Source organism: Sturnus vulgaris, chromosome 14 (assembly GCF_052056855.1).
Source record: "Sturnus vulgaris isolate bStuVul1 chromosome 14, bStuVul1.hap1, whole genome shotgun sequence".
Taxonomy (NCBI): Eukaryota; Metazoa; Chordata; class Aves; order Passeriformes; family Sturnidae; genus Sturnus; species Sturnus vulgaris.
The window spans coordinates 12,504,850-12,645,854 of NC_142256.1; the positions used below are offsets into that span (position 1 = coordinate 12,504,850).

The 141,005-nt window shown below is 46.3% G+C and overlaps 4 protein-coding genes and 2 long non-coding RNA genes across 25 annotated transcripts in view; 4 read left to right on the plus strand and 2 right to left on the minus strand.

The window, feature by feature from the left end:
* The first annotated feature begins 202 nt into the window (after positions 1-202).
* On the plus strand, positions 203-91,945 carry MBNL3 (muscleblind like splicing regulator 3). 19 transcript variants are annotated; one of them, XM_088173152.1, is made up of 10 exons: positions 203-332; positions 32,234-33,233; positions 59,010-59,174; positions 67,069-67,269; positions 68,706-68,942; positions 76,447-76,597; positions 78,861-78,896; positions 80,983-81,077; positions 82,487-82,560; positions 84,467-91,945. In XM_088173152.1, the coding sequence occupies exons 2-9, from the start codon at positions 33,060-33,062 to the stop codon at positions 82,541-82,543; spliced, it is 1,116 nt and encodes a 371-aa protein (XP_088029278.1). In that variant the 5' UTR covers positions 203-332; positions 32,234-33,059; the 3' UTR covers positions 82,544-82,560; positions 84,467-91,945. The 19 variants fall into 19 exon arrangements, 12 of the variants coding, with proteins under 12 accessions (XP_088029278.1, XP_088029282.1, XP_088029288.1 ...); XM_088173150.1 differs by lacking the exon at positions 203-332 and adding an exon at positions 437-573; XM_088173151.1 differs by lacking the exon at positions 203-332 and adding an exon at positions 1,495-1,737.
* A 3,173-nt stretch (positions 91,946-95,118) lies between these two features.
* LOC148222151 (uncharacterized) lies at positions 95,119-103,159 on the plus strand. Its single transcript, XR_015806755.1, has 2 exons — positions 95,119-97,618; positions 98,542-103,159. It is a non-coding gene; the product is annotated as an uncharacterized LOC148222151 (long non-coding RNA).
* Positions 103,160-104,794: 1,635 nt separating this feature from the next.
* Positions 104,795-114,654, plus strand: RAP2C (RAP2C, member of RAS oncogene family). Its single transcript, XM_014887280.2, has 3 exons — positions 104,795-105,291; positions 107,031-107,350; positions 112,170-114,654. The coding sequence occupies exons 1-2, from the start codon at positions 105,019-105,021 to the stop codon at positions 107,307-107,309; spliced, it is 552 nt and encodes a 183-aa protein (XP_014742766.1). The 5' UTR covers positions 104,795-105,018; the 3' UTR covers positions 107,310-107,350; positions 112,170-114,654.
* Positions 114,655-121,105: 6,451 nt separating this feature from the next.
* On the plus strand, positions 121,106-136,007 carry FRMD7 (FERM domain containing 7). Of its 2 annotated transcripts, none has more exons than XM_088173163.1 (12): positions 121,106-124,414; positions 128,344-128,448; positions 128,773-128,815; positions 130,042-130,120; positions 130,783-130,880; positions 131,003-131,117; positions 131,296-131,443; positions 132,564-132,659; positions 132,934-133,097; positions 133,319-133,387; positions 133,482-133,557; positions 133,725-136,007. In XM_088173163.1, the coding sequence occupies exons 1-12, from the start codon at positions 124,358-124,360 to the stop codon at positions 134,757-134,759; spliced, it is 2,085 nt and encodes a 694-aa protein (XP_088029289.1). In that variant the 5' UTR covers positions 121,106-124,357; the 3' UTR covers positions 134,760-136,007. The 2 variants fall into 2 exon arrangements, with proteins under 2 accessions (XP_088029289.1, XP_014741433.2); XM_014885947.2 differs by having other exon boundaries at positions 121,107-124,414; positions 130,087-130,120.
* Positions 124,091-125,801, minus strand: LOC148222152 (uncharacterized). The gene is made up of 3 exons (XR_015806756.1): positions 125,188-125,801; positions 124,667-124,775; positions 124,091-124,513 (listed from the first exon to the last, which is right to left on the minus strand). It is a non-coding gene; the product is annotated as an uncharacterized LOC148222152 (long non-coding RNA).
* A 2,570-nt stretch (positions 136,008-138,577) lies between the features above and the next one.
* Positions 138,578-141,005, minus strand: part of STK26 (serine/threonine kinase 26) — a 30,728-nt gene continuing 28,300 nt past the window's right edge. Inside the window, exons 11-12 of the mRNA XM_014887266.2 lie at positions 140,915-141,005; positions 138,578-140,509 (exon numbers count right to left, since the gene is read on the minus strand). The exon at positions 140,915-141,005 is cut by the window's right edge and continues 46 nt beyond it. Coding sequence (XP_014742752.1) covers positions 140,485-140,509; positions 140,915-141,005 — 116 coding nt within the window. The 3' untranslated portion in view covers positions 138,578-140,484. The remainder of the gene's footprint in view (positions 140,510-140,914) is intronic.

Here is a 141,005-nt window from a genome sequence, read left to right on the forward strand (position 1 = left end):
GCGGGCTGGGTGCGGGAGCGCGGGGGCTCTGTGTGCCGCGGCCGGGCAGAGGTGCGGGTGCCGGGAGGTGTCCGGGAGCGGCGGGAGCGGCGGCCCCGGGGCGCGTCCCGCGGGTCGCGGCGGGGCGGGGGTCGCGGGGCGGTTGCCATGGCAGCAGCCGGGCGGCGCGCGCGGCCGGCGGGGCGCGGCGCGGCGCGGCCCCGGAGCGTACCATGTGCGCCCGGCGGCGGGAGGCGGCGGCGGAGGGGCCACGACGGCGGCGGCTGCTGCTGCTGCCCTGCTGCTATAGCTCCGCCACGGCGGGCCCGGCGACCAGGAGCCGCTGCGTCAATGTAACGGCGGGGATGGGGGTAGAGGGGATGGGGAGGACGAGGGGGGACGCTGAGTGGCATTTCCACGCCGCGCGTGGCCGGGGGGAGAGGGGGGTGAGGGGGGCGGAGGGCGGGCGGGAGGCGTTAAAATGGCGGCGCGCAGGCGGCCCCCGCGCTAAACCGGCCCCCGTGGCTCGCCCCGCGCCGCCGCGCGTGGCACGGAGCGGCCGCCGCTGCCTGCGAGCGCCGCCGCCGCTGCGAGGTAAGGCCGGGGCGGCCGAGGGGCGCTCGGTGCCCCCCCGAGCCGCGGTGGACGAGGGGAGCGTTCCGGGGAGGGGGCGCGGCGGCTGGTCCCGGTCCCGCGGGCGGCTGTCCCGGGAGCGCGGGCGGGCTGGCCGCGGGTGCTGGCGCGGCTCCGCATCGCTCCTTTGTCTGGCGGCGGCGGCGGGCCCGGGCTCCGCTCCGCTCCGGCGGGCGGCTGCGGAGGGCGGCTGGCGCGGTTGGAGCGTAGCGGGGGCGGCGTTCCGTTCTTTAATAGGAAAAAAAAAAAAAATCACAAAACCCACACCAGAACTAATTTTTGCAGCCGAAAGTGTTGCAGGCGCTGCCGTACCCCCGGACGCCTGGTAGAGTGGCAATCCCCCGCTCGGAGCAGCGGGAAGCGGAGTTTTACTTCTGGAAAAAGCAGCCTAAACTCTCCGGAGGGCTCCGGCCGCCGCAGCGGCGAGAGAGGGGCCGGAGGGGAGGGGGGGATTTTTTCTTTTTTCCTTTTTTTTTTTTTTTTTTTTTTTTTTTTGACTCTTATGAAGACATGCGCATTTGTTCATTCTTGCCACCGCACTGGAGTCTGCCTAGAAACAAAGAACACAGCCTGGCGAAGTTGATGCTGGCTCCCAAAGTGTCTGGCTTTTTTTTTTTTTTTTCCCCCCCTTCTTTTCCTTCATTTACTTGTGCTATCGGCAAAAGCCTCGAGATATTTCCCTCAATGATTCCCATGTGCCTGCTGATGGAAACACACCCCCCTCTCCCTTTCTCCCCCCTAGCCCCTACCAGGCCAGGTTACGCATTTTGGAAAGTGCAGCCATGATAGACAGAGCAAGTTCTGTCTCCCATTTTGCCCCGGCCCCGCGGTGTGACAGCTCGCAGGAGGTGTGCCTTCTCACCGGGAGCCACCCCCTTGCTGAATCATCGCCGAGCCATGGCCGGACAGCTCGTCCGCTCGGGCAGCGGAGCATTCCCCGGCCGAGCATGAGGCGGGGGCGAAGCTGACGCGAGGCAGAGACCTGTTAACATTCGGCTCAGGCGCGGGCGAGCGGCTGCGGGGAGAAAACCTTCCCGTTTCATGGCAGCGGGAGCCGCGGATGCAGTTTTGAGCTCAAAGGCAAGACGTGCGCTGCTGCTGTAAGGAACATCCCCTGCCTTTGAGGTAGTGAAAGTCCGACTGCCTGGTCTTGCAGTTTTTGCCTCTGAAAACTCTCCTCTTGCTCAGATAGGCTCCGTGTGTGATCGGCACCAGGCTCAGGGAGCAACGTGCGAATTCGTGGTGCTGTGGCTCTTAGCAATCATCCTGTATTGCGTTTGCATAGGGAAGCGTATGAACAGTAGTGTCATGTCTGCGGTATTTGCCTAAAACTAGTTTATTCTGCACTGATGGAAGTCATTGCCTTTGTTACCGCGAGGAATTAATGACTTAATCTTTATGGGGCTTGGGGTGCGAGTGTGTCAGATGCTGAGGTGTTGCTAGGTATCCCTGCCTCCATTCAAAGGCTGCCAAAAAGTAAGCGAGTGAGAGGTGGGATGAGCAATTTTCAGCTGGGATGTATCAGGCAAGACTAAATTGCAGCAGTTGTTGGACATGTAACATGATCCTGTAATTAGAGTGAGGTTATAGTCTATACCAGGTTGAAACTATCGAGTGTCTGAGTTGGAGCAGTCTGAATTAAACTAGTTATTCTGGGATTATACAGAAGCAGAAGTAATGCAATTAAAGTTTCCATAGAGCAGCTTCCATGGGGTTGCAGAGATGTTTTTCCCCTATGGGTCCTCCTTTGCTGTTAAGGTAGTATGTGGAGGCTGCAATGGTGCTGCTCTCCAGGTTGAAGCAACGCCTTACATGGCACAGTCCTGCTCCTTGGAGCTTAATTTACTAATGAACATCCAAATCATGCATCTCGGTCCTGGACTTAAAGGACTCTAATTTGATCCTTGAAATTTCCCTTGCCCCTATTGCTCTCTATACCCCAAGAAAGATGAGTGTTAGCAAGTCTGGTGGAGAGCCTGCAGGCTGTCGTCTTTTCAGTGCTCTTGCCAGTGGAGTAGGATCTTCCTGGGGCGGTTTCAAGTGGTTCTGGCTTGCTGTAGGGTTGTGGTGCTGCACAGGCAGACCTGGGAGGCTGTGCAGAGGTACCGTGTGTGGGCACCAGCTCTGCTCACGGGTGCTAATTTCCCCTGGTGTGTGTGCCTATATATAGACATGGTACATATTTAAATGAAAGATGAGATGGCCCAGAAAAGTTTTGAGAACTATTTCAGTGTTTTGAGTGTTTCTCTTTCAAAGACAATGAACTGAAGCTTCTAGGTATTATGGGATGTGCTGATAGCAGGAGAAGGAGCAGTCTACTTCAGGCTCTGTTGGCCTTCCTAGAGCAGCTGAGTTTTATTTGTGCACCTGATTCAGCCTATTTACAGCTGTGTGGCCACTGCAGATCTGGTCCTGCCTTATAGGCCTTTTGGGATGTGTTGGAAAGGGCCCAAAGCAGACCTGGTGGTCAGCAAGGAAATTAGCCCCACGGTGCTGTAAGCTGTCCTGCTCAGCCTCCTGCAGCATCTGACCAGGTCAGCAGAATTCAGGATGCCACATCCTTTCCACTGCTGTGAGGGAGTGAGGCACTCACATGGAGAAAGAGGGAGTGGATCTAGACCTGTCATTCCTCCCTCCCAGTGCTGCCCGAAAACAGTGCTGGACCGTGTGCTGCAGGAAGGTTACTGACCGTGGGGATGCTGGGCAGTTGTCCTTCTCAGATGTTGAATCCACACAGAGGATTTTCTAGTGGTTTTCATGCCCAATTCCACATCACAAGCAATGGGGGCCTGCTCTGCCCTCTTATTCTCTGTTGGGGAATAGCTGGTATAAGCCTTAAATGTTATTCTTAGAATTTTGCAGACCTAGAAATTTTCTCCTGGGCTTGTCCCATCTTGGCAAGAGCAATATGCGGAGCTTAGAATTTTGCGCATTTGATGCCATCAGATGTGAAGTTTTGAGAGGCTGTTCTGCACGTTTAAGGGAATCTCAAAGTGCAACTTAAAAACTTGTGACTGCAGAGAGAGAGGCTGGCTTTCTTACTTTTTGCAGCATAGCTTGCAAATCAATTTTGAAGCTGGTGCTGTGGTGGAAGTGGTGCTGCTTCTGGCCTTTTCCTCCACTCTTGTGATTTAAGAATAATCTTGCAGAATAACAAGAAAAGAATTTTAGCCATCACTCAGCTTCTCCATGTGGCCACAGAAATGGTTGTGTTGGCACAAGGACTTGGGGGGCCCAGGCAGGACAGGATGAGGTTGGGCCATGGAATAACTGCATTGCTAATGCCTGGCAAATGGATCTTCCTGAAGGCACAAATCAAACCATGGCTGGCCTAGTCACCAGTTCCTGCAGCTCAGTCAGGAGCCTGAAAACAAATACAGATTTTCTTTGTGGCTAATGCAGGCACAGGTGAAGATGATGAATCTACATTTGGGATTTGGTGACTGATGCCCACAGTGGGACACCCCTTCTGTGCTGGTGGTGACAACTTGACTTTGCCAGTGGAGTGAACCATTTCGTGACTCAAATGTGTTGGGAAAGAGTATGGGGCATTCATAGGAGCAGGCTTTTTTGACCATGAACATACTAGAAGTCATGTGTGGAAACTTAGTACTAGAAACACAAGGCTGCTCATTGAGAGGGAGGCTGAGCACTGAAAAGCACAGTTTGCTTAGATCTCAGTATCCAGAGGTAATTATGGGAGTGATTGCTCTCTTGGTATGCTTTGAGAACAGTGTAAACATCCAACCAAAGAACTGCCATGTCAGGCAGGCATGGCATCTTGCATTTCCATTGCCCAGGTCCAGCCTCCCAGCAGCCATCAGGAAAAATGTGAGAAAAATCTTTAGCAAAATGCTGGAAGATCTTGGTTGGGGAGTGACTCCGGCCTGGAAGCAGGGAAGAGAGGATATCTTTATTGAACAGTGTGTGTTTGCTCTTAAAATCCCTTAAAAGCTCTGAAGCTCAAGCTTGCTTGATTTGCTGTGTTTGCCATATGTAATATTTCAGTGAGAAGTTTCAATTCAGTGTGGCTGAGTTGATGCAGGAGTTCCTTTTTAGGTGATAGGGATCCACTTACCCATGTGTAATGTTTGCTTTTCAGACTGTTTTTTGGAGGGGTGGGTTGTGAGCTTCTTTTTAATTGGTGTAGTCCTGATCTCTGGGCAGTGCATGCATCCATCTCTAGGGCAATGCTCAGGTTCTAATTTGTTATATGATTTAAGCACAGACTCATATCTTTTGCTGAAATTCAGTCTTTAAGCTGGAGCATTTATAATAAAACATTTTGTAATTCTCTGTTCACCTCTAATGCAACACCACAGATTCCTCAGGCTTTCTCTCTATGTCTGCTGCTGAAATGGAATTCCTTATCGTGCCCCTTAAGAATAGAAATTGTATAAATGGATCCTCTTAGTTTGTTTTCTCCAGATATGCATGTGTGCAAATTGCTACCCCTGTATAGATGATTTACCTGAATTTGTGCTTGTGATGCTTTTGCAGTTGGCCACCTCTTGCCTGCTAAACTGTGCAGTGTGTGTTGTTCTTTTAAAAGGTGTGTATCCTCCCCTTTTTCCATGCCATCTTCCAGGAAGGATTGTCTACCCAGAGCGATGTTATCGTCTCCCATTTTAAATGGTGTCAGCAGATATTTGTTTTTTCCTTCTCTCATTCTGATGCTAAGTGCTCACCATGGGAATGAGTCGTCTTGTATTATTCACATGGAGCAAATCTGTGGCTTGGCCTGCAAATTATAAGGCCCTGCTGAGTGAGGGTGACGGCCTTGGGAGCCCAAGTAAAGGTGCCAGGATATGTTTGCCTGGGTTTTTTTTTTTTGTAAAGGCACGGAGGCCGATAGCAAGCTGAAAAAGCGGTGCCCTTCTGAGCCGGGTATTTTATGTCTGAGGGCTTCTGAATGCATAAAATCAGAGAGAATGTGTCTGTGTAATCCGATCTGCTCTTGAAAGCCTTGTGGAGGGCTGCATGCTGCAGACATAAGCTGTGTCAATAAGAACTCTATTCACCCTCGGAAAACAGCCTCGTGATCGGGTTTGATTGGCAGGCTTCCTAAGGGAGGGCCTTTTTTTGAGAAAGAGCTCTGATTTTTTGGCGGTACTTCTGACTGCCTTTTCGGACTCCCACTTATTGTTCTTTCCTTGGCGTGATAAACTTGGGTATTTTTTATTTACTTGGAAACCTGGGCCTTGCTGGGGCAGAGGGAGGATTTCATGTAACAGGAGTGTGGGGTGAGTTTCCTTCCTTGCAGTGCAGGTCCTGTGCCAAAGCTGTATTTATGAGCATGAAAGTGAGGGATTTAAAAGAATATGAGGTAGGACTGGAGGTCACTCTGTGCAGGAGAGTGTACCAGACCCTTGTGCATGCTCAGGGTACTGTCTTGCAGAACAGTGGCACAAAACATCCATCCTTGTAAAAGTCTTGGATGGTAATGCACAAAATGTATGGTTGTGCATGCTTATGTGCTTTTTTCCCCCCTTGTTTCTGCAGATGTCTGTGTTACCCAGAAGTGTTGTTGGATGAAATTCTGCTTTTGGTAATGCTGCCATAAATCTGCTGTGAAGGCAGTGTCGTACCAATGGCTGTAATTTGCTGGTTGCTATTATATATATATAAAAAAAAATTAAAAATCACGCAAAGCAAAAATCTAATTCTGCTTTATGAAGTATTCTACACCTGGCATGTAATCTTTTAAAATCTTGTAGGAAAAATCTGCTTGAGCTGATAAAAATGATACTTATGAGATTTGCTGAAAGCAGAATTTTAGTCAGAATACTGGTTCTGAGCTGCTGTTCAGTGTGTAGCATTTGTGTAAATGGCATTTTCTACTACATTATGTGTGTGATATTCAGTGTTTGCTCTGCTGAGGTCTTAAAGCCGTTCTCTTTGGCGCTGAGTTACTGGCTTTAACAAAAGAGATAATGGACTTTCAGTTTTGCATGTTTCATTTTTTTTTCTCCAAGGTCTTTGGTTTATCTGTCACTTTTTTTAAAGCTTCGTGTCCTTCGTCAAGTGATGATTTGAAAATTAGCTCATCTGTATGTCTTTCTGGGTTATTCCTGTAGCTGCAAATGAAAGCTTTAAAATATAATTAAAATGTAATATGCACGAGCTCAAAAAAAACCCCAACCCCAAAAAAACAACAAAAAATGAAATAATGCAAAGCTATTATTTAAGAGAAATGCAATTATGTTTTGAGCCAATTGAGGCTTGACTTAATTTCTCAGGGTTTGCTGGTGATGATGTAGTAAAACCAAAATTAACTCTTGAAATATGCCTGTCCTGAGTCAGGAATTTGGCTGGTGGAAATCTAGAGAGCCACTGAAAGAAGGGGAATCTCCTTGTAGGGAAGCCTGTCTCTGTACAGTTTGCAAATGGATGCAGCATTTGGGGCGATTGCTGCAGTTCCATTTTCCTGGCTTTTCCCAGCTGAATCCCCTTCAATAAAGGCCTGATCTTGCCTACAACAACTTTAATAACAAACTGTCTGTTTTAGGTGGGATTGGCCCCTGAGCAAACAGTGTGCAGACCTTGGCAGCCATGGACAGGGCGAGGGTGGGCAGGAAACACTGGCTGCTGCTCCTCTTAGTGTGGGGAGGCTGCAGCTGGGTGATTTGTTTTTACTTCCTGTTCCCAATCTGTTTGGGTCAAAAGTAGCGGTGTTTTTCCATATTAAGATGTTTGGCTTCATTCTGCTAGGCAGCAATAAATTTCACACAGTGCACAACGTGTTTCTTATATTTCAGAGACTCTTCATTGCTGCCTTTGACTTTTAATTTGGACGGTGAAACCTTTATTAGTGCTTTCTTTGTTGCACGACCTGCTTTTCAAGGAAAACAGAAAGCTTTTTCTTTTTTTTCTCCCATCCTTCTGTTTTGGAAGGAGCCTTTGAAATATCTCACAGGTCTGTAGCTGAGCAGAGGGAGGGAGCTGGCAGGTCTGTCTGCCATGCCTGGCTCTTCACCAGCCTCACAGGGAGATGGGGACACCTCAGCCTGCTTCTCTGCTCCTGGAGTTAATTGAGATGCTGGGACTTAATTCATTAGTGCTTGTGAAGCCTTTGGTAATGTTTTGGTGGAAGGTTCTGGGAATGTGTGGTGGTGAGGTGTGGTTGTGCAATGCAGGGCTGTGATGCTGGGAGGAGCCTGTGTGAGTTGATGGAGCAGTTGTTAAAGTGGTCCTAAAGGCTGGAACGGTGAGCTGTAAAACATCCCCATGTCCTTGATGGGAAATCCTGCCCGGTAAAGGACAAGCTCTGAGCCATGGCTGACTGCTGGGCTGCTGCTGGGAGTTGTTCTCCAGAGCACTGGGTTAGTCCATAGCATGTAAAATGTTTCCACAGGCCATAGGGTGCAAAAGTGATGGAAAAGAGAGAGTCAGGCTCTTTGGGCTGTGCCCTGGTTGGGCAGCAGAAGTGTTTGGGTTTCTCTCTCCAAAATCTGATCAAAACTCTTAATCAATGCTAGTCACTCTTCTTAAGTTGCTCAGTTGTAGGATCTTCTACTCTGCAGCCAGCAAGTCAGAATGGATAAATCTTTTTATGGTCATACCAGGTATCAGCGAGCTCCTTTCAAATATAGTCTGAACATTTTATATAAATAGTAATAAGCAGTGCTGGCTCAGGGGGCTCGTATTGCATTCAGGTACATTTCAGTGGAGTTATTTTTGAAGTACATAAAAGAAACAGTAGCACGGAGCCATCCGCAGGGTTACAGGTGGTTTACCCTCCTTTCTCTTGAGCCTCCGGGTGCTGGAGTTGTATCTGACTGAGGAAGTCAGAGTGCAGAGGTGTTTTGTGAAGCCTCCATGCCCTTGGAACAGACTGAGCAGGTTTTGGCACTGGCATCTCCACCTTGCATTTGCTCTTGGCTCCTGGATCCACAAACATATGCCTCCATTCCGTGTACTCTGCTTGTTCCTCAGACCAAGTCCATCACTGACGAATTTGGCTCGACTAATTACTCAGTGAAGCACTTGATGTGACAACCTCAGTGCCCTTCGTTAAGCAGAGCCTCGGTAACGAGCTAACGTTGGCGGTGTCCCAAGTGCCCAGGCGTGGTCTGGCTAATGAAGCAGCACCTTTCACATGGTGCTTGAGGAAGCTGCACTTCAGGTCATGTAAATAAGGAAACCAGAGTGGGCTGCTCTCCTGCAGGATGAACAGCGAGCCCCTTCCCTCCTGCATCTCCGCAGTGAGGGGACACCTCCCCTGCTGCCTCCGGGTGCCACCAGCCTCTCCCCCTTGCTCAGAAGTTCAAGCAGGTTATGTCCACTCCTCCCCATGCCTGCAATGCACACTCCCTCGGACCAGTCTGCCCAGGGCACCTCTCTTGGGTGGCTTTCTCACGGGGTTGACCACCTTCATCAAATTTTCACATGCAGAGCAGTGGATTGAGTACCTATGATCCATGTTTCTTCTGAAACTATGGAGATGAATGTGGCATGTAGGGCAGATTCTGCATGAGGTTTTATGAACCTTGCTGAAGGGAGAGACCTGCTGGGTTGGGGACTTTCCAGCTCTGGTGACTGTTGTAATATGACTCATTCAGTAGCTGATGCTCAGGTACCAAGGTTGGAATGAGGATGCTGCTGCCAAACGCCAAATTCATTCTGTGTCCTGTGTTAGGTGGAAGGTTTTCCTTCTGACAAGACCTTGAGATCTATTCATAAGGTACAGGGAAGCTTCTCTGTGTTTAATAATAGATTTATTTATTTTCTGTACAGTGCCACCTATCTTGTTTTTCTAGAGATACCTGGATTTCTGCATTCAGCCCAGGTGTAGAGACTGTTGTAAATGCCCCTGGTTGGATGGTGACACCATTTTGCATGCCAGCTTACATGATGGTTTCCCCCTGGATCTTGGAACATCTTGTGAGGAATGTGTGTATTTGGGACAAGAGGTGGAAACCTCTTGACAGTGGGGCATTGCCAAGGCAGAGTCATTGGCTGCTTGAGCTCCCAGGCTATGCCAAGTGCTCTTGGCTTCATGGGTGCCACGAGGAGCTAAGCCTGCTCCTTCATGTACTTCATATGTTTTTTGACACTGAAAGGTGTGTTCTCTTTCCTCACTGCTGCTGTCCTCTTTCCTCTGCTTTGTCAATCTCCTGAATGCTTGTCCTGGCTGAGGGAGAGGGCAGGAATGATGCTTGGGCCAATGCAGCTGTGCTTGAGTCAGCTGGAAAAGGTGGTGAAAGTGGAGCTGGAGGATGCCCAGTGCTGCAGGAGAGCGTCTGCATGGGTGAGGCTGAGTCAGTCTCTGGCAGCCTTTTGCAAGGTGCTGGGGTTTCTGGTTCAATAAAACACTAATAATTATGTACTGATTTAATTAGAAAAATGCTTAGAGCATCCATTGCACAAGGCTGTGAGCTAAGGCAGGTGCCTTTTAGCAGCAGTAATTCCCTTTTTGAAACAAAAGGACTGGGCAGTTGAGTTGGACTGATCCCATGCAGCGGCAATTCACCACACACTCCATTTCAGACAACTGCCCACTAATTCTGGTTTTGTAGGTGTGGGGGTATATTGGCTTGACTTCCCAATGTAGAGACCAGGAGAGTAAGTGGGGAATACCACAGTCCAGGCAAGCATGCCAGATTTGGGACTGACTGACAGGTTTTATGACATGAAGTTCACTTTCTCTCAGTAAAATGTAGGTTCAAACACTTGTGAGACGCTTCTTTAGCACAATCATTTGTGATGTTCTGCAGCAAACATGTGACTGGTGACTTGCTTGTCTGATGGCTTTCTCTTGAGCATCCTCAAATATTTCTCTGTCAGTGTCATGATGACTGGGGAGAGGGATTTTACAGTTGAACTGAAACTTAAATTTCGAAATGAGTTTTGTCTTAGGAAAATAAATCTGTGTTTGGCTTTGCTGCTGTTACTGTGCTCCATCTTCAGTTTGCTGTGCTGTCTGTAAAGCCATTTAATTCCTAGTGGGGTGGTGCAGAGCAATATCTTCAGTTTGAATCTGAATGTTAGTGAGGAGCAACTCAAATTTAAAATCAAGTTTTGGTCACCAGCAACAGACACTTTTTTGTTGGTCCCATGGGCCTGTGACATGTGCTGGTGCTGTGGCATGCTCCACATGGGTGAGTGTCAGCTCCCTCTCCCTGGCAGAGCCCAGGGCTGAACACACTTGTTCTGTCTGCAGGAGTGACACTACTACAGCACAAGTGAGACTTTCCCCTTGCCTGTTGATCGGCAAAGAACCCATTAGGATTGCAGAAACTTCTTCAGATATTTATACAGCAATTATAAGTGTCCTAACACTACAAATACTTTTTTTTTTAGAAGACTCCAAATACAAGGAAACTGTCGAAGGGAGAAGTCCACAGTGGTGATTATTGTCCAAATATAATAACTTTGTGATAGGCAGAAGGTGAGGCTGACTACAAATGGGAGTGATTCTGGGAGAAAGGGAAAAAAACTTTAATATTCTGAATGATAGAAGAATGAATTTAAATTCATTTAATGTCTGTAATCTTTGTATTATTAACCATAATCTGCTTCTGAGAAGCATACAGACTAGGCTTCTTTTTTTTCCCAGCTCTCTGTAGAACTGCATTAATAAGAACCGAGCATTTCTCCTGACCTCTGCCTTTAGACTATGAGCTCCCAGGGGCACACATTTTTCTTTTGTATTTTTGGACAGCATCTGCAGGTAGTGGAAGCTGCCACAAATAAATAGCAAATCTGGCAGTGTGTTACCATAGTCCCAGATCATTTAGCACGGGGTTAATCCTACATGATATTTACAGGAGAGTGAAACAAGGGCTGCAATCTGATATCCTTTCCTGTGTGTGGTTTTAGGATGGTCTTGAACCTGTGTGTTGCCGAAGAGATTCTCTCAGCATGGTGATTTTAGGAGGAAACTGAAAGAGTGTGAGAGGGTGCAGGCTGCTGTAGTTTTGGATACACGACTTTCTGGATGGTTTACCAGAGAGGAAGTACAAATGCAATGGTATCAATGAATTTGATGCAATATTGTTAGCTGGACATGAGGAGGCAAGACTGGATTTAGGATTGGTGTTTGGAGCTTTCAACTTGGGGGAAAAGTGCTGTGGCACATCCAGCATCTTCGAGTGGGAGGTTATCATGATCAACCTCATGCATTTCCCTTTTCTGAGGGAGAGAGCTGCTGCACACGAGCTTAGGTTTCTGTAGGAATGTGATGTTGCTCATCCTGGAGATCCAGGCAACCAAAATGGGAGAGAGAGAGAATTAAAGCGTGAGATCTGCTTGCTTATGACCTGAATCCCCTAATCACAGCCCCGTGTAAGTGAAGGTCTTAGGCTGGGTTGTGTAGAGGGCATCTCCACCCAAGAAAACGTACATCTGCCCTCCACACTGCAGAATTAGAGCTTACTCCTGATGAAATGCAGTTGTAAGAACCTTAAACCTTGCCTTAAACCAGACCTGCTGTTTGTGACATTGCTTTCCCTGTGGCAGGCACATAGTGAAGAGAGGTGTGTGAGCTCCCTGTCCTCAGGACATCTACCCTGGATGCCAGGAAATGTGTCCTGGTGAGTCCATGCCTTTTGGAACTGGTCCTTCATTTGATGGCTTGGATTAAAGCCTTAATTGTATATAAGTGTTGTGATGCTAGTTACTTACTAGGAAGCAGCATTGAGGCAGTTCATGCAACAGTGTGGCCACTTTCCCTGACCCTGTAATTTCCTTTTGACTGTGGCTGTTTCTTCTAGGGTATCCCACTAGTGGCAAGCCCATAGTAATCCCATGATTTTCAGCATGGTCTTCAGTTTCTTCCAGGTTGTAAGACTGCAACCAGTGATGTAAGACCTGCTGGTTTTTTTCATATATGTACCTAAACAGAAAAATATATTTTTTAAAGAAAGGAATTTATTCCATTTTGAGTGGCGTCTGCAAAGAAAAAAGAAAAAATTGTCAGCACATTTTTGGCATGGAGGTGAAGAGAAGAGCATATTTTTATGGAAAGGTACATAATTTGTTTATTTATTAGATGAGACATAGAAATGTTTCAGCTGAGGAAAAAAGGAAAAGAAAAACAAGGAGGGAAGAAATCTAGTGCTCTTTGCCTTTTGTAAAGAAATGTTTCAGTTTTTCTTTTGAAGTGGTCTGGAAATTCAGGTTAGTCACTGTAAAGCTGAATAAATAATTTCTCTGAAAAGCACTGCCTAGCTTGTACACATAGAAGGCAGAAAGATTAAAATATTTCATAAAAGGACTTTAAAAGCACCTTTGGCTCAAATCTGTGGCACTGTAAACTGGGGGAGAACCTCTGATTTTTCTGTTACCTGAGGATCTGGCTTTTGGTTTTAATCTCTTTTTCTCTCCCTCTCCTCCTCCTCCCATGATATGAAAGGTGTGTTTGTACAGGGGATTTTTTGCAGCACATTCAAAGACTGTTTCAGAGCTCAGACAATTTGATCCAAAGGTTCTTCCTAGCCTTGATGGAGTTTTGCTTTTACAGCTCCTATGAACTAGGAGAGTATTGGTTCAGCATCATGTCAGATACAGATAATTGGGGTTTCGAACATCACCCACAAACACTTAACAAAGCACTGTGCAAATGTTTTTGAGAGCTAACAAAAACCTGCATTGTTGCCTGAAGGTTGAATCCACAGCTAGCTGCCTTCTTGGAATAAACGATAACAAATTAGCTACTTGTACCTTATTTGTGGTTTGATATTCCCACTGCTGCTACTGATGTGTGACTGGGGTCGAGGATTTTGGGTCACAAGGTGGAATGCAGGAGCTAGATCCTGCTCAGTGTTGATACCCTGTTTGTATGGTGTGTTTGGGCAAGACAGGACAAGCTGTTGTCCATCCACCTCTAGCCTGTGCCTACTGCATATTGGCCACTTGGGGTGGGGACAGCAGGGACCAGGCCACATGTGGCCAAATAGAGGAGCCAGCTTGGTCTTTGACTGTACCATTGCAGCAGGTCACTGAGCTGTGCCTGGTAGGTGCTGTCGAGGGCTGATGTGGTATCTGGTTCAAGTCCTTTGTGTTCAATTGGTGTCCTAACTTGTGTTTCTGACAAAAGATGAATAAGTGCTCAAGGCCAGGTTGGATAGGGCTTTGAGCAATCTGTTTTAGTGGAAGGTATTCCTGCCCATAGCAGAGGCATTGGAAATGAATTATTTTTAAGGTTGGTTTCATCCCCATTCTAACCTTTAGATGAAGCTGGATATACCAAACTTGGCTGTGGTTTCAGTGTGAAGCCAGAGCTGCTTCTGAGGAGCTTTGGGGACTGTTGATTTAAGGTTCATGTCCTGTTGGGTGAGCTCTAGGGTAAGGATTCAGCTTTCACAAAGTACTGTGTGTTTTGTTTGCTTTTTGGCTTTTGAACGTGTGTGGTTTTTAAGAACAATCAGTTCTGAGGGAGCCTCCTGTCAATAATTTTTGGTATTTGTGTAGGGTGATCAAAAGAGTCTGCAGGTTGAAGGGGAGACTGAGCATAGACAGGCCCACGTTGGAGTCGCTGTGTGTTCGCTGTGCCCTTAAGGTATAGGATTAAGCTTGCAGAAAAGGAACGAGGTCAGGTCTAGACCAAGAAGTAGACTCTGGAATCCAGCCAAGAGTGTAAGGTTTTTCCTGTAACAGCATCCTAGATGTGGCAGTTGTGTTGACTTAGTCGAAATGAGGCTGACATCTGTAGGTCAGGCCTGATTAAAAGGGAAGGAGGGTGGAGAATAGCTCTGCAGAATAAATAGGATTTAAAGATAACTGTGGGAGGAGATGTGTGGCCCTTACTTGCAGAATTTGGGTTGGCCTTGGGAATCTCACTCTGCCTGGGAGCAGGGACCTCCTGGTCCCCGAGTTGTCTGTGAGCCCCAGGACACTGTGGCTGCTGCTCCAGTTCCTGGGTGTCTTCTGACTGATCCCTTCCCCCCGAGTCTGAGTTTTTGGCTGGAAGTCTGACTTAAGCTTTCTTCTTCTGCTGTTCAAGGGAGACCTCCCACACAAACCTTTGGCTTGGTGTAAAATCCTGCTGTGATGACAACACCCACCCCTCACTTTGTTGTGCTGGAGGGTTAAGTGTCTGGGTCTCCTGCTTGGTGCAGATGAAAGGTGTTGTATTGCTGAGCTGTGCTGTGTGCTGGAGCATTATGTGCTGGAAGCTGCTTCAGAAAATATTTCTTTGCTCTTTTTGACCTCCATTGTGTCTTTCTGCCCAAATTCAGTTGTGCTGGTAGCTGAGGATGATGGAGGCTGTCTCTTTTTTGAGAGAGAAGGAAAGAGGAGGGTGATAGCACTTCAGAAGCCAATAACTAGACCCATACTTTGGTAGAAGATCATATCATGCCCAAATTGTGCTTTATGATCATTAGCTGCTGCTTATACATTTAATATGTTGCTCTCAGAAGAGTTCTTACACCAGGGATCTCTGTCCTTTAGGATGGGTCAGGTGACACTGCAAACAGTAGTATGAAGGAACATGCCACCTCCAGGGTCAGGAATGTAATTTATCTTTACTTCTTCCCTGGAGACCTTCAGGAGCTGGTTTGCTTTCTGATTTTTTTTCCACAATGATGCCTTTCAGAAAAAAATGGCTGATTTGATTAGATGAACAGTTCTGTGCTATAAATCAGAAAGGAAGAGGGTGCTTAACTTCTTCTTGAAGTAGGAGTTTTGGTTTCCAAATGAAAGACTTTCTTAGCATGATAAAAATAGAGAATTACTTTATGGGGAAAGTACTTACTTCCCTCCTGGCTCTGCTGGGCAGCCTTCAGCCGGGAGGAAGTGGGGAAATTACCCTCATCTCCCTTGGACCACAACCAGTCCTAGTGGTTTCCAGTGAAGTAACTAGAGTTACACCAGAGCTGTGCTTTAGCTCTTCAAAGTTAAGGGATAAATGACTCCATATGAAAATTGAATTTTGAATCCTGCCAGGCATGATGTCCCTCCCTGTGGGACCTGCAACTCATGTGGCACTGCATTATGAAGCACAGGCCATGTTGAATGGTAAGATTCACCACGCAGGGGTGCTCAGTCCAGCTGAGCAGCATGGATAGCTGTGATCACCACTCACGTCAGTCACTTAATAACTTGTGTGTATTTGGAGAAACTGCATAAGCAGCAGTGGCCTCGCACAGAATTCTGAGCCTCTCTGCCAGGGGACGGGCAACTATTTGATGATTTTGTAGAAAATAAATTATCTTGGCCTTTATTCTGGTCCCTAAATTCATTTTCAACTGTGACAAGAGCCAGGATTTAAGCCTGGGTTTCCCAAAGTAAAATGCAGTTAATTAGCCCACTCCATCATGTAGCCTTCTCTGTTAACAAAGGCAGTATACTTAGCCAGACAGCTCTTGCTCACAAGTGATGCTCACCTTTTGTATGGCAGAGTGTGCTTGCTCAGAGCCTGGAGTCCTTGTTTGCATCCCTTTTCAGCAGTGCTTTTTAACCCCTCTGTGCAGCCCCATTGTAGTGCTGCCTGTCTCCAGTTGAGAAACTGCTGGCACAAGGATGTGTTTAAGTTTGAATGATGGTTTGTGTTACTGGTAATGGCTGTGGAGTTTTACCAAGGTCAGAAATTGCTGCAGGGTAAAAGGAAAGAGGGTTTCTACCCGAGGAACTTGTAGCTCTCAGAGTGATGTGACATTAGTATTATTACCTGTAAATTGTGAATGGGGTTCAAGCAATGTTGGGGGGCAAAGTGACACAGTTAGAACAGCTTGATTTCTGAGCTGTATGAGTCATGTTCTGGGGTCCTGGCTTGCTGTTCCCACCAGCCCGGATCTCCTCACTGGCTGGAAGCTTGTTTACATCAGACACTGATAAACTGGAGCTCAGCACCAAATGCTGCTGTGGTGGATCAGGTGTGGGGAAATAAAACAGCAAGAAATATGGGTTGCTGGGAGACTCTGCTGCACTGCTCCTGGCAGATCAGGGGATGTGTTTTTCTTTGCCATCTCCCCACTGATTTGGTTTCAGAGGCTGGGGTGAGGCAAGGTGCTTCCTGAGCACGGCAGGATGTTGACAAGTTTTCCTAACTGGCCACTGACCTCAGGAGGATCACTTAATTCTGTTCTTCTGCAAAGGAGTTCTTGGGTTAAATGTCAAGAACTTTGAGTTTTGCAGTATCATATATTGTACAGTTTCAAAATAAAATTTTTCTTCCTTGTGTGAATATTTAAATTTGACTGTTGTACCAGCAACGTTACAGGATTTAGTGAACTGGGGAGAGGGACAGTCCTTAGTCTACGTATAACTAGTGGCTGTAGTTTGTAAAATTGTGTCTGCAGTTTAAAATACATAGGGAATTATTTTCAGATCCTATAATCTATTTAAACCCAGGCTCTTCAGTACTTGGCTGCTTCCTGAAGACTGCACTCACTGATGTTGTAATCCAGAGCCTGTGTGTGCAGGCAGTGCCATGTGGTTGAATGCAATCCTTGCACAAAAAATCATCTGTATGTAGATACTAGAATGTGAACAGTGATGTCTGTGTGAGTGGATAGCAGGTCACGACCCCCTGAAAATAGAAACATATTGATGTTGTTAGCAAAAGCTGTGGAGCATGTTTTCCTTGAAAATTGTTATTCAATGTTGTTCTTGCTGTCTTTTGAATTAAACATACTGTAAGAGTTGGTTTGCTGGAATTTTGACTGTTCTGGAGCACTGGATATTGGGTAGTCATTATTAACAGCCAGAGAAGGTAGCATGACCTACTGAACAGACAGCAAGATGCATAGACACTAGCAGCAGGGAAATCTAAGACAACACATGGAAAAATATGTACAAGGTAAATCTTGCACAGCCAGCCCTTATGCAGCAAATAAAGCAAGGTCTTACTGACCTTGGCAGCTGTACAGGGCAGTCTTTGCATAAGAATGACTTGTGCTTAATATGCTAGAGAAATTATTCAGGGACAAATATTCCTGTTTTCTGCGGTACTGGGGACAATGTCATCTTCCATCTCCAGTCGCAACACAAACACAAATGCATTGCAGAGGGAGGACCTGACCCTCCTCAAACACAGCCAGTTCTGCTTCCATGGCCTAGAGAAAGCTGCTTGCTTGCAGCTCTTGCAGAGGCCAAGCCCAGCTCACCCACTGTTTGGGGTGAGCAGGAATTACAGTGAGCCTACACCTGCTGGCTCCCTGTTTCAGAGCCAAGTTGCCCTCCAGCCAAGGTGGGAGTGGGATGGATGCTGAGCTGGCTGGAGTCTCTGCTCCCCACATCCTGGGGCCAGGCCACTACCATGGCCAGGTCTGCAACTGATGTTGCTTACTAAACCTTGCCTACTTACATTGCTGTTTCTCATGACTTTTCCTCTTCCACTGGATAGATCAGCCCTGTAAATGTCCATGTTCAAGAGCAAAGCTGTCGAGAGTGTTTGGCAGAGCAGGGTCTCCAAGGTCTCTCTATCAGGAGAGGGCCAGATACAGTGTTTGTTGATATTGATCATGGGAAATGTAATTAATGCGGGTATAAAGTGTTAAATGTTAAATTAAAATGTGAGATTTAAAGTCAGTCAATAGATCAATTCTGAGGCTGGGATGAAATGCTCAGACTTTCAAACAATAATCAGATTTCCGATAAAATCTCACCGTGTGTAATTAGAGGGGTTGAAATACTAAATCAGGTGTTAAGGGAGTGATATTTAGATTATGTTGAAAGAACAAAGATCCAGACAAAAAGAGCCCTCCTGTCTGCAGGCAGAGCTCAGGCTGGGCAGAAATAGTGTGGAGCTCGGCAGATGTGCTGATCTAGCAATTAAAACTGCCAAGAGATGAGAATGATGGGAAAACTGCACGAATCTACAATGCTGAACATCTGTCTGGATGGAAACAGGACCATTTGGACCTCATAGCTCTCTTATAGTCTGATAATACTTCTAAGACCTTGGTCCATCCACATGCACAGATGTCTACGTCTGATGTGGTCTTGGTGAGCCTTCCAGAGGAGTGAGGACAACATGTTAAGACAACACCAGCAGGAAGTACTGCCATAAAAAACCACTTCCCAAGAGTTAAAAATACTAATTACCAACTGCCACCACATTTCAGTGGTATTCCAGCTAGTCAATAAGAGCAAATGCATGCAGTTGATATTTTGTTAAGGGTAACAATTTAAGGAGAGAGGCAAAGTTAGGCTCAGTGTCCTAGGGCACATGGCATTTCCTGGCTATTTCTTTGAAATTTATATTTTGCTCTATAATCCATAAAAAGGTAAGCAGAAAAGAGTCCAGAGTAGCCAACTCCCTAGTTTAACTGGCCTGTGAGTAATGATACCAAGTAAGTTTTGCTTTAGGAGCAGCATCAGGCTTTGCTCTTCTAATCATCTTAATTTTCTGATGCTGCAAGCTGTGCAGGAGGCTGCAGGAAACATCCATTCCCTGAATATGTATCTTTGCTTTCATCCCTAAAGGGATAATTCAGAATATGGGACAGACATAGTATTTACTGAAGGCGCTGCACCTGTCAAGCTAATATTACTATGGAATGGAGGGTAAAAACCACTTCTCTGCTAGATAAAATGGATAAACTGGCTCATTAGCTCTGGGCACTTACTTGCTAACCTTCTCCTTGTACCTGTGATGTGATTATCTGTGAAGATGTAGCTGTAAGGCTACTTGAAAGATGCATGTTTTAAGATTGTCTTATTTTGTGTTATAATCCTGGTGCAGCCTCTGCTGTGCAGTTCAGAGGCTGAGATGGTGATTAGGTCCATGGATGTGTTGTAACCCCACCCAGCTGGTCATCAGTGCCTTGGAAATGCTTCGTGGTTGTTATTGCTCAACTGCAAGCCCTGCCTTAGCCATGTGTTGAGCCAGGCTCCTGCTCACCTTGCTCCCTGCAGAGCGGAGGGTGAAGAGTGAATAGGGAGGTTTCAGCATTGGAGAACTCTTTTGCGCTTTTAAATAAAGGTTTTTAAAATGTCCACCGTGTGTGGCTGGGCTGAGGTAACCTGATCTTTGGAAAAGTGCCTTTGTGCTGTAGTTTACAGAAGGGCTTCTTGATTAACGAAGCCTGAGTGCGGATAAGTTAAACTGCAGCCATTGTGTTCAAGGTCACTGTTAATTTTTTTAATTGAAAGATTTTTCCCGAAGTCTGGGGTTGGAAATGAGACTTGCCATGTCAAGCTCCCAGAAAGGGTTGGAAATCGTGGCATTTCATCCTGCAATTTTCTGTTTCACTCTGCCCTTTCCTTTTATCTAACAGGAAACTAAGCTTTGTAAACCACTGTACATAGATTTTAAGTTCATTGCTGATGCTAGAAGCCCCAAAAAGCATGTGTCTGTGAGAAGAGACTGATGCTCAGTCTGCGGTGTATCATAAAACCAGCTGGGGGAAGGGCAGGGACATAAGGGCATGACGGTGGCTAGGGACTTACAGGAGGCCTTTCCTTTCACAGGAGTCATAATGGAGCTCTGGAGGTCCTTGCCAAAAGGTGCTGTGGGCACATGAAGCTTTCAAAAGCGTTGCAGAGACTAGGCAAGCACTCAACAAGGAGTTGGATGGGGGGAATAGTGAGCAGGCAAACAATGGCATCCTTAGGGAGTCCTCGGAAGGAGTGGGAGGCTGGAGCACCAGGGTGGGAGATTGTGCATGTCTGCTGTGCTGTTACTCCTGGGCATCTATGGGGCTGCTGGATGGTTTCCACCAGCTGTAGCCCAGCTGGAAGGAGAGTAATTTCTCCACTCCTGCTGCTCCTGCCTTCTTTGCCCACACCTGCCTGTGGACAGGAGCAAAGTAAGGACCCACGAACAGTACACCACTCTGAAACATGATGTTTGAGGGCTTGCATGCTGGAGGGGAAGTCCAGCCTGTCATTACTGCCTGTCAAGAAGCATTTTCTTGCCCTCCCTGAACTGTTCCTGGGGTTCTGGTTCCAGTCTTCTGGGTTGTTTCCACCTATATATTCAGCACAAGTAGGAAACCTGCAGCACTTGACAGCACAGGAAAGGGTGAAAGAGTGCTTTATGCCTAGTCCTGCACACTTTCCCCCTAAAGAGTTTTCTCATACTCCTTTCCTAAACAGAATATTTCGGGAGGCAGAACAGAGATTCTAGTCTCTGGTCTTCTCAGATGCCTCAATGTTCCCTAATTAATACTCCCCTGGGTTAACACTGTCCTTGCGCGTTTTTAAGGTGAAACTCCGTGCAGCCTCATTCCTAGCAGGCAGAGTTGGCTGCTCCTGCACTTAGCCCTGGTGATCCTGGCAGAGCAGTGTCTGCATGGTGTGTGTGTGGCGAGTCCCAGTTCTGTTTTTTGTGACCTGAATGCATGGAACAGCTTGTTCTCTGCTGTCTGTTAACCCTTGGAAAGACGCTTCCTCTTACGCTCCTTCGTTCTGCATTGGCAGTGCTCAGCAGGGTCAGCTCTGCACTTCAGGTTTGGGGGCAGAGCCTGCGAGGGAGTTAATTGCTGAGTGATGATGGCTCTCCAGCTGAAGGTCTGCTCCCATGAGCTATTTAAGCCTCTGTTTCTTGTATCTCTGTGCCAATCAGATTAGCTGATGCCAGGAAACAGACCACGGCCTGCTTGCTCTTGAATGCACCCTTTTTCCTCCTTACCTGTTTATCCTAGTCAAGCCCCTTTCCGCTCTGCCTCGGTTCTTTAATTTAGCTTTGTTCCTTCCTTTTCATTTACACAGCCTTACTCTGGCCCATCTCCTCTCCCTGAGGCTACCTCTGGGTTTTGACATCCAGCCTTAACAACAGTCAGTCCTGTTTCCTGTCGTAGTCACGACTGCTCCCTTTGCAGAGCCATGTGCCCCTCTGCGCTTCTGCATTGAGTTTTTCTTCCTCTTGATTCCCTCCATGTTTACCCTGTTGTAACTTGGATTCCCTTTAAATTGCAGTAGAGAGATCCACAGATCAGTGGAGCAGCTGAAGGGGCTCATCTTCCCAGGAAAGAAAGGGGAACAGGTTGGGGAGGGGAGCGTGGCTGAGAACTGCCCCTCAGTCATTCCCTAGGGCTGCTGCCACCCCGCTGCCTGTGCACCCCCAGGCATCACTCTGCTCTTCTCCCAACTGGACCCCTCCACTCATTCACTGATTTTGGCAAGAGATTCGTTGTTGCAATAAAAAAAAAAATAAATCTCTAAACCCCCTCAGGCTCACAGGACCAAGCGTTCTAGCCTGTCCCTCTGTGCCAAAACAGGCCCATCCCCTGCCTCTTGTGAGGCCCCACCTTTATCCTTCTTCTAAAAATAAAATGCAATGACATTCCTTCCTAGTTACTCTGTTCTCTTATTCTGACCTCATTAGACTTTCCCAATAGAAAATTTCATTGAACTCCTCTATTAGTGGTGAAAACAAACAAGACCATTGGACTTCCTCTGGAAAAAATGCATCTATATAACAGGGAATTGCAGGGAGCCAAATTTCCACTGCTGAGTTTGTGCCGTACACATATGTTCCTTCGTATGCATTTAGTAAACAAAGTTGTCTTCACACTAAGAAGAATTTAAAACAATTTATCCTTTATATCTGATTTCCCTGCCTTGTTGGAAAAAGATTGCTTCTGTAATATTATAAGAAGCAAAGTACTGTTAGCTGGAGTTGCAAGAAAAGCCTCTTTTTTTCAGATCTCCTGAGCTAAATATATTTTGAGGCTTATGTATGTGCATGTACATAGGAATGATAGCCAGGTGATGGATTGCTAAGCCACATCATAAATTCAGTTTGTTGGACACCTCTGATTACCTCCTCTGTACTCTGCCCGTAATCATTCTCCTTCAAACATCCTTCTAATGTTCTTAACAGCAGCCAATTAAAACAAAGACTTCACTTGCTATCTATCCCCTCTTCCCTCTGCCATCACCCAAGCTACTTTTCTTGTGTGGGGGGACAGAAGTATATTAATGGATAGTGGTTGAGCACTCAGGGTTTAATGGAATATATCCCTACTTCTTTTTTTTGTCAAGTCTTTAAAATTCAGCTTGGACAGACACCCAGCCAGGCAGGAGTGGATGCTTGTATGTTTGCATGTGGCTGAGGGCTGCGGACTGGTGGCAGGAAGGGTGGGGAACATGGAAGACACTGTGCATCTGTACATCTGCCCACCTTCTTGGGCCCCTGGTTTTGATTCAGAGGTTTCATCCTGATTCAGATGCTTTCTGAAGAAAAGCATGCCCACCGGCATTAAGGGGGAAGTTGAAATAATTCAGGTCACTAAGACTTCCACGGGGAAGAGGAGTTACAGGTTGTGGTGTTACAGATGCAGGAGGGTAATGAGATAATTGAGGATCTGAGGATTTCAGTTGGTGTCAATGACTCAGGCATGTCAGGGAAAACAGAGGATATTCAGTCCCTGAAAAGTTGATTCATCCACCTGGCAGCGAGGTATAGAGTAATGAATAACAATTTTGGGGTGCATGGAAGGCAGGAGAGGCCAACACTAACTCTGAATGGCTTGGGAAGTGCCTCAAGGATAGTTTTGACTTTCTCTTGCCTTTTTTTAGGGCTTAGCTGTGCTGGCTTCTCTCCGCATGCACCCCTAAACCCTGTTTCCCACAGGGGCCCTGGGCAGAGAGTAGAGTGGGTGGTGCTTGGTGCCAAACCTCGCCCTTACAGCTTTAGGTGCCTTTTGACTTGGCTGCTCCCCTGTAAGTACGACAGCAGTGCTTCCCCTGCATGCTGGGAGGGTGTTTACTGCTGCACAAGCAGGATTGGAATTCTTGGATGTGCCTTTCATCCTGTTGCAGCCTGCTGGATTAATGGGGCAGATCTCTGTGCATGTGCATGCTTTCTGCTCTTTCTCCTCTGTCCTGCTTCATACTGTAATGGCTGTGGGGTCTGAGACAGATCTGTTCATCTGGTGCCTCTGCAGCCTTTACCGCAGCAGTTTCTTAATGTCTGATTGCAGTTCCTGTTTTTTATCTGCCAGACATCACTGAGAGAAGGGAAAGGAGCAACCCCTGTTTTCAGGGGGATTAAGTGACTTGTCACTTGTGACACCTGTGGCTGCAGCAGTGTTTGAGCCCCTGTTTCCAGGGTCCCACTCTGACAGGACTAGAGCATCTTTCCTGTCAAAATGATGACTACCTGTGCAATGATAATGCCTTTGGGGTTTGTGACTAGGCTGCTCTGGGTTTTCACTGGCATATGGAAGTGGTAAATATGCTCTCAATTACCACTATGTTTGGTTTTCCTGCTTTCTTACATGTTCTAACTTCTTTATTTTAATTCTGAAAGAAAATACTGTAAATACGTTGGATGCTTTTGTTACCAGCCTTTCAGTCTCCTCCTGCCATTGCATATTTGATTTGCAACCCGAGGATGCTGTTGGAGGTCTGAGTTGAGAAATTAGTCAAGGCTTTACTTTTCTCAAGTCCTGAATTGTTTGGCCAATGTATTTTGGGTACCTTTGTGCACTGTATTTCCCTTCCATGTAGCCTATAAATGATAGGTATTTTCCCTATTGTGCACGAGTCCTCATTTTTAACTCATCATGTAACTCAGATGGACTTGAATGTAGGAGCACAAAGATTTTGGAGGCCTGCCCTGTGCGAAGGGGAAAATTACTGTCTGGCCCAGAGTGGTGGCTTTGTGATGACTGCATTGTGTTCTGGTGTGCTGTGTTTGTACCAAACTGGTTTGCTGCCAAGTTACTTATGGCTTATCCAAGCGCTCAGTACAAAGAATGTTAAAAGAAAAACTTTTTTTGTTTTCTCTGAATTCCTCCAGCTGAGAAAGAATTCAAACCACAGTCCAAATGCTGTCTCCTCTTTCTGCAGGCCTGTGGTGACCAGGTAGAGCAGTTAACACTGGAGTGTCTTCAGCTGTAGTGTGTGTGTAGGAGCATGTATGTGCTTATAGAAGATATAACGTGGGACCTGCAGGGAAAGTGCCTTTGTGTTGGAGAAAAACCCGTCTCTTTGAGCAGAAGGCTCTGTTACTGAGAAGTCTGGAGTGGGAATTTTTCAGGCACAAGTATGTGTGCCTGGGCAGAGGTATCTATGAAGCACCAGACCTGGGTTGGTCTCCTCTGTGTATAGAACACATCTGATACCGCCTCAAAGTCCCAGACTGTCTTTGCAGCACAGTGAATGACTGAGCTGGGCTCCTGTTTCTGTTTTTGTCCTGACTGAGTATATTGCCTGTCTTGAGGGCTAGGATTGTGCTTGCAGCCTAGGAGATACCTGTAGGTTGTTCCTGTCAGCAGAATCTCAGGAAGGGCAGTGGGGTAAAAGCGTTCCCTCCTCTCAGCTGTCCCAAACACATGCAGACACTTACCTGATTGGCAAGGACCTTGGGGGTTTCTTGAACACTGAGTAGGATAATCAGATAGATTGTGGGATACATCTGCTTGATCCTATTTCTTACGATTACATGGTGGGGAACAAGCCTTAATGAGCCTTGGCCTTTCCTGTCTCCTCTGTAAATTTGTTTGACTCAATTGAGCTCTCTTTGTGTGAGACAGCTCTCTTTGTGCTTGGATATGGAAGCTTCCACCTCTGAAGCTGGCTGTGCTTTGAGACAAGGTTTGGATTAGCTGACCTCCAGAGATCCCTGCCAACAATTTTTTTTTCTCTTTTCTTTTGTGTTTGCAGCTGGTGTAATTGTGGTCCTAACCCCTCCCAAGTGGTGCTGGCACTGGAGAGGATTTCAGCACTGTTTCACAGCAAGTGCAGTAGCTGCTTCTGCACTGCAGAGGAAATGCTCCTTTTGGGGTCAGCCGCCCTGCTGTAAGGCAGCTCCCTGCCCTCTGCACTGGGAAGTTGCCTCATGTAGGAAGCCAGAAGGTCCTAATAAAAGGGAGCATTTTTCTCCATGTGTCTCTTATTGGTGATGGCCTTAGTCAAGCAAAGCTCTCACTTGGCTGCGTGATCAGCAGAGCATTCCCCAGATCCCACAGGGGTGGGATGGCAATGGGTCACTATCAGTCCTAGTAGAGAGCTGGGCTAGGAAAGGGGTCTTGACCTCTAACTGGTTTCAAATAAGCTGATGGCAGAAAATCAAAAGCCCAAAAGAACAGAAATGTGCATGTGTGGTTATTCTAACAACGTATCTATTTAGTGAAAGAGGGGGAAGTTCCCTTTGAAGCACCGCAATGCGTGCTGCCCTGGTACACCCTATGGGAAGGTATTTGCTCTGCCAAGGCATGTGTGTGGGTCCAGCTAGGCAGCTTCTGTGACTTTGTTCAAAGATCAACAAATAAACAAAAAAGCTCCTTAAAATGCAGTGTTTTTGTAGTGCATTTTTGGCTTAGAAATCCCCAGCAGATAGTGAGAAATAACTCCCAGCCATTTGCCTGTGGAAGCATTTCGAAGAACTAATCTTGTAGGAGTGAAGGGGAGAGGAGTTCCCTGAATTTTGGTGGACAAGAAGTGCAAAAACAAAGGGATTTTTTCAATGTTTCCTTAAACTCAGCATTAATTTTTCCTGTGATTGTTTGCTTCAGGGTGTAAGTGTGGAGAATTGCATGTACACAAGGGAGGATAAAGTTCCCTGTATTTTTACATTCTTTTTCTCTGCAGTGAAGGGCTTCCTTCCATCATGCTACTTTATATTGCATATTTTCCTTTTTCCCCCCACTTTTTTTTTTTTCAGTTGCCCACCTCTGCATGGAAGAGAGGTGCTGAGGTTGTGTCAGGACATCTAAGAGCAGTGGGAAGCTCCCAGAGGAGGCAAATGATGCATGATCCATTTTCCCAAGGACAGTGGCACTGCTGGCCCTGCAGAGCCCCACAGCCATCTTCGAGTGCCATAAATCCAGGAGTTTAGGAAGGCTGGAGAGCCTCTGAAGAGATGGGATGCAGTATGTACAGCCTTCCCCACTGAAGGGCAGGAGGATGTTCCTTGTGCTGCTCTATCCAGAGAGGTCACCAGTATCAGCCACTCTCCAAAGTTGCTCTAAGCCAGCAGAATTAGAGAGTGTGAGGAAAGGACAAGTGTTAGTGGTTCCTTCAGTACAGATTTGTGTGGTACCTGCATGCCCAAACTCCACCCTGTCACTTCTGTAGTGGATTTATGTCCTGAAAATGAGGCTTTTCCATTGCAGCAGCATTGGGGGGTTGTTTTGCTTGCATGGTTTTATTATTTATTTCTGGGTTCTGCCATCCTATTCTGAACATACGGCACTCGGAGCTGAGTTGACTTTTTGGCACGTGGTGTGACCCCTGGTGATTCACGGCCCCCAACATCTGTGATTAGACCTTGAACAGAACCTTTTCATGCATGCCATGGTAGAGGAAACTTGTTCTTTTTCTGAGTAACTGGTAGAAGAACAAAAGGAGGTTTATTTTCTTTTAGCTGTAAAGGTCTACCTTAAATTAAGTAAACTGTTTCCCTGAGGGAGAAAGTGTCCAGGTACAGAATGTTCAAAAAGGAAATATTCAAAGTGTCTACTGTGTCCCTGAAGTGTTTGTTTTAAAGTATGAGGGCCAGAGCAAAAAATAGAAGATTATTTTCTAATTTGAAAGCAAAAATACCTCTTGCAGGTGACAGAAAATGAATTGACCTTCTTTGGTCTCAATACTGCAGCCCACGAAGCGCAGGAGCCCTGGAGAAGCTGCCATTGCCGAGATGGCTCCGGTCCCAGTGCACAGCCTGGGAGCGTGGGGGGCAGGAGCCAGCCCGTGGCCGAGGCAGCCCCGCTGTGAGCAAACTGTCAGTGTTCCACCATTGGAACATGGGAAGGAATTGTGTCTGTGGGAATCTGAACACTGCTGTGTTTTATGTGAGGGAGGGTAGGAGCATTGTCACTGCTGCTTCAGCAATGGAGGATCCACACCTGGACTTTACGGGGATTGATTTTGTGGTTTCTTTTGCTGTTGTGAAGCAGCACTTTTGAATCAGTCCCAAGTAAAGCCTTGTGATCCAATGGTGACAGCACCTAACTTGCCATGGGCTTTTCTGAGCCAAAATGAACTTCTCTGCTGTCAGCCAACTCAACTACTGTCACGTGTTCCTGCTTGGTAGAACCTAGATGAAGATTTTTTTAAACTTTTTTGTTTCCCCTCCTCACTGACTTGGAAAGCTGCCCATAAATGTGCATTATCTTACCTCATGCATCGCTGCCAATAAATGTAACAGTAGAACACTTTTCAGTAAAACCTTGCCTTTGACTATAACTTTTTGGTTCCTTTGATAAGCAAGGATATAGTTTCATGTGTTCTTTACTACTTGCTGTGACAGTGGAAAAAAAAAAGGAAGGCTGTTAGATGGGTGGTGGTCTCCACAGAGTTTTCTTTCTCTTTCAGAACAAACCAGTTCAATGTGCTAATTTCATTGCTCCCATTTCTCTTTGCCTTGCAGTGTTTCCAGGAACACTGTGTTTATTTGGGAGATTGTTTGATAATGGAAACATCTCACTGCTGTTTGGGTGAGGAGTTCCCTATTCTGGCTTATCAAGGATGTGGTGGTGGGCACACCAAGCTCTTCCATACTCATTAAGGTGCAATAAAAATCCCAGGTTACAGAATCATCTCAGAGGACTGATGAGTGAGTGTGGCATTTGTACTGTCAGCTGAATTTAGTGCTTTGAGGAAAGTCCATAGACAAAAGTCTTTTTTGGACTGTGACAGTATCTAGATACTCAGTGAACATTAATAGCAATATTTAGTTTTAGTGGAATTGGTGTAAAATTGGAGGTCTCGATTTCGCAAGCACAATTTCTTTATTTCTGTGCCTCCAGGATATCCATCCATCCATCCATCCATCCATCCATCCATCCATCCATCCAGGATGGGTCTGAGCTTTCATTGACCATAACTTGCAAAACTAGGTGAAGCACACTGCAGCCTGGCAAGGCTGAGCTTGGACTCAGGAGAGCCAGTCCTCAATTGCAGGGTCACGGGCTGGTGGTTTGAGTTGAAGAGGAGCATGGACAGAATAACATATGATAAAGAACAGGCACAGCTGGAACTTAACCTTGGGAAAACTCCAGTGTGTCTGCAGTATCCCTATTCCTCTTTAGGCAAAGGGAATAGCTGCTGTTCTTAATCACTGGACTGTGAGCTGGGGCAACAGCACTTCTGTTTCTCAGCTGAGCAGTTGTGACCCAGAAATCCTTGAGAAACGGTAAATAAGGAACCCACCTTGGCACTTCTACTGAGTCCTTTTTTCTTAAAAAAAAAAAAAAGGAAAGAAAAAATCTCTTTTAAATAGCATCATTTACACTTGGGAGCTGCTCGAATCCATCCTGTCACATAAATTACCATTTCTGAACTCGGCTGTCAGGAAGTGTCCTCACAAGTTGACATCCATGGGGGCTGTCAGTGGAAGGGGATCAGTTTCGTGGCAAGCAGGAGGAATTCAAGCATCAAGTGAATATGCTCGTCCTCATGTTACCTCAAGCGGTCAGGGCATCTCAGTCCCTCCAGAGGCGAGCCCTGGTGTGACCTTTGCTCCTTAGACTGCCCTTGTTCCCTGCACTTCGGTAGCTGCAAGGCTGGGTCTGACATCTGGAGCAAGCCCCATCCTCCTGCAGCTCAGGCAATTAGAGCTGGGCCCACCAAGTGGCCCTGGAGCAGGGGCTTCAGGGATATTGTAGTTTCTTTACAGGGATAAAGGCCACAGGCTTTTCTCTCTGCTCTGCTGCTTTCTCCAGCTTTGATGCCAATGCCGTTGAAATGAGATTGGCTCATCTGGTAGTGGAGGAGCTGAGCCCTGCCAGACGGCTCTGGCTTGCTGGGAAGGGTTCAAAAGGCAGCACCTTCCCTTTGTTGTATTTCCTGCATGCTAACAAAGCCCCTGATTTCTGGAGCTACTTTTTTAATCCTTGTAGGTCGTATGTTAGTTTTGGCATAGATGTTTTTTTTTAAATTCCTCCCATTTGAAATATATGGGAGAACAAAGGGAATAAAATGCCGGCCACCCCACACCCTCCCCCCCCAAAGAAAGGGTAATACAAAACAATTGTAAGGGTGCATTCTGGTGAGAACAGTTGTTTGCTGCCAGGAGTTGAAACCCGGAGAGCTGAAGCTGTGTATTATCGGTGTTCCTGAGGTGTGCTGTCCTTGGGCTGTGCGTGGGAGCCTCGCTGCAGCAGTGTGCAGCGCTTGCTGTGATGTCAGCCCTGCATGCATGCGTTTCCAGCCTTCCCCGTGACCACATGGAGAGGGATTTGCAGCAGAACTGTATTTGTTGACTTGCAGAAAAGCCGAACTCGTGCTCCTCTGGGCTGTGATCATGTAAGCCGAAACACGATGACTGCTGTCTGTGCTTGCTGGCCTCCCAGTCCTGATAAACCTGTGAAGCAGATTCATTTATTTAGGCCCTGATTCAGCAAAGCACTTAAGTACATGCTTCAGGTTTTCTTTCCAGAAAGACTGTTGGCACGCTCAGAGTTAAACATGTGCTTAACTGCTCTCCTGAGTGGCCAGCAAACAAGTGATGGGGCAGCGTGTCCTGCTGCTGTGCTCTGCAATTGCAGTATGAAGAATATATTTATTCATTTGGCTCCCTCCAGTACAGGAGCCCTAGTGCCAGGGTCTGAGATGAGTCAATCCTTCTGCAGGGAGGTGGGTTGTTTCCATGGCACAGAAAATTTCTTGTCTCTTGAATGTTGCACAGATGAGTGTGCCCTTCTGCAGGGTGTGGGGCAGGGGCAGTTTGCATCAGTGGGTTTGTTTCCTCCTCCATGAGCTGTAAAGGAAAATATCCACCATGTTACATGTGTCCGAATGTTTTGATATTTGTAGTTTAATGTTTTGTAAAATTCATTTGATTTAGCTTTCATTAACACGATGCCCTTCATTTTGACGACTGAGCAGTTTAGTGCAGCAATGTACCCCTGGGCAGTGTGTGCTCCCGGTTTGAGAGCAAGATCAACATTTGGTTTGTTACACTGGGATTTCTTGAGGTTGAAGAGCTGGGAAGGGCGGAGGTTACTACACTGTTTGGACATCTTGGTGTTTGGTGTAACTGTGTGTTAAGTCAGATCCGTCATATTCTATCCCCAGCATTAACAGACCCTCACTTCCCTTGGTAGTCTGAAGCTGTGGAATAGGCACTTAATCCACAAGATGGTTGCATTTCAGTCTGCTTGAAAGAACTTCTGAGAGTGCATTCTTTCTAATCCCCACCCATATCTGACCTGTTCTAGCTCGTTTATAAGAGCTGCACCCAGCTAGTCCTTAGCTCCCTGCAGAAGATTTCTGCCCATCTTCTCCTTTCTTTTGCTTTCTGAGCTCATATGAACAGGGAGCCCACATATCAGTGAATGGAATTCCTGTATAAGTTTGCCCTGTTTGCAAAATTGGAATTGATTTAGAGCATCTCTTCTTTACAAAACCCAAAAGACGTGAGCATGGTTAGATGTGCCTTTTTTCCTTCTCTTTGAAGTTTAAAACACGCTAGGCAAATATGACGTTTGCAGTCTCTGTTCCCCACCTGATGTGCAAAACTGCAAAGGTCCTTCTGGAAGCATGGGTCAAACCAAGCTTTGGCTGATGCCTCTAGCTGGATTGCAGGGATCTGGGCAGGTTTTGTTATCAACTTGAGTCTAATTAAGCCTAGAAAGTACTTGCAGTGTAGGTTTAACGAGCGTTGTTTTTTCTAAATTGAAATAATTCGATCTGTGAATCAAACAGCCTCTGTGCCCCACCCCCTGCTGCTGATGACAGCCTCTTCCCACACTTCTTCCTTGGTAGCATTGTTTCCATTGTTTCCAGCTCCAGTAGGTTTCAGTTACTGATCAGTGTAATTGCAATAACACACCAATAATAAAAGAGGAATTTAAGCTTCCTTTTTTTGTAGTTGAAGGCTCTTCTCCTACGAAAGCTTGAAATCTTAATAGCAGTCACACAGTCAACATCCCGCGCCTGTCAAATGTTCGCAAAAGTGGACGGTCGTACTTTAGGAAGATAAAGGGCTGGATTTTGGGAACTTGGAAACAGCCCAATCCTATCAGGCGGCAATGGTACAGCTAATATTAGAATGGGAGACTCTAGGGACAGCTTAACATTTTAGTGGATGCCAAGGAAGCCTTCAACTGGAATGCATTGAAAGTTGTTTGTTGTATAACACGAGTTGCTGGAGTCAGAGTAATTCGAGTTGCCTTTGGTCTGGTGGAAAACTACAGCTGTGAGCAATGAGTTAATTTTTTCCGTGTGTGTGTGTGTGTGGCTTAGGTTCCCCTGTCGGGTTTGCTCTTAGTTTTGTAGGCTCTGACTCCATAGAGGAGCGGCTGCGAAGCAGTCGTTTGTCTCCATGCGCCACGGCAGGAGCAGCGCTGCGCTGGGGCTGGGTTAATGGAACACCTTGGAAGCGCGGAGCCGTGCAGGGCTGAGCCGGAGCCTCGCATCTAAGAAAACCACCGGCTGCTCTTCCTGCCTGAACGTTTCCGACTGAAGAGGGGGTGGGTTAGTTAATGTAAATTAAAAAAAAAAAAAAGAAAAAAAAAAAAAGACTGGAGAGCAGACTATTCCCGCGTAGTGTGGGAGGGCCTGTGGGTCCGGCTGTCCCGGCCGGGCCCGGAGGGTCCCGGGGCTGCGGCCGTGCGGCGGGCACCCACCGCGGCCCTATGAAACGGTCTCTTGTATTGGTCGGCTGCCCGCGGGTGCTGCTGTAACGGCAAGCGCCATTGGCCGGCACCGCCTCCCATGCGCAGCGCGGCGCGGGCAGTGCCCCCGTGCCCGCAATGGCCGCCGGCGCCGCCCCGCGCCCGCCCGCCCGAGCGGGGCCGCAGGCTCCTGGCTGATTCTATTTCTCTTTTTCCTGCAGGTTGCTGAAAAGTGCCTTTCCTGAAGCCACCGCTGCTTGGATTTCTGTCTAGGGCTGCCTCTCTCTGCCCCTCGCCCCCCTCTCTGTTTAATTCGGCGTTGCTTGCGGTCCGTGCCCTGACGGCGGCTCCTCCAGCCTTGCCCTTTTTTTTTTTTTTTTTTTTTGCTCCCCATTTACACGCAGTTTGCTCAGCCATTTTATTTTTTCCTTCCCCCGACTATGTAGCAAATATTTAAAAGAAAAGAAAGGGGAAAAAAAAAAGCAGACATCCTTTTGCCTGTTTTGATGCTCGTGAACCATAATTTTTAGAAGCAAGAAATAGAAGGAAAAAAAACAAAACCCGAAGTTTTCTCCCCAAGGACCGAGACCATTCCACAAACTGAAGTGCTGCCAGCAGCATATGCTTTTTGCAAGAATAATTGAAACCATTAACTGGAGAGCACAGAATTCTTTTGAAAGTCTGCCAGTTATTTGCAAGTAACTTTGGCAGTGGCACAAAATATAACACTTGTATTTTAACTTCTACAATTGCACTTTTAGGAGCTGGCCTCTAATTTGATTTTCAGTTGTTCTGATAAGATTTCTATTTTATGATTGGCTTTATGTTTAATTCTTGTTTAAAGAAACACGATTTGACTTAAATGAAAACCTAAGTGCTGATGAATAGGAGTTCTACCAAAGCAACAAGTTAGTTATTTCTTCACGTTTAACTTGAATTCACTTTTTTACCCTTTTTTTAAAAAAAAAGAAGAAAAAAGAAGATCAGCAGTAAATATTACCCTGAGGAAGGGTGCGATTGCTTGCATTTTAATTTTTGTTTTTTAATATGGCTGTAAACGTTTCCCTGGTTCGTGATACAAAATGGCTGACGTTAGAAGTGTGTCGAGAGTTTCAGAGAGGGACTTGTTCTCGGTCTGATGCAGAGTGCAAGTTCGCCCATCCGTCACGGAGTTGCCATGTGGAAAATGGTCGAGTTATTGCCTGCTTTGACTCCCTAAAGGTGAGGACTGTAACGCGTGCATTTCCTCAGCTTCCTTGCTGTCCTTTCCCTTCCGAGTGGCTCGGTGTGCAGGGGTGTGGGATGTGCAGAACAGCTGTTTATTGCTCTGTGCCTGCAGGGAGGATGCTGCTCCCGGAATCCAGGCTGAGTCTGACATCGGGTGCGATTGCCTGGAGTGCCAGGCATTGCAGAGAGAGAGGATTTTATCCAGGACCTTTTTCAGTGGTAGCTCAGGTCTGATACAGCTGTCCCTGGAGCAGAGAACACAGGTTGTGGGCAGCAAATGAAATAAGAAGAGTAGAGAACTAAAACCCAGTTTTGAGTGTCCAGATCACATCAGCTGTGCATTTGTGCAGGGACCTGAAATGTTCTTTTAATCAGCAGAAACGAAAGCAGCATTTTAAGATACGGAATCAACTTTACACCTATTTCCTGGAGACAGAGTTGCAAATGCACTTTAAGGTTGTCCTGTAGATGAGGACTAGCAAAAATATTAGAAGAACCTTTCCAGAAATGGCCATTGGGAAAATGCTTTCTGCTAGGTACACATGAACTCGATGGCTCTGCCAGGCCTGTTGGAGCTGTCACTGAGCCTTGAGGTTGGTGCTAATCCTTGTGGAGTCGATTTTGGAGGCAAATGGCTCTTGGTTGCTTTTCCCTGCTGGAGTTCCAGGGGTGACTTTCAGAAATACGAAAGACCTGGACTGTGAGTCAGGGTGAGGAGTAGGGGGGGCGCTCACAGGAGGGTGATGTGGGCATCTCCTTAGGCCTCACTTCACCATGGTTCTTGGGAAAGGAAGATCCATTTTTTTTTTCCTTCTTTTTCCCAAATGTATGACTGCACAAAAGTATTTTTTTTCTGAGCCCATATGGATAACTGATAGCAAATGAAAATTCTTGACATTGTGTTTAATGTTTTGACCAAATTAATCAACCTGGTAAAACTTCTAGAAAGAGTCTAGAAAATTTTGTCATCTTAAAAGTTTTCTCTTGAACTTCAACTGTTGCTTGAAAAAAATTGTTTTTATTTTTAAAAATGATCATAATGAGTAACAGAACTAGTAGAATTATATATGCAGAGGTTCAGACTAGGACTGGATCTGGACTAACACTGGTTTACCCATTTTGTTCCTGTTAGTGGCTTCTTTATATTTTAATTTCTGTTCTCTTTTTCCAAGAAGCTCAAGTTTTCTGTTTGCGTTTGGTTTTCTCTTTTTAATCTGATTATATAAAATGACTTAGTTATACAGTGACTTTCAAATGTTCATTTACATTGCTGGTTTGCCAACAGTGAGAGACAAACATTTTTTTTTATGTAAGGAGGAAAAAAATCTTGTTCTTTATGCCCTTGAAGCTTCTGAATTTTAGCCAGTGGCAGTGCAGATACTTTTAATTAAGAGATTAATATGTTCATATTTTATAGTGTTTATTTGTGAATGGAAAGGAGAGCTGTCACGCTGTGGAGGGCAGTTTTGTGCCTCTTGCTGGTGTTTGCAGCATCCTGGGGAGCCACCCAGCTTGGCTGGGCTCTGAGCTGTACTGTCACCCGGTGAGTGACGCTTCCCCACGTGTGCTGTTGGCAGTGCAGTTCCTGCAGCGTGCCCAGGCTCTCGGTGCCAGCCCTTCTCTGCACAGCTGGGGCTGGGACAATCTGCAGGACCAAGTCCATGGGCAGCTGGAGTTCAAATCCCACCCCCTGGTATGAGCAAACACTTCTCCCACTTCAGCAGTGGGAATACCACGTTAAGAAAACAAAAAAAAAAAACCAGAGGAAGGAGTAGGGTGTGATCTTCTACAGCTCAGAGTGTTTCCTGTGTAACTGGCTGTTAAATAATGTTCTGGTTGCAGTTTCCTCTTGACTCACTAGCAGATGCCCAGTGTGTGCTGGTTAAGTGGCCTGAATTTTCCAGAGAACAGATTTTTTGGACTTAGGAAAGCCTCATGGAGGGCTGACAGCTCTGTCTTTAGGAAGTACTCGACTATGCAGAGCACTTGGCCAAAGGTGATGAGGCTGTTTCTGCATCCCTCTTTGCAGACAAAAGTGGATCTTGGAGCACTTCCTTCAGCCCCATGGGTCCATCAGCTCTCCGTGGGCAGAGCCCTGTTTTCCTGTGCCATGGAGGGCTGCAGTCCCAGTCCCCTGAGTGTGTGTGTGTCCAACGCCATGCATTTCCCAGTGGGGATAACTCCCCTGAGGACTAAACCCTCAAATAATGGTCATTCTGCTCCTGGGCCAGAGCTGGGCTTGCAAAGCCCTGTTTGCAGTGGTCTTGAGGGGCTCATGGCTGTAAGGGCGACCACCCTTATCGGTCGCCAGAGAGATGTTGCATTCTCAGACTCCTTAAGAGGCTTTTCGTGCCCATCCTGTGGATGTTTTTTGTGCCCAACAGCTGTGGAACGCTGACCCTCTCTCCTGTGAAGGGCTCAATAGCTGCTTAGTGCTCTCTTGTCTTTTCAGCCCTGCATTAGCAGAACATCTGTGTTGCTTTATTGGAGGCAGGATATAGGATGCTTGTGGCTAATAAGTTTTCCCGTTGTCTTGCAGCCGCCCAGGGCTTTGTTCAGACGTTGCTTATCTGCATCCATTGTGTGCTGCTGTTGCTAGTATTTTTTTTCTCACAGACCTCTTAAGCTTGAACAATGCCTTCATACAGGAACTTCTGATAACCCAGCAAACAATGGTTTCACCTCACTGGTCAGGTCATGCACAGCATCCATATGCTTACTGAAACCCTTTTTCCCCTTTTTCCTTAATCTCCTATAGTAGTTCCACACCTGTTCCAGTGGAAGAGGCAATAAGGCTTCCAGAAGCAGTCAGACTGCCTCAGTGTGGGTTCTTTCACAGGTAACTGTGTGCTACCTGTAATCTTGTGAAGAACACACAGGATTCCTTGAAGGTAATGGGGGGCCCTCACTGATGCTTATGTGGGGGTCACCAGAACACGCTCTGCAGGAACGTTGTGTGTTGTGCAATGCTTTGGTCGTGAAATATCTGGTCTTGATTAGGTTGAAAGTGCAAGGCTGGATCTTGCTGTCCTGAGCTGTGTTTCTTTGAAGGGGGAGTTTGCACATTTGTAGGCAGCAGAAGGAACCTTTCTCAAGCAGATTGATACAAAACTTAAAAATAGTTCCTTGCAAAAAGCTGTGATTCGAATCAGATGCCAAGAGAGCTCTCACTCTACTCGTGCATCCCTCCTCGTTATTCTGGAAGCAGTGTTCTCTGAATTAATTTGTGTGAATGGCAGGAGAGTTTGCACTGCTTGATTGCAGGACAATCCAGAGGCACAGGAGCTGGCTATGCTGGACCACCCTGCTTCCAGAAGTGACCACGGGGGCTGCAGGTCAGCAGCCAGTGCTCTCGGGTACCTCCTAGGCAGGTCCTGTGGCACCTCAGAGATGTTCTGAGCAAAGGAGAGGAATGTCATGTCACCCCTGCAAATTCGGGTGCTTCTGGGTTTGTTTATTGCTTCTCTCCCTCGCTCAGTGTGCACTGTCCCTTGCAGAGCCAGTGCTTTTTGTAAAGACCAGGACATGGTTTGCTGGCTCATGGCAGTTCCTACAAAGGTTTGTTTTGGCACTTTGGTGGGCTGCTCATCAAGTCATTAACTTTCCTATTCATGCTGGATCAGAAGGGTGGGATTTGAGCCTGTCCAGCTCTTAGTTTCTGGCCTAAAAGTCATTGGTTGTGTTTTCAGTTTCTCATGTTGTCAGGAAGAAAAAAAAAAAAGCATCATCTTTGGTCACTAATGGAGCAGAGAGCTGAGAGATAGGGCGTTAGGAGATGGTGACATATTATATAAAACTGTGTAGGTAATGCACATCAGATGTTCACAGAGGCTTTGATTTATACTGCTCACAGTTTGGGTATCTGCACTGAGGACTTGGGGTTTAAAAAAATTTACAAACGCAACTTTGTGAGGAGTGGGCTGGGGTTTTTTGCTGTTCAGGGGTTTTAAAATTTTCTTTATGAATGTTAACGTGAATTGAATCTTCAAAGAGCATTTTGAGATGTAAAATAGTGGGGTGAAAAATTTCAGTAATGGGAGTTTTGACTTTGGGAGGTCTCATGTGAAAAACATTGTTAAACTATTGCATGTTTCAAAGCAGTACTCTATAAAAAGGAGGTGAAAAGTTTTCTACGAACAGGCAGAAAAAGAAGTTAAAAGTAGTTTTGTCTAAATTGTCTATTTTCTAAAAGAAGTGTTATTCTCTGGTAATAATATTCAAAATCCCACGGCAATCCAAAAAGTTCACACTGCTCGGGCAATGGATGTACTATATGATCTTGAAACTGATGTACCTGAGGCTGTTCCTCACAGTTTTCATGCTAATTTGTACCTGGTTTATGCTGACTTGACTAGAATTATTTCTGACTTACTGGTTGGCAATCAAATCTATTTTTTTAAAATTTAAATAAACTCCAAATTAGGAAACAACTAAAAACACCCACTAAACTTAGCATATGGTTACACTTTTAGAGCGGAAGAAGAAAGCAAACAAAGCCATAGTGATATTTTTGGAGACATTCCGACTCCATGTCTCATCTCAGTGTAGTGGAGATGTCTGTATTCCACAAGAACAGTGTTGAGCCAAGTGACCTGTGTGACAAACATCCACTTTTCCTTGGTCATTAAGCCACTTACCTGTGTGGCAACAGTAGATTTGCAGCAGCTTTCTGTCTACTCTGGATGCTTGTGTGTCTTACAGCGTGTCATAAGTGCTTTTTATAATTACCAAATCAAACAACTTAAAGTGGGGAAAATGTATTTAGACTCAATTTTATTTATAAAAACTGTTCATACTGTATTTCTCTGTCTTTCTCTGTTAATTTTTATATTTCTCTTTGTATTTCTCTCTGAAGTAAATTTGAAGGTATTTCAAGGTGAATAAGAGAGTTGTGGGGGGAAAATAATTAAGGCCTGATCCCTTTTTGTCTATAGGTTGCAACAAGCTCCATATTTTTACAGCTTAATTTAATTGGCACACGTTCTTTCTATACTCTCTGTAGTGTCTTCAGAAGTTTTGGCATATCTGTGGGATGGAGAGCACTGATGGAGAAGCTGATGTGGCACTGGCTGAGCATCTTCCAGGCCTGCCCCAGTGTCTGGACCGCAGATGCTCTCTGTGGGGTTAAGGCTGGTTACTTGAAGATGGTGTGTGACCTCCCTAGCCATGTTCAGCTTTCCAGGGAAAGGATACACCTTGTCTCTTTAATCTGCTTAGCTGATCTTTTTGTGGGACAGAGGTCTGTACACAGCACGTTTGATTTTTTTTTTTAGTGTTATCCAATGGTTTCTCTGATGGCCCTGTAGTCTCATTTCATTTATCTGTGACTTTGTGACAGCTGAACCGTGGCAGATGAGCACTGCTGGGTTTTGCAGTCATGGTTTAGAAGGTTGCTGCTCTGAGCTGTCTGTTTGCTTCTCTGTTGCAGGTTACTGCCACTGTGGCAGGGTTAGCAGGAGGACAGAGCACCTTAGACACTGAATACAAAGTCCAGCAGCTGGAATTCCCTTGGTCCTGGCTCTCTGTAGAGCTGCTGGGTGATGAACTTGTGTAACTGGAAACAGGCTGGTGTTACTTGGTGCCAGTGCTGCAAGGATAGCAATAGACAGGGAGATGCAGGAAGGTCTTACTCATTTGCCAGCCATTTGCAAAGGTCCTTGCAGAGTCCTTGACAGGAATTCTTGTCTGTGTCTAAAGCAAGGAGGTAATCTTTGAGTTGTGTATAGAGGTTGGCCTCGTCCTTATCTCTACTGGGTCTTTCTGTAGCTGAGCAGCCTCAGCAGGGAGCACTACCTTGGCCTTTACATTTACAAGGACATGTGCTTTGTAATCTTGGTGTTGTCCATGGTAACATGGGAAGAAAGGTGAGATGTCTGTAGGTTTCCTGGCATAGACTAGTTCTGATGTTACCCTGGAGGGATGCTCTCTTCTTAGCTCATTGCCTGTACTCCTGCAGAGGGTGGACGTTTGGTGACTGGATATTTGATGTGCAGTAGATGGAGAGCACCATCTGTGCCCCAGACCTCCTGACCCCACATTTCTCCTGAGGGCTTGCCCACCCAGGAGCAGATGCTTTTGCTGTTGCCTATGTGAGAGTGCCAATCTCATGCTTGGTGTCTCTGGGACGGATTCAAGAGGCTGGCAGAGGTGTAGGCACAGGCTGACATGTTGGGAGGCACCCCTAATGCAAGGGGCAAGGACAGGAACACCATCCTTGCCTGTCTTCTTGCAGCTGATTAATTGATTACAGCTTTTCCTTGGGCCTCAGGCTTGTGTGCTTTTTCCCTTGTACATGTTGGAAAGCAGAACTGTGCCCACAAACTGGTCCTGAGACCACACTTCAGAGGCCGACCTCTTCAGGGCAGTGGGCCAAGCAAATTCAGCAATGGGGTTTTGCTGCCAGCCTTGCCTCTCCTTTCCTCACCAGGCAGCCCTGGCAATGCAGGGCCTCTGCTTCTGCCTGCAGCTCATGTTGCCTCATTCTTCTCCCTGTGGCGTGAGCAAACCACCATCCTCAAAGGGTAAAGCCAGCAGCATTTACATTATTAATATTAGCCAAGAGTAACCTTGGATTTCTGGTTGGGAAGATGATGGTAAAGTGCTGACTGCTGCTCACACTTGCCTAAAAAAGCAGGAGAGAAATTCTTTTGGGATGTTGACTCTAAACCCTTCTGAGCTTCTATGTGTGCTTAAGCAGATGCATTTTGAAACCTTTTATGGGCATATTGCAGTGTTCACTGGCCATGGCATGCCATCTCCTGCCTCTGAGGCTTGCTTTCCTGTTTGAAGGGCAAAGCCCTCCAGACCAAGGTTCCAGTTCTGCAAAATACTTAAGCCTGATTTTAAGTGCTGTAGAGTTCCTGCAGGCAGCAAAGAGCTCCTTGTGCTGGAGTGAGCTATTGCATCAGGTTTTGAGTATGGGAAATGGTCTTCTTGGCCACTCTCTAAAGGGGAAGAGCTGCCCATGGTCGTTTGCTCTGCCACCTTTAGCATTTGGGGGTTTCTTTGCAGGCACACCTTGAGTTTGCAGTCTTGACAAGCCTGTTGGGATCTGCAAGCACAAGCTCCATGCCTGTGACCCAGCACAGCTGCAGGGGGATGCTCTGTGAGCCCCAGGGTCTTCCTCTGCACAGGGAGGAGGGAGATGAAGTGCTGGGCCCCAATGGCAAGTGGCTGTGCTTGCGTTCACCCCGCCTGCTGTGAGTCAGAAGTTGGCCAAGGAAGCACAAAAGGAGGTGTGTGTGTATGTACAGTGAGCTCTAGCACCTCAAATGGTGCCATGTTGCAAAATATGGCACTGCCAAGTTCTTCTAGGGAAGAAGTTCAAGCATTATGTCTTCCAGCCCTGATATGTAGCAGTAGCTAACACTGGGATTGAAATAGAAGCACCAAACATACAATTCTCTATGCCTGGACAGAGTCTGGGGCAAAGAGGATGCTTGGCTGTGATGTCCTGTCTTGCTGCAGTGTTGGTGAAGCTATCTAGGGACTTCTCATGCTCCTGACTGCATTAGGCCAGCAGAATGAGCTGGGGGGAAGGTGGTGAAAGATGCCTTCAAGGGAAGTGACTGAACGAACATGTGGAGTTGGTGGATTTCTTCAGTGGCATAGCATCAGTTTGATGTAATCCCTTAGCTGACAATAGTTTTCTGCCACTTGGTTCACCCTTCTGAAGGAGGGTGTGCAGTAACATGCTTTTATGTAATTGAGCTGTTTAGAAGCTTTAAAACAAATATAAACAAGATGTGCCAGGCTTTTTGGAGAGCCCATCTCCTGACATCTCCCACAGAGCATTTCAATAAGTGGTTAGATTTCCAAGTGAGGAGCTGAGCTCTTTGAAATTCTGCCCCTATAAATATTGTTTTGCTGGTATTAAAATAAATGCTTTGAAGACCTTGGGTGAATGTTGCCCCATACAAGGCACAGTTTTACTTCTGGCTTATTAATACTGTTTTATTGCTGTTCATAAAACAGCAGGGACCCAGGCACTGACCCCCTTCCTCACCCCATATAGTGCTCGTGCCATGTCTGATGACACTCTTTTGACTAGAGGAAAGACCAAGGATTTGGAAAACCGCCTTTCAGAGCCTTGTAATGATGTAAACTGCTTCAAAGTGTTGTAATGTCGATCTCTGTGCTTAATTGCACTTTTTGACCTCACGGGAGCAGTACAAAAAAAATGCCTTTGAAGGCTGAGTGTAGCTGAGCTGCTGTAGTAGCAAGACTCCGGGTGTTTTAGACAGGTGTCCTAACTGGGTAAGGATTTCAAACCCTGGCTCCTTCCAAAGGAAAAGCTGTCAAGCATGCTTAGTTCTGTAAGCTTACCTGCCTGTTAGGAAAGCCCCCTGTTCTGTAATGGCGGTGAAAATATTCAGCTTAACCATAGCTAATGTGTTAGGATAGTAAAATCTTTCTGCTGTCCACACAGTAGAAAGTACATGGCACAAAAGTAATGCTGATCCCTTGGGAGCCCCGGGTTTTCCATCTGGCTCTCTGAATGTCTGGTTAGTGTTTGGCCTTGGTTTAGGATTTCAGTGACATGGTTACTTGATGTCCTCACTGTCAAGGGAGCCGGATGCTGGAGTGAGGGATTATTAATCACTAACTTTGTGTTTTTACCTCCTCTGTCTGAAGCCAGCACCTGGGAATGGCTTGGTGCTGTTCTTTACATGCTTCAGCTCCAAGCTGGAAAGACCTGGAGGTGCCTTTCTACAACATTTAGCTTAAAGCTGTGAGGAAGAATCGTATTCCTGAGAGGCCACAGTTGGCTTGCTGGGACACGAGCATACTCAAATCAAGCAATTCCCCAAGTTTGCAGTGAAATGTTACGGCAGATGGCCTGCTTACAATGCGAGATATTATTAGAACCATGATCAGTGCTAATAAGGTCATTGGCGGTGGGGGAGGAGGTCAGTGTCTGACCTTGTTTGGAAGGTGGCAGCCTGTGCTCTGGGAAGTTTTCCTCTTGCAGCAGTGGAATGTGGATGTTTAAAACAAGCCACTTTGTGTATTAGTCTGGCTGCACAGTGAGAAGACCCACCACCTAGTCCAGCAAAACTGCTGCAGAGGTGCTGCTGGCCCTCACCCCTTGCTGAGGTAGGTGCACAGAGCACCATTAACATGTGAGGCAAATTCTGCTTAATTCTGGGAATGGGAGCCAGGATGAGTTTAGCTAGTACTCCAGGATGGGTATGGTATCACAATGCATTGCCCAGGTGACTGGTGAGTGGTCTCCAAGTTTTACTTTGCCTCTGACCATACTCTGCATTAACACAGCACTATCTTTCAGCTGTTCTCCTACACTGGTGTCAGAAAAAGACCCAAAACAACCACTACAGATAGGAGTGTTGGACTCCAGTTGAGTTGCATGAGTGATGTCAACATCTCTACCCAGCAGTACCCACACCAGGTTCTTCTGATGGGCATCTAAGCCAATGGCCTGAAATACGGTGCTTTAACTCTGTCTCATTACTTCTTCTTTGCCTTATGAACTCTGGGTACTGTGATCAGCTCTGGGTGCATAGTGAGAGGAGACAATTCTTAAACAGAGGGACATTTGGGAAATGGGCGTGGAGTACCTGGGGGTTCAGAGGTGGTCAGGGCAGCACCAGCACGGTGGAGTTGCAGCCCACGTGCCTGAGACTGCAGCCGTCATGACTGTGCTTCCCTAAGTCCCTGTTATCCTCAGGGGCACGACTGATGCTGGGAACAGTCACACGGAGATTAGGTCCTTAAAGAGCCCTGCTTCAGCTGAGCAGAGTTTGACTACAAAACCTCAGTGTGTAATCCCAACGGTACTGGCAGATCCCACTGATCTACGTTTCTTCCTCTTGCTGTCCATTCCTAAAGCATCAGAGCATGGGTAAGGCTTGCAGCCATTATATGCTCTTGATCCCAAATGGTTGGTTTGTGCAGTGTTGTTCTGCATGCAGTGCTTGGGCTCTGCTCCCAGAGTCCCTTCCACGTGATGCTGCAGATAGCAAACCCAGGATGAGTTTGCCAGGAGAGAGCTAGAGCCTCGTGGGCTTGGACATTTCAGCCCATGCAATAGCACTTCAGTGTTCAGGCTAATGGGGAGTTGAAAGCCGGACATATAGATGAGTCTTTAAGGAGGACTTGGAAGGTCATCCAGGCATGGCAGAGATGATGATTATGTTTTAGATCAGCTGTAGGAAGGAAAGCTCTTTCTTCCCTGTGAAGGAATCTTGTTTCATAAACCAGCAGATTTTCAAAACAGAGAGTTGTCTTTGGAGGGAATGTTGCTCCTTCCCAAACATTGTAGGGGAAGGTGTTAAAAGATGCTCCTGCTTATGCAGAAACCCTCTCAAATCTTGCTCTGATGGTGCAAGACTTGCAGCCTTATTCTAATGCCCTGTTTCTTCTTTTTGCTCCGTTTCCTCCTCCCCTCTGGGCCTATTTGTCCCCAAGCCCTAGTGTAGCTGCCCTGTCCTCTTTGTCCCTGTTGTAGTGTCTGCAGGGACTGTACAAGGCAGCCGAGAAGTCTCTTGCTCTCCTCTCCTGTTGCTTCAGCAGCCATTTTTATTTCTCAGTGCATCTGGTGCCCTTGCAGATGAAGGTATAATCACGACTGCCTCCCTGGAGACTTTGACTCCCTGCTGTGTCAGTCCTGTTGCGTGTAAAACCTCATGTAAAACCTCGGTGATGTGTTGCAGGGTGGGAGCTGAAGCAAGGAAGGCTGAATGACTGGTGCTCGAAGCTGAAAAGCCATCAGGGTTAATAAAAGCAAGACAGGGATGTCTGAAACCTTCTCTGAGCTAACCTCGAGGGAAGGAGGTGGGGGTGACCCTGGGGAGGAGCAGTGCAGCTCCCAAAACCACTTTCCCATAGGAGTGGAGAGCTCGGGGATGTGTCAGGGACTCCGGGTACCCATCGCTGCCAGCTCTGTCAGCATCTGCTGGCTGGCATGTCACAGCAGGGCGCGGATTACCCGCACAGCCCACGTCACTCCTGTCAGCAGAGCCCACTCAAACTGCTCTGCACCATCCTTGGGAGAGTTGGGGGTGGGGAGCGGGAAATCCCTTGGGGGCTGGGAGACAAATGGGCAGGATCACTTTTAGCTAGCGATGCAGAGGTGGGACACGGGCAGGGCTGCAGGGAGGAAGGAGCTCGGGAGGCACCAGGGGCATCAGGGCTGCAGCAGCCCAGTACAGAGCAGCTGGAATGCAGTCTGGGTGTTGCTGAGGCTTCCCCTGGCTGCCTGGGGTTTTTCCACCAAGTCTGGTGTATTTAGACTGAAAACTCTTCAGGCTGGGGCTGTCTCATTTTGTGTTTGGGTAGTAATTGGAGCAGGACCCTGGGCTGTAGCATTGATGAGTATTTGTATTCCCACAGCCAGAAATCCCCTGCTGCGGCCTTGTGCGATAAAGCACAGATTGAATTAAGAGGATTTTCATTGTTGTTTTATGTTTCTCTGCATGGGTTTTTGAAGAGCCCACAGTAATATGAAATCTTTAGAAGTCTTGGAATAGAACTCCTAATAGAACATTAGGTAGGACAAAAACACTACTCAAAACGGTTTTTTTTCCCTGTTTTGATTGTGCTAATTCTTGGAGAATGATTTTAAGCATCCTTTCAGTGCTTAGCCCAATCAGGGGGAAAGTGTTAGCACTTTTTTTATTACTTTGTCCTTCTTGGCCTGTATCAGAAGCACTTGAAGAAAAATTTGTGCGGGGATTTCTGCTGGGGTCCTATCAGAAGCCCATCTATCTTTGTTTAAACCAGTTTGAGCATTTTTCCAGCAGTGTTGGAGTGTTTGCTTACGTAGACACTGGTCCTGCTGCATTCCAGACTTGCTAATGACCCTGGAGCTTCTTTGCAGCTACTCCTCTCACGTGGCAGAGAGACTGCAGATGTCCTCAAGAAAGGTCACTCTTCCTTGCAGAAAAAAAAAACCCTTCAATCCCTCCTACCCTCATCTATATGGGCCCATCCCACCTAAAAACAAATGAACATTTGCATTGCAGCTGACTCATCCTGACTGTGCCCGGTGAGGGCAGTGAAAGGTCTTTTTTTTGCTGCCCTTTTAGGAAGGAATTGTGCTGCATCTGAAGATATCTCTTATCATCGCAAAAGCAAAATACGTGCTGCCTAAGGAAGTCATGTTTTTTAAGTTTGCTTTGTAACAGAAAACAGCCTTCAAAAGGTAACCCTTGCGTTCCTCCTCATCTGCAAAAGATTGAGCATCTCAGACAGTCTGTACTGCACTTGGTGAACAGGACAAGGATAAGCAGTTCAGGGCAGGAGTTTGGAAAGCAGGGCAGCAATACAGGAAGGACAGAGAAACTCCATGGTAATATGATCAGTTTGCTTTTGTGCCTCAAGTCTGAATAAGCAAGCACATCCACATGGATATGCTTTAGTTGCTTCTGCCTCCCCCAGCTTTTCTCTTGTGTTCTCAAATCTAAGTAACTGAATCTGGCGGTTATTAAAAACATGAACTCCAAAGCACCAAGCAAATGAAAGGAAAGCCCTGATCAGTTCCATTCTTGTTGGTCAGCTGGGACAAATGGATGGACAGACACACATGTATGCACACGCAGGACACATTCCTTTCTTAGCTGTTCTGGCACTTGCACTAGTACTGCTCGGAGGAGAATTTAGGTCACACCAGAATTTGCATCCCGCAGGAGTAAATAGATACATCCACCTAACAAGGCATTAAACCTTTTCAGTGTCCTGTCCTACAGCTCTTGTTACACAGAAGGAAACAGATCTCAGTGACTACATGGAATGTAGCCACCTCTCAGCAGCTGAAATCATGGTTTCTGCAAAATGCGTTGTCAGTTAATAGCCATTCTTGGCATCACATGGGGAAAGCAGACCACTCTTGCTAGACTTTGGGGTCTTTGGGCTGTATGTCAGTGTAGAGACCTACAGACCCCAAATTTTGGCTATGCAGGGTGAGCAGAAAGCCTCCTTGAGCAGTCTGGTTTTCAGCATCTGTGTTGGCTCACTCTTCCTGGGGAGGCTTTGTTACTTTCTAACAGAGTGCTCAGTTAGGGGCAAGAGCGTTGATGTGCTTTGGCTGAGTGAGGTTGGCAGTGTGAATCTGCACAGACCCTCGGGAGGCTGCATAACGGACTATGGGAACAGGGACCTGTGAGCTGTGTTGTAATTAGAACAGGTAGAAGTTTTGCTCTGGCCAAGGTTGTTGTAATAAATCCATTGTATATTAACAGGTTTTCAGATGTTTGCACAGAATTGGGCAGCGTGTTCATTAAAGCTGGCTGCCTGTGTGGCACTTGTGACTAGTGCATGGGAACTACACCTAAATATGTCTTACTAATTGCAGTTTTATCCCAGAATTGTCATTGCCAAACTCTGCTTTTGCCCATAGAGATGTCAGTGTATTATCTTTGGCATTGTGGGCCCATCGTGTTTGCCTCTGTGTAAAAAGGTCTGTCCTGTTGCCACCACAACTTGCTCTGCTTCTCCATGGGCTCAGCTCCTAACAAGCATTGACACTGCCTTAACCTCCCTTTCACTTGAGATGGTAGCAAACATTGGTCACATACCTGCTTTCTGCTGCCAGGTGCTTTTTAAAGAGCACTTTTGAAGGTGTTTTTTGAGAGAAAAATCTTCTCTGTGACTTAAATATGCATATGTTAGTGGCTGTAATAAACAGCTCAGTAAATAGATCAGTCTGCAAAAGCTGACCGAGGTGGAATATTTGCCTAGGGCAAGGCAGGCTTTCTTTTTATTTTTGCTTGGTATTTTTTTTCCTTTCTTCTTTTTCTTCCTTTCTCTTCAAGCCTTGCTGCCTCCTAGGTGGAGGGCTGTGATTCAATGTCACTTGGCCTGAATGTCCTCTTTGGAAGCCAAGGCCCGTGTGAGATGTGTGGTCCTTGCCTGCTGTGCCTAGCAGGCTGCAGGAGCTCTCTTGAAGGTACTTTTTGTATCTGTACCTTTAATCTTTTGACCAACAGCAAGTTCATTATACTGTGGGCATGGAATCTGAGGCCTGGCATGGACCAGGAAACTTTGGGGTCCTTGCTCTGAGATGTGTGGAGTTGGTGGCACACAGTCAGCCCTTTTCTGGTAGCTTCTCTGCAAAGCCAGAGCAGAGGGGAAACGTGCTGCTGTGCACAAATATGCCTGGCACGTGTAGCTGAAACAGGAGCACAAGGACAAAGCTTGGTCTATGGCGAACTGAAATGTAGCCTGAGAAAGCAGCTGGGGACATCAGCAGGCCATCAGGGTGAGGAGCAGGGCAAGCTAGCTTTGCTCTCTGCCATGGGGCAAATTCTAGCCAAGAGCAGAAAGGTGTCCTGTGCCTTGGAACATCACACCCCTGGCTCTGGCAGATGTCAAGGAGCAAATCCTGTGGTGGTAACTGAGGCCATCACCCTCCTGTACTGCTGCATCTGCTGCTGCCCTGCAGTCACCTCCTTTGTTGGCATAAGCTATTGCACAGAGGGACTGTCATGGCATGCTCTGACACACCTGAAGTGTGGAAAGCCAGAGTGGCAGAGCCCAGCCACATCATTCCCTCCTCGGGGAATGGTTGTGTTCTGCCAAGTGCTTAGAAAAACCCAACCAAACCTAGCCACCTCCATATCTTTTTATATCATTTTGCTTTCTGAAACACGGTGAGAATGAGGTTTCCTGAGCATGACTTTGCCCTCTGCAGGACAGGAGGGAGGGTTTGGGTCAGACACTTGGTTATCAATCTCTGCTCTTCCCTATTTGCCTTTTCCCTTGTGTAAATTTGAAGCGTGAGGCTGCCAGAGGTGGTCACATGTCAGATATTTGTATTCATGAACACAGTATTTTAACATTTATTCTCCTGGGCTTTCATGTACCTTGCTTGCTTCTGTCTATGTGTGGTTTGCCTGCTACAATTGTAATATTCAACAGACACTGTAGGTAGAGGAAGGTCAGAAGCATCAACTTTCCATATGACCTTGACAGATTCAAGCTGGTGAAAGTTATAGAATTGGATTATGGGATTTATAATGAAAAGATGGTTTAAGGGACAAGAGAAACTGCACTTGCTGTTTTCAGATGCTGGCCTGGTGTAATAGCAATCAGGAGGGACACAATTAAGGGAGATGGAAGGTAGAAGACAGATGTGAAGTTTAATTTTGTTTGTTTTTCTTTGGGATTTTGTGGTTTTTTTTTTAATACAGTACTTGTGCAGTATTGTTCCAGAGACCTGGCATGGGTGTTTTTTGTAATTTATTATAGAAGAAAAATCAATGACTTGCCAGTGTTTCTCTCTTCCAGGTAGAATTGATTTTTTAACTTAGAAATAGTCCCACATTGAAACCCACAGGAATATTAATATTGCTGGATGTCACCTACTCCACATCATACTCTGCATGCAGTTGTCCCAGGACTAAACATGCTCCTAAAAGTGCTCTCTTTACTGGACACTCAGTGCCTTCTTTTGTAATTGTTATCGATCATTTCCTTCAGTAGGTCTGTGGCCAGGCAGGTCTCTAAAGAATTATTTGTATTGGAGAGAGCCTGTTTTTGATACTGTATTAAAGAAGCCTATTTTATTGTGCTTTTAACATTCCTGAACCTAGGAGAGTAGTACACTAATACTTGGAAGACATTAAAAATGCTCCGTTCAGAACTCTACATGAAGATAATTCTACTCTGTTTAAACCTCCTTTCAAATACGTGGTGGTAACAGACTGATATGGTTCACAAACATAGCATAATCAAAATGTATTAGTGGATACAAAAGAAAAGAGCTTGATGAAGTCTTTATTCCTGTCTTTTGTGGCATGAGATTGCTGTTATTGGAAGTAGTAATCTCAGATAAACATGTTTTCCTGCTCTATGGCTCTACGGCTCAAAAACCATACTTTAACATTGCCATACCATTTTAATATATATTTCTTGGGTCTGGTAAACACTGTCCATTGCTTGGAGCAAGCTAAATGTTCCACAAACCAAAAACATTAAAATCAATACACTTTTTTCATTGAGCATAACAGCGTGCCATTGGCCTCAAAGAAGAGAGCTTGGCAGGGGAACAGAGCTGGAAAGAGTTGTCAAGATGTAGAAATATAATGAAGGAGCTACAGGGCTTTTCCCCAACAAAATAACTGCTCTGAGTTTTTAAGAACTTTCAAGTATAACAAACAGCTTGGAATGAAAATCCTGCGTGAAAGCAGGAGGACAGCTATGACCTCTTTGTGCTGTCCTGGGGAAACTCAGTGGAACATTGCTGTATTCAGCAATGTGCAAAACTTCACTCACAGCAGCTCTCAGCTTCCCTAATTGCCAGGTGAATAAGGATTTGGGAATTTAGGCTAGTGCCTGTGGCTGCTTAGAGTCTACTGGAATGCAGTAGTTGCATGTCCCCCCTGTTCCTAATTAAAATATATTTTAAAATGTCAGGGTGATAGTACTTGAGCTCTGTGGTAACAAGCCATCGTTTCTTTCTGGAGCTGGATTTGCCTGCCGAGGTCAGTGGTTTGAGGTGATTGGCAATGGCTGTGAGTGGCTGTCACCAGTTAAGGTGCTACCAAAAAGGGAGATGGGGACATAGAAAAACACTGCTTTCTGCTTTGCTTTTGTCTCCTGCTCTGGTTTGAGCTATGTAACAAAAACAAGCTTGACAAGCATTTTGAGGCTGCAGATTTTAAGCGAGTCCTAGATAAGCATGTTTGAGTTCCAGCAGAGCACATCTAATCTTGCAAACCCCCCTGTCCAAGTGCTTTGCACTTTTATACAGACTATTTGAAAGGACTGGTATGTGCAGTGGGTCTTGGCCACGCTGTGCATCTGTTTGTTCCCAGCATTTGCACCTGATGACTCTCTTACCCTGGTGCAAGGGAAGCACTGCGATGTGCTCAGTGTACATTCTTAATATACTGGTGAAATTTTTCAGCTGCTAAACTGTTTGTGCCATGTGGTAGGAAGCACACATTTGGGCAAAGTGCTTCTGTCCCTTATATGCCTTTTGGTGGTCCAACTTTCAATAAGTAGACGACCAAAGCCCTGTCAGCTTGGCCATGTGCCACAGGGGTTGGTCATCCTATGTTGGTGGCAAGGGGCAGCTTTCCAGTCCTATGATGGGAGAGAGCCTTCAAGCACAGCACATCCCCCTGACCCAGTGTCACAAAACACAGCCCCTACAGCTTGGTTTGTGGTAGAGGTTGGCTTTCACAGACAAAGAGATAGAAATGTTACGGGTCTTTAACAGCGTTCAATAATCTCCTCAGCTGGCTGGTGGCAGCTGTTTTTCTGGACTTGAATACCTTTTGCAAAAATGATGCTGGCTTTTTTTACCTTCCGTGTCTATCTTTCCATCTTCCTTGCAAAGCAACAATATCCCAGCAGAACAGTCACGGGGAGGCCGAAGAGCAGCATCTGTCTTAGAGCCAGGGATTGGTGTGTTTGCTTTCCATTCCTTGTGCATTTTTCTAACTCCCTGGACACAGAGCTAGACCCTACCTGGACTGAAGTGGTTGTGTTTCACTGACCTGTTCTTTTAAAGTTGCAGAGGGATATAACATTTTGGGTTTTTTAAACTCAAACATTGGTTGGTTCCCAAGACTCTGCCCCTCAGCTGTAGGGAGAGGAAAAGTGGATAGACTGGGACTGTGCAAAGTGTACTAGCCTCCCTTCAGTGTGGTGAACACGGAGTATCTGCTTGCTGTGCTCCAAGGGTTTTCAAGCTGCTTTGCACTTGCATGTGCCACTGAGCTTTGCTTTGAGCTCTCAGTTCAAAAGGACCCAAAACTTGTCGTAGCTGCCAAATGTCACCTGCTTTCATTTGGAATCATGCAAAACATCAAGGTTCACTCATTTCAATCAAAATCAAGTCTAGGCTTGCTCAGAAAGGGCTTGACCTAACATTCATTGAAGCCATGAAATTCAGTTGCTGTTTTAGTGACAAGCCGGGGCTTCCTTGAGAGTACTGGGAATGTTGGTAGCCCTGGGAACTTGTGATAGCTGTTCTGGTTTTTCCACTGAAGCTGCGTGGAAAGGCAGGTCTGACTCTTGTCCTCTGTATCCTGACAAAATACATGTCCCTGTTCACCTCAGCAGCCCTGGGTCAGAGCTGACATGCTGCTGCTGCAGCTCAGAGCATCGTTCAGAACAGCATAAAATCTGCAAACAATTCTCGAGTGACTGCAGAGGAGCTGAGTTGGGCCAAAATAACACCTGGAGTGTTTTTAGCAGTTTTCTTCTCATCTGTCTGCACAGGCTCAGGGAGGTGGCTCTTTATACTCAGAGGTGGGAATTTCAAAGTTAGGCAAAACTCACCCTAGAGATATTGTGAAACTGTGATTTGTGCCTTTTGTGAGCTGTTTGAATTCTATTTCCAGCAAATTTTGTATTCATGAACTCTGCTCTTTCCTGACTGAAACATGCATTTTGCAGGGTCTGTATCATCCATAGCTGGAAACTACCAGATTAACCTTAACTCTAGCATTTTTATTCACACACATTAAAATTGAAACTTCTGTATGGTAGGAAGTCTATGTTACTTCCCTTGCCTTCGAGGCTGATTGCCATCTGGTAATGCTAACTAGAAGATACATTTTGCTTTTTCTTTCCAGCTATGATCTATTCACAGCAGGATCCTCGCCATAACAGCAGTCTCTGGGCTTTCCGTGAATGGGTGTTACACCTGCATTTGAAAAATGTCAGCAGCCAGCTGTGCTGCATTTTTTTATTGCTGTTACAAGTAACTTTAGACCACCAGCTTCTTTGTACCCAATATTGTATAAGCAGGGCTGCTGGCAAAGGAGGAGTGCAGAGCACAGACTCTCCAGAATTCCAACATCTGTCCTAAAATGAGCAGAAAAAGCAGTAGAACTGGAAAGCCTTTGAGGTGAATTACTTCAGAGAGGGAGAATGAAGTGCTGGCATTAGGCTTGGGAGTCTTTGACGCAGCACAAATCCGCTTCCAAACAAGACAGGGAACAAAGCATAGGATAAACTTTTATGTGACTATCCACAACAGCTTGGAAAACTGAGTTCACTGGCAGTCAGGAAGGATGTGCTTGGCAGGACTGTTCAGTTTTGTTTTGTTCTGATGGCTTGAATGATGGAATAGAGAGAGTATGCTTGTTAAATTGGTAGGGTGCTTTGAGCTGGGAGGAACTACAGACACTCTTTAGAGAACCAGATGTGGAGTTGCAGATAGTCTTGACAGGTTGGAAAAGTAATCCATAAAAAGGCGAGTGAGTTCAATAAAAGCAGTGTGAAATACAGCGTTAGAGTGAATCAGCTGCCTCATACAGGGTGCAGCATAGTTGGGTCTGGAGTAGCTCTGTAAAAGGCTTGTTGAGAGTGAATCAAAGAGCGTTTCATTGTTAGGAAAGAAAATGCCATGCAGGGATGTAAAAGCAGCAGTGTCATCTGCAGGACATGTGAAAAAATCTGTGTACCTGCCCAGCACTGGTGAGGGATCAGGGGGAGCACAGTGCCCTGTGCAGGTACCCACAGCAGGAGGGACTAGGGGAGTGGCCTAAGGAAAAGCTTGGAGACTGTGCTGGGAGAGCTGGAAGAGGGTAGTTTGCATAGTCCAGAGCTGAGAATTTTAAGGAAGGGGGGTAGATATGACCACAGCTTTTTAAGTATGGGCCCTTCCTCATGGAGGAAGGGAATAATTCCTGTTCTGGCCTAAACCAGAAGTTTTAGGTTTCTGTTGCAAGTGGAGCAAAACTGCAGTTAAAAATCAGCTCTGAGACAGATTGATATGTTGGAGTCCTATGTTTGGGAAATGCACAAGTAATTTATTAATTAACAAGTTTAATTAACTTGTACCCATTATTTGTACAAGTAATGGGTACAAACGAAACAGGTCATCTGTGTGGGCAATGGGGGATGTATCACTTCACGATACTCTTCTAGGAATGCTTTTTAGGATGCTTGTAGAGGTCTAACAGCCTTCCATGAGAACATATTCAAGGGATGTTTTCTACATAATTTCACTTTAAAACTTCTCTGTGAAAGTGAGCTGCTCCAACACTGCCAGGAGGAAAGCATTGCTCTTAAGCAGAAGTTATCTGATATATTGGGCCAGGGTCAATGTTCAAAGGAGGTTGCAGTGTTGCAGTTCTCACTTACTGAGTTGGCAGCATCATTTCTGAAATTTCATTAGCCTGTAGAAAGGATTTGCAGATAAAGGTGTGTTCAGGGCTGGCTTTGAACTGCAGCGAGTGACAGCTGGGCTGCATGAACACTTATCTGAGATGTAACACTCGCTAATGATCAGACTGACTTGTCAGCTCCAGCCTCCTTTGTTTTCCAGTTGAAAACATGCTATTTCCATGCTATTTGATGTTTGCCAGTGAAAGGTGTTTGATCCAGCAGTGAGATGGACAGCTATCTCCCTTCCTCCAACGCAGCTCTTTGCCTGTGTGGAAAGAGGAGTGTGGTGCAACATTGGAAGTGACAGGATGAGCCACTCAATCCAGCCAGCATTCCACTTGCTCAGCCCTGGAGCAGGTTGCTTAGGGACAAACTGCAGTGAGCACAAAGTACTTGAGTAGAGGTGGTGCACTGGTGACTTGCTGTCCTGGAAGGGTAGCTTTGAAGCTTCAAGTCCTTATAGGATGAGTAAAGTACTTAGAGCTTGGGCACCAGGTACCAACTCTGCCTCCCAGGACCTGTCTTTTCTTACAGAGCAGGTGGCAGTAGGGGAAGACCTGAAGCAACATGTTCTTAGTTGTGCTGCATGGACACGGGGATGCAACCCTGAGCTTCCCACTTTTTGCCTCCCCCTGTTGCAGGATAATTCATGCCCTATAGCATGAATTTGCAGCCTGCTCTGCAAATGTGGGGCAGACACCATGGTGGTTGAGGTCGTATTGTGTATGAGAAAGCCACGCAAGGCTGTGGCAGGAGCAAGGATCCATGGCCAGGAGAGAGCCTTTGTGTGCATGTGGTGAGTGGGATGGAAAGCAGAGAGCGTTTCATGGCTCAGCACTGGAGCGACAGGCACTGAGTAAGCAGGGCCAGCACATCTCTGAATGTGCCTCCCCACCGAGTTCCTCTTGGGGAGGTGGAAATCTGCTGCTTCATGCAGAGAAAAGTTATGTAGACAAGCTGTGTTTTGGTGCCTGGTTTTGTGCAAAACATGGAAATCCTTTCCTGCCTGGTCTCTTTTCATTCTTTTTGCTGTCAGTCATTGCACATGCCATCAATGTCTGTGGAAAACGCTGCACAGTCAGGGCACCAACCTACTGCAGCCTCTAGTGTGTAAAAAGCCGCATTAACTTGAAGATTTTCACATGAGAACTGCTCAAGATTGATGGGACATAGTGTGCAGTCATTAAAACCAGAAATGTGTGTCTGGAGCCCCTTACTGGTGTCCGGGATTAAAGAGACTGTAACAAACTGCATTACTGGTGCACATGTGAGGAAGCGTTGGGATTTGTGCTGGGAGTCTTGTTTCTGCAGCACAGTTCAACTCACTTCAGCAGCCAGAGAGGAGAGAATTTGTGCAACATGCTTAGGGGAAGGTTCACCCAGCCTCGTGCAGTAACCAGAATGCTCTTATTTGCATCTCTCTGAGCTAGGATGCAGATGACAAGGTGCAAACTCCACACAGCCAAGTGTAATGCAGGTTCTTCTACTGGATTTCGATGTGCTGCTGTTAGTGCTGCACTCCAAACAGCTGGCTTTTTTGCAGTGCAAGCTGCTGTCACGTTAGCTGGTGTCAGATGCCAGCCATTTACAGTATACGCCATCACAGCATGACTTAAGTTGGCAACACAGAGTCAATCACATGCCAGAAGCCTACTGTAAGGGTGGGAGAGTGTGTGGGAAGAAATGGGGAGAAGATACTTTTATAAAATCCTTTAATGATTTATTTTTAATATCCATTTTTCAAGCCTTGGGAAGTGCAGTCCATATGCTTTTCCCTCCTGGCTGTAGTTGGCAAAGAAGCAGATGAACATGGTCCTTCAGACTCCTTCCATTTTGCAAGGAGCCAGAAAATACAGCTATATTTAGCATGTTACCAAGGCCAGCAGCAGTCTGTTACTGGGTGGTGATTCCCTGGCTGCAGGCTTTTGTGCCACCCAGGACAGGGTGGGAATGTGCCTGTCCTGGAGTCAGTATTCAGGCTAAATTGACAGCAACAAATTTCCAGTTACAGGAGGATGGCTGCACTGGTGCCAGCAGGGTCAGTGTGCTGCTTAGCAGCACAGATTAGTGTCTGAGCACCAGTCCCCTACCAACACGTGCAGTGGCCACTCCAGGCGCTGTAATGATGCTTTTTGGTGCAACACTCAGCTTGGAGAATGTCTCAGTTGGTCTTCTGTGCACAGCCCTGGAACTGTCCTGTGCCCTATGCTGAGCTTTCGATATCCTGGAGCCCACAGCTAGTCCCTGCAGGAAAACTGTGCCTTGTAGCATAAATGTGCTCATCTAAAATGGGGGGCCTAGCTCCTGTTATATTTTCTCACGTTGTATTCCTAGGCCACACAGGTATGAAATGGAGTTGTCCTTATTTATCCCCAGCCCAGTATCCACACACCAGATTTGCTACCAGTTCCCTGTTGCTTTCCCTGCTGTGGTACAGCTGGTGCTGAGGAGTTAAAAATGGCAATCCCTTTGTCCTTCTGGCAGCTTTTGTAGAGCTGAAATTGGTATTGAGGACTGTGTGTTACTGGGAAGTACCAAGAACTGTGGGTGTTGTGATATAAGGGTAGAAGAAGGGCTCACCCCTACCAGTGTTGGAGTTCAGGGGGTACTTGTGGTGCCCATCACTACAGAGCGAGATGTCTTGAAAGTTGTTACATAGCAAGATGTATAAACTGGGAACATTTTTTGTCACTCCATCACATCACCAGTTCCTAAAATTCATTGAGAGATGAAGAACTTACTGTGGTGCTGGAGAGGGCAGCTCAACTCAGCTGTGGTTTCCAGTACACTCCAGTGAAACCCAGTGATTGGTGGTGCTCAGGATCAAAATGTTGGCGAGGAGGAGTTAGACCAAAGGCATGGGTTTGAATCTGAGTGTAGCAGTGATTCATTTAGTCTTTCTGAGCCCTCAAAGGCCTGACTGACAGTATTTCTCAGCCTTTGCTCTGCAGCAGCATCTGCACAGCTCTGTTTCTTACAAATATGTGTCCTTGAAACCAGTAGCAGTGTGTGGGCACTGGTTTCAGCTTACAGACTGTCTGCAAGACCAACGCCTCGTGCTGTATGGTGGTTTTTTTTTATTGGTAGTAAAAATATTCTGTTTACAGAACCCCCTGTTGAAATTAAACAAACTACTTTGAGGAAAAGTAGAACAGAGTTTCACACCAAGCTGGGGTTGCTGGTATCAATGATATTCACAATTTCAGTTGAAATAGCAAGGTCCTTCTCAAGTTGAAGTCAACTGTGTTAGTATTGTTTACAAAAAGTAATAGTTCTTTTGTTCATCTTCTCCATTCCTTCAGTGTAGAAACATCTACACAGATTTATTCCAAATTTGGTAGAAATAAGTGTTTCCCCAACCCGAAGCACTTGTGCCAAGTTACAGTCAGGAGGAATTTCTAAGGCTGATGTGTAAGTCCATGGATGCTGGAGCTTAGAATTGAGCAACTGCCTGGCCATGGACAGCCTGTGTTTCTGTGGGGTCTGCTCCTGGTCAGCAGCAGCCCTGCAGGAGCTGTGGAGGTGGGGCACTGCAGATATGCTCTGAGGCTGAACCCTGCACTCCTGCTGGGTTCCAGGTGATGGAAAGGCTGTAGAGAAGCCTGGTCCCTTGCCACATGAGAAGGATGACCCAAACCTGCCCGGTGCTGATGAGTGTTCTCCTTGCAGATTAATGCAGTTATTTCCTTTGTAGTAGCACTGGGTGTCTGAGCACCAGCCAGCATTGTGGTGCCATTTTACCCTCATTTCAACGGATGTGAGAAAGTATCTGGTGAAGATTCATATCCTCAGGGCCTGTGAGCAGTTAACTCAGTGCTGGGGATCTGGGGCTGTTGGATTGCTGAGAAGCCAAAACAATAGCATTAAAAAACCTCTTTCTTTTTGAGTTAGGTTCTTGGGAGTCACTGGGCTCTTTTAGGAGCAGGGCAGAGAGTTTCATTCCACCAAGCCAGGCTGCTGAAGTTTGCAAGTGTTTTTTTTTTTCCTGTCCCACTGCCTTTAGCCCATCACTTCTTGCATTTAATTTTTTGCCTTTTGTTTAACTCTGATTTCCTTGGAGCAGATAAGAGGGGAGTCTGTTCCCATGACATTTGTCGAACAGCCCCTTTTAAGCTGCAGTGAAGCTCTGCAGCCCTTTCCCCAGTGAAGCTGTTATCCCCACCAGGAAGGCACGCAAGTAAAGCTGAGAAATCTCAGGCTGCTCTACAGCGACCTCGAATGCTGGGGAGTCTGGCTGGGGATTCAAAACCAGCCCCTGCAGTGGGTCACGGTGTTGGCCTTTTGCAGTGGTATTTGGACTGTCCAGTGATTCCACCTGTATGATTGCAAAAACCTTAAAGAATCCCCAGGGGAGTATCCTGGATGCATCAGGGGCTGATCCCAGGAGGTTCTCACCTGAGCTTTGGGTGAGTGGTATGTAACACCTGCATCCTTGTGGACCTAGTTGTGGGGTTACAGCTCTGCTGCACGTGATCCTGCCAACAGGGGCAGGTACATGGAGTCCTCTGATATGCCCCTTTTGGAAAGCAAATTTAATTACACTGAGACTGAGAACTCTATGTCCAGCCCTTGACAACTGTGCCTGGGACAGGCTAGGTAATGGATGGTCCTGTGCCTTTGCTGGCTGCAGGAACCATTATTAATGATCTGTCATGGAACAGCTCTGTGGCCTCCAGGTCTGGCCTTATTTTAATAGGCTTTGAATAGCTCAAAAGAATTTGTTCCTCAAAAAAGTCACCATTTTTGCATAAAGTTATATAAAGTATTGCATGTTTTCTGTGTGCCTCTTGGTTCTTGAGGAAGAAATTAAAAAAGAAAGGGAGGTAGAGAAAAAAACTTTTTTTTTCAAGAACTATTTAATCTTAATGACATTTGTTACTAGCTTTCTTATTTAGTGATGTACTGATATTTATCTTCTTATGTCTACTTGCAAACACTATTAAAGTAAGGCACAATTTATACATGTTTTTTAAGAGATGATCTCAGTTGATTTGTAGGGGTAACATCAGTGGTCTCTTGCTTTTTAAGAGCCACTGGCCTGGCCAGTGCTTATGTTTATTGCAGGGCGTACGGAATCAGTGGTGTAACACACATCACTTTTGACAAATGAAAGCATGAAGGGGGAAAATTGTTTCAGTTCTTCTTCCTGTCACTGCCAGTTCTCAGCATCTCGGGGTACCTGCCATGTTGTGGATCAGAGGTGCTGCCTTACAGAGCTGTCCTCTTACATTTTTATCCAGTGCAGCTGAGGAAGTGGTGGAGACAGTTTTGTTTCTTGCTGTCTGATTGTCAGGGCCAATTAAGCGGTCTGGTGTTGGGAAGGAGGGGAAAAGCAACCCAGGCAATTTTTGTTGTTGTTTCTGGAATTGTTGCCACTAGCTTCTGAAAGTATTGGTGTTTGTGTTAGATTGTTTGGGGTTTTTTCTTACAACAATCATTTTAACATCAGGAAGCCTGACTTTTTGGTTTAGCTTGATAGTATTCAGTTAGTGTTACTGCAGGAGAAGTCATGTTGCTCTTCTCTTCACCTACTATAGAAAAATCACAAAAGAGGCACAGTAGCTACCAAGCCGCCTCCGCCTCGATGATTGTGTTGTTCCAGTAACCCAAACAATTCTTAATTAAATTTCTCTGGCTGCCCTGGGTGTTACATTCACTGAAATGCTGTTCCATTATGTTTTTTAGGGCCGGTGTACCCGAGAGAACTGCAAATATCTCCACCCTCCCCCACATTTAAAAACACAACTTGAAATAAATGGACGCAACAACCTGATCCAGCAGAAGACGGCCGCAGCCATGTTTGCTCAGCAGATGCAGTTCATGCTACCGGGCGCGCAGCTACAGCCAATTGTGAGTCACAGCCATGGACCCATCGGCTTCCCTGCTCCCTGTTCCTCCCCTGCTTGTTCACACAAGCCCCAGCCCTGTGCCTGAGCTCAGGCCGTTGTCTGTGCTGCACAGAACTGAGCAGAATCTTCCAGAGAGGTGTCTGATGCTACCTTTGCATCTCCTTGCAAGCTGTGTGTCTCTTTTCCTCTGATAAACTGAGGAGCTGTGAGATTCAGAGCTTCAAGTGGAAGCGTCTTACACCAGGTGGTTATTTGACCACTTGATTGATGTACATCCCAGAAAGTTCTGAGTGGCTCAGTTCCAGTGGATCCTAATTTTGAAAGTTGTTTTACACTGAAGTGGTGCTGACTCCCTTAGACTAGATGTGTTGCACTGTTGGACTAAAACTGGGGAAGATGAATCCTACCTAGACTTTAATCCTTTTAAAGTCTGGGAGTGAGACCCATTTCACTGCAGTTGTCCCAGCAGAGAGTTGTGCTAATGTCACAGTCCTGTCACTTGTTTTTCACAGTAATGCTGATTTAGAGTAAGAGCAGGAAAGATTTGCTTCTCTTCAGGTAGGAAGGGAAGCCTGTGGGAGATAGGTGTTTGCAGAGCAGGTAGTTCAGAGAAGCCTTCAGTGCCTGTCCTTGCTTTTGCTTGACAGTTAAAACAGGTTTCAGGCTGGAGAACCCTGTTACGCCAGGGAGAGGACGGCTTGTGTCTTCTGGTTGGTGTATCTGAGAGGGGATGACACTTGTCAGCTGAGTTTTAGTCTGTCACGATGGATATTTTAAGAACTGTCAGAGGTCTTGAAGCAGCTCTTCAGTGCTGATGTGAATAAGCTGCACTGAGAGTTAATTAGGAGTTCTCAGTTTAAAGTTGGGGTTGAGTATCTTTCCTGAGGCAATGTGCACTTAGTGTGCTATAGTTGGGTGAGGCTCCATGTGCTGTGCCACATGGGAGGACTGGCCAGATCCTTTGGACAAGCTCTTCTAGCCTGAAGGTGTCAAGTCTGTGAACCAGCCTGAATTTGGCCTCCTGGTGTCCCACCTGCATTGCCTGGCTTCTCTGCCCTTGTGGGACACAGCATCTGTCACCCCAGCTTTGAAAAGCTCACGTGTTTCTGGTTTATTCTCACCAGAGAACAGTGAAGGATTTCTTCTTGTTGGAGGCTGTTGTGATGTTTGGTGTCAGAGCTTGTGAGGGAGGCTTCCCTGTTTCATCAGGGAAAGCTGGCCAGTGTTCGTTCCTTCATGATGGTGGTCTGCCACCAGACTGGACTGTTTCCTCAGTCTGGCATATTTCTGCTGTGTTTTGGGGGCTTTTCCATGTTTGCTATCATTCTGATCATCCTGTGTGTCTGCTTTATCTTAGCCCTGCTCTATAAGCTAGGAAAATGCTGTTTATTCTTCCCATTTTGAAGATGGAAAGGTGAGACAGAAAAAAAAGTCAGCACAGAAAAAGGCTTTAGTTGTGCTGTGCCTTAGGCTCTTATCTGCTGTAGTCTTGCACCTCTTTTTTGTGGAGCTTGAAAGTATGTCCACATCAGAAGGAAATCCTGAATTCCCACAAAATAATGGCATTGGTTTCCAAGCTCTGTACCCAAAGCAACCCCTTCCTATTTGGAGTTTTCCTCTGTGGGGAATTCACAGTGGATGCTCTTCGGCTGGCTGTTCAAAGTATCTTTGGGATTTCCTTTTTGGAAAGTTCCCGTCTTCCCACTTTGCAATCTTGCAGGTCCAGTATGCTCCTAAATTTTACTCCCGCCTTTTAAATTGCCTCTGAGACTGAATGTGTTGGTTTGTCTGGTTAGTGCTCTCATTTCAGAGGTAACCTTATCTGATGAGAAAGGCCCCTGGTTTCTAAATTGTGCCATGAGGGAGACATGGGCAAAGAAGAAAAATAAAAATTTGTTCTGCAGTGACTGCTCCCTTCATGCTTTCCCACACTTTACTCAGACTAAACAAGCTCTTGGTCTGATTTCTGCTGCCCGACTTGCTCCACACCAATTTCAGGACAAACAAGAGATTGCTCTTTCAACTGCCTTTGATTTCCCAAAGATGCTGTCAGTGGAAGCTGGCTTTGTGAATCTTTTTCTCTCTAAATGAGAAGGGTGGGGCCTCCTTCTGGGTACACATGAAATTCGTCAAAGCAGAAAGTATTGTATCTGATACAGCAGCAGAACAAATCCCATGTGATCAGAAAACTGATCAACGGGATGCCTGCTTAATCGGGATGCTTGCCAGAGATGAGATTTGAAACTCCAAACAATAGCTGGACGCTTAGACATTTTAAAATGCATTTTCGCCAGAAAAGCTACTGAGTTAAAAAAACCCCAAACCGTCACCAAAAACCCCCCACCAAATCCAAACCAAACCAGCACTTGACATAGCAGCTTTTCACCAGGCTTTCTAAAATGGCATCTGTCTGTGAGCAGGACTCTGGCATTGACGGGAAGAGCGGCTTCGGTCGATGTTATGTCTGGTTTCTCGGATATGGTCACATTGTGTCCTGTGTGTGCCAGTGCAAGACCACCCAAAACGTGCTGCACCTTGTACCTAGTCCCCACCCTCTCCATCCTGCTCTACCCCTTTGCAGCAGTGTGGGACAGACTTCTGGAGCTGACCATGGAAGTGCCTCAGCCCAGGGTCAAGTGATGTGGTGGAGCAGGGCACCGGTTTGCCTGGTGCTTCCCCATTATTGCCTGAACAAGCCGTTGACTGAGCATGGCAGTGGGTGACACACCTGCCACCACTCCTGCCCTGCAGCTGCCTCTGCTGCTGCCTAGGGAAGCTGTTTCCTCTCTTTGTTTTCAAGCTCTTCATCTTTTCTTCATGTCAAGATCTTTGTAGACAGGACTGTCTTGATAATTCTGAGTCACCCATGCCCCCCGAAGACAGCCCAGACTTTAACCCAGTGCTTTGTCCCCTTCTGGGGCAGCAGGATCCTGCTGCCACTCCTTGGTGCTGATGGAGGGGTTAAAGCAGAGGGTGAGCAACTTGCTTGGCCAGTGATGCTTGGAGCAAGTGCTGGAACCAATTTCAACAGGTGCTTTGTACAGGCATTTGTTCCATGCAGCAAAAACTTGATTTATATCTCAGCCTCTAGTCAAAGGCACGCTAGGAATGAATAAACGCATGTGCCCTGGCCCACCCAGGAGCTGGTATCTGCCAAGAGACAATGCTGTGGGGTGTTAACACCTGTCTTTTACACTACAGCAGCCCACAAATGAGAGATCCTTTGAGCTAGGAGTGTGTCTTTGCAGTCTGGTTGGGGAAATGAGCATCTGTGGTGGTAGGTAGCTGGATGCTTTGGCCCATTAGATTCACTCCAGCATGTTCAGCCTTCATGTTGGAGGGTGCCCCATGCAGTTACATTGGAGGGGAATGCAGATTTTTGACACCATCAACTACGTGTTTAATATCCGGGTTTTCGATCTTGACAGTACGAGATCTTTATCTTCAGTTTCTATCACCAGACTGTAAGCTGCCATTGTTTTTTGTGTACTTTCCATATATAGCTGCTTAGCAGTGACCTGTCTCCCCTCCTTCAGGCTATCAACACCTCTGTATTTACAGTGGGCCTCTCATTTTCAGGCTTTCCCTTTTTTAGGGTCTGAGGTAACTCAGAATCAACACTTCCTGGCTGAGACAGTACTTGTGTTTGACAAAACACCAACCGCTCCTCTGCCTTCCTCTTCACACCCACTCTGTGTTTCTTCTCTTGCTATAGCACAATTTCTGCTAGCCAAATTGAATGCAACTTCTAGATTGTTAACAAAATCAGCTGTTCAGGGTTCTCTAGTCACCTGTGGTGACAAATGTCCCTCCCTGGGATGGTTCCTTCTCTCTGCTCACACCTCCAACCCAACAGCTTCCATGCTTGAGGTCTGCGAGGAGCTCAGAGCTGTCAAAGTCCTTGGCACCCCTCCCCCTCAGATGGTTTCTCACAACAGCCATTTTGGCTTTTTAAAATTATTACTATTCTTACAAGCATTTTAATACTCAGTAAACCAGTCTTGTGAGCTGCTACCAGCCTCAGCCCTTTGGTGCTGCACTGTAACCTGTTTCCCTCTGCACAGGAGTTACTGGTAGTGTAACTACCAGTATGCTATGATTTATAAAAGTTAATTTGCAAGGAAGCCTGTCTCTCTATTTCCTGCATTAGCAAGAGCTTTAAGGGGGGCAGCAGGAGTAAGTGCTGATACTTTCAATCCCTCTGTTTTGCCCTAGAGCACACCAGCAATTAAGTTGAGAGTTTGATCTTTTAATGTACAGCCATAACATTGCTCTGTCGGGTCTCCTCTCCCTCCCTTCCTCTTTCTCCCGAAGCTTTATATCAGGAACATGATGCCATTCTGTCTGGGGTATCCCTTGGGCCAGTTAGGGTCAGATGTCCTCTGTCCCCTCCCAACTCCTTGTGCTGCCCCCCATAGTCAACTCCCTGGGTGAGTGGGGTGAGAGGCAGAAAAACTCTTGACCATAAGCATTGCTCAGAAAAACATCCCTGAATTATCTATACTGTTTCCAGTACAAATTAAAACCACAGCCCTACACCAGCTACTGTGGAGAAAATTAACTGTATCCCAGCCAAAAGAAGCACAGCTGTCACAAGAGATGGACAGGAGGCATGTTGAGGAGAGCAGTGCTGTTTGGAGTAAAAATTACATTTGGGTTCTGGCTGCAAGGAGGAAATTTGCTCACATTCCCTGAGGACATGGGGGACCTGCACAGACGTAGAGGAAAGAATTGGCTGGCAGCATCCCTATTACTGGTACTGATGCATGAGCCAGACTGGATTTCCCAATCCAAGACAGGCAGCCGGGTCTGGCAGTGAGCACAGCCCATCTTTTCCCCTCATCAGCCACAATAAATACAGAGCTCCCTGGTGCCAGCTCACAAAGGCGCAGTTCTCAGAGTGCTGCACACACTCCAGACTTAAAACCCCAGCTCTTGTAGGTTTAATATGTCGAGTGAGGTCTGCTTGTTCCCTGGCTGTGCACCCGCTTGGCTGCGAGCTCAGCCCCAGCCTGCAGGCAGGGTGTGGAGCACAACTGGCACTTCCAATCAGGAAAGCAGGCACATGGTGCAGGCAGGCAGAAGGAGTGCTTGTGAAACCTTGGGAATGCAGCAGCAGATGTCAGGGCACAGAAAGGGGTGAACAAACAGCAGCAGCAATAAAAACTCATCCTGCTCCTGCAAGCATCATTCTGCAGGTCTCCAGGGTTGCAAGTAGATTGTACTACTCACTTGTTCCTCATTCATACACGTCTTTTCTCACTTTGCCTTGGGTTTGGCTCCATTAGCCCTTGCTGATTGCTCCCAGTGAGAAGAGGGACTGCTTTGGAGGGAGATGGGGATTGTGCTTCAGGGAGCAGGTCCTGCTTCCACCTTTGTAGTAGCTTTGGTGAAGAGGTTGGTGTATCATCTCTTAGTGAATATTTCAGGTGAATTCACTCAGTGTGAGGTGTTGCAAGCCCCTAGCATTCCCAGTCTGTGCAGATCTCTTCTTCAGCAGTGGGAGGAACATCTTCCCTTTGTTTCAGAAACCAGCGAGGTCCTTGGCCTGGCTATTGGCTGTATTTGAGCCCAAGCAGGAGAAGCTTGCTTTAAAGGATCTCCTGGCATTTTGGAGCAATATTTGTGCCACACCTGCTCAGTCAGGATACTTCTGCTGTATTAGGTGCTGAAAAACATAGGGTAGGTTTGCCCACACATTTGTATAAGCCACATGTACTGTAAGATTTGGGCTACTGTGGGTACATAAAACAAATGCTGACAACACGGCAGGCCTCACTATAAGCTGTGCAAACTGGCCAGGTGGGAAAAGTTCCTTAAAATAGGATTTGTTATGCAAATGATGATGGGAGTTCAGCAGATACCACTGTAATTACTGGTACTCTCACAAAAGAAAACAGTCTAATGGATCTTGCCTTGTCACTAAAGTGTTCAGATGTCACAGCTTTGGAAATCCTGAAGAGTTTTTCTAGCAGCAAAAGTGTAAAATGTCTGGGAGCTACAGAGAATTGAAAGAGAGAAGAAAATTATTTAATAAAGGGATGTGGATTGGGGGATCTCTGGCTTTAGTGGCTGAAGTCTCCCAACAGCTGAAGCAGTGCTTGACTGAGGCTCACAAGAAGGACAATTGAAAATCCCTCCCAGAAAGAGAATTATTTGGTTCTGCTACACTTAAAGCATCCAGCTCCACTGATGCAGGAAGCTGTGTCTCCTCACTGAGGAGGAGAAAATGGGATATATTCTGTCAACAATTCCCTTTCCCCGTCAGCTTGGGAGCTGCTTGCTGTCACTGACCTTAGGAAGGGTATTGTTGAACTAAAACTAGGTTAGGACAGTTGGCTGGTGTTACTATGGGTTAACTTCTTCCATATCACAACTAGCAAATTATGAAAGTACCAGGATGAAGATGCTGTTGAGGAACGCACTGTCCATATGTGGTTTCTTTTAGAAGTTCACAGGACTAGAAGTACCAAAACAAAAGAAAAGAGGGAATGATGTGTGTGGCCAAAAACCGTGTCCCAGGCCATTGTGTGAGCACACTTGTATTTATTGCCAAGTAGAGGCTGTAGCTCCCAAGGATGGTATCACAGACAGGTGCCAATGTGAGCAGCTTTAACTGGAAATCAGAGTTCACAGTAGAGTAGGTATAGGAGGGAAAATAAAAATGGTTGCAAGTTTCAGGCTACTTTCCCTGGCGGGTTCTTGAGCTCCTGCTACAGGAGCAGGAGTGCTGCCATGCATGCTCTCATCTTCAGTGGAGGCAGGTGGAGTTTTTAATCAGCTGGAATTGGCTTCATTCCCAAGAATACTTTGTATCTGGTGCTTTAAAACCTCACAAACTCCCTGGCGATAGGGGCTAGTCCCAGACTTTAAATTGAGCATCTGTTTAGGAGCCTTGTGCTCACCTGCCTGCCAGCACAGCAGCTCCTTTTCCAGACGAGTGCTGCTGGAGCAGCTCAGGTCAAGGAAGTGTTTCTGGCCTCCAGCACTGAATCTCTGCTGCACTCAGAGGACCTGCCTAACACAATGTAGGGGCCTGAGGTGGTTGAGATCTTCATGGCCTGTTGTTCTGACCCAAAGAGAACATGGCTCCTTGTAGAACAGGTGCGGTCCTAGATCTCACACTAATCCACCTGTGCCATCTCATCTGGTACACTCTATCATTGCTGTTCCAAGCCCAAGACTCACCTGCTCTTGCCAAAGCCATGAGATCTGGCATGTTGTGACATTAATGAGTTTGGTGTCCTCTTGCTACCATTCACATGGAACACAGGCTTAGATCCTTCTACAAAATGGCTTTTGCCTGGAGTCTGTTGACACTCTGAAACAAACCCCAGATGTGCAGGATGCCTGACGAACTGAGCCATACTGCAGCCCTGACTGAATGATGCCTTTGGTCTAACCTGAGGCCCCCTGGCCATGCTAACATGGAGCTCAGGGCAGGCTGATGGTGGGTGTAGCTGTGCAGCTAATGGGGTTACCTGCTTCCAGGTCCTGAAGCTGCAGTTTACCTTGGAGTCTCTCTACAGCATTGTGGTATAGGCATAAAGAAGCTGAGACATTTATTTGGGAATGAGAAGTCTGTTTAATTTGGGCCTGCCCTAATTGCTGGCATGAAATCCTTAATTGTGTCATTAAACTATAAAGATCATCAATATGCTTTGATCTGAGAAATAAAGATGCCTTGTATTCAGGATGAGTCACAAATCTGTGAGTCAGGAGAAGCGAATGGATCGCAAATAAATGGCAATAAATGAATAGATTGGAGAGCACAGCATTTTGATGTAGCTAATCAAATTGTCTAAAAGGATTGAAGTGTGATGCAGGGCTTTGATGGGAAATCCAAGACAGAGCTTTTTTAACTAATACTTTGTTTTTTCTCTTTCTGTACACAGACAACGTTTCCTGTGACTCCATCGCTTGCAACAAGCCCCACAATGGCTTTTAGTCCCTACCTGAGTCATGTTTCTCCTGGGATGGGCTTAGTTCCTGCAGAGCTTTTACCAAATACTCCTGTCCTGGTTTCTGGAAATCCTACTGTTACAGTACCAGGAGGCTCTGCTGGGCAGAAACTGATGCGTACGGATAAACTGGAGGTATTTGGACATCTGATACAATACTGCTGACAGGGATGAATAGGACATGTGATCCTAGCTGTTGCTCTCTGCTAAAATGACCTGATGCAGCACAGTACAGAGTTTAAATTGCAGCTTTCCTAGCACAGGGCTGCTGCTCTCTGCTAGAGCAGATGCTCTTGTGGGGCCTTTTCCTAAATCCTTGGAAATTCTGGAAAATTCATTCTTCTGGTATCAGTGGGTATTAGTGCAGGGTTAGGATTTTTTTTTGTATGTGATCTGCCATGCTTTAAAAATCTTCAAAAAAACAAGTAGATGGTCTGCCCTTAAACTTTGTTGAGTGGGAGATGTTTTGGAGGCAACAGATGTTTCCCTTTTCTAGAGATGAGCTTACTGAGCTTTTACAAAAAGCTTTAAGCATTACACTGATGGGAGTGGTGAGTGTGGAGTGCTGGAAAGATGTCTCTCCCTCCCCAGTTGGCTGGACATGCTGGGACTTATTGATGGAGGAGTTGTAAATGTCTTTCAAACCTTAAGCAGAGACTCTGCAGGAGATAAGGACTGAGGACCTGAATTCAGAGGCCCCTGCAGGTGTAAATTATAACACAGGAAGATAGCAGAGAAGGGTGTAATTTCAAAACACATTGTTTTGTGTTATGTACTTTATCTTGCCTTGCTGACATCTCACCTTTCCCCACACTCAGCGTGATTGCACATTGATATGTGAGCTACACCACTTGTTATATTATTCAACAACTTTTCTCAGTTCCTCAGACAAGAAACCTTGAAGACTTTGTGTGAAACCTTTTCCTCTGCCTCTGATGCTTCAGTGGTCATAACTTACGAGGATCTGCGAGATCCTAGTACAACTAGTAATTTTGGCAACACCTTCAAACACATTTCTGCGTAATCAAATGTGCTGTCACATAATGCCAGGGACAGGGATTTATTGTGAAGGACAAGGAGACTATTTATGAGAAAGAGGCACCTCATGTTTAAGAAAAAGTACTTGTTGCAAATAGCAGTAGCATGTAACATTTAGAATTAAATGTCCTACCCAAGAGTGTGCTCCATAACAAATACATAATCCAGGTGAGACACAAATGGCAAAGTTATTAACATTTAAGCTTTAGAGGCAGGGGAGAAATCCTGAGCTGCAAAAGTTTTGTCAAAATGACATTGATTTTCTGGGGTCACTTTCCATTCTGCACAAAGTCTGTACTTCAGTTGCATTTGGTAATTGGCCTTATTAATGTTGTGGTTTTTTTCATCCCCTGAAGCAGTTGTGAGTAGCACCAGTTGCCCCTGTGTCTGTTAATGTATGTGCTAGCCCAGATGAGTATGGATTTAGAATATACACGTGGTTTAGTGTGGCCAACTGAACTGATACTCTGTGTTGAAAATACTGAATGAAAAGTAACTTGATGTTCTGCTCAACAATGTGACTTTCTTTTAAGGTTTGTCGAGAGTTTCAGCGTGGAAATTGCACACGTGGTGAGAATGATTGCCGCTATGCTCACCCTATAGATATTGCAATGATAGACACAAATGAAAATACTGTTACAGTTTGCATGGATTACATCAAAGGTCGATGCTCTAGGGAGAAATGCAAGTACTTTCATCCCCCTGCACACCTGCAAGCCAAAATCAAGGCAGCTCAACACCAGGTGAACCAGACAGCTGCAGCTGCAATGGTAAGTAGAGCTCTTCTCAAGCTGCATTTCCATTGCTAAGAGATTTCATATGTCATTTGTGGAAAAGTAGAGAGCTTTGTAAATGGCTGACTAGAGAGCTGAGAGCATGTGCAATATGCATCCCATCTCTTCATCCTGTCTCTGTGCTCACCACAGCATGAAGCTCTCAGTGGTACAGAACATCTCACCAGGTAGGGAGGGACATGGTGCCCAGTCCTGTGATTTGCTGACATTACACTGTGATGTGACATGAATGCAAGTGCAGGAGCACCCAACACCTTCCCTGCCTGAGTCATAAGGATCAGTTCAGCTTCCTCAGTACACAATACGTCCTGGCCTGTTCTCTGCAAAAAACAGATGGTATCAGTTGCTTGAGCTTAGCAAACTTGTATCCAATACCTTTGCCAAGACTTAGTGAAATTACAAGACACAAAACAAGGGTGATTTCCTGACTTGTTTGATGCTTTGGACCTGGTAGAGATGGTCCCACCTGCATTTTAAGTTGAGTTGTTACTAGTTATATCTACCGTTCTGAACATGAGTCAAGGAAGACTCACCAGGTGACTCCTAGCTGGTATATATGTTTGCCATTCTGTTGAGTTTGGTTTAATGGGACCTGTTAATTCCAGAGATAAGAGAGCTGGGGAGGGAAGAAGAGGCCCAGGGTATTCTACCCATGTGCATAAATTCCTGATGTGGGAGGTAAAGAAGGTAGAGGGAAACTCTTCTTTGTGGTGCCCAATGAGAAAATAAGAAGTGATGGGCACAAATTTAAATTCAGAACATTCCATTTAAACATAAGGTAAAACTTATTTACCATAGAAGGGTCTAACACTACAACAGGATTCTCCATCTTAGTAGATATTGAGAACCTGCCTGAATGGAGTTTCAAGCAAGCTGCTGTGGTTGACCCTGCTTTGAGCACGGTGTTGGTCTAGCTGATCTCTAGAGGTCCCTTCCATCTCTTTTATGATTTTTTAAAAATTTTTAAATTAATATTAAAAAAGCTTTTGCCTCCTCTTTAGTTGAGAATTAAGGCCACTAAATTTTTTCCAAAATCCTTTTTCTTATTTTAAGATAGTAAAGGAGGTTGCTTTTAATTCATAATGAAATTTAATGCAAAGCCAGGGCAGTTCCAGAAGTTAAACAAATGCCCTCCTTGTAGCATCAATGTTACCTGGTATGTAATTTGAACAATTAATTTATACTGCAGTATTTATTTGTCCTGCAGAGTTTATTTAGTAGTTTTCTTGCTGTTTTTATTGTTGAAATAAGACTCCAGGTCTGTCGAAAAATAACCTTCTGAAATGAAACTCTTGTGTTTTTCACAATTGAATCTTTACTTTTTCACTAATTATCTAGGACACTGCTACTTAACCAAAGCCAATGCATGTTTTATTCATCTTGCTGGCTTCCCTTAAAAATGTAATTAACCCTATTTGTATGCTGTTAACTAGAACCTTTAAAATATTTATTGATGGCTTGTTGCATTACCCCCGCTGCCAAAACAGCCTACATTATTCATTGACTTTTCAAGGCTTGATGCATTTACTGTACCTGTTGAGGTGTAAGACTTTATTAAAGGGAAGAAAGGTGCTCCATTTTCTTGGAGGGAAGAACAGATGCCAGGCTATGGGTCTACATTCTAAAACAGATTTAGAATGACTTCAAATCTAAATTCAGCATTTCTGAGGGACCCAATCTTGGAGTTACTTGATGTGCACAAGTAGTAGCTTTACTCACTCCTGCTTGGCTGAAGTCAGTGCAGCACTGGATGAGCTGGGTAAGGCTTGATCCCCAGTTCAGGACAGCACTTATGCATGTGCTTGAAGCTCCTTCCTTTTCCAGTGGTCCTTCCTCTCCACGAGTGCTCTGCTGGCCTCTGCATGATGTGTAGCTGCAGCATGAGGGCTGGAGCCCAGTGCCAGTCCCTGTGCAGGTGCTAATCCCTGAGTGCTCCTGCCCTGCTGCGCCCGCTGATGTGATGGGGCTCCAAAGCACGTGTCCTGTGATGACATTTCTTTACTTTTAAAACTTACCGAGGCAAAATAACTGACTTGCCACTAGGCCAGGTAATTACCCAGCCACCCCATGTTGTGCATGCCTTGTCTTCTTAATATATTATATAATGCATTCACTTTTTTTTTTTTCTCTTCGCCTTCCCAAATTGTTGCTCTCTCTTGACACACCTTTGCTTGCTGTTTTTGTTACTGTGCTTGATCCCCCTCCCCGGCCCATTGCCATCATGTGCTCGCTGCCTGCTAATTAAGACTCAGCCAGCTGTCAGATCACTGAAGCGACCGCTCGAGGCAACCTTTGACCTGGTACTTGGACTTTCACCTTCTCGCTTTGCACGTAACCATCTTAGTGTGCATGAAAGCCTTCTGCTCTTGGTCTGTGGTGTTAGTGCCTGGGGAGACTGCCCATCCCAACGAGAAATGTTCAGTGTGCATTCAGACATGCCAGTCCTGTGCCCCACACACCATCCATTAATGACTGAGCTTTGTCTCCTGAAACCTGGATGTGTTTTGGAGACAGTGAATAATCTTGGGGGGAGGCAGCTCTGGCTTTTGAAGTGTTTTTCGGAACACAAGGAGCTTTGGAGTCACAATATTTCAGTGTTTGGAGGTGCAGTGTTTCAGGGAGAATTTGAGAATTTAGCTCCTTAAGTGTGCAGTGTGCTCTAAATGCCAGAGGACTGGGTGGCTGTGGGACAGATCCAATAACTTTTAATTGTATTCCCAACATCACAGCCTTGCCTGGCAGTACCATACTGGTAACTGCCCTGCACAGGAGTGTTCTGTGTAATAAGACAACTGAGATTTATGGGGAAAAGGGCTAAACAGCATCCTTAGGGATCTGTGCTGGGAACTGGAGCAGGTGCACTGTGGGACTTGGCTCATGTGTTGAGTGAGCTGGGGAGATGGCTGTCAGTTCAGCTGGGTCTGTCTGTGGTTCATCTCCCATTCCAGTGGGACAGTGTCAGCAAAGACCTCACTCTGGGTGCCTTTTGCTTCAGTCTCAAGCATGGGATCTGCTCCCCAAGCTTCTGCCTGCAAGCTGTCTTCATATATGCTGTCTTTGATTGTTTTATGACTCTCAAATAATATGTTTTGCTTGGCTTTATGATACTCATAGTGAGGCAAAAGCCATCCTCACAGTGCTGTCAGTCCTGGCTCCATAGAAGACAACTCCTTCCTGTTTTCCCAAATAAGGGATACAATAAATTTTAAAAGAAAGAGCTCCTGTTACCCAGCTATAGCAGGGAGAGGGACGAGTGGACGCAGAGGAGCTGTGAAACCATCAAGCTGATGTTGCTTCTCATTCCCAGAGCTAGGGAGGAGAAGCTGATCTGCTCCCTCTCTGAAGACTTGTTTTGGGTTTAAGTAGTCAAGAGACTTCCTTATCAGAGTTTTAGGCAGCAGCAGTAGGAAGCCTTGCTAGGGCCCAGCTCCTGCCAGCAGTGGTGGAATGATGCTGTGAATGACAGCAGCCTCTCACTTGCTCTGCTCACGGCTGACCCAGACATGCCCCAAAGCCAGCACAGGCAGGACCTGCACAGTGCCTCGCTCTCCTCTCCAAGTGCCACCACTCTGAGGAGACCTGGTCTGTCAGGGAGTGGGAGAACCCATAACTACTTCCCCACTGAACAAACCCTATGAGAGAAGCTGCTTGTACAAGTCTTCCTGCTCTTGACACATCGACAGGTTTGCAACCACTTGTGTCATCTCCTCTGAAACCTTCATGAATGATAAGACCATGTATGATCTTCAGAGGAAGCTGCTCACTTTGCTTCTGCTGCTCACCAGGGAATGGGTGCTGCCTCTGCCCTCTTTCAGATCCTTCTGTGTTTCTCATGCCTGGCAGCAGACCCAGCCCTCTTTACTGAGTGCAGAAAGGTGAAAGCATGATCTGGTCCCAGGAGATAGAGAACTGACGGGAACTTTGAGGTGCAATTAAATTGTTTGTTGCAAAGATTTAATCCAGTTCTTGTATTGCAAAAAATAGCGAGAGGTTTGTTAACCAGCACGTGGGAAATTCTGACTTTGGCATGCAGTTTGTTTTTATCTGTCAGTTTTGCTGAAGAATTGCTTTCCATGCTATGCAGAGAAGTGGCACAAGCCTCTTTGTTCAGATGCTCATTCGAGCAGGAATGTGGCTTTCCCAGCCCAAAAATGGGAGGCTGCCTGGAACTTAATTAGTGGAAATTGTTCATTTGGATCAGTGCAGGACTATCACATGGATGCTGAACTGAATTAACCCTTTCATTGGTGCAGATGGCCAGATCCTGTTGCAAAGGTTGCATACCCATGTGTGCATGCAAACACACAGGGAAAAAATAAAGTCAGAAAAAGTTACTGTCCAGAGCTGCTGCTGTGTTGTGGTGGTCAGAGCTTGTCCAGAGGGAAAGCACAAGCAGCTGGATGAGGTGAACTCATCATTAAGTTCTTTGCTACAGGGGTTTCCTCTAATTCCTTTGCTGCTGTGGGGAGACACTGGCTACAGAATTTGGTGGTGAGGAGTCTCTGTTGCCTTTTGTATATTCTGCTTTTAGGATTCCTTCAGAGCAGCGACATGCTGCAAGAAAGAAATGTTGTATCCCCTTGAGCTGCTACAATTCCTGCAGGTCCTGAGCGATATAAAAATTGTAGCCCGTGTGAAATGAGACACATTTGTTTAATCCTGTGTCCCTGCCAGGACCCGGTGCAGAAGCTGTATTGGCCAGGCTTCATCATGTGTGATTTTAGATGCCTCTTCAAGGCATTGTAGATGGACCTTTGAGTGAGCATGGTCCTGGCCTGAGGCTCTTACCTCAGCACACTGGCTGGAGCAGTGCTGAAGCCAGATCATTATGTCTCCTTAGGCCCTCCTACACCTTGGTATCTAAAATAAGATCAGTTTGGCAGCAGGAGGAGCACATCTGCATGTATCCTGTGTGAACACTCCTCCAGCTGCTGGGGTGGAGGGGTGACCCACAGGGCTGGGTCGAACCAGAAGCAGATCAAGATGGGTTCCTAGCTCCCCTGCCCACAGAGCCCACATGGGAGAGCTGAACTTCAGGTGGCACAGGAGCTGCTGCAGAGTGCTTGTTTCTTTAGAACACTCTGGAAATATTGCATTTATTTGTGTTTCTCTACCTGGCTGCTGTTGAGGGAGCATCAGTGAGGTTGCCAGAGCTTTCTTGACCTTTCTCCCAAGGGACTGTGGCAGGTTAGGAGGGAGGGCAATGCTGGAGACGTGGTGGGATAGTCTGATGTGTCTTGACATCCCTGGGGCCTGCAAGTGTCTGTATGCTCCCCTCTGACTGCAGTGCTGGGCTTGGGAATTGTCCTGTAATGTGTTGGGACTTCACAGCAAGGTCTCAAAGCCTTCAGCTGTTCTGCTTTTGGCACTACCATTGTGGGATTTGGGGTGGTGACAGCCTTTGGCCAAGAAGCAGGGAGTCAAAAGTCCATTATGTGCCTGGCACAGTTGCTTTGCTATAATTAGTACATTCTTCTTCTTCGGCAGATTTTGGAAGTGTCTGAAAAGGATTATTTAGCAATTGGATACCACAAGGAGCATGAATTTAAGTAGCAGGTTCTTCAGTCACTGTAAAGCTGTAAAACCTCTGTGATGTACATGAAACTACTCCAGACTGTGTAAGCTGCAGATCTGTCCCGTGCCTGGAGGAACAGTCACGTAGCCATCATTACATAGACAAGTTGTAGATAATCAGCAGATTCAACACAGATAGCAATGAAAGCTTACCTAGAAATGAAAACCTGTACATCATCCTAAAATACAGATCTTAAGTAAAAGATTTTGGTGTCTGTGTCTGAGAATATTGTCTCATCTTTGACTACTGTCTTTTGGTAGCAGCCAGAAGAAATCTGAGAAGATTAAATCCTAATGCTGAGAGTGAATGCCCACTAGCATAGGCAAAGGATGTGTGCATGTCTGAGGGCCGTTTTGCAAATGCAATTTCTTCTAATTTTCTTTTTTAATATTAAAACCACCCAAAAGCAACCATGTGAGTTGAGATAGGATGGAGTAATGTTTTGCCTGGAAGTATGTTGCTTAACATTTCTCAGATGAGCAGTCTCCTATAGCAAATTAAAGTGAAACCTGTTTCTAGATGGCAACAAACTGTTGCAAGATTTCACTTACATTCTGTTGTGTGTAGATCTTCATAACGCTTTAAAATCTCTTTACTTGTGTCCTTTCTTCCGAGTATTGTGTGTTTGTAGCTTTAACCCTTCATTAGCCAAACCTTCTCCATTACCTACCATTCATTTGTGACCTATTAAAATAAAAATAGGAGTGATAACCCTATTTTTCAGCCATTGCTTTGCTACATGATACAGACTAACAACTAGTCAGAAATGACCTGATTCTGCATGACTTCCACGTGCATAAATCTCATTGACGTCAATGGAAGTGTTACGTGCAAAAGGACTGCGGGGCATAATTAAAAAGGACCCTTTTCTATCACAATGTGGAGAAAAAAAATGTGGTTTCTTACTTGGGTACAATGAAAAGCTGTAAATCATTAGAAACATTCCTGTCTCTTAAGAACCTGACATACTACTTTGCTGTTGAGACATGCTTGGATGAATGATGAGTAACTCACTGAGAAAAGTTCCTGTGTTGGGTTAATGCTTTTTACCAAGTCTGATCATGGAACAGGTTTGACGGGCTGGAAGAAGCCTGGTGGTGTGATAGAATGAAAAGAAGGGATTTGTCAATGGCTTTTTCCACTGTTAATAACGAGTGAGCAGTATTTGACTGATGGAGGCCACCTCCTATAAAGTGGGAGCTGGTCCAAATCTGCTGCTGGTGGGCTGTGCCTCCGGTGTGAGCGGTGGAGAATCAGGCCTGGTCTTGACCATGTTGCTCAGCCTCTCTACTAACAAGTGGAAATGCATTTTACTGTGAATGTAATGTTATGTGTGTAATTGGCAACAGCTACAGCTTTACCATCTGGACACATGGGTTGGCTGCACAGTGTGCATGCTTCCACACATGCACACATACGTGTAGGCAGGTGTTGAACCAGAAGCAGGCATCCGTTTTTTTTTTCATGGCATTTGTTGCTTATGCTAATCTTGGGTTTTAAATAGTCATCTACTATATTTTTCCTGTTTGTTTTGGGGTTTTTAATGCTTGTTGCCTGCAACTGCTCTTTGTAGCATCCTGTCGAGGTGATCACCTCTCCTCTTCCTTTTCCCAATGCTTTTTTCTCCCTCTATACCCAAGTCAGTCCTGCTGAAAAGCTCTTAGCATCCCTCCTCTTTCTGGACTCTGCCCCTCCTCCTGGTGCCTTTACTAACTGCTTACCTAGTGAAGGTGTTGTTTCACCAACTGTGATTTAGCTGCTCTTCTCTTTCCTGTCTCGCCAAGTTGATAGAGTTGCAGGTGATTTGCAGCCAAGACCCCCCCCCCCCATTATTTTTTGCATGCTTGACCTACATCAGGCCTCTTTATTTACTCCACTTGTCTTTAATGACTCCCTTATCCACAGGCCCTGCCGCCTGGTGCACTTCAACCTTTACCAAAGAGGCCAGCACTTGAAAAAAACAATGGTGCCACCACAGTCTTTAACCCAAGCGTTTTCCACTACCAACAGGCTCTAGCCAACATGCAGTTGCAACAGCCTACATTCATCCCTACAGGTAAGTGTCTCCTCGCTTTCCCACCATCATGGTTGTTTATTTTTATGGCCTCAGTGTTCAGCTAATGAGCAGTTTTTTAAGAGTGCTTAGCAAAAGAGTATTGGTGTGTAGTTTCATGTTAAAAATGGATGAAAAATTAACAATTGTTGTTTGACTTTTTTCCCTTCACCTACTACAATTTAGAGCTTTTCACATGTAAAGATCCTTCTTAGCCCTTTTTGTGTGGTTTGGGGTTTTTTTAAGCAGTCTAATAAAAATGTCTGCATGTTTCTTGAATTCATACTTTCTGTTTTTCCTCCTTATGGTTCAAATGGTTAATTCCAAATTAATTCTTTGACTCTTGTGTAGCACTCCCTTGGACTCATGTTAAAATGTCTTATAGACCTCTGTGCCTGCTCTCTTGAGGCTGTAGGCACCTTCCTGAGCTTGTATCTCAGTGACCTACATATTGCAGCAGCTGTGATGTTTGTAGAGGGAATGGTTAGTCTTTAGTAAATACAAATTATATAATCCTCTTTAAAGGCATGTATTTCCCTCTTCCTTGTCTTTTGACCAGTACAATACCCTAAGCTTTTTAAAAGCAATTTAACTCCCAGATTTTATTGTACCTTTAAGGTCTCAGAGTTAAATTGAAAGATGTAGTTCAGTAATTCTTATAGGACTGGAAATATTAATGTGGCAGATGTGACTGACTTCTGACTGGCCAATTAACTGCGGCCAAATGAAAAACAACCTGCTTGGAGTGGAAAGCATTTTAAGTGGCCGAATTAGGAATATTACAGAGTTGAGAGCTCATTTTTTAGTATCATTATTATCATTCAGAGCATCATAGGAAAATTAATTCCCGGTGTTTTTAATGTTTAATGCTGTATTTACTTGTCAGATGATATTTACATAGATACACAGAGTGTTTCTCTGGGCTGACCCCTGGAGGTGAACACACAGTGGACCTGCACCTTGGTGCTGTTTTTCTTTCGGGTCAGGGGAAAAGCTTTAGAGAAAATCTTGTCCTGAGAGCAAACTTCCTCGGGTGGAGTGTGGATCCAGAGAGCAGGGACCTAAACCCTCTGCTCATGTGGCCTTTCTGTTATGGGAGCCCTTGGAAACACTGAGCACTCAGCAGCTACCAAGATGTTCTTCCAGGGAAGCGGATTCTCATGGAATGAGATGAGATGAGATGGAGTAGTAGCCTCTTACTTTGTGCTCTGCAAAGCGTTGGAGGGGCTGGGCTGAGCTGACCTTACCACAGCTCTGAGAGATGCCAAGTGAAATACTTCTTCAGGAAACACAGACACCTTGGGGAATGCCAAGTCTCCCAGCTGGCTACACACTCCTCTTCCTCAAGGTCACAGTTGCCAAAGCTGACGTAAGGACATGCATTTCTGATGGAGCACCATAAATCAGCTGTACCCAGCACTCGCTGTGCTGCAGTGCCGGTCTCACAGCAATGAAATTACACACGGGGCTGATGCATAACAGGGCTGCTTACTGGCACCTGCTCTTGTCTGAAGACGTTAATGCTGGGCAGAGCAGCGAATTTCCAGTCAGAGGATGGATCTGTGATGAATTTGTGTTACACATCAGACTCCAGCTCTGGGCTTGGCCTTGGCAGTGCTCAGGAAGGCAAAGCAGAGAGGTGGCACGTTGCAACTCTCACTGTGGTGAGGGGAAGGGAGCTGATGCTTTTCTTAGTATCTCCTGTTCAGTTGTTGAGAGATCAGCCTTGTGGGTTGCCATGGCAGGGGGGAGTCAGGCTGTCTCTTGAAAATGGCATCACCACTACAATTTTTTCAAGTCCGGAAAAATAAGTGCCTCTTTCAGCTTAAACTAGAAACTTTGAATCACAATCCCTGCTGGTGGGAGTAAATTGCTTTTGGAAAGTCAATTTTAACATGAGTGACATTCTTCTAAGGGCAATTTGTTTTCTGTTGACATGATCAGAAAGAAATCAGCATACCCAATACCCAAAAAATCCCAAACAACGCTGATTTCTGGGATCAATCGTATCATCTAATACCATGGTGGGAGGAGTTTATTCTCTACTACCCAAGAATTAAAGAATTAATTTGGTTTGCTATGATCTCTTAAAACTGAGTTTAAACTATTGATGTACCAGTATGCAGAATCTAGTTGCATGTGCTTAAATACTGAATGCTGCAAAGAGAATACCTACTTTTTAGTTAAAGTGATATCTAACACTGAAGCTTCACTAATGAAATATCCCTTTTGTTCATCTTTCCACGCTTCAATGCATGGTGTGCAGGGTCAGTTCTGTGCATGACACCCACTGCAAGCGTTGGTAGGTTTTTCTACACAAACTTCTCAACTTTTCCTAATCTGAAAGAGACTGCAAGTTAGTATGCATCAGTGAGAACCTGGGTGGCTGAGTGGTGTGACTGTCTATCCGCTGTCTTCTTTGAGGCTTAAATGGTTGTATCCCTTTTAATTTTTGTGCAGTGCAGTGTTTCATGTGACTTACAATAAGACAATCCAAGGTGATGTGTTCCCACCCCTATTTAGTTACACTTCAGAGACAAGAATCTGTCACTTAAATGTCTTTACAACCCATTTAAGTCATCTGACATAAGGAAGTAGAAGTGGGAGGATCCTGTTGGCTTATTTTTGTTTTATTTTGTATTAAGCAACAGGCGGACGTAAGTTTGGATTTTTAATTGTCCTACTGAGGATATTTTAGGAGACTGGTTCTACAAAGGCGCTAAGGAGGAGCACATCTGGGGTCAGCCCCTCTGCCATGTGCTGCTTGTACAGCGAGAGAAGCAGGGTTTGAGTCATGGACTGGCTGGAGAGTTATCTCTGTAGGGCAGTGTTAGGTGTTGCAGGTACAAGAGATCATAGGGAGGGGAGGTACCACTGCAGGTGCACATGGGATGCAGGGAGGCAGTGAGTACATGCTCATTAGTGCTGCAGGGATCCACTCTGTTCAGGCTCAGCATCTGGGTCTTGATGAAACCTCTGCGGGCCTTTGAGGACCTTCCCCTCTGTCTACAGCTGCTAGGCACAGCAGGGCGGGTGAAAGCTGAGCTTTCATCCTCCATCCAAGGTTATGCAAGACTACCAGCATCCAGGTGTGTGCCTGCTTTAGTCAGAGGGAGAGAGGCAGGAGCCCTGGGGGGTGTACAGGGCATTCCAAGAGCAGGTCTGGAAGCTCTGGCATGAATGGCTAAACACTCTACTCTTGAACCTGCCTGTTCCCTGTAGTACAGGGAGGACACATCGCTTGCATGACGGGGAGTCCCTCAAATCCACCTCCACCTGTAGGAAACCCCAACCCACACGTTCCAACATCTTGTGGCTGGAGTGTGCCCAGCCACAGGCACACGCTCCTTCCCTGCTGGGGCTGGCCATGGCTGCTGGGGTGGAGGGGAAGGCAAGTCTGCTTCCTCACCGCATGTTTGTGGGGATGGCTGGGCCTTCCTATGGGCTCCTCGGCCCTACAAACCCTCCCCGGGTTTGGGGGATGGCCGTGTGTGCCCCAGAGCATCCCTTCCAGCACTGTGCTCTGCGGGACGTGCAGCTGCAGGAGACTGCTGAGCTCCCTGCTGCCGTGTTGTCCTTTTGGATGCTCTTCCTGCAAATTGTAGCTGTTCAGATGCATTCGTGTATTTTTCCCCTCTCTGTCCCTTCCCCTCTCCATCCCCCCACCCTGCAAGAGGAGAGTTTTGCCAAATCCTATAGAGTTAGGGTGGAAAGGAAGCATGTTGAATTTGTACGGAGAGAGCTCAGTCTGCCAGCCGCTCGTTTGCCGTGCCTCCAGCTCTGTCCCGTGCCGAAACATTGTCCCTGCTAGAGAGAGGCGAGAAAACCTGGTGAAAGGGCTGCGGCAGCCGCTGCAAAGTGCATCATGTACCTCTGGTTGCTGGCGGGGACGGGGTGGGGAGGGAAGGGGACAAGCTTTCCCAGGCGGGCGGGAGGGTGCGCTTGCCAAAATGTCCCCACCCAAAGGAACGTGCACTGGCTGTGTCTAACTCCCCACGGGTGCGAGCTGACGTGGGCTTTTGCTAGCACACCCATCCTCTCCCCCCTTTGGAAATTTGGCCCTCGGAGTCTAATACATCATTGTTCTGCTTATAAATGTACTAAGTGTTGAGAATGTTTTGGTTTTTTCCTTAATTATAATTGTAATTGGCTTTTCCCCTTCTCTCTTGTTTATTTTTTTTCCCAACGCTGTCTTGCTTTGCACTGTGATTGCATGCTGCGCCCCGATGTGTCCTTCATGACGATGTCACATGGCTTGTTGCTGTGATTCCTGCCACGCCCCCAAATCCACCACATGTTGCCATGGTTACATAAAAACCAACCAAACAAACAAAATATATATACGCTCCACCCTCCTGTATGTCGCTTCCATGGTTCCCTTCCGAAAGTGCCCATGATGCACGGTGCTACGCCCACCACTGTGTCTGCAGCAACAACTCCTGCCACCAGCGTCCCCTTCGCTGCAACAGCTACCGCCAATCAGGTTTGGCCCTTTCAATGGCTTTCTTTCACGTGTTCAGATCTTGAGGACCGGGCGAGGGCTGGATCCCGTGCGGGGTCGAGCGCCGTCCCGCCCGGCTCGGCGCAGGCTGGGGCGCAGAGGCAGCGTGTGCGTGTCCGTGTGTGTGTGAGTGTGAGTGTGTGTGAGTGCCGGGGATCCGAGAGGGACCCTCCTGCCGCTGCGGGATGGGCACGAGCCCGGCCGGAGCCTAGGGATGGGCGATTGGCAGGGGCACACACCTCCCCCCGGATCCTCAAAACACGGGCTGTGAGTCTCTCAGTCGTGCAAGACCTGCGGCACTTCTGCTTTCAGTCTCAAGCAGAAATACCACTCCGAGCATCCTTCCCTGTGGTATTTTGGCATGTCCTCTCTGGGCTGGAAAGTGGAAGTGGAAACACAAAGTGGCCTCCCCCACCGCAAAATTGGACTCTAAAAGCTACCAAAAAATCCCCAAAAAACCAAAAATCAGGGGTGAGGCTGTGAAGTGTAAAGTCTTTTTTATTCCAAGAGCATGTCACCCATCCCTACAGAAAGGACTCTGATGTGCAGTATGTGCCATTGTAGCACTGCCATAAGTGTACAGGATTCCATGCATGTCTGCCGAACCATAATTCTCTCCAAAACTTTCCTCTGAAGATACTGAGTGTGATGGCTGCTTCTGCACCAGTCCTGAACTGTATATGCACAACCTGTCCTAGTGATGCTTCCTGATAATTTGGTGTGACACAACTTCTCCCAGTTAGACCAGAGACATTTCAAACACTTTTTAAAAAATGTTTCCCCCAGGACTAATTTTAGCATTTTTATTTGTCATGCTCTCAGGTTTAGAGCTATTGCAAAGAAATCGGGGTGTCACTTTGCTCTGTAGGAGGCTGTTAGCCATGCTGAATGCCAGTAATATCTCTGGGGGCATCCTCTAGTCTTTTGATGGTGTGAGGTCATGAGGATTTCAGTAGTTTTGCATAAGTCCTAGGCAGTGTTTTACTGCTTGCAGTAGGAATTGCCAGTCTTTTTCTGTGCTTTGTTGTTATTTTCAGGTAGAGCAGGTCTTACTCAGACTTGTATTGGTCAGGAGAGGAAAGTAGAAATCTCTGTGCAGCGTTGCTCTGTGGCTGTGTGAGTCCTGTTTCAGCCAGATAGTTTCAGGGCATTTCTGTTTTACTTGTAGTCTATGGAGTCAAAATCCCAGTACAATCACCAGGTACTCCACAAGGCATGAGTAGTGGTGCAGCTACATTGTACTTAGTGTGTAGCAAAATAAAGACTTGGGAGTGGATCCTGTTTTATAAGACACTGATGTACATATTAACTTGATACTGAAGACAGAATGAACAGCCCAATCTCAAGGCAATGTTTTAATGTTTTGTGTTCTTTGTTTTCTTTTGCTGTAGATATCCCAGTTATCAGTAGATGAACTGAGTAGCAGCATGTTTGTTTCACAGATGTAGAAGTTCCCGATAGAACAGTAAGTTCCTTTTTGGTATTTCTCTTTATGGTGAATTGATTTGTACATGGTCACTGGATCCCCTAAATATGGGGCTGGCTCAGGCAGAGGGACTGAGCCCGTGGGACCCCACTGGCTTCATGCTCTGCTGGCACAACAGGAATTCAGCAGCTGCAGCACAGGCATGGACCAGCCCCGCGGTTTATAACGAGTTTCCTGTGTCTCAAGTACCTGTGGTGGCAGCGTTTGCAGCCTCCCTGTGCATCCCCCCAGTCCCATGGCTCTGTTTGCACATTGCTCTTGCTCTGCACAGCTCCCAGCTGCCTGCAGATGCCTCAGGGATTTGCAGTGTTGATGGCAAAGACTGCTCTGGTAATGAGTCAGCTGAAAAGGTGTAACTTCTCTTTTGCTGTTAGTGACATATTTTCTTTCCTGGGGTAAGCAGGATTGGATCAGCAGCAGCTGCTGTGCATCTGCAAGGCTGGCTTGGTCTGGGCAGAACTCTGCTAGTCAGCTGCAGAGAGGGCCTGGCTCATGGTGGGTTGAAGACCAGAATGAATGTCATAAGCAACATAGTCTTCACCTCACCTGCAGATCCTGGGCTTCCCTAAGATGATAGTTTCCTCTGAGGGGAATGATGGAGAAGTTTGACCTTGGACATACAGAGTACTATTTCAGAGCCATAGCAGAAGTGTCATTTTTCCACTGCTTTTCTTTGTGAGTTTTAGCTGATGTTCATCAGCTAAAATCTCTGGGCAGTTTCAGTTATTGACTGTGGTTTTTTACCCCAAGAGAGTAAAGAGCAGTTCAGCCAGTTTAACAAGCGCTCACCAGATTTTCTCAAAGCAGCCATTTAATATACGTAGATACGCAACCCATTTCTTCCTCCCATTACAGGCACGTCCTTAATACTGGAAATTAATTTGGCAAGCAATTCTGTAATGATATCTGTTAGCAATCAACAGAAGCCATTTTCTTAGTGGTGGCCCTTATCTCTGCTGATCTTAATTAAATGCCATATGTATACATGACCTGCTAACTGTGGCCATGGACCCTGTTCATGAGGGGTGACAGCAGGCTTATCCACGTTAGTGAAAATGTTCAGCTTAGACTGTACTGCTGTTCCAAATGACAGACAGACATGACACTGGACATGTTAACCTATTTCCATGACATGGGTAAACCAGCCTGTTCCACCCAATAAGGAGATCATTTGATTGGAAGAGCTTCATCTTGAAGTCTTTGAGATTGTTTTCAGCATTTTTTCAGGAGACTTTCTCTGAGTAGGACTTTGGTAACTGAAACGCTGCTCTGACATGTTTTTCTTTTCCTCCATGGTTGAAGTAGTCCTGGTAGCCATGCTGGTTGGTCTAGCTCTGCAGGAGATAAGTTGGGTCCTTCAGTGGAGAATTTTCATGAGTACATCACAAAGAGGCAATTTGCACCCAGAAGAGGGTCCCTCTGAGCACGGGGTTTCTGTATCTGTGTTTTATCTCTGGGCTCAGTTTGCCTTTGGCTTGTGACTCCTTAGGATCATATTTAATGTGGCTGTCTGAAGGAAACAAGAGCTAACACAGATCAGGGATTCCTTTGGCCCTCTCCTTAGCCACCCTCTACTTGGCATTCCATCCAAAAATCAAAACTATTATTTGTCCACCTTCCTCTTTCACTATTTGTACTGTCATTGTGTATGAAGTATATGGGAAAGAGAGAGTAATAAGTGTAGATTTAAAAGGATGCCAAGTGTATTATTGGTAATTTCTCCCTACATCAGAAAATTAATGGAATAAAATGTCCCTCTGCAACACACTAATGACAACCTCTTGGGCAACACATTGAGGATGTAAATGTATTAGAATGACTTTTAAAATACAGCTATATTAACTTCTCACTAGTTCTTTGTTGTTGTTTTTTCTTTCCTCTGCAGCAGACCATGTTGAAATTCTGAACAGTAAAATTATGGAGCACCAGGACTTCTTGGTGGGAAGCTGCGCATGGCCTTTCTGTATATATTCCTCTCTTCCCTCTATCATTCTCTACCACCTCTACAGTAAGCCTGTTGCAGCCTACATGTTAACCAAAAACTGATCAATGGGAATGTCAAAAAAAAAAAAAAAGAAAAAAAAAAAGCACTATAGAAACAATTAACAAACAGCGCTCTGTTATATGAGATATACAAGTAGGAAATTATAATAGACTTTTATAACACATTACTTTAACACACTTAATCATTTTATGACTACCATCATGATAAGTGCATCTGCACAGCGGACTGTTGGTTTACTGTATACTATCGATGGATAAATGTTTGTCTTGTTTTTAAAGTGTTATCTTACTGTTTTGTTTACATCATAGTCTATTGATTTGTTTTAAAGTGTACATCATTATCAAGTATACTCAATACCATTTTTTTCATTATTGTTATGTCTTAAGTTTTCATATACTGTAGGTTTTATGGGGTTTTGTTTGTTTTTTACTAAAAATGTTATTGTGGGAAACAGGAATTATGTGCTTGAAAAATACGACACAGAATGTTCTGCCCTTTGCTGGATTTTGCTGTTAATGTCAGCTAAAGTTGCTTATGTTAAATGCTCCTTTTATCATTTAAAATTTGCCTTCAGATAGTCTCCAAATTTTTAGTACAAGTGATGTGAAAGGACAGCTATCATTTTAGTCCAGTTCAGGGTTCTTCTTTCAGTACAATGAGCTGATTCTGGAAACTTTTGGAAAAAAAAACCCGCAAAAGCCCAGGCTCAGTAAGGGCACAGGAACAATTTGCTCAGACAGGGGTAAGCATCAAAGGATTTCTGCAGCTCTGTTGTCCATTGAAGTGCATTCTCAGCTGCAAACGGCGCACAATCTCTCTCGCTGTTCTCATGGTGCAGTCAAAACAAACAACAAAAAATGGTAGTGGAGTGAGACAGCTTCAGTTGGGCAAAAGCTCATTGCATTGGAGAGGAGCAGGTGCCAGCCTGGGCTGGGGAGGGCCCGGGGCAGTGGCTCAGCCCAGGCTGGGTAGCACTGAGCCCTAGGGTTTGTCTCCACCAAGCATGCTGAAACATTTTTGGCCTGAAATCTTATATGTGTCTCTTGTTGAAATTTTGTCAGCATGCCCCATTTAGTTAATCACCATTTTCCATAAGTGGGTGATCCCTCCCCGCCCCCCCCGCCATGATCTCTGGCCCTTTAAAGCAAACACATCAGTAACAAAGCAGCAAAAAGCTCAGCATAAGCTTTCTGCTGTAGATAAACATTCGTCTTAATGGAGTTCCTGTCGGTCAGTGGATTTATTTTGGCACCTTCTACTTGATCAAGAGCAATGTTTGCTGCACAACAAGGGCTAGTTCTCAATACCTCCTTTTCATACGCACGAATAAAAGCATTTCAGCCCGTGCACCCTGGACAGCCCCGCCTGTCGTTATGCTGCGTTGCTGAACAATCTGGCTGCAGAAATGCATTTTGGTTGAGGATACTGCCAAATTCATCCCTGTCACATCTCTACAGTATCATTGGCATTATGGAAGAGATGGATTTGCTGCTGTAAATCCACAAACTCCATACAAGAGAATCAAGCAAGAGGCCACCTCACAGTGTCTGGAGGGGTGACCACCCCGAGCCCAGAGTGGTCCTGTAGAGTGCCAAATTCAGACAACCAGATTTTTTTCTCTTTTCCCAGTTTTCGGCCCTGGTTAGATTTTCCTTGCCCCCTCTCTATCTGTGCAGTATGAGCACAGACAGTTTTCTAGGAATGTATCTCCATGGGCCAGGACTGATGGAGGCACACCCAGGGCACAGCCCCAGGGTAGGCTCTGCCCATCTGCCCCTGGAGACTCACTCATAGCATGAACCTTTGAGGAGCCCAGCTCAAGAAGGCCTCGAGCAATCTTTTTGTTCAATTCGGCAGACTTTGAACCAAACCCTGATAGAAAGGAGAAAAAAACATCCCCCCAAGACCTCCTTTATGGACCCTGAGTTTTGACAGTCGCTTGTGTCCGTGGATGTTCCCTGGTCATCTGTGCTCACAAGTGGTGGGGTGGCCTGAAATCAGTGAATCTCATTTGTATTGGCGACCACATACCTGTTCTTTTCACCACTGTGTTTCTGTTTCCCAAAACCATAACATTGTTAGTGGAAAAAGTGGATTTGAGTACTTCCTGTTTGAAATTATTTGTGTATCAAAAATGGGTTTTGCACAACCTGTGCCAGTGCCTCAACAAAGAACAGAGCTGATCTTCTTAAGCCAGAAAGGATGCATTCAAGCTTGTATGGCTTTATGAGTTCAAGGAGGTTGAAATTTTTTCAGTGCTAAATGGATTTTTGTATATCTTGAAACTTTGATGTAACCTCCTATTTTATTTATCGACTTAAACATCTGGCATAGATGTGCATAGAATGTAAACCTAGAATACAGCTGTTTTCATGTCACATTTAAAGCACTGAAAAAAAAAAGCGTTTAAGGATTATTTTTTATTAAAGAGGTCCAATGAGGGATGTTCAGGGTAGTTATATTAGGTGCCACAACAGTTTTTATATTGCTGGCAAATTTAGAGTTAATTTGTAAATGAGTTTAAGGAAAGAAAAGCTTGAAGCACTAAACTTCACCAAATTCAAAACAATCTCGGCAAAAATGCCATTTTGAGGTAGCACTATTTAAACTAGTTGTGCAATGACTTGCTCTAATTTTCTTTGTTCAAGAAAGAAAAGAAAAAAAAACCAGTCGCCAGACTATAAATTTCCTAAATAGACTATTACAAAGTCACCAAGCTAGTTAGTGACTCTAAACAAATGTCATAAAAGCATGAATATCATCCTTTATTTGACAAGAGATGTATGTAAGTTTGTTTAAATCAATATAATTTTAGTGACATTTTTATAAGCTTCCCACTTTCCATGAACCTATATTTTTTATTTATCCAAAGTTATTTCTCTTTGTCCATTTCTCTCAGCCTTATGCAAACAATATGCAAGAAATGCTGAAACTTGGATAAAACGGGTCATGCAGAGGGAAAATGAAAGCTGAGATTGATCATTTTCACGAAAAAAGGTTGTTAGTAGTTTCAATAAAAAGTACTACTACTAAACTGTAACATAAGCAGACAATAAAAGAGGGATTTAAAATAAAATGGATTCATAAAACTATTAAGATTATTTTTGTTAAATACAGTGTTTTTAGTAATTTGGAACATGATTTCACAATCAGCCGTGGTTTTTTTTTTTTTAGTTGGAAGTTTTTAGCCGGTGATTTTTTGACTGTGTATTTTTTTTTGCATCGCAACGTTCTAGAAGCCGTTCCCTCCGCGCGTCTCGTCCTCGCTGCCCCGCGCGGGCGCTGCCCAGGGGCGGCACGGCCGGGCCGGGGTCCCTGCGGAGCTGCCGCCGCAGCCTGGAGCGTGTCGGGGGCTCGGGTGGCCGGAGCGGGACACGCCTGTGCCCGCCGTGTCCCCTGGCGGGGGGCTCGGGCCGGCGCTGGCGCGGTAGGAGTAGCTCTAGGACACGCCGGGTTACACAGCGGTTGAGAAACTGGAGTCCTCGTTTTGTTTATCCCTTGTACATTTCACAGACATGAGAATTGAAAAAGGTGAAATTTATGAGGAAAATCTAATTTCCCATTCCTGTTGAATGGATTTAGTTTGATATTGACCTGATTTTACCATGTGCCTGTTGAAGGCCTTAGAGTATATACTGTATGTTAAAGACTGTAATAACTTTAAAAAAAAAATAGTTGATAGCCTAATCCAAATGTAAATAGAGCTACAACTCATTGTTACTAGGCTACAACGCATTAATTCATGTCATATATTTTCATTTCTCTACCATTAGTTTTTAAGGTTTTCATTATTGCTTTTTTTGATATCTTTAGTAACTAATGAATTTAATTTTGAAGGAGAGTTAGAGAAAGTTTAAAATTTTTAATACATGTATTCAGCCCATTTAGTTATATTCTAAACCAACACTGAAGCATGGTAAGGTATAGAATACAGTCCATAACTAGTTTGTATAGTTTACAGTTTAAGAACAAAATTAACTTTGTATGTAACTCCTACAATGATAGATTCATTGTTAACTAATTATATTAAGTTGTTGTTGCTATGGCAACAAAACTACAACATGGCTACCTTTGTATACATTATTTGTGAAATTTTCACATGTAAATTAAAAGTGATGTGTAACAGTATGAGCTTGTTAAAGGTACAGTTCGATACTGTCAGATAAAGATATGATTGAATATTTTTAAAATCCCAAAGTCCCATGTGAACGCTGAATTTGTGTCTTTAAGGTCACTTTTTCAGTCAAGAAGTTTACAACACATGGATTTAGAGTCAGGTTTTATAGCTTGTAGAAATTGTTGTGTGGCAAGGGTTATTCCACAGTATTTTCACTTCGGAAACACAGCAGCCTGTATTTACAACATAGTGACCGGTCTTGCTTTCATTTCACATCCATTCACACGGTGGGAATTCAGAATTAATCAGTTTCAGTACTGTAGCTTTGCCTGCAATTTTCTTTTCTCCAGAAATTGAACACTCACACGATTATGTTACGATCAGGGCTAAATGATTGCGCATATAACTATTTTAATACTAATTTATATTAGCAAAAACTGTACATAAGAAAAAAAATATTGTGGAATGACCCCGTAACAGTGTTGAAGATACAAATATGCTGCAGTTAAACTGATTCAGTTAGTGTACGAATGTGTGAGACACACCTTTTTTGCACTTATGTACATAGTCCACGAAAGAAATCCTTGGAACTTATTTTGAATATAAAAAGTCTGTAATAATACAGGAAAAGTTTGTAAAAGAGATAGGTATTACTAAGGCTTTGAAAAGGAGGAGTTTTTTGCTATAAAACTTATCTGAAAGCATGATGTTGCTTTGCTGTTGTAAAAGCTTTGTAGTTTGCCATAGCTTATTATACAGCAGACTGATAACAGGTCAGCTCCAACCTGCAGCACAGAGAATGGGAAACGGTGTGGAATTAATTAGTAAGGTCACTAGCAAAGATTCAAATTACTTTTTTTAATCAGCCTACATTTTCAAACCCACCCCAGGTCATGTTTCTGATAGGTTGTGTTCTCGGAGAATCCTATTAGGACTGGTAGGTCCATGGCAGCACATACACATTTTTCCTAGCACCTAATCCTATTTCTGTCTGGAAGTGTTTATCTGTGGGAGGTGACTGTCATTGTGGTGTTTTAAATCCCAGAGTGAATTTGAAAGGTCAAAACTTCTTGATTTTTTTTTTCCCCTTAACCTTTTGGGGCAAGGTAACAAAATGGAAAGAGATGGTGAGCCACAGGGATGGGTTAGGATTGTCTGGGTCCAGTTCTTTGTGCTGTGTGACAGCCGTGGGGTTTATCTGAGAGGCACATGGTGGTGCTGCGGGTGCTTGCTGGGACAGGGAGGTGGAGGCTGGTGGCAGGGGCTAACAAGCTCCTCTGAATTGCCACCAAAGGAGAACAAAGCTGTGGCCCCTCAGCGAGCAGCCTCTTACTCCTGTTTGTGTTGGTACTGCTGGGGCTCTGCAGTGCTGGGGGATTTCGGAGCAGCTGAAGCGCCTGTGTTGACCCATTTATTTTTGATTGGAACAAGTTTCAGTTTTTGTTGGATTTTTTTAAGTTCTCTTTTTTTTTTTTTTTTTTTTTTTTAAACGAAACCCAAGCCCCAGTTTTGTTTCAGAAAAGTAGCTGGTTTTGCCATGAGTCTGGTCCTGACTCAAGCAGTGAGTCAAGTCCCCCAGAGCAGAACTGGTGGCGGGTGGCATCTGATGTCACTGTCACCCTTTGCTGGGGGCTGAGCGGGTGCTGCCAAGCCCAAGACCTGTTCCTTGGCCAGCATTCCCGAGTCCTGGCAACGCCAGTGTGTGCCCAGCCAGCCCACTCTGCACCACAGGGTGTGCAAGTGGTGCTTTGCTGAATTGGAGCTGCCCCAGGGTCTTTAAAATGAGGGAAAATCAGATGTTGCTTCTCTCTGTGGTGTTATATAATAACCTAGATTTTAATACGAAATAATCAGCTAGTTCAAACCACATACGATTACGGCTTCCCTTCACCATAATCAGATTCTATAATCAAGCTCTTTCTCATTTCTAGGATTATGAGAGAAAAATATTTTGCACTATGTGAAATGAATCATAGCTGGTCAAACTTTGTTGGGGTATGAGCATGATCATGACAACACTGCTAAAATCTTTGCTAGTGATCTTTACTGACATACTCTATCATCAAAAATAACTCTATATGCCTCTCAAAGGAGATATTTAAACATGCAAAATAACACAACTGTTAAATAAAATGAAGTTATTTTTCCAAACACACAACAGAGAGAATTACCTGACACCGAATTACAAGGTTCCAGTTCTTTATTACTGTACACAGATGCTATTTGATAGTGGTGGAAGCCAAATGATTTTGTTGCCATGGCTTTTGTATCCTAGCAGATGAGGGGATGATAAGACCATTCTTAGATTGGATTATGGGATTTTTTTTTTCTTTCCAATTAGCTTTGTTTTAATTTTTTTTTTTTTAGATCATGAAAATGAACCAACTCCTCACCCTTTATTACATCACCTGACAACAGATCACTATTTTTTTTTTTATAAATAGAGAATTGTATTTTAGGCAATCACTAAAATCAAAGAGAGAATGTTCTCCTAAATTGTCAATTTTTAATTTAAATATATAAAAACATTTATACTGTACTGTGTAAAGTAGATCTTTGAAGCACATTCTTCTTTTCATAGGCATTTCTGGTAAAACAAAGTAAGGGAAACATTAGATATCAATTTAATGGAATAGTTTAGAAAATATATACAAATGACTACACTTAGCCCTGTGGAATTGTAAGAAATTAAAATATCATTGGATCCAGACAGGCGTAGGTTAATGCAGTATTTCAGTTCCATAACAGGATAGTTCATTCCCTCAACTGCTACCAACAGGGTGTACGCTTTGAATTTATGTTTCTTTTTGCCACATTATATTGCTGTAGTGCTTGTACGTGCTTTAGAAATGTGCATAATGCTACTCATTTTAGTATGTTACTTCTATATTGTTATTGTTTATTTTTTGATCTTTTAATAAAGTGTATAAAATTCTTGGTTATGTTTTTTATGGATCCATATCTACACATTAATAGTTTACTTTAAAAACTTTTCAAGTTCCAGTTTATTAGTCCCAAACTTCAAAGATTCTGATGTAAAAATAATAACCAATGAATTTGAATCAATGTTATATCTGAAGTGTAGATCAACAGAATAAATTTCTTTCCAGAAAATATCTTCAGTATTTTGAATTCTGTAGCCAGTGCCTCCTTTTTACTGGATGCATTCGGCCTATCGTATTAAAGTTACTAACACAAGACAGACATTTGTATTTTAGAAAAATAAAAAGTAAAACTTTCCAGATGCTGCCTTTTGGTTTCTCTCGTACCTTAGACCTTTGGAGACACATGTGATGTGGGCTGCTTGGCTTGTATTTTTCCATGCTTCCTTTCTGACCCTGTCTGTGATGTGATTAGAGAGGAGATCAGAGCTGTGCATTTGAAGATAACCATGAAGAATCAATCAACTCCCATTCAAAGGCCTGCAGCTTTTGTAGAACAGTGGCGTGTGTTTTAATTTTTCTCTTTCAGCATTCATGTCAGATACTGTTGTGAATGTCCCAGTGCAATACCACAACAGTGAGCTCCCCTTTGGCAGCAGCCTGGATTCCCCAGCTCTCTTCCAGCTCATCCCGGGCTGCCTGGCCAGGCTCACGCCTCTGGCCAGCACAAGCCGGGGCTGCCTCTCACCATGGTCTGGAGCCACCGACTGAGCTGGGTCCAGGCTGCTGCAAGGGGAAATTGCTTCTTGATGAGCTTGTTTGTCCTTTCTGTAACATTGCGTAGATTTGGATGTAAGGAAGCTGCTCACCGGTGAGGCCACCTTGGTCAGCACCTTCTTAGCAGCAGCATTGCGTCACAGGGGCTTTTACCCTTAGACTGCCCTGCGGTCACCACCTGCTCCATCGAGGCTTTAAGCTGGAGGCGCCGAGCCAGGGGACGTGGCTGTCCCAGGCCACAGCGTCACTCGGCTCCTGGGTGGCAGAGGACAACGTTGGAGCCCCGAGGATGTGAGTAGGATGTGAGTAACTGCCCTGGTGATGTGTGAGTGTCACTGCAGCCTTGGCACCTCACACTGAGGTGACAGTGGCCGTGACAGGACACTGGAGTGGCGGGTGAGCCTGGGTGGGGCAGCCAGAGGAGTTTGGTGCCAGCGGGGGAGTCTCCTCACAGCAGGGGAGGGATCCTTGGCTGTTTTCCCAAAGGAGTTTAGGAATGTGACTAAAGGGAGGGATTAGGAATTTAGAATGTGCTTCAGGAGATGTGGGTGCAGTGGTGAGGAGGCGCTGCCAGAGGAGGCTGGGCAGACACTGCCCCTCATCCCCAGTAGGACAAGCTGCTGACTTTGAGAACAGACAGACTGAGCCCAGGACAAATTATGTAACTGCTGCTTTTTCATCAGCCTGTTCCCCTGACTTCTCCTTGCAGGTTAATTGACTCTATTTGTGTGTCAAGGCCACTTAGAGTTTTCTTCTATAAATGACTCCTGCCTCATCTGATGGCACAGTTAAATGTCTGAATTGTTTCTTTGATCAAAAAAAAAGTGGAACTTAAACTTTTCTAGGCAGTTGATGTGGAAGCATGGGATCCTTCCTGAATGGTTACTCATAATTTTTATTGCTAGCTTTGATCTGGCTTTCTTTCCCTGCAGGATGGAGACAGGGGCTTTCAGGTGATGCATTCCTTGGAGATGTGGGATGGGCCGGGCCTTGGCTCTGCTCAGAAGCCTCTCCCATGGAAAAGTTGGGGATGGGAGTCCCACTAGCACTGAAAATCGAGAGTAGTCCATCAACAAGAGACTTTAAATTGTATTTCAAAGCCAAACAGCATCCTTCGGCCAGGGATGTGGGATTTTACCTAGGGCCTATTTGCAGAAGTTACAGGAGGAGTTGCTGTAAACTGCTTTATAGATGGAGTTGGGTTAAAGGATCTGAGCAAAATTATTCATGGTGCTGTATTTACAGCATATGTCATTTTGAAATCTTACAGCACCTGACCCATCTACTTTCTCACTGGGGCTTGTTTGTGCAGAAAAGTCAAGTTTAATACAAAAATCTTTTAGCTCTTTGGCTGTTGAAGCTTCAGTGGGAAACATGGGAAAAATTCAATTTTTCAAGACTTGCTCCATATTCAGATGGTCCAAAGCCACTTTTTGTTAATTCTGGTCTTAGTGCTGGATAAATAGATTTATTTGATCTATTTATTACGAGAAATAAGAGAATGGAGAGATGTTTGGCTTACCCCAATGAGTTGTGCATCTGAAATATGCTCTCCAACACAAGCAGCCCTTAACTCTCCCCAGCAGGGGTCATGCAGGGCAGTGTGAGGAACAGCCTGTACCCTCTCACTTGTTCTCTGAGCTGTTACTGCACACGATGGACTCAGGTGCCTCCTCCATCCCAGGTGCCTCGAGTAAATCTCTGAGATGGCAGCACATGCCAACAGTGGGGAGGTCTCTGAGATGTCTGTGGACAGGGAGACAGAAAAAGCCACAGCTTGAAGGCCATGGGGAGAGGCTTGGAGGAGCAGGCACTCGGCAAGCCAGCTCTGATGGGGGTCCCAGCAAGGTCTGGCTCAGTTGGAAGATGTTTGCTTTGCCCTTCCCTCCTCGTTTTGCCTTTCCAGGGTGGCTCAGCCAGTCTGTTTAGCAGGCATGTGCTCTGGCATCTGCCCCACTGTTCCCAGTGCCCTTCCCCTGGATCTGAAATTGTAAATCCAGGCCTGAGGGGATGTCACTGTGACACCTCACCACCTGCCTGAGGAAGATCTCTGCTGCCAGGAAAGAGGTCCCTGGTACGGTGCTGCTGCACCATTTTTCTCTTCACAGCCACAGCTGGGGTCCACAGAGGTATTTCTGCTTTGCTCCATGGTTCATGTAAATGATTTGCTCACAAATGTTATCAGAGCCTTCCCAGGGGAGCTGCTGCCTCCCACCCTCTGCAGCCACCGTGTGCTCAGAGCCTGTGTCTGTAATCGATGTGGCTTCTGCTTTAATGCTTCACAGCACCAACGCTCAGCCCACCTCCCTGGCAGTGCTTCTGCTGCAGTTCCTGCATGTTCTGTGCTCCCCATGGCTGTGAGGCCTTTGTGGCTGTGGCCTCACCTGCCCCACAGCCCTGCCTGCCCTCAGTTTTGCCCCCACACCCGCAGCACAGTGGTACCTGAATGTCTGGCAGGGTGAACAGCTCCTGGTGATCACATCGAGAGCTGCTGGGGGTGTTTTGGGCTGCATGTGGCTGCACCAAAGCAAAGGTGCTTGTGCTTTGTAAAGCTTCTGGAAAACTCTTATTGAAGAAAATGTGTTTTGCTCTCCCCCACAGAAGCCTGAATCAAATCCATCAGCCACTTGCCCTGTGGGGTGAACCTGCCCGAGGGTCACACTCTGCCATGCTAGTAAGGAGACACAGGATATTCCCATCACTGTTCTCAGAGCCATGTGTGGCTGTGCCAAGGCAAAGGAAATGCAAAGGTAAGGCCGTGTATTCTCTGGGGTTCAGGGTGCTGGTGGCCACCCACACCCCATGATGTTGGGGAGTGCAGGAGCAGCAGGTGCTGGCTCAGCAGCTCCCCTGCCTGGAGCATCCCTTGTGCTTTGCAAGCTGGATGTGCCCAGTCCTGCTGCCCTGGCCCTCTTGTGACCCTCAGCGAGGTTTGGGACAGGCAGTGCTGGCAGCAGGAGGAGGAGTGATGCACAGGTCACACATCATGATGCTACTTGTGCTATTGCATAAATCAGGGGGATTTTAGGGAGGGCAATGAAGGCAACTTGGGGCTCTGAGCTGAGGAGGAGGAGGCCTTGGAAGATTCTGATTTCCTACACTGAACAGTGTGAAGGTGGGGGCTGTGGCCGCATTTGGACCAGTGGGGTTAGACTGAGGGTAGCCCATGCTGAGGAGGGAGGTGGGCTGCTGTTCCCCCCTCAGGCTCTCACTCCTCTGCCAGCTTTGCTCAATTATGGGAAATCCTTTAAGCTTTTGCATTAGTGCTGTATTTAGGTCTGCGCTGTATTAGGGCTTGGCGTAGGGAGTGCAGTGAGATTTCTCACTTAATAAAGAATGTTTTAAAGGCATTTGTCACTGTGGGCCCGCTGCTGGGAGCCAGCTCTGGGCAGGCAGGGAGGGTGCTGTGGGAAGTGAGGGAGCTGGGCTGGCTCCAAGGTCTGCTATGCTTGTCCCTGGCCAGGTCCCATCTCTGCCCCCATGCTCCCACACTGAACATGGAGACAGAGGGTCCTGCCCTGCCCCCATTACCCACCCAGCCAGGGGGGTTCATCAGGCTGTGCATCCCAAGGCTGCAGCTGGTGACCTCCCCACCCATCTGCATCAGCACAGCTGCTGGCAAAGCCCAGCCACCCTCCCGTGAGGCTCCAGAGCTGCTGTGCTGGCGGGAGGCCCGTCCTGCTGGCAGTAAATGTGTCATGGATGGCGATCAGGGATCATGAGTCACGAACGCCCACCAGCCAGCCAGCCTGGCCCGTCCTGCCACAGGGCTGCAGAGCAGGAGCTGGGAGAGATCTGCTACCTCCTCCTCCTCTGCCTCTCCCCACCTGCATCCTCACCAACCTGCATCTTCCACAGGCTACCAAATGATGGAGCATCCCTCTGGCAGTGCTGACCTGGGGCTGAGGTGACAATCAGCTTCCCTGGACCAGTGTGGGGATGTGATGGTCCCCCCACACCCCTGCTCACAGGTGTCTGACACTGCCACAGCTCTACCCCTGGCTCTTGGACAGCTTGGCAAGGATGGGGCTGAGGGGGCTGCCTGTGGAAATGTGTGTCCCCTGGACTGTAAGTAGCTAAAGCTGGGGTTGGGCCAGCTCAGGGTGTGCTGCTGAGGAGTCTCTGGACTCCCCTTTCAGTGTGGATTTTTCTTTTAATCTGGTAACTGTTGGGGCAACTGAGTACAGATTCAGATTCTGAGTTGCTGGTGATGGGTTGTGGCAAATGGCCCACGCTCTTGTGGAGGGCAAAGCTCAACCCTTGGCTTGTGGGCAAGTGAGGAGCCTTCTCTCCCTGCTTAGCTCCATGAGTGGCACTTCAGCACTTTGATCCTTGTCCCCAGACTACAACCCCTGCAGCTGTGTGAGGGCCTCAACCTGGAGAAAGCCAGGCTTCTGCATCAGCCCATGACTGCTACACAAAGGACAGACGTTGTGCTGTGGCTCAAGTGACATCCCTGGGCAAGCCCAGTATAAGTGCATGTGGCAGGCCCCTTGTTGGGGGCTCAACTGGGAGCCCCAGCAGCATCTTCGCCTTTCCCTCAGACCTGCTGAGTGAGCAAGAAAAGCAAAATTTTGTGGGATTGTTGTGGATCTGCTGCTGAACCACGCCCCAGAGCAAAAGCAGCCCCAGTGCCTCTCCCAAAACCACCACTGGGATCCCCAGGGAGAGCCCCAGCCCCAGACAGAAATCATCAGACAAGGAAAGCTTTTATTTCCTTTCTGTCTTTGCCTTCTCCAGGGCCAGGCTTGATTATTCCTTTCAGTAACACAAAGTGCTAGAGAGGCTCAGCAGCCAGAGATCAATTTTCTCTGCTCTTAGTGCAGTGTGTCTGTGCAGGGGGAAGTGGCTTTTTTCCTTCCCTTCACATTGTGCTGAGACTTGGTGGGTGACACCAGAGGCACTGGCAGCTGCATTGCCAGAGAGAGGGTGACGGGAAATGTGTGCCAGCCCTCACCTGACGCTGTGCTGATGGAGGGTGTCAAAGCCTTTCACTCACAGCCATTGAAGAGCAAAGATATTCTGGGGAAGAAATCCCAGCTCTTCCCAGACATCAGTATCACTCTGAGGCACAGTGCAGGGTGGGACCCTCCACTGCTGCCTCTGCTCCTGCTGTGACATCCCCTCTCATTCACCACAAAGCACTTGCTAATGGAGGATGACTTTCTTTCTAGGGAACATGCAAAAATTGGTCTTCACAGGAATAATATGCGAAGATCTCGTGTTTAAGTGATTGGAACATATTGGTGGCACAAGGTATGAAGACTGAACACAAAGAGATTCAAGATGGTTCTCAATTATGCAGACAAGGAAAAAAAATAAGAGAATTACAGAATTTTAAAAGGATGGGAAAGAATTTGGCATGCGATTAAATACTACAGAAAAGATTAGAACAGCAAAAAAGCAGATGAGAAAAACCAGAGGGGTGAAGCAGATGGACCAGAGCAAGGAGAGCTGTCAGCCTATAGATAAAGACTATCCTAGGGGTGAGACCTGGCACTGTCCCCACAGCATCCCAGGTCCACATCCCCACACTGGAGCTGTCTCCAGGTCTGCTGTGGCATAAGGCAGAGGGAAGAGCATCCTCTCCCTGGCACTGGCATGGCTGGATTTGCTCAGGGGCTGCTGAGAGTGAGGCGTCCGTGGCTGTGGATCAATGAGGCGATGGATCAATGAGGCAGTGAGTCCTCAGTGTGAGTGGTGTTTGGTCCATGCAGGGCTGTTTGTTAGTCCATCTGTGCAGGGATGGGACGTGGTTGCCTGTCCTGGAGGCTGGGAGGGAACACCAGCCACTGGTTTAATCCTCTCCAGACTGTGCAAATTAGGAAATTCTTTGAAACACCGAAGTGTCACACTGCCATGCCAGACAGCAGCCCTTTGCTTCTTTAAGCAGAAGTACAGCTGGGGTTTGGACCACCAGCTTTTATTCACAAAATGCTCAGGCAAGTTCATAAACTGCAGAACAAAATACTAAAGACTGCAGGTAATTATAGCAGAGACCTCTGGAGTCCTCCCCAGCATGAGGAGCCCCAGCAAAGCTGTCGATGGCTCCCACTGCTTCTGATCCTGGCTGGCAAATATTAATTTTGGTTTTTTTCAAGTTGAGAAATTAACTGCTTTACAACCCCATCTAATTTGAATACTCTAATTAAGCAGTTTCGGTGCTTTTCTCCTCCCAGGACCTTCCCTGGCCAAGCACTTTAACTCCTTGGTTCCCAGGCTCCTGGAGCAGTCAGCCTCTGAGTTCTGCTGGTTTGGCTCCCTTGGATAACGATGATGGATGCCACATGTCATCCAGGCTGCAGCTCTCCGGGGTGTTATGAAGACCCTTGCTGGCATCTGGATTGTCTCCAAGCAGCCAGGTGTCCTTTCCAGGAGAGCTGACAGGCTCTAGTGTGGAGGACACACAGCTTTGTCCCATCAGCCTCCCTTGACAGGGAAGCTGATCAAGTGTCTCATAATGAGCTCGCCGTGTTCCTGCTCTGCAGACGGTTTGTTGGCTGTTGGCAAAGGCAGCTTGGGGAGAAGCTCTGCCTGGCTCCCACTGCCCATGGCCCTGCCACTGCACTGCTACAGACAGCCTTGCCCTCTGCCTCAGGCTGATCTCCTCTGGAAGCATCTCATCCAGGACATGCCTCTGCCCTCATCAGAGGCACCTGCAGAGTGGCCATTTGGAGACATGTGCCAGGCACAGGGACTCTCTGCTGTGTTTGCACATCCTCAGCTGTGGCTGGGGAAAGAGATGGATGGGAAAGTGAGTGTCATCAGCATGGAGAACAGGGCCATGCCAGGAAGAAGGTCTGTGATACTCTGATTCGATATTCCATGATTCTAAATCAAGTAGGATATGCCACCCTGCAGCATTTGGTGACAGTGGCATTGCCCACCTGGCAGTGTATCTCCCACATGCCATGACTGCTGCCAGAACTCAGATATTGTGCATCTCATGCCAGCCAGGAGTGATGCTCCAGGAATGGGCCACCAGTATTCCATTTCCACCAGAAATGTCCCTCTGTCACCCACCCAAGGCACTGAGGCCCTGCCACGAAGACAAGGTGCTCGGCTTCTCAGTGACAGCGCCTGTCCCAGGGCTGGGGACAGGACAAGGCAGTGGCTGTTCTGGTCTCAGGTCACAGCACAGGCTGGCAGAGCCCGCCCCGGGACTCAGCACGCTTTAATGAGCTCAGCGCCAGAGCCTGCATGGAGGAATTAACGACTCGGAATAATACTTGTCACTTTGCTGTGAGGAAATTGTCAAGTGAAAAGCAATTTACTAAAAAAGAGGGAGGAAAGAAATGGTTTTGCTTATTAATATCAACATCATATTAAAGTATTTTCTCAATACCCCATTTGGGTTGAATTTTACATCTTCTTTCTCTTGTTCTCAACAATGGGAGTAAAGCAGGGGGGTTCACTCTAATTAATTGTTGGCTGCTTCATTTGGCCAGCAAATTTCATGAGCAAGGTTACACATTTCTGTAGCATTTGAATTGCAAATGCTGCAGGAATATGATAAAAAAAGGAAAACACGTGGAATTCTAAAAGCAAATGGGAACCTTTCTGTAAGACATCAGTTTAAAATTGCTTTATTTTTACAAATCTTAAAAATATATCTTGACAGATTATTTACCTCCTCCCCCTCCTTTCTTTTCATTTGGAGTTTAAAGCAACAGGTTTGGTTTACGTATTCACTGTTGCCTTCTGGCTTTTTAGCCTTAAGGAGCTGTATTTTCAGTTTTACTCTACTGTTGGTGAAAACTGTAAAGTATGTATGTGTATGTATTTCTATGAAGAGGCTGTCTCATGTGTTGGTGATTTAACAAAGGCAAATCTGAGGACAGCCCCATCCCCTCAGCTTTGCAGAAATCTGTGGAAGGTGTTACCCAAGGAGAGGGTGCAGTGCTGGTATCATGTCGGGTGTGTGGAGGACCGGTCTCTTTGAGAGCCATGGAGCTGCAGCTCGGTGTGAGCCCAGCACAGACCCAGTGAGCAATAGCTGGAGGCGCTTCCCGGGCACTGCAGAAAGGATTACGGCAGCTTGGACTGTGAAGGGCAATGAGGAGAGAGCTCGGCGTCTGGAGAAAATAGGAAGAGGAATGACCCGTGAAACCACATTTCTGGCTCCACCAGCACCTGCTTGCTCACACGGAGCAGTGACTCATGCCCACCCGGAGACCCAGAGACCACTGGGATGCTGATCCTGCAGGCAGGAGTTGCAGCATCAGAGGGGATAACCAGGACAGAGGGCTGGTGGGGAGGTGAGGGGCTGCAGGCAGTGAGTGTAGCAAGGGCATCTTCTCCTGTGGTGCTGCTCAGCTCCTGGGCCAAGCTCTTCTAAATGGCTGCTGATCTGGTGCTCTGTCTGCAAGCCAAAGACACACGATTCTCCCAGAAATCCCAATAGCCTCCTTGTTGTATCAATTATATTTCAGTGCAATCCTACTTCTGCTTCAGAATCGGTAATTGCTTTGGAAAATGTCTTTTACCTCTTTTGAAGCACCATCATGCCTTTTGTTGCTACTAAAGTAATGGCTAAAAGCTGAAGGATGGCAGAAAATCAGAACTTTCTGAGAAACGTCCTCAGGATTTGTCTCTGAGTCATCTCTATATTGGCAGGAAACGTTGGCAAAAAAAAAGGGTATCTCTGCAGGTTCTAAAACAGCCCCAGAATCAGGAGTCTGGGCCAGGTGGACACATCCAATCCCTAAGACACATTTCACTGGAACCTGACACGGTTGAGATCATAAGCTGTCATTGCACTTATATGACTGGTGTGACACAACCTCCTTGAATGAGCTGCATGTGAGAGCAGCCCCCAGTGCTCCAGTAGCCATTTGAGCCTTGAGGAGCTGGTCCCTACCCTGCAGCTTCCATTCTGAACACCATAAGGCACCGTAAGTGGATTAGCAAAACCTCTGGAAGAGGCAAAGAAGAAATGACACTGGGTCTTAAGCTGGTTTTGCATGTATTTACGCAAATGATGTCCCCAGCTAGATGGTAACTGAGGTGAAATCTGGGCTATCCCTGCTGCCCTGGCTCAGCAGCCTGCTGCAGGCTCCCTGGCAGAGGAAAGCCTGGTTTGTAGCTCGGGCAGACACAGGGAGTCAGAGCCGATCAATGATGGCAGCGGGGACAGCCCACAAGAGGAGGTGGCAGCCGCACAGCATCCGCACTGTGGCTGCACTGGGGAGGCTTTGGCTGCTGGGGGGTGGTGCAGTCCCACCCTGGCATCCACAGGACATGATCCAGACTCCTTACTCCATCCATGACTTGGAGATACTCCTTTGTCACCTCCTGGGGTATTGCTCCCAGTCCTGCCTCCCTGCTGAGCACAGCACCGGGCAGGATTCATCTCTCACATTGGTGAGATAGGGTTTGCAATTATTCCTGGCCCTTGCTTGTGCCATCTGTCTGTTCCCTGAACATCCCTGCAGGATCTGTGTCTTAGCAGGTTAATTTAATAAGAGCGTGCTTTATTGTTGCTGGCTGCAGGCACAGCACAGAGCAGCTGAGTCCATCGACAGCACAGAGCTGCTCTGGCAGCAATCGAATCCTGCCCGGATGTTCATTTGGGAAGGTTGTTTTGCTGAGAAAGGGCAAACCCTCCTGGGGCAGCACTGAGGGCTGAGCCTTGCTCCTTTCTCCTTGGCAGGAGCCGTGGAGAAAGTGGCAGCAAGATTAAATCAGGCCTTTGACCCGGGATGTGCCACACCTCACCGGGAGGAGATGGTGATAGCGAGGGAGTGGCAGAGGTGGCATTGGCAGGGGGTGCCCGGCACGGCTGGCTCGGGGCTTGGCCATTTATGGCAGAAGCAGCTCTTCCCATCCAGAGTTTCAAAACCTTTTACATCACCAGCTATTTTTGTGGCTCAGGATATGTGGTAGGGCACAAGGTGGTGAAAGAGCTGTGCAAACTGTTTAGTGAAGGGAATGACTCGTCTTAAGGATAACAAACAACCTGGTGCACTTTGAGATCAGCCCTTTTTTTCATCTGTATGCCCAGGTATAAAGTGCTGTGAGTTGGGAAATAAATCTTGGCAATCCAGGCCAATACTGGAGGAGGGAAAAAAATCCAGTTTCCCAATTCCGTGTCCACCTGCTTGGGGTTCCCCTCAGCCCATGAGCGAGGCGTTGCTGGTTAAAGTCAATTGCACAAAAATATATTTGGCTTTTCTCCCACTGTGCTCTTTACCCCTTCCTCTCCTGCAGTCATTCCTCCACCCATCACAAACATAATGGACCAGCAGCGCCACAAAGACGTGCACAGAATGAACCTAAGTGACCGTGTAATCTTATTATTGTCACCCTCATCCTCCCTTGCCCCTTTTCTCCCTCCCCCCATTTGTCACTGTCGCCGATTGTGTCATGGTTAAAATTAGAAGGGAAGCTCCTCTGGGAGCAACTGCGGCTTTCCTTTATCCCGAGCACCCTGAGTGCATTAAGGTACTTTGCAACAACTCGTGATTTCTAATGGGGTTAAAGTAGGAGGCAGCCTGTTTTAATGCTCACCTTTTTACATTTTTGAGCTGATTCACCAGCCACATGAAAATCTTCCATCCAGGCACGTCTGCCTCCTGCCAGCAATTCACTTGACAACACAATTCTGGAGGCAACGGCGAAGGAAGGAGAGGGCTTTTTACTTACACGTAATAAACAAGAGTGAATCAAATTTGGTGTAACTTAAGTAAGATTTGTTCTGGGGGATGAAAGTCCTCACTGACACTTTCCCATAATGGACATGTTCTCTTTGTGGAAAGGAAGTAAATAAAATAAAGCTGTTTGTGAAAACAGCCACAAGCAGAGTCACCTCCTCAGTACCTTTGGATGGTTTTAGCCTTGACCATGTTGCTGGAAGCCCTAGGATGTCCTAGGACGGACACAAAGCAGCAGCTGTGTCTGCCTTGGACTTGCACTCAAACAGGTGATGCGGAGGGGAAAAGGGACAAACCCACACGTGCCTGCTGAAATTCCGCAGACCGCAGGGAGCAGCAGAAACACATGTGGCTATATTGGAGGGCAGCTTCTCCTACGGGTGGGAATCATCGAATTGGGCCTGAAGCGACCGGGGGATTTCGCTTTAGAAAGAAAACAGACGTTGATTCTTTTTAGTTACTTCCTCCGAACAAGGGGGAGCTGCTCCGGCGGGGCCGGTCCGGCAGCGGCCGGGGATGGCTCCGGTGCCGTGCTGACCCCTGCTGTCAGCCCTGCCGCCTGCGCCGAGCCCGGCACGCCCAGCCCAGCCCAGCCCAGCCCGGCCCGGCCCGGGAAACTCCTGCCGGCTCTCGGGGCATTTCCACGGAAAGGGCTCCGACCTTTCCACGAAAACGGGGAAAAGCGCGTGGCAGCCGAGCAACGAGGCTTGTGGCAGCTGTGGAAGTGTAAAGACACGGGATGAATCTTGCAGCTAGAGGTAACAACTTCCACAGAACCACGGAGCGGTTTGGGTTGGAAAGGACCTTAAAGATGATCTCGCCTGCAGCGGATGGCCTTGGACACTTCCAGGGATTGGGGCAGCCACAATTTCTCTGTGCTAAGGCCTCACCACCCTGACAGTGAAGATTTTCTTTCTAATATCTAATTTAAACCTACATTCTTTCAGTCCGAACCCATTGCCCCATTCCTGTCACTACATGTATTTGTAAACAGTCCCGCTCTGTCTTTCCTGCAATTTCCCTTCAGGCACTGCAAGGACCAATTAGATCACCCCGAAGCTTTCTCATCTCCAGGCTGAACAATCCTAGGCTTTCTTCATATTAGAGGTGCTCCATCCCTCTGATCAACTTGGTGAACTTGGTGACCTTCTTTGTCACCAGCCCAGCGGGCTTCCAGAGACGAAGAACCGCGCTACAGGTGCTCCACTCTCGACACCCGCCGGTGTTATAGCGCAGGTCCCTCCCCCGCGGGTCTGTTCCCGGCAGGGGAGCTCAGAGGCGCTAAGGCGTTCCAGTTATCGAACGCCGAGTAGGAGCTCGCGGAGGGACAACGCACCCCTCAGAGAGCCGCCCCTGAAGCGGCTGCGGCCGGGACCGCCATGTTAAGGCCGCCACGTTGGGGGACTGGGCAGGGACAGTGCCTCGGTGTCCCCTGCAAATCTATCCCCCGGCACTGCGCGGGTGCCTCGGTACCACCCTCAAATCTGTCCCCCATCACAGCACGGGTGCCTCGGTACCACCCTCAAATCTGTCCCCCATCACAGCACGGGTGCCTCGGTGCCACCCTCAAACCTGTCCCCCGTCACAGCGCGGGTGCCTCGGTGCCACACTCAAACCTGTCCCCCGTCACAGCGCGGGTGCCTCGGTGCCACGCTCAAACCTGCCCCCCGGGCGCGGTTCGGACAGGCCGTGACGCAGCACGCCGGAAGTGAGCGGAAGGCGACGGGGCGGGGCCGCCTCCGGTGCCTCAGCAAAACCCTTCCGGGTGGGGGTGGCCCTGGCGGGCGGGTCCCGCGGTCGAGGCGGCGATGGCGGGAGCGCGGCGGTGAGGGAGCTCAGCGGGGCTGGGGCCGCGCCGGGCACTGACGGGGGTCTCGCTCCCCCCAGGACGGCGCGGGAGCAGTGGGGCCTCGCCCTTAACCTGAGGCGGGCCGGGGCTATGCGAGGGCCGCGGTGCCGCCTGCCCTAGGCCCGGGCCCGGCGGGGAGCGGCGAGCGGGGCCCGATGCGGGAGTACAAGGTGGTGGTGCTGGGCAGCGGGGGGGTGGGGAAGTCCGCCCTGACGGTGCAGTTCGTCACCGGGACCTTCATCGAGAAGTACGATCCCACCATCGAGGACTTCTACCGCAAGGAGATCGAGGTGGACTCGTCCCCCTCGGTGCTGGAGATCCTGGACACGGCGGGCACTGAGCAGTTCGCCTCCATGCGCGACCTCTACATCAAGAACGGGCAGGGATTCATCCTCGTCTACAGCCTGGTCAACCAGCAGTCCTTCCAGGTAACCTCGGCCGGTGTCCCGTCCTCGGATGGAGCCGGCCCTGCCCCGGGGAAGGCGCTGGGCCGAGGAGGAAGTTTTAGGGGTAGCCACGTGTGCGTAGAAGCGCTTTATCTCAGAAGGGCCAAAAGTGTAAATGCCCAGCTTGAAAGCGCGTTTACCAGCCCTACTTCCTGATGGAAAACAGCTTGCTTTGCAGGTACTTATCAGGGTGCCACCATTGTTAAGTCCCACGCAGTGCTGGAGAGAACAATGACTAGCTCCCACTTCCCCAACAGAAATCTCTTGGCAATCCCCTTTTGTGAAGAAATCACTCGATATTAAAATCGAGACTTCCCCTTCCAGCCCCCACTCCTTCCTAAAAGGCATGTTTCTGCAGTTGCTCTTGAAGAGAGTCTCATTGTTCTGCAGTTGTGACTTGTTAAGTGAGCTGCTATTTTCCGCTCCCTGCCCCCAAAATATATTCCTGTCCAGCACCAGCTTGATGCTCTCTCAGCGTAGGTGGAGTACTGGAGAGGAGAACTAGCTATACACCATAATTTGTGGATCTGGATTTGATTTCTACTATTAAAACTCTCCAAAAAAAGACATTTTGTCTCTGAGACACTGTCTCAGTCGTTAACTAGTCTAAGCTGCCTGTAGAAACAGGGCTTTGTTTTCGGGCAATAAGTGAATTTAGCAGCACTCCGTGCAGAGCAGGAATTTGCAATTCCTGCCTTGGCTTGGGCTGCTGAGCTGGGTGTGTTCCAGCTGCTTGGCAAGACCTTGCACACCCCCACTGTTTGCTTCTGCTGAAGGCTAAACCTTATCTTAGCAGAGGCCTCGAAACAACCCTGTGCAAGCTGAAGACATGCTTATCTCTGGAAAACAACAGCAGTGATATTGGGATGTTTCTGCTCTCATTTTCACTGATTTTTGGGTTCCAGTGAGCCTGCATTATTTGAGGAATGGATGTACAGTAATCCACCTTGTTAATATTTAATTATTCCTGTCTGTCTGTAGTGTGTTTGCTCTCAAGGCTGTAGGTGTAAACCACTCTGCAGTTCTTTACACAGTGGTAACTTCAAACGCTGGGATTGCTTTGTCTCAGAACTATGCAAGAATTTGTAGTACCGATAGTAACTTAAAACACTCAGGGGGCAGAGGAGGCTGACTCAGACTTTCAAGTGTAAACTCCCCGTGTCGGCTCAGACTTGAATAAATGCATCTCTAGGTAATAAAATCTCTTTACAGCATCTAATTTGGTTACTTACATGTGATTAAATGTGTTCACAATTAATTATTCTAAGCATTCCAGGACTGAGAAGGCTTTATTTAAATTGATGGCTTTCTCAAGCTGTAAACTAAGCACAAACTTCCTAAATGGTTGTGTAATGGCATGCCCCTGCTAGGGTTACAGGTCCTTAGACTTGAGTCAACTTCTTCAGAAAGGTGAAACAAGCCTTCAGAGCAGCAATACCGTGTCCTCCTCTGGCTGAACCGACTGTCTGAGAGCACAGCAGTCACTTCGTTTGTATATGCACGTAAATTCTATAAAATGTGAGTGCTTTCATATAAAAGAAGAGGTAACTTAGTGATAGGTGGTAAATTTTCTCTGAATTCTAGATCTGTGCGACTGTGAGTTTAAAAGGTCTTCTGATGTATTTTTGATGTTCAGTTGCACATGGGGGTTATTAAAATGTGTAGCAGCTCCATGTGATTTGATTCCTTGCATGTACTAACCAGCTGGATTGTTTGACCAGGACATCAAGCCGATGAGGGACCAGATTGTCCGGGTGAAGAGATACGAGAAAGTTCCTCTGATCCTAGTGGGGAATAAAGTGGATCTGGAGTCGGAGAGGGAAGTCTTATCTGCAGAAGGCAGAGCCCTGGCTCAGGAGTGGGGCTGTCCCTTCATGGAAACATCAGCCAAGAGCAAAACAATGGTGGATGAACTGTTTGCTGAGATCGTCAGGCAAATGAACTATGCCTCCCTGCCTGAAAAACAAGATCAATGTTGTACAACTTGCATCGTCCAGTGAGAGAAATTAAGAAAAACCTCAACCATGGCCATACAGAGCAGGTTGGTGGAACAGTCATAACTGAGGTGCCTAAACATGGTGTTTCAGTAAGAGATAAAGGGACAGGGAGTCTGAAGTGAGGCAGTCTAATCTGAAGGCAGCCTTCCCCCAAAAGAGATGGGAGCTCATATGTACATGATTGAGTCAAATGGACTTCTTGTGTTACCTCAGTAGGGTTAGTCAGGGAACGCTGCACTTGCTTGCAGTAATTTCACAATGACACAAAGTGAATGATCTCATCTGCACCTATTTTGACTGTCAGTGCTGTATTTGATTCTACGTTATTCTGCATAAGTGCTTTGTGATGTTGCAGTGGGTTTATTCTTGTAGCTGGTATCTGAATTATTTTCAAGTAATGGGAGTTACCTTGGAGTTCAGTGGGATTATTGTGACCAAGTTTCCCAGTTGTTTTTCTGAGAAGACTTTGAGCTTGTTTCAAAGAAATAAAGTTCTGTAGTACAGAAACTGACAGTACCCTCCTGCCTTATCAGTGGAATAAGTTTCTCTTGCAAGAGAACTACCCTGAGTGGTGAGAAGTGGCTTGAAGCCCACATGTAATAGTCAAGGGCATACACAAAGTGCTCTTCATCTCAAATCTCCAGAGCAGAGAACACACTGTAAAATGGCTTCCCAATGCACGACTCTCCTTTCCCACTGACTCATAAGAGGTGTGATGAGAGTGTGGTGTTCAGAGGGCCCACTGTAAAGCTTCCCCTATGTCAGATGTTGCTTTGATTTTTCTTTTTTTCTCCAGGACAGCTGCCTTTGGCCTTTCACATGTGTGAAAAGACACGTGTGGTCTTTTTCAGCACCTTTTTCACCTGACTGTGAACGGATCTGTTCCTCCCTGATGTGCATTCCCATGAGGTGGTTCTGAACCCCCTCCCATTCCTGTTTCCCCTGTAGCTGTTGCAGGTCTTGTTTCACACTGGCTCGAGTCCATGTTGCTGCAAAGCACCGTTGGTGTGCTCTGTGTGCAGCCAGCTGGCCCCTCAGACCTCCAGTTGTCTGTTGGACCTGTCCTCCCAAACAACTCGTGATCTCCGAGGGCAAGTGCAGGAGTGAGGAATGATGTGGAAGTTCAGGGGAAGGAGCTGCCCCTCCTGACAGCTGCACTGCTCGAGGCTCAGACTCCCACTGCCATGTTAGTAACTTGCTTAACTCAAAGGAGCTTTTTGTGCCTCAGTGACAAGAGGGAAAATAGGTTATTACTGGAAGCTTTGGACCATGTATCCTCTTTAATCTTGAGTGCAAGGTCAGAGAGTGAAGTCTCAAAGCTTGTCTTTGAGATTTTTACCAAGTGCTTTGTAAATAAAGTTTTAGGTGCTCATGGCCCTAGCACTGTCCTGCTACAGATAATACATGGTGTTTTTATCTCCAGTTCTGTGAAATTAGGAAGGACTGCTGTCTCTGTGTAAGAGGTGTGTGTAAGCTTGAGATTTGCTTGTTGAAAGGTGAGTGAACTTGTTTTTTTGGAGCAGAGGAAAATACAAATAAAGTCTTTCATTGTACATTAATCACACTGCAGAGTATATAGAGTTCTAGGGAAGAAATTAATCTTAAGAAATTACTGCCTTTTTTTTAAATTGAGTGCTGCAGGGATGGTATCCTGTATTGTGTATAGTAACACAATGTTGCAGCTATTTCTAAGGCAGCTTCACAAACAAGATTATGTGGACTAGAAGTATCATGCCAAAGGATATGGGAATTCCCTGGGTTACTAATGGTTCATCTTGTGCAGGTTACTGTCTTAAACTCTGATAAAATCAGGCCTTTCGTCCTTGAAATTCATAGTTCTGGAATTGATTGCTTCTAAGGGTGGCTTTGTAACCTATCTGCTTCTGGATTTAGCACTAAGTAATGCATTTAATCTCAAGGATGAAATTGAAGAGCATGTTACTCCTTTTGATGATAACTTATGCCTAGATTTGGTGGGTTTCCTAAACATGTTCTTGTTTCAGAAGATACATCTGTATTCTTACGTCTTTGTGAGCTCTTGAGACAGAGGATCTAAGCTTTTGTGATAGAGATTTCCTCTCCTTCCTTCTGCCTAGCTTAGACAATCACCCAAGTGTTTAGCAGCAAACTGCTTCCTTGCTTCTGGGGAATGCTATCTCTACCCAGTATAGTCTCATCACCTGTGCCAAACAAGTCTTTCCTTCCTGATCCATTTCCTACTCAGTCCAGTTCTCACTAAATCTGGAACTTTTATTACCCATTCTGGCTTTTCACAGGCTTCATGCTCTATATATTTCATTTCAGCCTAACACTTTTGGGGTACTTTCCTCTTCCTGGCTCCTACTCTGTCCTTGTTCTTTGATTGAGTAGATGTAGGCTCTCATTAACTTTATCGTAAGCCTTTGCTGCTTGATAATTTCTGTCTGATGTGCTCTGGTAGGAGAGGTGCTGATGGTGTCTTGTGATAGCTCTAATCAGCTTTGTAATCCTGCTTATCTGTGATCCAGGAAACAATTGCTGCTTGTCAGACCTCTGCTTTGGGAGTGACCCCTCCTAGGTAAATTGAAACTGAGGAAGTAGAACCAGCTGTCTGAAAATCTGTGTGTAGGAAGTGGGCTTGAACTACAGCTGTGTCCTGGGATCATCATCATAATCTCTGAATTCTGTAACCTGGCTGTCCAGGTTAAGTCTTGGGTGTGTCAGTTCACAGAGCAGTACATACACCAGTTTGTGTTCCTGCAGTTCTGCTGCAGAAGCCCATGGGAGGAGTGGGGGTGGATTTTTTTTTTTTTTCTAGGCCTAGTTTTTCCTGAGGCTGGTCCAGTGTCAGTTTTAACTCACAGGTACCACTTAACCTCTTTTTGGTGCTGATACCTCGGCCTGTCTGTCAGCTATGATGTGTAGGTTGTTTCATGACATTTTTGAGAAGCATTTGTGAAACTGCTGTCCCAGTCAGCTGCCTTGGATGAGATGAAGGATGGAACATAACTGCACAGTCAGGATAACCCATAGTTCCTTTTAAAAATGTATATTTTTCTCACATCCGGTTTCCCGCCTCCCCTTTCCTGTTTCTGCAGTGGTCTTCTGTCGTTCTGCTCTTGCATTCAGAGATGAAAGAGTTCCAGGACCTTCTTTGTGTTCCTTGCTCCAGTATTTCTCTTGAATCTTCAGTTTGACACTGTTTTGTATTTTGAATCTTCCCTAAAGTATGGTACCTGGTAGAGTGCTTGTGCACAAAAGGCTTTCTGATACAGATAGGATTGGTAATACCTTAACATTGGGGATGAAAGACTGATTCTGAGTAGTGATTTCTGTCCCCTGTGTTCATGAGTAACTGGTATTAGCAAGGTTGAAGGAAATGTATTCCTCTCTAGGAATAAAAACTGAAAGTGTACTTTAATCTATGTGACTGTGCAACACAGACACATTTTTATACTATATTTTAACTTCCCCTTTTCTCCTGCCTACTCAGAGAAGAGACCAGAGAGTGATATAAAATATCACAGGCAAATGAAGCCACATAAGGTATCATGTAGTCTTAATTTTAGTAACTAAACACAAATGGAGAGATGACAAATCTGAATTGAGAGGTCCCAAACCTGCAAATGAAAGGATGCTGAAGTGCATGTGGAGGAAAATATCATCACTTCATTTTTCTGTTCTTGCTATTCCTAGCAATTCTTTGCTGGCCACGTTGTTGAATGCTGGGTTTATTTGGGGTGGATCTAACTCGGATAGAATGGTGAGCTACCTTGTGCTCTAAGCAAAGATAAAACATCTATTAAGCAGATCTAATCCATCTCCGTTAGAAGCTAAATGCTGGTTTGCTGCTTTTGACAGTACAGGAACCCTCTCTGCTAAAACTTGTGGACCAGCAACAGTGTGTGGGGTGGGAGAGAATTGCTGTTAGTTGGAAAACATACAAACAAGCAAGAAAAGCCTGGCTATTGGCTCCTGTCAGGGCAGGAGTGTGGCTCCTGAATGTTAGGATTGACCAGTTAGGCAAGAAGTGGAACTTTGGCTGTGTCAGAGCACTCTGACACAGAGCTGTGACAAACTGTTAAGTGAGAGCAAATCAACAGCTGAAAAGAAATGGTGCAGTAGGAAATAGAAGGTCCTGACTCACTTGGTGAAATTACTTCAAGAATTGAGAAGGCTCCTCAAAATCCCTGAGAAGCCGTGGATCAAGCTAGAGTGCAGTACCTGCACGTACATGTGACATTTGACAAAGTCCACAGGCTTTGAGCTTCGCCTGAGACTTTTAGGATGTCTCTGCAGATGACTCCTGGGAGCTACAAGAAAGTTACCTGAAATGCAAAGAGAGTTTGGCCACATTGGTAACGTGTTGGTGTGCTTGATTGAGGATGGTGGTGTACAGCTCTGTCCCTGCTGTCTGAATGCTAAGGGGCTTTTTTGGGGAGTCATTTGGAGTGTCTGATTGCTGAGAACACAGATGTCAAAACTGACTGACTTGTCTCATCTTCCTGTTCCCGGAACTTGTGCTAAAGGCCATTGCTGTATGTTCCTGGGTATTACACTTCCACTGGGTCCTGCATTGGTGCATCTGTAGAAGAGAAATTTCCTGGCTTTTTCAGATCTTTAGATAGATGCAATTTCATATCCCACAGCAGCAGCTGTTACAAAGTGAATAGCAGTAGGTTATTACCTGCTTGCCTCTTTTATTACCAGAGTTAGTGGAGCATTTGGGAATGCTGATGTGAAAAACAGGGCTTTGGAGCTCAGGATGGAAAACTGGCCTTTCTAGGCAAGGGAGGAGCCGTGTTCACTTTGGATGTGTAGTGAATATTTCGTGTATTGAATAATTTCTTTTTTTTTTGTTTGTTTGCTGTGTTTAAATTGCAGATGAAACTCAGAGGAAACTTGCACAGATGCTGCTTTGGAGAACTTTCAGCCCAGGTTGCAGAGCTGAGCCTTGGTAAACCTGTCTCTATTACAGCACATTGCCATACATCTAAGTGCATAAGGTTGGTGGCCTCCAGGATCCACACACCTTAATCAGAATGCTTAGCATGTTTACCATAAGTTTTAAAATCTGTTCTTTATCTATCAGTCCTTTTATAGCTTTCTAAGTTCATATAATGGCTAATATGCAAGAGTTCATTTTTAATATTTTAATTGATTTCTTTAATCAATTCTGAACTTGTATTTATTAAATACTTAAACTCAGTATTACCTACTCAATGCCTTTTAAAAGAAGAGAGTTTTAATGGAGAATAAGTTGAGCCTTAAACAAATGGTTACTTCTGTATATTACCTCGCATCAGTGCTTATTTCTATTTGCAAGGTTTTCTCCTACAATGTAGTTGGTCATTCTTTGAGACTTTTTGTTTACGTGTGACAGTGTCATGGAAAGATACTGAAGGCACCTCTGTTGTATGGATGTAGTATCCCTTTTCTTGGCAAATGCAGCTGTGACAATGTGTTTGTAACCAGTCCCATTTGACGGTAGGGGTTACTTGGAATGGGATATGAAGTCTCCAGCTGATGTTTCTTGCAATCTCGGGTTTCTTAATTGAACATGACAATTGTAGCATTGAAAAACAGCAGCACATTTTTCCTTCTACTGAGTTTCTAAACTTGCTTGTTTACAAATTGCTTCTCTATGCCTTTGAAAAGGGATAATGTATCCTTCAAAATGGGCTCTATGCCTACTCTGTCAGCTCAGCTTTGCCTGGCACAGTAAGAGACATCTAGTAGACCTCTGCATATGTAAATCTAATGCAAATAAGATCACTTTACATTTTATAGTTCCTAATATTTGTCTTTCTGAATAATATTTTAAAGCAATATTTGTTAAACTTTTTCTTGCACTGTCACAAATTGCTTTTTAGTTTGGTTTTTTTTCCCCAATAAACAAGTTTAATATTAGAGACAAGTTGGTGTAACAAGGGGAAAAGCACCAGGTTTCAGTGATACTAACTGCAAGCGTGCTTTAAACAGCCATTGCCTTCCTTATTGTTTACCTGATCAACATTTTCTCTGAATACTTGAAAATTTTAACAATAACACAGGTATAAAGAGCAGAATGAAAATGTACAAAGAACAGACAAAATCTTTTGTTCACCTTTATTAACGTGTTGCATACATGAGAGCTTTTTCTAGCAGTGGTTTAAAATGTGTAATTTTTTTTTTTGCAGAAATTTAATAACTGCAGCTCACCTACTGCACCAAAGTTCTAGGTTTTTAGGAGCCCAGCTTTAGTCATTTGAACATGCTTCTAGAAATGTACATTCTTTCCCTGTAATAGCTAAATATCTATGAGAAAAGCTCCAGTAAAAGCAGTGATGGATATATGAGGTTAAGCAGTTGAAAACTCACAAATTGTATTGTGGATGATGGCATTTAAAACAATAAAAGATCACCGGTACAGTATCTCAATATTAAAGTGTTTTATTGGTAGTAATGCAGGCTGATTTTACAATATTTAGCAGAAATAAAGATTCTCTGTCTACATTCAGTGTTGAATTTGAATCCTGAAAAGGACACCAGGATTTCTGCCTGGTTATTGAAACACCTGATTCTTTTTCTGTGGGGTTACTTGAATTTTTTTTTTCCTGTTTGTACAAACTTTATAAACAGGCTGAGGCTAATACTTAGGTTTGCACTTTAATATCAGAATTAAACCAAACCTTGTATTCAACGTAGTTTTTTTTTTTTTTTGAGTGATGGTTGTTGATCTTTTTTGTAGGTTGTAAGGCAGTAATAGGAGATGAAAGTAATTAATAAAGATCCTAGTTTTCCTTTGTCTAAGAAGGAAAAAGTTGGTTGATATTGGTCAGTGGTTCATTCCTATGGATAGTTTTCAAAGCAGTGTTCATTTTCATTGACCTCAGCAAAAAAAAAAGAAAAAAGAAAAAAAAACCACAAAAAAAACAAACGAAAAAAAACCTTAAACTTGAACTAGCTTAGAGTGACAGGACTGGGAAAATGAGAGATGGTTTCTTCAGCACACTTTGGGGGGAAAAAGGGACCAAAAGTTTATTTAGGCTTCCTCAATAGTTTGCATGTGAAGTTGCTTATTAGAGTAAGAGGCTAATAATAAATGCAATATGTATTGTCTTTACTATGGCATCTGTTTAGGAGTTGTTCAAATCACTGCAGTAGGGCTCTACAAATAAAAATGTAACCTAACATCTTGTATCTAATGTACTGTATCTTTATCAGTGATAGGTGAAATCTGGAATAACAAGTGCAAAAATGGAACAATTACCTATAATGCTTTGTAAAAAGTTTTTTCCAGTAGAATTCATTCTTGTCATTTTGTAAGACAACCCTACAGTCCACCTGTTTGTAACTTTTTTAATAAAATAGATACCTGTATTACCAACCTGGGATGAGTAGTTTCTGTTCAGTTTCTTCTGGAGTGGGCTGAACTGACAAGCTGCTGCTGCTTTTTGTTTTGTGGGTTGTTTTTGAGGTCCTGGTTATTCTAAATGCAGTAACTACATCTGAATTGTCTTGAGTGAGTCGTGGTATAGGGGAACAGGGTGTGCAGCTGTGCCCCAGCTGGGTGTAAATCTCATGGTGCTCTGAGGAGAGAGAAGGGGTAGCAAGGGCTGTGCTTTATCTTCCTGTGCAAGGCAGGCACTCCCTAAGCTGAGGGCTGGTTCAGAGCAGCCTCCTCACAGGCCAGTGTGATGGAGCTTTGTTCAAAAGAAATCTGTGTTTGTCATCTGTGAATCCTTAAAGTTCTTGTTTTCGTGCAGGCTTTATGTGTGTGAAGATGGCCACAGGTCCTGACATCACCTTGCAGTGTCTGTAGCTGCTTTCCAGCCAGAGCTGACATCTTTCCAGCACCTTGGCAGAGTGAGTGCTCCTGGAGCTCTGCCACAGGAGAGGCACAAGATTTTTCCAGAAAACCAAAGTGCCCAAAGCTATTTGATAGCCATTATCTTAAATGCTCAGTAAAAGCCCTGAATTTGCCAAGTCAATGATTGTCATCTGGGCCCTGTAACAAAAAGTGCATCTTCTTCAGGACGTGCAGTCTTGGCACTGACCTTTAGTACTGTGTTTGTAACTAAAGTTGTGCATTAATGGAAAATGTGATGTCAAGTGGAGAAAAAGTTGATACCATGGTACCTTCAGTCCTCAGCCATGTGTCAACAGGCAAAACCACGTAGCCTGCTCACCACCCCTCCTCCAGCTGAAACAGCATTTGTCTTATCTTGTAGGTAGGTTTCTGTGCTGTTTCTTCTTCCTGCTCACACTTCCTTTGCTGAAATAGAGAAGTAGTTTCCATTTCAAGAGGAAAATGATAGAGAAGAGCAGGGTGTGTATCTAAGTGATTTTGGGTGAAATGTCTGCTTCCCTAACCTAGCTGAGAGGTGAGGGTGAAGCATGCCCTGTTCTCATTAGTGCCACTGAGGGTGGGAGCTGACAGTTTAGGATCAGTCTGCTTTGAGATGTTACTATTGGGTTCATTGCTGTGTGAGTCTGATTTCTCGTGGTTGAAGAGAAGTCAGAGTGCAGCAATAATACTCCTAATTCCTTATGGCACTCAGTGTAACTAAGGAAGCTGTGTCCCGTTTCCCCTTATAGGATGGGAGGTGATGTGAGTACAGCTGTTAAGCCCCTGTGACTTGCACCGGTGGTTTGTTTCCAGCTGACAGTGTAATACAGGCTGGATTGGGGATTTTTGGGAAGGACAAAAGATTATTATTTGTTATTATTGCTATTATCTTTCAAAAGTCTTGGTGCTAAGAGTGAACTCGGTTGCTGCTGTACAGACTTGTGTAGCATCCTTTGATAATAGGTGTGGCAGTGTCATGTTGTTCTGTCTGGTTTTGGGGCTGTTTATGTAGTGTTTCATGGCAGCTTTTCCTTTGGTCTACCAGGTCTTGCTATACAGGTACCTGTAGAAATCTCCCAGTGTCCTTCTTCCCCCGTGCAGCCGGAGGACAGGGGTGTGCTGCCAGAGCCATCAGAGAGCAGGAGCCAACAGCAGCCCTGTCCTCACCCTGCTCCCCCATCCAGCACGGGTGACACGTAACTGTGTCATTGCCCAGGCCGAGCTGGGCCCTGCAGCCCGGCTGGGTGTGCAGGGGTGCACCCCACAGCCACACACACCCCACAGCCACACCAACCCCACAGCCGGGACACAGAGACCCTGCCAGCGTGGAGGGTGAACCGCCGGCCACACCTCGTGTGGAGCTGCGCGCTGGCATCTACCCCAGGAGGCTGGGCTGTAATTACAGTGTGAAACTAGGTGGAAGTGTCTAGTCTTAATTAAAATGAGATACGGGTTCCAGAGCAGTACGTGTTGACCTGCGTGAGTTATCTGTGCTGGAGAGCCGCAGCCCGGGCACTGCCGGGGCTGGGTGAGTCACTGCTCGCTCGCTCGCTGGAGGAAGCGCCAACAGCTCCCGCAGCTGCGGGCAGGAGATGACGTGGCCCGATGTTCTGCGATGTTCTGCGCTCTGAAAGTGAAATAATGTGGGTTTCGGGTGTTCTACATAGCCACTTTTATCTCTGCCCGGTCAATGCAGCTGCGAGGAGCAGAGAAGAAGAACTCTGAGCTACACATCAGCACAGCGTTCGATTCAGAGGTGATGTCCCACTGGCAGGAGTGCGTCGGTGCTGCTGAGGGCAGCACTGAGCTTGGCCGGCAGAGACAGTGCTGATTGCAGGATTGTACGGGATGAAATTGTCCTCTGTGGAAACAATGTATTTAGTATGGAATCAGTTTACTTGCCGCTGGTGCTCTCCTTCAAAGCCCTTTTCTTCAAGTCCCTCCAAGGGCTCTGGAGCACGAACTGCAATAATTGATGGGAGTCTCTCACGTTGTAGGAACCTGTAAAATACTCACTCATAGGGGAGGCTTTGCTGCTTGTTTGGTTTGTAGCTGTCTTTACTCCTTGGTGTTCTCCTGGTTCAGGCTGAGTGTGCTGTGACAGCTCTCTTAGCAGTGCCTTACTTCCTCCTAAGCATATTTCTGGTGATTAGGCTTGCGTGGGATTTGAGACTCAGTGACACAGCCAGTTACTGGGTGACCTCAATTGTTCTTGCCTGGGAAGAAAAACATCTTAACTGTAGCACTTCCCTCCTGGGGGCATATGGAGAAGGGTGTGTAAGAGATGTGGAGGTGCTTGGACTTGCTTGGAATCAGATGCACCAGCGTTGTAGAATAATTTTGAAATTGGACTTCTTGCATGTAAATAAATAAGTGGGCTAGAACTTAAATAACAAAGTTGAAAAATTCTCAAACTTATGAAAAGGATTAGTATTTCATATATTTGTGAGACTACAGTGTAACTTGTTCAGTCTTAAGACTCATACTTCTACTAAAAGGTTTAATTACCTCAGTAAAGCAAACAATTAACTTTCTGGAAAAATTCTGGCTTTTCCAGAAATTGTTTATTTTTTCCTGCTGCTAGGCTGACTAGTTCATACAGTTTTATGTCCTTAGAAGATCTACCTTGACATTATATTTAAATTATTTTGTTGGCCCAGAAAAGAGAAAATATGCTTGCTGTCTTTGCCATTCCTGAAGGGTTACTTGTCTCTTTGGGAAGTGGCAAGATAGTCATCAGCTTGGGATTCATCCTACTGCTGGGACAGATCTTAGACCCCTTTTCTTCAAAGTAATAATGATTGTGTAATCACCAACAGCCTGGCTTCTGTGGGACAACAAGAATTTAACTGAATTTTCAGAAAGCTGATTTATGTTGGAAAAGAGAAAAAGCTGCTCACAAGAGCACACGTAAGTGCTGAAGCAAGTTGCAGTTATGTGGGATGGTGAAGGATTTTCTAAGCTGATACTGGAGGAAGGAGTGTGTGAGTGTGTTGGGCTGTCACGTGGGACCTCTGAAGTCCCTTGCAGTGCTGTGTCTCAGTGACCACAGTCACATTTCTGATCCTGTCATTATTTTCCATTAGTTGTTCCAGGAATTAGCACAGCCTTGCCAAATGCTCTGGGTCTAATCTCAGTAATGCAGATGTTTTAATAGGTTAGAAGAAAGATTTTAGCTGCAGGGCCTGCCCAGTGTCAGGCTGTGGTTAGAAGTGCCTGAGTGTCCACTGCATTCCTTTCCTTTCAGCTGTCTGTGAGGTAGTTGTCAGCACAGGATCTGGATGGTTCCATCTTGGGGCCCAGTTTAATAATCTGGAAAGGTTTAGTGAATATACCCCTGACACCTTGGGACAGTCACAATGTAGGAATGTTTTCTGGTTTTGGAAATATGTCTGTCTTGTAGCTCCCACCACCTGCCCGAAGGCCCTGGAAGAGGGGCCATGCATGAAGGGGAATCACCTTTGATCACTACAAAAGTACCAAGCTCCCAGCTTCAGGTGGATACTGCTCTGTTGTCCTGCACTGCCTGCTGTGAAGAGTGGCTTTGACACGCCTTTCCCTCTGCTGTGAGCTGTATTCCTGCAATTTGGTGTGCCCTGATAGGACTGAAGTGTAATAAGAGTCTTTTGAGAAAGAATAAAAGGAAAAAAAAGAGTGGGGGTAGAGAGGCTACCTGGGAGGGAAGTGTTAATAAAATTCAGGATCAAGATCCTTATGGTGGAATGGGTCTGGTCCATTGGCCTGGAGGTACCTGGAGAACATGTGTGTTTCTTTGTCTAGATGTAATCAAGGCTTACTCAACCAGAGTTATTTGTCTTGAAACAAGAGGGAAACCACATCTATCATGAAAATAAGCAGTATAGTTCCTTAGAAATCTATCCTTTCCACTAGGATTCACCTGGCATTGCAGACTCCATTTGGCAGCTTCCTCAGATGAAGCCGTTGGCTGTAGGATCCTTCCTGATGCTCAGCAAGTGGTCCAGCAACAACATGTTGAAAAAATAAGCAACCCATGAAAAGATAAAGGACAGCAAAAAATAAAGGTACCAGTCCAGTGCTGTGCACTGTTACACAGGTGTGGTGAGATGCCTCTGCCCAGCTGGAAATCACTGAATGCTGTGTGATGCCCAAGGCCTTGGAGGCATCAGTGCTCCTTTGATTGAATACATTTAAGAGGCTTTTTCTTGCTGCATAAATTGCTTTCTCGTGTCTTTGAAGTGACCTGTTTGAATTAAACATCACAGAGTGCTTTTTATATAGCTGTGCCAACAACACAGTGCAACTGGCATATCAAAAATGAGATAAAGTGGCCTGGATATCACCAGAGTCAGGGTGGTATTTAGTTTCTTGTGCAGCTTGTGCTGTATTTGTATTTGCTTACAGCAAGCTGCCTTCTGCAGTCCTGGTAATAGTTTTTACATAGCATATAAAATCTGAAAAAGGAGGAAAAGTCAGCAAAGCCCATGGATGCAGGCTGGAATGTGTGATTACTGGAATGACCTGCTCATCTCTGCACACCGAGCCCTCTCCTGTGTTTGTTGTGGGGCACCACCAACACCACGAGAGGGAGCGTGGAAGCCACGAGAGGCCGGTGCTGGGATGGTCCCGCTCGGTGTGGGGCGGTGCTGCGGCCGTGGCAGCCGAACACCGTGCGGAACAGGTTGAAAACAGAACAGAAATGGAAATAAATTTGTATTTCAGGGCTTCGGGACTTCAAAGAATGTTTTGCACCTAAGGTTAATTTGTCTCAGGTGTCTGGAATTGCAGTTGTGCTTGGAGTCTTTAGTGCATAATCGAGGTTATTTGGGATTTCCTACTTTGTTTTTGCAGGTAGGTAAAAAGAGTCACTTAGCTGCTGAAGCTGAAATAAAAATATAATCACAAGAATAAGAGTTACTTTTATTCTGTGATTCCTTTAGCATGAGATTATGCACTAATTTTGCCTTAGGTGGGGTGGGACTGGGGCAAACTGGAGAGGAAAATGCTGCTGCATAATGTCACCTTCTGATATCAAAATGCTGCTCAGAGAAGTCTTATCCTGCAGTTGGAAGGTAATGGGTGAACCCCACCTAAACACAAAATAAAAAATGCCATTATTTCCATTTTCCCAGAGATTACTTATGAGTAATGAGTTTCAGCACGCTGATGTCAGATTATTTAGCTGATGGTTGGCAAGCAAAATTTGATGAAAATGTAAATGTATCACTGTTTTTTATATTCAGTAAATGGAGCAGGTTTGGGGCAGAAGTTTTTAGAAGATGGTGAGTCAGCTCTAACTGTTGAGATATGTTCCAGATATAATGTGGAGTAAATGTAAAACAATGATCATTGTTAAAGGTTTAAAGGAAGGACCATGTACCTGGACTGTCCCCAACAGGCGTGTCTAAATCAACTCTGTTTTTTCCAGCCTGCTCTGGTATTCTGCCTCACAATGTGAGGGTCTTTCCTAGGACCTAACTCAGATCTTCCCTGCAATGTCCAGCAAATTCTTCATTTTCTCTTTAGCTTGGGAAGACAGCTAATCCGTTCTGGAGTGGGTCTGCATCAATCAGGTGATTGTTATTCCTTTCTTCTCTTTTCAGGCTTAACAAACCCGATTTTTTCAGGCTTTGTTTTTTGAAAATACTTTTTAGGGGGTATGTTATATGAAAAATTTAAAGCAACTGTGTATAAGCTGGGACCCCAGCTAAGAGTGAAGCCATTCCTCCTGGAGGAGCAGCAGGAATGTGGTAGGTACCCTATTCTGGGATGAAATGTCCCCTTTACAGTGTTGGTGCCATGCCTTGGATTCATTAATCAGCTGGGATATCCCGTTGTGAGCCTGGAGCTGTTCAGAAGGACTTTGGCTGTGCCAGAGGCTGCTGTCAGTGCTGCAGCCAAGAGCTGGGTTTCTCCCTGGCCCTGCAGCTGGGGGAGTTGTGGCTGGGTGAGGAGGGAACATAGATGTTCTCCTTGCAGCTCCAGCTGAGGAAGAGCAGGTGAAATGTGAGTGTATGAAAGGTCACAACTGGCCAGAGTCCACCTGGGTGAGTCCTGTCTGGCATTTCAGAGTGTGCACTTCTGTCTGCTCAGCAATGAGCTGGGTGTGGTTCTTGCCTCTTGGACTGTGGTGTTAAAAATCCCCTGGCAGATCTCTATTCAATGACTTTATCTATCCATCTTCATTTCCTTTCCTCTCAGTCAAATTTGAAGATAGGTACAGCCGTGCACAAAGTTGCAGTGGTGCAGGGGTAGCATATTATGATGTCCCTTCTCTGTCAGAGTTTGTTCTCTCACAGCCTGCTCCTCTCTCGGGAGGCCGTGGGGAGGTTTGGGACATTTCCTTGCCCAGCCCCAACCCCGGCCAGCAGCTCTGAACTGGCTCCCTCACTGCCCGGTGACAATGGCTCACCATTCCAGGAGGCTCTGCAGGGTGTAGCTGCAGTGCTCAGCTCGCTGCCCTGTCCTGTGGGCTGCTCCAACTACAACGGGGAACAAAGGAGAAACAGCCAAACGTCAGTGTGAATATTCTCCTTGGAAAAAGGGGCAATGGGGTTTGGGAGGAAGGAAACTTCTTGCTCTGCTCAGTCCATTCCAGCAAGCTGCAGGGTATTTGAGAGGCTGAAGAAGACCCTGAGACAATGCATCCAGCTTAACACGGGGTCAGATGCACTCAGTGGAACAAAGTCCTTCCTGGGAAAGTTGGTGTAATGCAGGATGGTGTCAGCAAGGTCCAGAGTATTTAAAATCAAGGTCTGAGCAGGCTGAGCAAGGAGCCCTGAAGCAGGACTCACTGCACCACGCTGCTGCTCAGGCCCCACTGTGCTCTGATGCTGCTGCTTGGGGTCCCCTCCCCACCTGCCATTATAGCTGTGCTTGCCCTTCACGGGTTCTGTGCTTTCCTGCACCATTTTCACATTATTCCCCTGCAGATAAGGAGGACATACCATACAAATACATACCATCCATACATATACATACCATCCATACATATACATACCATCCATACATATACATACCATACATACCAGGCTGGGCTTTGGCATTGGCTCGGGCCAGGAGCTGGAATTACTCCTGGTGCTCCCCTTGGGTGCTGCTCCAGCTGGCCCCCAAGTCCCCTCCAGAAGGAGATAGGTGGGGGTAAAACAGGTTTCTCATCTGCTCAGACAGCAACAATCTTCATGCCCCAAGCAAACCTTGCTTGTCCCACATCTCTTCTTGCTGTCCTTTAGTATCCTATGCCAAAAAGTTCTTGTTTATGTAGTTAGATCCTGTTTGCTGCTGCTGGCTCCATGCTGTCTCCATGGATAGCTTTACAGGATGGCCAGAGGTCCTGCCTGGCCCAAATCAGCCTTATTCCTTCATAGCAATGTAGTGAAATAAACCCTTTTCTTCCACCCAAAATCTGGTTGGCCGTTTTCTAACAGCATCTGTGGAGTCCAGGGTCAGTGCCCCGGCATGCCAGGAAAGCCTGTAGCAGAGAGACTTGGCTTCTTCTGGGCTTGGGGGGCTCCTCTATTGCACCCCCATCCATCCCTCCTGCCAGTCCAGTGTCCCTGCCGTGCTCCCAGTGCAGAGCTGTGCCTGTGACGTGAGAGCCACTCACAGGAGAGCTGCTCCTCTCCTTGGTGCCTGTCAATATTTGACAGCACAAACATTTTAAAGTGCAGAGGAAAAGTGCACTCAGCCTCCCTGGCTGGTTGTACGTGATGCTGCCCTTCTCCTGTGACACAAAGAGCTCAGACCCAGGGCCATGTGCAGAGCTGGAAATTTCGTCCTTGAGTGGTGCTGGCACAGGGGCACTGCTGTCCCCTCCTGGCAGTGCAGCACGATGGACTCGGCTGCTTTGTGGACTAGCTTCATGGGGAAAAGCAGGTTGGCTTTGACTTTTAGGCTTCTTTTTGTCCTGGTTAGCAGATTTTTACATTTATCTGTGGATAAAAAGCTCTATGGTCTTTCTCTCTGCACTAGAGATGAAAAGGTATTATGTTGCCCTGATGGCCTTTGTCTTGACATCCCCAGAAATACTTGGGAAGTGCAAGAGAGGCCATGGCAAATGGTCTGGAGTGACTTACAGTAGAATTTTCAGTAAAAACAGCCAAGGGAGCACCAAGCAAAATCTCTGCAGCATTAAATGTGGCTTCTTTGGTTTGCTGAGCCATGTTTCTGTCACTCTGGGTCCCACAGGATTGTGTGTGGTTCTGACTTTTTTCAGCAGCAACAATAATGATCCCCTATGCCACTCCAGTGCCTGCCCTTGGCACTGCTCAGTGCATTTATTTCTGAAAGTGGGAGCTCCTGCCCAAAGGCTGCTGTCACCCACTAGCTCAGTGAGGCAGTCTCTGATGAGTGAGAGGAACCAGAGGGGTCAGACAGCTCCTCATGGCCCTGCAGCACCTGGGGCAGAGAAGCAGCACAAGCATCCCCAGGCACCCACCACACCAAGCAAGGCTGCACAGAGCAGCCTGGGCTGAGCCTGGGCTCTGAGGCTGGTGACTGGCTCTGGCACTCTGAGGATGAGATTATGAGTGAGGACATGGACTTTTCAGATTTGATGTGGGAACCAGGTTGTCTCAAAAGCTTGTGAGACTTCACTAAGCTGCTCAACCAGGGTGTGAGCTGGGAATTAGGAGCAGGTTCTCCTCTGCCTCCCAAGAAAGGACTCACAACTTGTTTTGTGTTCAGTTGGAAACATTTTCCAATCTGGTGAAGTACATCAGCTCATCCACACATCACTCAGTGTACAGACATGACCTGCCCACCCCATGGAGCCAGCACAGCTGCCAGCCAGCTGCTCCCCCAGTGCACCTTAACCAGAGCAGAGCAAGGGTGACACTCAGTGCTGGGTGACTTTGGCAGAAGTGATTCTCCCCTGACCCTGTGGTACCAAGCGTGGGCTTGCTTTGCCCTTGCATTGCTCACCACCAGCTGTAAGAGCTGAGTGTTTATCTCAGCCCCATTACTGCCAATCTTCCCCCTATTAATACACACATAATTCACAGGCAGAAAACATCTTTTATTGCAGTGATGACATTTAAACCAAGGGAGGTATTGGTTTGTCGTTTGGGGTTTTTTTTAAATTCATTTTTAGACAATCAGCTTGTTTGCTCCAGCCTCCACTCCACAATTGTGTGACTGCAGCCTTCTCCATCCAGCTGAGAGGGAATTATGTGTGCAAGAGGAGTCAGGGCTCCCTTCCCAGCTCCCTGCTCACACTGCTAGGACTGCCGTGCCTGCTGCACACCCAGCTGCCTGCTCGAGGATGCTGCACCTGAAAGTCCAGTTCCTGGATGATTCCCAGAAGATCTTTGTAGTTGATGTAAGTGGGTATCATATTCTTACTGATTTTTTGTGTTAATTATTAAGTCATTGTTGCTCTGAAGGATTGCATGGTCTCTGATCGCTTCTGGTTTTCAGCCTTAAAAAAAAAAAAACCAGGAAACAAAGAAGGAAACTAATCCAAATTCAAAATTATAGTACTAATTGGTAAGTGTATTTTGGTATCAACACATTCCTATGCTCTCTTGTTATTGGCATTATTTATGAGGAAGAAGGAATGGCTTTTACTTACCTGGTGTGATATTTAGTAAATCAGTTAATATGAAGTGATGGTCTTGATGAGTGTCGAGTTCTCTCATTTATCTGGCTGTCAGAGTTAACATTCAGAAAGGAAGTAACGTCTGGGAACAGAATAAAAATAGCATATTTGTCCAAGTTATCCCTGGTGAGAAACATCTGCACGCATCTCTTCCTGGGCATTCAGTTGAAAAAGAAAACTGTGTGGTTTTGTGAATAGCTGAGGAAAAAAATTCACTCTTATTTTCTGCATGTCAGTGTCCCATAACACATTATAATTAATAATTCACATTTAACAAATGCTAGCTCTGAACCAAGTTTAAAATGTTAAGTATTAATATCTATGGTGTTAGATTTATGCATATGTGTACAGATAACTGAAAACAGGTATGTCTTGACTGTGTGTTAGAAATATCTTTTTACAAGTGTGAGTGCACATTTACTGTTGGTTAGGGTTTGATAATCACAGTAGCTAATTTAATTAGCTAATTCAAGTAGATTTGTTCTGGTACTTACCTGCATCTCCTGTGGGAGCAGAGTGTTTAATATAAAATAGGGTTTTTTTTCAAGTTCTGTGGCTTTTCTTCTCCTGTCCTCTTCTGTGGTTTATAGCACAGCCTGAGAACTGCTCTCTCAGATGTGTGGCTCTCTTTCTTTGTGAAAGCATTTTGCACAAAGAGGATTATAAAGCAATTCCATCTCTTGACACAGTATGGAAATTGTTTGATTTAGTTTAATTAATCCATCCTAGTCCAGGAGTCAGCTTAAAAATGAGACTAGTAATTTTAAAATACCTTCCCCTCCTCCCCCCATTGACTAGATCATGTCATAGTGAGACACAATTCAAAAGATGCTTCTAGTAGAATGTTGCTACATTTTTTTCCATCTCTGTTTTCTTATTTGCTCAAAACACAGCACTATAGCTCTGCACGACATGTTATTGCAGCAAATAGCTTCCATTAGAGGAACTCCTGGTCATTTCCTTTTTTAGCATGGAATGGTATTGGAAACCCCTTTTAGGCATTTTATGCATTTGCTGCTGCTGTGTAGGTACAATAAATGAGTAGCTGAATTAGTGACTTCTCCAGTATAAAAGGAGTGCTTTGGGCTAAGTTTTGAGCAGTATTTTAAGCAACTCTTCCTAAAGCCCTCCTGACTTTGGAAAGCTCTTTTGAACGTGGAGTACTGCAGTATAATGGGAGGGAAAAGGACAAAAGCAAGAAAACACAGAGGGCCTGATTCCCCCTGCACCTTACTCCCAGAGTAAACATCCCTACCTGCCTCACATGGGTGTCACACCTGCTGGCATCTACAGCAAGGTCTCATTTCCAGGCACTTTGCATGAGAACAAGTTCCTCTCCTGGTACTGGATGCTGACCCAGGAAGGTTTCAGCCTCCACCTGCATCCTTGCTGACAGCTGGGACCACTGAGTTCAGCCTGCACTGGAGGTGGTTCCTGGGATTACAGATCTGGGCTCCCAGGGCAGGGGAGGGAAGGGGCTTGGCACATCTCTGAATGTCTCCACTGTGCCCTCCCTGCTGAACACCCCGTGGCTGGGCTGGGATGCTGCTGGGCAAACCAAACAAGCCCAGAAAAACGAGTTGCTGAGGCTGAGTGAAGGACACAGTCCTCCTGTGGTCATCTGTCCCTTGTAAAGCTGGGAATTCCTTGATAGGAGGTGTGTGGCAGAGGGCACAGGGAGCCTTAGGGCTGGTGGCTTTTGGTTCATGACACTGTGCAGCACACCTGATGGGGCAGGTATCTCCCAAGGTGGTGGGAAAAGATGACCCCAAATCCCACGAGCTGTTGCTCAGCCCTAAACCACAGACCTGTCCTATGGGAACGCTGCAGAAATGGGCTTTGCTGTTGGACTGCAGCTGCTGCCAGGGTTCCTTTGGGGACATGGGGGTGTGTGTCCCACGTGTTGCACATGTTGCTGTCTACCTCTGGAAGTGCCTCTGGCTTTCTGATTCTGCTCACAGTCCCAGATGCTTTCACTGAGGAGTGAAGAGCCAGTGCAGCCTCTCCTTTTCACCTTCTACTCTGGAGTTTCTGTCTGTGGGTGCTCACCTGGCCCTGCATCACTCTCAGAGGCACCTGTAGGCTTGGACATGGGACAAGCAGCCCCATGTGTCACGCTTCTGCCTTGCACTGAGCTTCTCCAGCACAGACCCCACTTCTCTCACTTGGTGCAGTGCAGGGCTGATGCTGCTGAGCACGACTGTACCCCAGTGCTTGAGGAAGCACTGGCCTTAGCACCCCAAACTCCAGCCCAGGACACCTGCAAGACACTCTACAAGAGAAAGGATCTGCTTCTAAAGCATACCCTGCAGCAACAGGGCTGTGTCTCCCAGTGAGCAGGTTTTCCTGGGTTTAGGGCTGCTCCTGTCCCATGGTGCCTGCCCTGGGCAGTGCTGGGCTTGGAGCAGAGTGGGTTGCTCCCAGCAGACATATGGCAGGTAATAACCCAGTAAGAAATCCTTGTCTTTCCTGGCTGCCTGACAAAGGGCAAGGCCTTTCATGCTAGAAAATTCTGGCTTGTAAAAAAAACATTTATAATTTTTTTAATTACCCTTGTGATCCAGTAATTTTGAGGAGAACTGGGAGTGCTGCAGAGTGAATGCTGTTATTATGCTATCACTTTTCTGCAGCCTTTCAGCACAGAGCCAGCAATTTCATCCCAGGAGAAGCCCTGAAAGGTGGTTATTAGTGTGCATCACCACCAGCAGCCGGGTCCCTCCCGTCCCTGCTGGGGACAGCCACTGCCACAGGGAGCTGCAGCCTGCCTTCCCCTCCATCACCCAACATGCCATAATTTAGCAGCTGTCTAACCTGGCCTCTCTGCTCCAGCTTGCTTTTGCAATAACCCATCCTCCTTTTTGGTCTGCTTTGCACAAGCTGATGAAGATATATCCGGGTTTTGTTGGAGTGGGTCGCTGCCATTTTAGTTTCTGGTGCTTTCTGGAGCATTTTCCAGAGTCTGGGCCTCTTGGTTTGTTCTCCAGCCAGGTCATACAGCATGGCAAAAAGTCAAGAAAACACCCTCCTAGTGTTTCTGTTTACTGGGAATAACTACAGCCTAGCCTCCCTTATCAGCACGTAGCACCACTTAATTCATGTTGCTAAAGCCCATGGATGACTCAGAGCCCACGGCACAGGATCTCTGGTGCTGTTGCTGTTAATTACCATTAACCATAATAGCAGCTCATCCCCAGCTGTTGGGGCACACGGACTCACTGCACAGGTTTGAGGTCTGCTCCCGTTGGCTCTTAACTGAGCACGTTTGCCATGGCTGTCCCTGGTTCAGGTGCTCGTCCTGGGGATCACTCACTGGTTAGCCAGGGACAGAACTGCCCAGACAGTGATAGTTGCAAACAGTGATTCAAAACATGGTTTGTTTTCTCTTGCTCTCCTTTCTGATTTATGTTCCTTAATAAAGGAGAGAAGTGATGGGGAGGAATCTGATTTCCAAAAGCAGGGAACACAGCATGCAATTGTCCTATTGAACACGCTGAAGCCAACAGCACTTACTGAATAACATTTTGCTGCTGCATGGTCAGGAAAGGGGTGAAGGAAGGGAGCTGGAACTTCTCTCCATCTCTTTGAAATCCCATCACGGCTGCTGTCAGCATTGCCTAACCTGCTGCTTCTGTGCTGTGTTTGTTTGCTAGCAAAAATCCTGTGGGAAAGGGCTCTTCAACCTCACCTGCAGCCACCTCAACCTTGTGGAGAAGGAATACTTTGGGCTGGAGTTTCACAGCCAGGCTGGCAACCAGGTAAGTGGAGCTGCCATCACCTGCATGGCTGAGGGATTGTTAGCACCTCCCTGAAATTCCAAATGGAAAATTAAATAGAAAGTTTTGCCATGATGGCAGAAAAACCCCAAGAATGGGAGTTAGGTGGAGAGCCACAAGCCCCAGAGATATCTACATCTCACGGGGTCTGTCCACAGCCATCCGTGTGGCACTGCCCAGCAGGACACTTGTCACAGCAGCCAGGCTGACCAACGTTTTCATGTTGAATTCTACCATGCTGCTACTGCTTTTATTCCCCATCTCTTGTGCTGTTTATTTACCTAACTCTTCATTGCCTTATTTTAGGTCTGGTTGGAACCACTAAAACCCATAACAAAGCAAGTTAAAAGTAAGTATTTCAAGAATAGAATTCTTATAAATCACTACCAGTGAGAGTCTAGCACAGACATGTTCATGCAGTGTTGTTGTTTGGGGATAGGATCTCTGGCTTCTAGCCCTTAACCAAGCTCATTTTAGAGGATGAGGCTGGGCAGGATTGTTTGCAAGGACACCTCAGTCCATACAAAATCCCGTGGAAATACTGCTGCCTTAGCAATCTGGTATCTGCACCATTTTAGGCTGGAGCTGTTAATAACCTGACAGCTTGGCAGAGGAGCAGGGGTGGCTGAGTGCCTGTGTGGCCGTGCTGGCAGTGTGACAGGCACTGCTCCTGCGTGCCCTCCTTTTCCCTTTGCAGCTCAGAGTGGCCCAGGCACCTGCATGAGGCAGGGTCCCCACTCTTCCCTGCAGCTCCTCCCCAGCCCCACGGAGATGCTGCAGAGCCTGACCTGAATTCAGGCCCAGCTTCCTCTGCCATGGCCATGACTGGTGTTAACACAGTACTGCTTTCAGCACAGGCCTCTTTCCATCCCCATAATATTTTCCCCAGTACAACTGGGAGGAGAGCTTGGGGCCATGACCTCAGTCTTTGCCATAGGGAGGCTGCAGAACACAGTTTGCATGAATTTCCCTGAAAGGGGAAAGCCTGGTAAAGAACCTTCCCTTTCTGGGTGCACCACAAATGGAATTGTTGCAGGTACCTATTTCCTTTACCCAGTGCCTTCTGGCCTGTCCCTCTGAGCCATCCCAGGGTGTTCTGTGACTGTCGGTGCTTACATAATTGCCTCCCTCTCTCCAAACACTTTGCCTTGGGCTTGGCCACTTGTTCTCACTCATCCCACAAAAAAAAACCTTTGCCTAAGCAGCCTCCTATGGAGCTGTTACATCCCAAGTGCTTGGAGGGCTGAGTTTAACACACAGCCCCAGTGATGGCAATTATATCAAGGCTCTGGCCATGCTCACTGGCACCATTTCATGGAAACCCCCTTCCAACAGGGATTTTTGCAATTTAAAAAATTGCTGGGGCATTTTTCTCTTTAGTATTCTTTAGATATCCAAATCTCTATTTGCATCCATTGGTAATACTGGGGGCCTGGTTTTGGGGGGCAGGCTGTAATCCCTGATTTGTCAGGGTCCAGATAATTTGCTCTGTAAGGAGGCAGCATGTGTGAAGAGAGTTGTAAATGTTCTCAATAGACATGTAAAAGAAAACTTATGAAGATGTTGTGTTTTAAGATCCTAAGGAGGTTCTTTTCAAATTTATGGTGAAATTTTTCCCAGTGGACCCCGGCCACCTGAGAGAAGAACTAACCAGGTACAGTGCTTGTTTTATTACTTTCTTACCACACAGTTCTGTGTTTTTGCAGTGTGTTAATTCTTTCTCTTCATCCACCCCAGCCTGCCTGTGAACAGTGGTTATCCTAAGTGTCCTAAGTATTACGCTTTACAGAACAAAACCAGAGAATATATTTTCCTGATCCTCTGTTTTTAAACACAATCCACTTGAAGGATCAGCTGTCTTATGAGGCTGCAATTTGTTTACTGCCAGACACTTTAGCAGTTGGGCACAGAGTCTGACTGCTCAGTCTAGCTCCTGCCTCAAGCAGCATTCTGAAAGAACAACTTCGGTTTTATTTTTAAAAATGACATTGTTAGCTTTTACAGTTAGCTTTTAGAGAAAGCATTGCAAACAAGGACTAAGAATAAAACCAAGACAGTGCTTTTGCAGAACGTCAGCCCCAATAGAGGCAAACGCCCTCCAAAACAGAAAGGAATGTTAATTTTGAAACCTACTAATGAGCATTTCAATGACAGGGACGTGCTGGTCGCAGTGGTGCCCTTCTGCAGGGGCTGCACGCTCATCCTGTGACCCTGCGGACGTGCATCCCATGGGTTGAGATATGGGAACAGCACGGCCCTGGTGGCTCAGCCCAGCACTCAGTTCCCCCCAGGGCATGCTCCTGTGCCCCTCCACAGGTACCTCTTCACCCTCCAGATCAAGAAGGACCTGGCCCAGGGGCGGCTGCCCTGCAGTGACAAGAGCGCGGCGCTTCTCGTCTCCCACCTGCTGCAGTGTAAGGGCAGGGGGTGCCTGCAGGGACAGTGTCCCTTCCCTGGGGACTGTGGCTGTGCAGCCAGGGCTTCCCTCTGCACTGACCCTCACAGTCTGATCCGTGCTCTCCCCGTGTCCCCAAAGCCGAGCTGGGCGACTTCCACGAGGAGACAGACCAGCAGCACCTGGCCACACACAGGTACCTGCCCAACCAGGAGTACCTGGACAACAAGATCATGCACTACCACCGGCGACACAGGTAAGGGCTGCCCCACACCACGGCCCCACAAATCCCCTGACAGACGTCTGCTGCCAGGATGTTCCCATCAGCAGGCAGGGCCGGCAGTGGTGCCAGCATGCACACCTGCAAAATGGCATTTTTTCAGCCCATTTCTGCCTTCTCACGCCTGCTGCTTCCCGTGTGTTTGTGTCCCCAGAGGGAAGACGCCGGCCGAGTCGGATGTTCAGCTGCTGGACGTGGCCAGGAAGCTGGAGATGTACGGGATCCGCCTGCACCCCGCCAGCGACGGCGAGGGGACACAGATCAACCTGGCCGTGACACACATGGGGGTGCTGGTGCTGCGGGTGAGCCCGGGGCTCAGCGGTGCCTGCCAGCACCCGGGCGGGGTGGCCCCTTCAGCTGGGGGCGACCATTCTCCCCTTTGAGCTCCCCAAATCCTCCCAAAAATGAGGACGTGTGTTCCGCAGACCGCGGCGGTGAAGGTGATGCTCTGGCACTCAGCCCCGCCGCGCCCCCAGCACTCGCTGAGTGCCACCGAGCCCGCCCCGGCTCTGGTGGCCCTTGTCCCACGAGCGTGGTGGCCCTGTGAGCAGCACAGGTCCCACGGCTCTGCCACATGTGCTCACCGTGTAATCTTCCAGCGAAAATAGCCCCCCACGTCTGTGCAATTACATAACGCTGTAATCACGGCCGAGCTGCACAGTAAATACAGACTTCCTCTGCTCCCACACCAGCTGATTTCAACCTGGGAACATCTTGTCACAGCAAAAACAAAAACAAAAAAACAAACCCAAACATAAAACCTAGCTGTAGATCTGCTGTTGGTAATTAGTGCTGCCAGACCTGGTTATTTATTCAGAGCCATAAACACCCCTCACGCATGATTAGAGCATCTGTGAGCCCATTAAAATCTGGGCTCTCCCAGAAAGCTGAGAGGGTCCTGGTGCTACAGAGTGGAGTAACACAATTTTCCCTGGTTCTGCCGTGGCACCAATGTTTTGTGTCTGCATCTAACCTTGTGCAAAGTAACAATGGGGTAAAGTGTGCTTGCAGCCTACTTAAACCCGGTCTAAAGGTGTGGGGGTGAGCTGAGCTACACATCCCAGCAAAGGAGGGGAGAATGTTAATTCTTTGAGGCACTGATTATTCCTTAACTCACAGGATATTTGAGCTGGCACAGATAGGACTCCCTGCCTTGACCTCTCTGAGGTTTGCCTGGGGATTCTGGATTTTGCAAAGAGCTTCAGCAGGCAGAGTTAAGCCCCGAACCTCAGTTTCTACTTGTAGAACCAGCTGATGGAGAGTCAAACACCAAACCTCAGCACCCGTTCCTGAGACCCCAGCAGCTCCAAGAGCTGCATTGGAGTCTGATGCAGTGTCTTGTGAGCTCAGGGCTTGGCCCACTGCATTTCTCTATTTACAGGTTGCCCCATCAAGCTGTAATTGCTTTGTTTGTCCTTGCAGGGCAATACAAAAATCAACACCTTCAACTGGTCCAAAATTCGCAAACTGAGTTTCAAGAGGAAGCATTTTCTCATCAAGCTCCATGCAAACATCTCTGTAAGTACCAAGCCACAGGCAGCTGCTGGGCTCGGGAGCAGACAGCTGTGGATGGAAGGTCAGCCACACAAAGTCCCCAGTTCTGAGTAAAGTCCATTCCTTCTGCTCATGATGGTGCTCCTTCTTGAGTGCAATATGTGCTGCTCCTGTGTCCCCAAGGTGACAGTGCCCTGCCTGGAGCCACTGAGAGCCCACATGACCCTTGGAGGATCAGGAGGGCAAATGTCAGGGCTTGTCCCGTGCTCCTGACCCCTTTCTTGTCTCTGGCACACAGGCACTGTGCAAGGACACGCTGGAGTTCACTATGGTGAGCAGGGACACCTGCAAGGCCTTCTGGAAGACATGTGTGGAGTACCATGCCTTCTTCAGGCTCTCTGAAGAGCCCAAGTCAAAGCCCAAAGCCCTTCTGTGCAGCAAAGGTTCCAGCTTCCGCTACAGGTAAGTTCCTAGGGAAACCCAAACTGCTGGGGCTGGGAAGGGCCTGGGGGTGGTTCTGAGCCTCCCTTTTAAGTCGGCCCTGTCTGAATCAGAGGGGATAATAACAGCTACTTCTGGAGAGACCCCTGCCTCAGTCCTGCTGCTTCCCCTCACATGGGACATGAGGGCTGCCCAGGGCTGGGGCTGATGGTGCTGCTCACATTTCTCCCTCCATGCTGCAGTGGGAGGACTCAGCGGCAGCTGCTGGAGCACGGGAGGAAGGCTAAGATGAAGAGCCTGCCCTTTGAGAGGTACCAGGGGCATGGAGGGGGTCAGTGCCTGAGGGGATTTGGAGAAGGGAAGGACCCTCCTGGCCACACACCTACCCATGCTCTTGTCCTGCAGGAAACACTACACATCCCGCTACGATGAGAGGCAGTGCCGCTCCTCCCCGGACCTCCTGACGGATGTATCAAAGCAGGTAAGTCCCCATGGCATCAGCAATAGCTCTGTGCCAAGGTCTCGGCATCGCTGCCCCAGCTGGAGGAGCTCAGCTGGAGGCCAAGCCAGACCCTCAGCTCTGGCTGCTCCCTTCCCACCCCGCTCTGGGCACCCACCTGGAACCCACGCCCTCTGTGCCCTGCCCAGGTGGAGGAGCTGCGCCTGGCCTATGGCAGCAGGGGCTCTTACCACGCCAACGGAGTGCACGGCTCCGAGCCCTCCCTGGACAGCCGGCGCCGCAGCTCCACCATGGAGGTGACCTTTGCCACTGAGCTGGACCGCTCCAAGCCCGAAGCATCCTCCACCTTCCTGCCCCACTCCAAAAGCTCGTCTGCCTTCCCTCTGCTCTATGCCGAGCTGGAGATGGAGCGGGCGTGGGAGCCCATCGACCTCTTTGGAGCCAGGAATCCCTTGACATCCTTTCGGCCCCACCACCAGTTTGCTGGGAACAGTAAAAGCACCTCTGTGGGCAACATGAGGGAAGTGAGCACCCGGCCGCTGGTGTACACGGATGTGCCCTGTCCTATTCCTGTGGTGGCCCCGGCCCCCCCTGTGCTCTTCTATCTGGACAGGGCTCTGCAGTCCCCATGTCCTGCGCTGGCCCCTGGCGATCACACAGCAGGACTGGCCGGTGCAAGCGGCCCCGTGGCAGCAAAACCCCCCGGACAGAGCCCGAGCGGGACCCAGGCTGGGCAGCTCCATCGTGAGGCTGCAGGCACGGCCGGGGGCACGGGCATGGTGCGGGAGAACAGGTCACTGGCTCGCTCCTTTGATTACGGCCTTCAGGAGCAGCCTCCCAAGCGCTCTTGGAGCCAGTCGGACATGAAAACCATCCGCTTCCCCTACGGCTCTGAGTTCAGGCCCCTGGGGCCGTGCCCGGCACTGAGCAGCAGGAAAGGGGGTGTTTTTTGGCACGTCCCAGCCCAGCAAGGGCTGGCTCCGGGGCCGCGGCGCTCCACCGAGCGCTACCTGGGCAGCAGCACCGAGTCCAGCGACTCTGACTCGGACCTGCTGGCCGCTGACTACTGCTCCCTGTACGGCCGCGTGCTGCGCTCGCCCATGGCCCGTGTGCGGCTCTCCTCAGGCAGCCTCCAGCTGAGCGAGGAGGATGAGGAGGTGTCCTTTGCCACCAGTGCTGCTGAAGAAAGGATTGCCAGAGGGGCCTCCAAGTATTTCACCTAGGTGCCTGACACTGGCCAGAGGGAGCAGAGGTGGCTGGTGCTGAGCCAGGGTCAAAGAATGGTGACACTCTTTGTTTGCAGGTCTGCTTATTTGATGGGATTGTGTTGTGTGAGTGCTCTTAGCTATAGAGGATGTTAATGGACATCAGGGGTGTGGGTGTTCAGAAGTATTCAACCCCTGCACCACACTTGGAAGCTGGTTTGCCTTTGCCACCACGCTTTGAGAGGGGGAGTCTCCTTCAGCCAGAGGCCAGGGATCTCCCAAAGCCCTGCTAAGCCCTGATGTCCTGCCCAAGCTGATGCTTGGAGCAAAGCTGCTGGAGTCTTCATTGAGGGGAGAGAGAAAGGGACTTCTCACTGAATAGCTTCAGCTGCTGCTTTTCCCAGCTGCAGGGAAGCACACTGGAGGGAAAGGTGTTTCAGGCCCTTTTGGAAAGGAGCAAGATCTTCATGGGAGGCTGCTCCTTGAGCTGATGTCATGGGGGCAGGACAAAAGCCCAGCATAGAGCCCATCTCCTCCACCTGCCTCACCTCCCTCCAGTGCTGCCGGAAGCACCTGACACTCGAAGACAAGGCTCTGGGTGTGGTTGTCTTCTCCCTGGCCAGTTTAGAGGATTATCTTTCTCTAGAAAGATCTCAGTAGTGTTTGTCAAGCTTTTAGAAGCACCCCATGGTGAGCACTGAGAAGTGGGTTCATACTCTCTAACTGTGCTTAGGCACATCAGCCATCATCTGCTGTCAGCATGGAAACAGCCCCAGTACCTCAGTGCTCTGCTCAAATCTGAGGGAGACCTGTAAGGGGGTTCTTTGGGATCCTTTGCTTCCCCAAATCTGTCCTCAGTTAAGCAGCATGAGAAAAAAAGATAATAGGAGAAGGTAGGAAAGGAACAGGCAGCTTCTTGGAAGTATTTTTATTAAAAAACTTACTGTTACCCTAAACCTACGTGAAATCAACTCGGAAATCTTGAGAATGATGACACCTCCATAAGATTTTAGCGGGGGGAATCTTGATCATTTTCTTTAAGAGCAACCCTTTGTAGGACACGACTGTAAGCAGAGGGACAGCCCAGAAAATCCACGGTGGAGAAATTAGTGCAGCCTGCTAGAAAGATTTCAGAAACATGGAAGCTGGGACCAAAAAAATAGATTGAAATGTAGAAAGAACTGGGCTAATGGGTTCTGCTCACTCTGCATCTTGCTGTCCTTTGTTTCAGAAGGTGGACAATAAAAAACAATTGTTCACACTGGAGTTCTGAGTTCCTTTTTCTGCCTTGTGAAATCTGCATCCCCTGTCCTGCAGGCACCCCCCCTTCCCTCCTCAGTGCTCCAAGGAGCTGGTTTCCCTCTCCTGCTCTGCTTCCTGGCTTCCTCTGTGCCTTCACTGTCCCAGCAAATGGGGAGACTTGTGGAGATCCCTGAACACTGCTGAAAACAGACACATTTTTGGTTGGTTGCCCAAAGAAATGCATTAGCCCAAGTGAGTACATTGTAGTTTGCTTCTGCTCCTAGTTACCCTGTGCTGAAGCCGTGAATTACAGTGATCCCTCATGCTGCTCTGGCACATGTTCTACTGAAAACAGGGCTAGTATTTCTGGCTAGAGGGTTGTTTCTTCCCCATTCCCAAAGCTCTGAACCTTGGAAAGAGCAAGAATCACCACTCAGTACAACATTTAAGAATGACAGTCTGTGGGCAGTTTGGTAGAGGGTTAAGAAAAGCAGTGTTTCAAACACAGGTTGCACACACAGCCCTGGGATACATCCACAATCACTGTTAGCTCCTCAAAGCATGTGGACACACAACTTGAGCATGTCCCAGAGCAGACACAGTCCCACCATGAGAGATCACTGTACAAACACCCTGCCCAAATCTTCAGGAACTGCTAGGTCTGGTCTTTAAGACGATGCTGAGAAAACAGCATTGAGAGGGAGAAACAAGGACTTGGGAACTATTTTTGGATTTTTCCATGGACTAGGGAGCACTGGGGCACAGCATGGGCACTGTGCCTCAGCACACCCTGCACATGGTCAACAATAGCAGAGGAACAAAGCAGCTCGTCAGTAAGCGACACAAACTGACAACTCTGAGCTAAATTCATTGCATAAATCACTTTCTTGGGACTGACTAAAATTAAGGAACAATCCCAGCAAGCAGTGGCTTACTTGTCAAGGAACAATTGAAACAAGCCTTGACTAAGTCCTTCCCCTTGCTCCCTGCTCAGCCCTATTCACCCCCAAGATAAGGACATCTATTTAAGTGATTTTGTTTCCCTAGGGAAGAACACAAGGATGGAGAGAGGACGTGGAAATATTTGGTTTGCTGGTGGTGAAAGACAAACAGTAGAACCTGGAATATGTAAACTGTTATAGTCCTTACACAAAGGATTATTGAAGGGGAGAAGGCACTGCAGCACCACAGTAGGAAAACATTAAGCTACTCAGTGCATTCAGATAGAAGTAACTGGTTTATATAAAACAGATAAAAGTTCAGACAAAATAGATAAAGCTGTGAAATAAGACAAGCCAACATACACACCACTAAAACTTTACAAAAAGGAAAATAATTTTATTCCAGTGTTAAGTCATAAAACAGTTTGATAAAAATCAGACTTTTAACAATCACTAAACTGTGCAAACACATTAAACCTATGCGCTCTCCTACTCAGCTGTTGAAACTGCAAGTCAAGAGCAGGTGTGATGACACTACACTGACTGCACAGAAAGGAATGGACGGGTCAGAGACCAAGGGCTTAAAGAATGGTTACATTGATAAAGGACTCACCAACCCGAGAACAAATACATTTCTCTATTCTGCAATTCAGACTAGTTTGATAAGATTACTTCAGCAACAATTCTTCTCAACCTACAGAAGGAAGCCTGGCAAACCAAAAGAGTAAGATGGTTCCTGCATGAATATTTTGATCTATCTTTCCATTAGCTATCTGCCAGCAACAGAATACTGCTGATTGAGTTACACAGTTCATCAATAACTAACATGTGGGAAAAAGACAGCTCATCTCTGGAACCAGCAATACAGATGTCCCTTCTTAGGGCCTAATTATAGCTTTATGATGCACAGAGACTTCAGGCATATGCAGCACAATAAAAAACTTTCTTGAATGGACTGAAATACAAGAGAGTGAGTCTGTTTTGTACACGTGGGGGAGGTTTTCCCATGCTGTCCCACGAGGCAAGTATACATCTCACCCACTCCACAGAAAAAGAAGAGGCATCATAGTTCAGCAACTTATTACAGCTATATCTCAAACATGTCAGGTTCCAATCTCCCATGTCATTTGCTAACCTGACCTACCCAGAATTGTTCAGAGTTGCATAGATTAAAGATCCTGTGGCAACAGGGTAGAGCCACCAGTTATGAAACTCAGGAGGAATTCCTATCAGCTCTTCCCTCAGACTTCCACAGAAAATGAACACCTTTAAGGGAAGTGACATGGAAGTAAAAACATGTTTTCAATTCTGAAAAATGTATATGGAGCTCCTTAAAATGAGGTTTGTGTTGAGGCTGCTGAGGTGAAAGTCGAGGGAGCTGTGGCACAGCCTTTGTGTCCCTGTGCAGAGGCCAAAGGCAGCCAGGGCTGTGCCAGGGCTGCACTTTCCTCTCTAGGAAAGGAACCAAAGTGAGCCCCGGGACTGCTCCATCCATTCCCAGCTGGAAGGTGTCCTCTGGACAAGGACAGTGTGGGGCACCCAGAGCTTTGCAGGGAACACCTTTCTCATAACACGAGTCTGTGACAGACGTGTCCACACCTCTGCACAGCTGCTGAAATCCAGAATAAAATGATGCACAACAGAACGAGCTCATGAAAGTTTACAGAACTTAAATATTTATTTTTAAACCATTTTAAACCCCCCAAAACATTGAAATAAGCTTCATCTATAAACAGATTTACAAGACTAACAACTACATAAGCTAGAGGAGCACTACAATTTGTTTCTGTGATGCAGTTATTTTGTAAAGCTTCAGATCAACTGTATTTACAACTTTTGCTGCTTTTACATTTATAAAAATATTTATTTAATCCATAACATTATTGTTTTCAAAAACTATTTCCAGACTTTTTTCTCAGATATAAATTCTAATTGAATTTCAGTTATATAGCAGATGAAAGTTTTAAACAGAAACATTTTTTTTAAAATTAAAACAAGGAGTTAAAAGTAATTTTTTTACAGTGTAGGCACCATTGAAAATAATTGTCCTTGGCATATCTAACCACCATCTCTCACAAGTGTCCTTTATATAAAAACGATGTAATGGCAACATTTGACGAAAAATGCAGTATTTACTTGCACACCATTACTTTTTCAATATTTGGCAGATATATTTCAGATTCTTTAAAATGACTTTTGTGCAAAAACAAAATGTGCAGGTCTGAACCATAAAATAAACACACCCAGCCTTTATCAAAAATAAATTTACACCAACAGTTCCACAGCTAAGTACTGAAAAACAATCCCAGTTCAAAACTTCAGCATAATATACATACTGGGTTTAAAAAGGGAAAAAACCAAATCAAAACAAAACAACAAAAGAGATTACCCATCTAGCAGTACCATAAATATATAACTGAAAGCAACTTTATAGTCTTACCTACTTTTTATGAAAAAAAATCACTCCGTACTGCACAGTACTACCTTTTTGTGAAAGAATATCTATAACTCAGTTATTTGCATATTAACTGGTAAATACATATTTAAAATACACTTTCAGAAAATTATAAACAAATTATGTTGATGTACTGTATTTAATGTATTTCAGAACAAAAATGTGTATAAATATCTTACAGGAGAAACAACACCACCACACAGAACGCTGGTGTTACACCGATACCTGCGTGTGAGGTATGTAACATGCGACGCTCGGCTTCTCTGGCTCCCTTCCACCCAGGCATGTATACTCAGAGGAAAAAAAAATTAAATTAAGTTAAATTGGACTTCAGGTTTTGTCCATTATTGCCGAAAGCCCCACCCCCTCAACTGTATTGCTCTAAATTTTCCTACCATGATGATATAAGATTGAGTTACTACTTCAAAACCTGTTCTAAAAGGTAATACACACACTGTACATCAGGATAGACCTGTTGCTACATATCACCTGCAAACTATTGCCATATTGCTCTCAAATATATTTAATCATAGAGCTGCCTAAAATACTGTACCAATTTAGAATTAAAATAGATACTGTTGCAGGTTTGTTTTTCAGGGCACGATAACTAAATGCTGGTTGAAGCAGGTGCTACAGCAATACCCTTGCCACTACATTACACGTCTTGAATATGCTTGTGAAAAAGCTATTTTTCTCTGAAGCTTGTTAGTGATTTACAAAAGTTTAACTCATGAATATAAAAGACCTGTACAACTCCATGTACAGGAACAAAATAGCATCAAAACATACTGTACTTGCACATTCTATTAACTAAAGTAATGGTTATTTCTAAAAGCAAAACTGCACCTCAACATTTATCAGATTAAACAGGTGAAACTACAATATTAAAAGTTGTTCTTTACAAAATAATTTCCTGAAAATATAAAACCATGTGCACTGCCACAAAATAGTTGAGTAGGTTCTTTCAAATCCTCAATCACCATCAATATGTTGCAAAGATCCAAAAGGCACAAGGAGCTCATGAGCTAAGCACTGCCAAGCTTGAAGTAGTTTTGGTGGGTTTCACTGGGTCCATACGAAACAGCAGTCAATTGTGTGAAGTTTCTTAGGATGAGTCATTAACAGAAAATCTACAGATAAAAAATGCAAGTTAAAAATTTTGTTAATTATATTGTTTCAGCTGGGTAAACAGCACATAAATGTTGCTGCATCACTAAACAAGTAATGCCTTCATCTCAATGGTTCATATTAAAATAAACCAGAAGTGACATTCTCAAGAAAACATTCCTAAAAGAGGAAAGAAAAAGATTTTCTGTCTCCCCTGTTTCCTGTAAAGATGCTTAAGACAAACTTGCAGGCTAAATTCAAGAAGCAAGATACAGCAACTACAGTAAAACTGCAGCACTTTGACACCAAGATACAGTAATTGTTAGTATTAGTTTTAGTCTCAAATGGAAGTGTTACCTATAACTACAAAGCTAAAGGTTTAAAGCACTGGACAAAGCAGATCTTCCTCTTATCACTGAACCACTTACTTCTGAAATTTCTCCATAAGTTTCTTCACCATCTTATCTGTGATCCCTGGACACGTTGCCTCTGCCACATTGATGCTTTTCTCAAGTTCCT

Coding starts and splice junctions, on each gene's coding strand:
- RAP2C (XM_014887280.2), top strand. CDS start 105,019: ATGCGGGAGTACAAGGTGGTGGTGCTGGGCAGCGGGGGGGTGGGGAAG. Junction 105,292..107,030: donor TCAACCAGCAGTCCTTCCAG/GTAACCTCGGCC, acceptor TTGTTTGACCAG/GACATCAAGCCGATGAGGGA.
- FRMD7 (XM_088173163.1), top strand. CDS start 124,358: ATGCTGCACCTGAAAGTCCAGTTCCTGGATGATTCCCAGAAGATCTTT. Junction 128,816..130,041: donor CATAACAAAGCAAGTTAAAA/GTAAGTATTTCA, acceptor TTGTGTTTTAAG/ATCCTAAGGAGGTTCTTTTC. Junction 131,118..131,295: donor CACTACCACCGGCGACACAG/GTAAGGGCTGCC, acceptor TTGTGTCCCCAG/AGGGAAGACGCCGGCCGAGT.
- MBNL3 (XM_088173152.1), top strand. CDS start 33,060: ATGGCTGTAAACGTTTCCCTGGTTCGTGATACAAAATGGCTGACGTTA. Junction 67,270..68,705: donor TGCGTACGGATAAACTGGAG/GTATTTGGACAT, acceptor CTTTCTTTTAAG/GTTTGTCGAGAGTTTCAGCG. Junction 81,078..82,486: donor CAACAGCTACCGCCAATCAG/GTTTGGCCCTTT, acceptor CTTTTGCTGTAG/ATATCCCAGTTATCAGTAGA.